Source organism: Diabrotica virgifera, chromosome 1, assembly GCF_917563875.1.
Source record: "Diabrotica virgifera virgifera chromosome 1, PGI_DIABVI_V3a".
NCBI lineage: Eukaryota > Metazoa > Arthropoda > Insecta > Coleoptera > Chrysomelidae > Diabrotica > Diabrotica virgifera.
The window spans coordinates 157,266,871-157,389,637 of NC_065443.1; the positions used below are offsets into that span (position 1 = coordinate 157,266,871).

Below are 122,767 nucleotides of genomic sequence, written 5' to 3' on the forward strand. Positions count from 1 at the left end.
ACGCACACACACACACACGCACACACCCACACGCACACACACACACACCCACACCCACCCACACACACACACACACACACACACACACACACACACACACACACACACACACACACACACACACACACACACACACACACACACACACACACACACACACACACACACACACACACACACACACACACACACACACACACACACACACACACACACACACACACACACACACACACACACACACACACACACACACACACACACACACACACACACACACACACACACACACACACACACACACACACACACACACACACACACACACACACACACACACACACACACACACACACACACACACACACACACACACACACACACACACACACACACACACACACACACACACACACACACACACACACACACACACACACACACACACACACACACACACACACACACACACACACACACACACACACACACACACACACACACACACACACACACACACACACACACACACACACACACACACACACACACACACACACACACACACACACACACACACACACACACACACACACACACACACACACACACACACACACACACACACACACACACACACACACACACACACACACACACACACACACACACACACACACACACACACACACACACACACACACACACACACACACACACACACACACACACACACACACACACACACACACACACACACACACACACACACACACACACACACACACACACACACACACACACACACACACACACACACACACACACACACACACACACACACACACACACACACACACACACACACACACACACACACACACACACACACACACACACACACACACACACACACACACACACACACACACACACACACACACACACACACACACACACACACACACACACACACACACACACACACACACACACACACACACACACACACACACACACACACACACACACACACACACACACACACACACACACACACACACACACACACACACACACACACACACACACACACACACACACACACACACACACACACACACACACACACACACACACACACACACACACACACACACACACACACACACACACACACACACACACACACACACACACACACACACACACACACACACACACACACACACACACACACACACACACACACACACACACACACACACACACACACACACACACACACACACACACACACACACACACACACACACACACACACACACACACACACACACACACACACACACACACACACACACACACACACACACACACACACACACACACACACACACACACACACACACACACACACACACACACACACACACACACACACACACACACACACACACACACACACACACACACACACACACACACACACACACACACACACACACACACACACACACACACACACACACACACACACACACACACACACACACACACACACACACACACACACACACACACACACACACACACACACACACACACACACACACACACACACACACACACACACACACACACACACACACACACACACACACACACACACACACACACACACACACACACACACACACACACACACACACACACACACACACACACACACACACACACACACACACACACACACACACACACACACACACACACACACACACACACACACACACACACACACACACACACACAAACATTCAATACCTCTTTATCAATTACACTGACATCATTATATCACTCGTTCTTACAACTTCTACTACGTTATCTTTCATTTCACTATCAGCAATTATACCAACTCCATTTCTCGTGTTACTACTCCCTACATACCACAATTTGTATCCTGTACCACATATGTTATCTGTTTATAAGCCAAAAAATTGTTTATAACTTTAAAACAGTGCTGAGGCCGCTTAATAATCCGATTTAAATTCTGTAAAGTGTATTAGATAGGTGGAGCGCCTCTTTATAAGTAAAAAAATTAACAAACTTCAAAATGGTCTACTTTTTGTTCAGAAAGTTTTAAAAAATTTTAACTTTAAAAAAAAATTAGAATTCAAAATTATTATGCAAAATCTGTTAGGTCGATTTAAATGAAATTTGGTGAACGAGTTAAGTATGTTGTAAGAATTTTCTAAACGAAAAACGAAGGTTCTAAGTGCAACCAAAGTGGTTGAAAAATATTGAATAAAACAGGGTTTTTTGCCCCCTTATTTTGTATTTATTGCTATTTTGCAGAAAGGGTAATAATTTAAGACAGTTCAAACCAGTAGTGTATCATACAACATTCAATTATCTTTATTTTATTTGTTCCACTACGACTACGACTTTGTTCCAAAATGAATCGTTTTAAAGTTATAAGCAATGAAAGTAGCAAAAATTCGATGTTTTTCGAAATTTTTAAATATTTTAATTTTTTTATTAATGTACCGGGCATACTTGAGAAGGAGCATAGGTCAATTATAATTATTGAATTTGTCACCTAACTTTATCTGCAAAATTATAATGCCACCTCTCCAATATGCCACCAATTTGAAAAATATATTAATATGTGGAAATTACTCTGTAATTAAATACAATATTAAAAAAACGAGCCTGTACCGCCATTAAGAAAAACAAAAAAATACACTTTCTTCAAATAAACTTTTTTATCCGATGCCTAGATTTTGTGTCATTTTGGAACTACTAAAATTTTTTATTTCATTAGTAGTTCCAAAATGACACAAAATCTAGGCATCGGATAAAAAAGTTTATTTGAAGAAAGTGTATTTTTTGTTCTTCTTAATGGCGGTACAGGCTCGTTTTTTTAATATTGTACTTAATTGCAGAGTAATTTCGACATATTAATATATTTTTCAAATTGGGTTCTGTACCGCCATTCTTTATTATATTACGAATACGCGTGCCAAATATCTCGAAAAAATATTCAAAATTACAGCCGCAATCTGTGTTTTGGCTACCTGTTAATCGCTACTGTCAGTGGCGGTTTCTCCGTAAGTGCACATGTGCACGTGAACCCCCAAAATTATTTTCACACCAACATTCATATATGTAATATTTATCATTTTATAAATAATATTTTAATCTAACTATACAGTAATTGAAATTCGAAAGAACAGATCCAAGGAGTTTATAAGTATCTAATAGGTAACATTTAATTATTTTTATTCTATTTCAAAGGAGAAAGTTCACGGATGCGAGGCCTTAGACAGAACCCCGCGTTCACCGCTCTCACAGTGGTTCCTATCACAATGACTTTTCATGCGACTCCCCACCCACCGCTACCCGCTATAGCCCACAAGTTTAGATGGCCACAGGATCACAAGTTGGATGTGATCTTATGGCATGATCTTTGGTGTTTTCAACGTGCACGGCACACGTATGTTTAAATTTTGCTTTCATGAAGTTCGAATTTCGGAACTATATTAAGAATGGAAGGATTTGTGGACGTAAATGTTAGCGTGGAATATTTAAAATCAATTAAATTTTCTTCATTATATTTAGAAGAAAAATTAAAAATGCCGAAACCAAATTTGTTAATTAAGAATGTACCAAAGTGCAAACGTCGGGATTATAAATGATTATTTAAAATGAAGATTTGTGTAAAAACTTACAAATTGTGTAGGTGTGAAGCACATATTTGGAGAAGAGGAAGCATAATGAATAAAATAGAAGATACGATTTTAACTATCCAGTTGGAATTCCAGATTGGAATTCTCCAATTATGTACTTGTTACGATGCCAGTGACAACTGCAGAAACAGAACGATGTCTCTCTGCATTGAAACGTATCAAAACTTTCCTTAGAATAGCTATGGGCCAGGATCGATTAACTGCACCTGCAACGTTTTCAATAAACAAAAATGATTCAAGAAATTCCAAATTTTACTGAATTTGTTTGTAAATAATTTATCTAAAAAATAACAGGTGACTGACTTTCGTTACAATACTTGCTTGTAACATTTAAACACTAAATTATAATTTTAAGTCAATAAAATACATTATTTATTGTAATTTTTAATAAGGTCCTTTGATTTTTACAATTTGAAGACACTCAAAAACCTTTACCTACGGAAATAGGGTCTCAAGGTCTTTTATATTTTAACATTATGTGTGCACCCCCAATATTTTACACCAGGCGCCGCCACTGGCTACTGTATCACCTTAAACAAGTCTATGATAATGTCTAAGGTTTCATTATTTATGCATTTTAGCCTTCTACTGGGATTTGGTCTGGACCTACTGCTTTACCATTTTTGCTGTTTTTTAATGCCGATTTAATTTCTTCTTATTTAAAATAGTCAAATGAAATTTAAATATTAAACGCAGCCTACTGCGACTACACGAACACGGTAAATTTTCGGTATTTTGCTTCGCGATAGAGATATCGGAAAAATTTTTGTTGAAAAAGTTGTTCCCTCCACGTACCAAATTTCATGACAAAATTCGCACTTTTACATTTTTCAATCTTTGTCTATAGTCAGGATTCTAAAACTTAAAATTGGCTGTGCCGAAATGCATCTATTATTCTATCCACCCCAGTAGCAAAATAAATTACCGTTTTGGAGTGTAATTTCCAGGGGCACCTCCGAATTGCATGAAAATTTGGATTTAGGTTCTACTTACCCTCCACTTCAAAGTTGAATTTGTGCAGTTGGTTGCTTTTACTTGGGGGGTGACATTTACCCCTTCTCGGAGGGTGAAAAACGCGTGTTTAAAATAAGGCCGGAAATGGATAAATTGACTTATTTAAGGCACCTTTTGTTCTATAAAGGTTTTTACGTAAGTCAATACTTTTCGAGTTATTCGCGATTTGAAATGTTGATTTTTCGACAAAAAAAAACTACGTTTTCAGATCGTTTTTCCCAAATAACTGAAAAAGTAAATATTTTATCAAAAAAATATTTTTAGCAAAATGTAGCCTATAAAAAAAACGAAAAAAATGGTGTACCAGTCAAGTCTACAAATTGAGTAAAAGCAAAGTTGTAGCTCATGAAAAATACGTTCTTATTCGTCTAATTCCAAATCGAATAATTCAACGCGAAATCATGGAAGAAAGAAGCGTTTTCCGGGAAAACCTTATTAACATTTTTAAAGTATCGAAAAAAAGCTTATTTGTTTTTTACAAAAGTTTACAGCATCAAAAATAAACGAGTTACATTGAAAAAAAGTTGGCCCTTTTTTTTGGTAAAAAAAATCGTGAAAACCTCTCTCTATTTAGCACGCTAAATGAAATTAATCGTTTGGCTTTACCATCTATTTTAACTCTATGTGTATTGTTTATACATATGATCTGTAAGTTTGATTGGTTTGAAGTGCTTATTTTTGAAAACATTTGGTTTTACAGTAAAAAAAAAAAATTTCTAAAAATTTTTGAAAAATTTCATTTTTTCAAAATAACTTAAAAACTATTAGTGATAAGAAAAATCTTAAAGAGTAAAAAAAATGTAGGTTTTGCTATTATAAATATGCTCGTTTCATTTTGTTTCTCCGTAAGACAAAAATTGGTTAAGATATTTCTGTTTAAAATTTGCATACACTCGTGTTTAGTGACCCATTCAAGCTTTCTCAATTATAACCCTTTAAAAAATAAACACCTTAAACCGGTGAGACTGACAGATCATATAAAAAATAGATAGGTAAGTAAATTGTTTGTAAAGCGGTAGCGATTAATTTCATTTGGGGAGCTAAACACGGCGAGATCTTCATGATTTTTTACAAAAAAAAGAGGGCCAACTTTATTTTGAGCGTAACTCGCTTATTTTTAAAGCTAAATCTTTTGTTAACAATTAAAACAAAGCTTTTTATAAACACTTTAAAAAAGTTTAAATGGGTTTATCCCGAAAAGTGCTTAATTTTTCGGTGATTTCACCTTGAAATATGTGCTAAAATTTTGTTTTTATTTGATTGATAGACTTTACTGATACACCATTTTTTTTGGGTTTTTATAGGTTGCACTTTTACTGAGGATATTTTTTTCGATAAAATATTTATTTTTTGAGTTTTTTACGAAAAACCGTCTTATCTTGAACGTATGTTTTTTCACTCCCGAGAAAGGGTGACTGTCACCCCCCAAGTAAAAGCAACCAACGGCACAATTTCAACTTTGAAGTGGAGGGTAAGTAGAACCTAAATCCAAATTTTCATGTAATTCGGAGTTGCCCCTGAAAATTACACGGTATCGCCGAATTTCCCGTTCATTTTCTGGGCTACAGGGGCTTTTCCATATTTCAACGTTTTATTGTTTCTTCTAGTTCTTCTTCTTTTATTGAGTTTTCTGTGTTATCTTCCAATATATTATTTTCTTTCTCATGAATGTCGTCTTGTTTTATATCTATTAGGTAATATTTCTTCAAAGTGTCGTTTCCATCTTTTTACTATTAGTTTTGTTTCTGTTATTTATTCTCAATTTTTATCTTTAGTGCTGTATATTTCTTGTTTTTTTGTGTTCCTATCATCTTCAGGGCTCCGTAGAATAGCTTTTGGTTACTTTTGCTATCTTCTTCCATGTCATCTCCGAATTTTGCCCAATTATCTCCCTTTGATGCTGTTACTAATATTTTTACCTTTTTTCTTCCATTTTTATAGTTATCTCGTGTGTTTTATCTTTTAGATATTGTTTCCATATTTTTTTTGTTCACTTTTATTTGCTGTTTTATTTCTTTCGACCACATCGCTGTCTGTTTCTTTGTTGGTTCTTTTTTACTTGTTCCATATACTTCCTTAACTGCCTCCAGTAGTAATTCCTTATAGTTATTCCATAAATTGTTTACATCCTTATTGCCTTGTTTCTTTTATGGTTCGTTTTTCATTTAATTTTTTCTCAAATATTTTTGCCATTTCTTTATTTTTGAGCTTATACGTTTTTATCGTCTATTGGCTTTTCCTTCTTTTTTATTTCTTCTCCTATCTTAGTTACGACTATGTAATGATCGCTGCCTATTTCAGGTCCTCTTTTTACTTTTGTATCCACTACCTACTTTTATTCTACCATTGCATTCAACTAGTATATAGTAAGTATACATAAGTATGTAGGTATTTCTTTCTGTTTAAAAAATGTATTAGTTATTGTCATGTTGTTTCTTCTTCTTCTTCCTACTTTATAAATAGGCTCAATGCCTGTTTTACTTAATTGAATCATTTGTTTTGAACCAATTGAATAATTTGAAATTTTAATTGAATCATTGGTTTAACAATATTTAATAATTATTTAATCATAATTCAGTAATATTTTTTTTGTTTTGGTTAGGATATTCTACTTTTGTTATAGGTATATTTGTCAAAATGAGGACGTCCTGTAAATATATAAAGTAATACCTACTTAACTGTGAAATATCTACAATTTTAATATTATCAGCTAGTTGGCAATCTTGATATTAATCAGAATAGTTTATAAACTATACAACTATTATACAAGGTCATTATAAATTCAACCTATCTAATTATTATTTGCTAATATATTTATTTTATATTTTCATACAAAACATCCAATAATAAGCCGTCCACGAATAGTTTCAAATTTACCTACAAATCGTTAAGGAATTCTAATAATCTTTTGTTTCCAATGACACCTATGTAGTGTAGATATCTTGTTTAATTAACTTCATGTTTATAATATTGCGTAATATTTATTCACTCTGTATCATTCTGTATTCGCGATTTGCTCGAGTCGAAGGTTATTTATCTAAAATGTAAAATTCGTTAAATGATCACTGACTTCACTGATCAGAACAGGTACCTACGTGGTACCCACACCTGTCTTCTGCCGTGAAGCCGAAATTATAGTTTCTTTCAAGGGTGAACAGAAAATAATAGAGTAGGTATTTAATTATTCTTCGATTGATCGTATATAGGTAAGAAAATCTTTGCTGAAATACATTTTAAACCATAATTCTTTAGTAGGTATGAATTTTACAATAATTATTACGTTCATTTTGAATAGAAATTGAGTACCTACAAGTAATAAGTATAACCACGTTGACAAAAATAAGGTTTAAATAGAATGTTACAAAATTTTTAAACAAAAAATGTAATACCTAAAACATTTTATATAATATTAAACATTTTTTTGTGAACTTTGAATAATCTAAAATAGACAAGTCCTGTCTATTTATTTGTTAAAGGCACGTATCCATTACGTTGATAGGTACTCCGTGCTCCGTGTAACTGCTCCACATAGTGGATACGTTGGTGCTCCCTCGGCGATCCAATCGGCGGCGGTTTATATGTAGAGGAGCGCATGCAGTATCCATTGGAGCAGTTACACGGAGCACGGTGAACCAACGTAATGGCCTTACACGTTACACCTTAAAATCACGTGGTGATAAAACCTAACACCTAACCATTATAATCGTGAATGTCATGTTATGTGCATAGACAGATAATACCTGTCTATGGACGGTACAAACTACATAGTAAACATAGTAAAATACCTATTACATATTTTATGAACATGCACCCAATGACGTATAATATAATAGGTACAGAGCCAGCAGTCGCTCATGCTTGATATATATATAATCGGGTGTCATAAATACCTACCTATGGAGGTTGGAATTAAAGTGGTTCGTAAGTAATGAATAATTAAAAAAATTGGCAAAATGTAGAAAACACTTTGCATCTTGGTTATAAACAATCAGAGATCCATTAAATGTTATGTTATTCAGAAGCACCTCAGCGTTGCCGATATGCTCCTATTGTTAGTTGTTACGCCTGTTTCCTAATAAATCATTACGATGTTGCCTTACATAATACATTATAAATATCATACATTATCCAAAAGATACCGTGCAACGATATATCTATGGTAACTAATTCACACAAGAATTAATTAGAACTATGAAGACGTGGGATTTGGAAGCGAAGAAATTTGGGTCAGAAATAAATCATGAGGAAACAAAACAACAGCCAATAAGTGCATAAGTAACAAAGCTAAGGGAAACAAAACGTACGGAAATTTATGCCTGGTTGCCTAAACAGATCTTAAACTTAACACGTGCCCTAAGCTCAGCTTACGAAACATACCTGGGGCACCACTCAGTCTTAGATCAATTTTCAGCTTGCCACAATGGATTGCCACGTGGATCTAATTGATAAGAATCGAAAATTATGGAGCTACGTAAGTTAGACTTAACAGCGACCCTATTTATAAGTTGAGCTGGGCTAAGCTGGAGCTTAAGATTTGTTGGTGCAACCAGGTATTAAAGCTTCTAATGAAGTCAAAATGTTCCTTGTGAAAAACTAAAACACGAATCTCAAAAACAACCATGTAACCTACTGTTAACTAATCTAGTTTAAAATATATTAAAATAAGTCATATGAAAGGCAAATGAAGAGGCATTAGATCGATGGGAAATAAATGTATTTAAATCTCTCTATGATGAAAACAGGAGGTTGCTGAAGAGATGGAGGAAGAAAACAAACAAATAACTAACAAATTCATATACCTAGAGGAGCCGGTTATTATGTCTATATAAAATCACAAAGACTAGATTGATGTCTATGAGTGCAGAATATATTTGAACGCCCAAAATTAAGATGTGTTATCACCAAAGATTAGTGTATTTGATTAAGTATTTGAACGCTATTAAGATATGTAATCACCAAAAGGAGATCAAGAGAAGCTACTTGTCGAAAAAGTCCAAGAGAACCTAAGACATATTATGAAATCACAAAAAAGTAAATGTCGTACCTAACTTAAATGATTGGTCCGAAGACATGACACATGACTAAATATAACAATAATAAACATTAAAACAAAGAAAACCTAAGTGAATAATCTATGAAAAAAAATCTGGGATTTCTCTTTATATTATAAATGTGGGATTCTTTGTTTACTAAAAGCAGTGGATTCCCATATTGGGTACTAGGTATAATAATAATAATAATAATAATTTATTCAACAATAATAGGTACAATCTTTTTAGATATTTACAGCTAAACTGAATAAATTAACCCGAAGGTCTCCGAGAGGTGTGGATACACCTGTTTCGATAAATATGATATAAAATAATAAATAATAACAGATTAACGTAAATAACATAAATAACATAAATAGCCACATAATACAATATAATATAATACAATAAATAGATAGGTACGTTTTTTTAATTGTAAATACACAGTTATCTTTTAGTAAATATGATACGTAGAATAAATAATATAATGAAAACAATAAAATAAATACTTAGTTTAACAATAAAGCACGAATAATTATTTTTTTTAAACAATTATGTATGGCTCAATTAGTTAGTAATATTTTTGAAGAATGGTGTATATACGCATGTTTTATTAAATATGATAAAAATAATAACCAAATTAAATCAGTTTAAAACAATATAAAATTTGAAATATAGGTACAAAAATTGGTAGTGACTCTAGAGTTTCATTTATTTTTTTTTTGTTTTTTAATGTATGTAAATTTAAGTTACTATAATGATTTCACAAAAATTTCTTGTTTGTTCCATCAGAAATGATTTTAATTTCTTTTTAAATAGAAGAACATTCTTAGTATTTTTGATATCACTGGGGATACGATTATATATTTTTGGGGCTAGAAATAGAAAACTTCTTTGACAGAAGGACTTTGTCATTTTCGGAATCATATAAAGGTGTTTGCCTTTTGTATCATGCTCATGTGATGGTAAATTATTGTCTGTTTTCATGGTGTGATATTTTAAAGACACACAAAGAAAGTATAATTGTTTCAAGTCAAATATATTACTATCCTTATATAATCTATCTGTAGAGTAGGTGTATGGTTTAGACATAATAATTTTTAGAAATCTTCTTTGTATGATTTCCAGTGGGAGAATGTGTGTTTTTAGGGCGCTTCCCCAAGCCAGTATACCATAACGGAGATGACTTTCTACTAGTCCGTAATATAGTGTGCGAAGGTATATATTAGGTATGTGTTTTTTAAGATGTTTAAACTTATACAGGATAAACTGTAGCTTTTTAATGATATATTTAATGTGAAAGTCCCATTTTAGATGTGTATCTATAAAAACTCCTAGATATTTAACATTTGTTACGGGTTTAATATAAAAATTTTGTTTATTATGTGATATTTGAAGGGGTTTGAAAAGATCAGTGGTCAAGTTAGAGTTAAATATTGGTAGATAAACAGTTTTCTTAAAATTGATTGTTAGTATTTTGTAGTCAAACTATTCTTTTATTAGTTGTAGATCACATTCTGCTTTTGTTTTTAATTCATACCAATTCTCAGCATCATAAATAATAGCTGTATCATCAGCAAACCCAATTATGTGCCCTGTACTCTGTAATGAAAATAATCCATTTATATATAGATTAGACAGGACAGGACCTAATACTGTTCCCTGTGGCACTCCATATGTTATATACTTCTTTGTCCGCTTATTACTTCGGAGACCCTGACTACCTGTTGTCTTTCAGAGAGGTAACTTCTAAATAATTGTAAACAGTTGTCTCTTATACCAATTTTCTCTAAGGTTTGTAAGAGGTTATTGTGACTAACAGTGTCAAAAGCTTTGGCCAAATCAAGAAATACGCATAAGCAAACTTTATTTTTGTTAAGTGCTTCATATGCTTTAGATGTTAAATTCAAAATGGCATCTTGGGTGGAAATATTTTGCTTAAAACCCAATTGGTGAGGCGAAATTAAATTATATTTTTTGATATATGCTGTAAGCCTATTTTTCAATAATAATTCAAATATTTTAGAAATATGCGGAATAAGAGATATAGGTCGATAGTTTGCAGCAAGAGTTTTGTCTTAATTTTTGTATATTGGTATGACTACTGTTGTTTTAAAGGCTTTAGGCCATATTCCTTTTTCTATACATATATTGATAGTATGAACCAATGGCTCCAGTATGTATGGTGAAATTGTTTTCAAACATTCTGCATTAATGTCGTCAATACCAGTTGCCTTTTTACACTTTAGTTCATTTATTATTGTTTCTATTTCAAATGTATTTGTATGTAGGTAATAAAATCATTGAGTTTGTTAAGACAGTATTTTCATATACTTGGCGGGAATTAGTAAGTACTAATTTTTTCAGTCAAACTTTTGCCCATCTCTGAAAATGTCTTATTAAATTCATTTGCAATATCAGAGGGCTCAGTCAACATATCTCCCATTTAATTTTTAAGACTACAGGTAAAGGCAGGATTTTTATTTAGATGAAAAAAATGTTTATTTCAAATGTTTTAAAGTGTCAAGATAGTTGATTTATATTTATATGTGAATAGTAAGATGAAATGTGATGAAAAAGAAGACCGATGGAACAAAATTGTTATTAATTAGAGACCGTGTGAATATAAACGAAGCAGAGGAAGGCCCCAAATTGGATTGGCAGATAATATCAAGAAGCACGTGGTGGATAACTGTAGCGACAGAGAGAAGAAGAATGGAAAAGGATTGATATTGAGGAGGCCTATGTTTATGTCCAAAGATGAACCGAAGAAGGCTAATTAGATAGATAGATAGATATAATGATGAAATTTAATATAGTTTATTTCTACAAAAATAGGTAGAAAAAATCATAAATAAAACAAAACAATTCAAACTTAACGTTTGAAAGAGAATCACAAATTGTAAAAATTCAAATATAGTCGAGGAAATGAAGCTGAAAAAATGGCAAAACCTCGCAATTTTTTCGTCCAGCATCGATTTGTACAAAAATTTGGGATTAGGCTCATTACACCCTCTAGTTCATTTTATATATTGAGCCGTTGTACGCTTTTGGTTTGGTAAGGGTGAAAAATACCCCTAGTTGTAAAAAATTGTAAAGTAATATTTTAAACTTTAATATTGTCAACATTTGGTTCTTATTAGTTACATAATGAATGTTTTATGCTTTAAGATATACTATCATAATATTTCAACCCTTAAAACCACCCTTGTTGGAGCTATATATATAAAAAATTACTTATCCTAAAAGAATAATTTCGGCTTGCATCGATTTACATAAAAATTTGGGATTAGGATCATCTCACCCTGTACTTCATATTCTATATCATGCTTAAGGGCGTTGATTATTTTTAGGGGTGTAAACAACCCCTTATTGTCAAAAATTATATAAAAACCTTGTATTCTTTAATATGGATAAAATTTGGTTTTGATCGGTTAAATAATGATTGTTTTATACTTTAGAATATAATATCATACATAATATTTCAACCTTTAAAAACCACCCTTAATAACATTACAGTTTTATAAGTAGATATTTTAATAGGTCTATACAGAAAAAAAGTAGAAATAAAGAATTACAAAAACATTTATTTACACAAAAATACGAATTTACAAATATGTACCGGGTGTCCCAATAAGAATGGCTCTCGGCCATATCTCAGGAACCGTTTATACTACAGCTTTGGGAAAAAAAATTTTATAACAAAAGTTGCCTCGAGAAAATCCTGGAAATTATTTTCGTAATTGTAAGTCCACCGCTAGAGGGCGTAATTGAATATCAAAAATTAAAAAATCGAAATTTTACAAAATTTGCCTAATGAATGGGCACTGGAAATCCAATCATCGTATTCTTCATACAATTTTGTGCATATTTTATTTCACAAGTTTAAGTCTACCTGTGCAAATAAGAGGTGGGGGTGAGTGGGAACATTGTTATGAAAAAATCGCTGTAAGTCCGGTTCTGCTTAATCGATTTTTATAAACTTGGTTTTGTTGAAAACAGCTCTTTTTCGTCAATGTAATAGTTATAATTTGAAAACACCTTATTACGTAACATGCCGGCTAGAAGGCGCTATTTATTGTTTTTTAGAAATCTAGTTTTCTTTGGAAAATATTAAATACAAGTATATATGCTTTTCCCTGTATTACAAAATTAGACTAAATTAGCAACAGAATACCGGAAACCGCATATCGATACCTTTTTTCTATCTTGAGATATCTTAAGAAACGTGTAAATTTTAAAAATAACTGTTGCTGTCATATAAGTGGAAATATATAGAAGCACATAGTGTGCTATGAAAAAAAAAACAAAGGAACATTGTCCAGATGTCACCGTATATAATGAATCAAAACAACAATAAGACAAATAACACTATAAAATATAACAAGAAAAGAGTGCGTGTACTTTGTACTCGAGTAAGAAATTATACTTCTACTATTATGATTTTAACGAAATAAATATATTTTGAACAGTTTAATTTTATTTTTGTTTAAATATTACACTAATTTTAATACTTAAAATAATACCAAAAAAATAGCGTTAATATGTAAATTTTTATGAATTGTTGCCTCCGCGCATTTGCTTTTCTCTCGATTAATCGTAGAAAATATAAAAACCTCAGATTTTCTACAAAAATGTTTAATTTTTATTTCATTATATTTTAATATCAATTATCCTATTCCCAACTAAGATAAATACATAACTGTTATTGTCACCGGTAAACTAAGTTAAGGAAGTCAAAGTGGAAATAAGTAGTATGCTATGGAAAAAATAGAACTATTAGAAGTATTAACTTCAAAAAGTCATCATGTGTCAAATTATGTGTCAAATCAGTAAAACATAAAAATTTGTTCATTGATGGTTAGGTGCGGTTTGTTTCTATTAAAATTTATACTTATAAAATTTATACAGAGTGAAATTCAAGATGATTCTTACAAACTAAGAAGCATTTGACATGATAGCCATATTCTTTGAATGCATAAGAAATGCAACTGTTGCGGCTAGAATAAATGCAATGAAATATCCCCAAAGACGTCACCCCAGTAGTAGAGTTTTTCATATTTTGTTTTGATTTATTATATATGGTAATATCTGGAAAATGTTCCTTTGTTTTTTTCCAAAGCACACTACTTGCTTCTATATATTTCCACTTATATGACAGTAATGGTTATGTTTAAAATTTACATGTTTCTTATGATATCTCGAGATAGAAAAAAGGTATAGACATGAGGTTTTCGGTATTCTGTTGCTAATTTGGTCTAATTTTGTAATACAGGAAAAAAATACATACTTGTATTTAATATTTTCCAAAGAAAACTACATTTCTAAAAAGAAAATGAATAGCGCCTCCTAACCGGCATATTACGTAATAGGCTGTTTCCAAATTATAACTATTACATTGACGAAAAAGAGCTGTTTTCAACAAGACCAAGTTCGTGAGATATGGCCGAGCGCCATTCTTATTACAAGAATCTACAGGTCGAGCAAGTCTCGTAAATTTCACGATTGCGAGCCACGCTTCACGCAACCGTGTTTGCGTACTTGTGTTTCGAGTTGCGTGGTCGTGCGGAGTTATATTTACCAATTCGCGCAATCGTACTTGAGACGCTGTGTCAGGTGAGGTGTTTGAAAATTTGTGTAACTTGATTCTGTGGTGTGAAGGTGTTTAAACTTTTGTTTTATTTTTTTTTTCGCAGAAAATTTTTAGATGAAGTAATTGTATGATGAAGATAACACAGAAAATACAAGAGGGCAGCATACTTTGCAAAACAACTGTTACAATTTGAAATCAACAAGTTGTTGTCTTGCAGGTAAAAAAAGTGACTTTTTAAAAAAATTAAAATTATATCTTGGAAACTAAAAATTATTTTTATTTATAATTGAAACATGTAAAAGTATAGTACTCTCAAAAAAATTTCAGCCAAAAATATTCATTTTTGTAGAGTTGACTGCAATTTTTCGACAACAGCCCTTTTTTGGGGTGAGCAGCATAACAAGTCCAGTCTCATCTGAAATCAAAGTTTCTTGTAGTTTATACCTCTGGCTAGTGAATGAACAAAGGATTTTTTATTAGATGAGGTCATTTTTGTTTTATAAAAAAAACTACTTTAAAAATGAGAAAAATTCGGGTCAAAAATGTGTTTAAACTTATGTAAAATCTTCAAATTTCATTTTTTTTAATTCCTTCGTTCATATTCTAGCCAGAGGTATAAACTACAAGAAACTTTTTGATTTCAGATGACACTGGACTTAGTTATGCTGCCAACGCAAAAAAACTTAAACTCTACAAAAATGAATATTTTTGGCTGAAACTTTTTTTGAGACTACCTTAAGTACTATACTGTTACATGTTCCAATTATAAATAAAAATAAATTTTAGTTTTCGAGATATAATTTTTTTAAAAAGTCACTTTTTTTACCCACAAGACCTATGTAACCCCTTAAAAAAATGTTTCGAAGAATATGTTTGATGGCCAAGATGCATACATATATTTAGAAGGAAAGTTCCTGATTTCTGTAGTATAATACATAATACCAAAGAGGAAGTAGCCCTAAGCGCCGGACTCCACTTGCGATTCGTAGTTGTGAAGATTGAACACATTCTTTCAAATAGAAGTCAATCCATGATTATTTAGTCACAAATGGATTGACTTGTATTTGAAACAATGTGTTCAATCTTCCTGATTACAAATCGCAAGTGGAGTGCGGCGGTAATAACACCAAAATATTCCATATAGGTCCATAGAAGGTACACAGACATTGAAAAATTCCTGGAATATCCCCGAAAACATGTTCCCTGAACATCCCAGGAAAATCCTGTGTCAGCATTTTAAACATTACCTGAATGTCTTATTGGAACATTCCATGAATGTCCACGAATGTTCTCTGGACATTCAAAATATATTTTGTAGACATTCCCTGGATATACCAGAAATACAGTGATGAGCGCTCTAATAACCGGCGAAATAGCACAAAAGATGTATTAAGTAGTGAGATAAAAAGACATGAAACTAGTCGAGCTGGGAAATTTAGCGATATTAACTTATACATTTAGATTGTATTGATTGTGTACCACCTTCAGACGTATCAGACGAGTTTGGAAACTACCACTGTCACAGTGACAGTTTTAGTTGACATACTCCTCCGATATGTGTATAGGTGGGATCAATATAACGTAAATTTAAAGGTTAATTTCGCTAAATTTCCCAGCTCGACTAGTTTCATTTCTTTTTATCTCACAACTAAATATGTTGCCCATATTTTGCCGGTTATTAGGGCACTCATCACTGTACATCCTTGCTGATGTGACAATACCTCCTATCTGTTTTTTCATGAGTTTTGTATGAGAGATGGAAAAACATGTTTTAAGGTCACCTCCTGTGTTCATATGTAAATTTTGACTTGTTTTGTAGTTCATAGATAGTTTAATTTACTACAAAACAAGTCAAAAAATATCATATGAAAACAGGAGGTGACCCTAAGACAAGTTTTTAGTCTCTCTTACAAAACTCATGAAAAAAAAAAACAGATAGGATGTATTATTACATCACTGACGATATGTGGCCATACCAAATAATACATCCTTGATAAATATAAACATTTTTATTGAACAAAATCTTTTCATAATGCAATTTACTGATATTCCTAAATATTTCAAAAAAATGTGTCACATTTGCTTTGTAAACCTTTCTTTTGCCTTTCGTAGCCACATATTCCGTTTCCTTCCTGGTTTTTTGTAGACCACTTCTCTCAGCTGATTCTAAATAAAAATAAAATAAATGGTAATTTTTCTATCCTTTACAATTAACAATCAGAAGAAATATTATTTACAGATAATGATATGCATAATAATAATAGGTTTGTTCTAGCATCAGTTTCAAACAGTTTGAAACCATCAGCGAATAGTGGACCAGCGCGAGTAGAGGGGATCGCACTGGTGACTGTATTATGTTCTTTTACTGACCAACTGTTTGCTGACGGTTTTTGACTAGTTTGACTGTTTGCTAGAATAAACCTAATAATAATGAATATTTTGTATTTTGACAATGACATCTGATGTGGAAGTCAAAACATTAATAAAATAATTTTTTGAAGTTAACTTTCACATGCGCGTCTTAAAATTGTACTTTTAATACTTATATCATAAATAACTATTAAAACTATCTTAAGAGGAAACAATATCGATCAACAGGTAGCGAAAATGTGTTCCAAGATTGCGGCTGTAATTTTGAATATTTTTTCGAGATATTTGGCACACATATTCTTAATATAATAAAGAATGGCGGTACAGAGCCCAATTTGAAAAATATATTAATATGTGGAAATTACTCTGTAATTAAATACAATATAAAAAAACGAGCTTGTACCGCCATTAAGAAGAACAAAAAATACACTTTCTTCAAATACAACTTTTTTATCCGATTTTGTGTTATTTTGGAACTACTGAAATTTTTTATGTCATTAGTAGTTCCAAAATTACACAAAATCTAGGCATCGGATAAAAAAGTTTATTTGAAGAAAGTGTATTTTTTTGTTCTTCTTAGTGGCGGTACAGGCTCGTTTTTTAAATATTGTATAATTACAGAGTAATTTCCACATATTAATATATTTTTCAAATTGGGCTCTGTACCGCCATTCTTTATTATTTTACGAATACGTGTGCCAAATACCTCGAAAAAATATTCAAAATTACAGTGGCAATCTTGGAACACGTTTTGGCTACCTGTTGATCGCTACTGTATTAACTTAAAAACATTGTAATTTGCTAAACCAGTATATTTTACTCTACTACTACTCTACTAGCTACCTCATTTTCCACTGTTTCTAAAGACTTGTTTACATGGGTAGAGTTTTGAGGAGAGTAGAGTAGCGGTAGTACTCTACCAAAAATGGCTTGATACCATTCACATGAGGAGAGTACAAGTATAGTACTGATGCTAGTATAGTGAAACCGATTTTTGTATTTTTAAACACTCTTGATTATAAGTGCACCTTAAATTCTTATTTTTTTGCTTAAGCTCGTTTACTCCAAAGCCCCCCTTGCAATTCTTTCGACGATTTCATCCTCCGCAGCTTGCTGCAAACTTTTATTTCTGTAGTATACACTACCTAAATTCCATAAACACTGGTATTCACCCTATTATAGCTCTACAAGTTTTAAAGTTTCATCTTCGGTGAACTTCATTTTCACTATTTACACAAAACACAATTCCAGCCAGAATGACCGCGCCCCCATGTACTCTCCTACCTACTCTATTCTGCCATAATTGAGCGTGTTCCATGGGTAAAGTGTGCAGCCGAGTAGACATTTTGGCAGTAGTGGTGGTCATAGAGTAGTTACTTTGCCATAGGTTGCTAGTCACTCTACTTTAACTCCAACTATACACTCTACCAGCTATTCTACTGTGCTGAGCATTTTTACAGGTAGAGTTACTCTACTCTATCAAGTACTTGCATCATTACTCTACCCGTGTAAACAAGTCTTAAATCTACTGAATGAAAATCTACTTAATCTTAATCTACTCTTAATGAAAAATGTCTAAAATCATTTACCCACCTAGTATTATTGTAGAATTTAAGACAGTCCAGTGCCTTATAAATAATTTCAATATGAATATTTTTTCCTTTAATTCTCCTTTGATACCACTCCATTTTAGATTTTGGGGAACTTATTTCATTGTGTTTATAGCCCATATTTATTGAAGGAACCCAATCTGGAGATTGTTATTATCGATTAAGTCGGCTGGTTTTCCTATTTTCCTATAAGATTAAAATGTTAACATCTTCAAAAATCGTTACTGTTTTAATTGTAACTTACCTTACCAGATATAAAATGATTACAGCAGACAGGACAGGAAAATTTTCATTTCGCTAGTAAAACCTGTACATTGTATTGCATTTAACCATTGTTGTCTCTCAGCTACCTTATTTAGTTCAGTTTAAAAGTGAACTTTATCTTGACTTTATCACAATTACTTTGCATTTCACACTTCAAAACAGAACACCAATGAAGCATATTATCTTTCTAAATTAATACTTCCAGAGAAAATGTTAAATTAATCTTTGTACAACACAAAATTACAAAGAAATACAACTAAAATTATCTAAAACTCATGAAGAACAGATAGAATAAGATTTATCTTTTACACCCAGTAGCCATATTGAGAATAGTATACCTACCATATTATTATGAATCAGTAGAAACGATTATATTTAAATTTGGTAAATATAACTCCGCACAGTGATATGGGAGAGTATCACTGACTCCGCACGACCACGCAACTCGAAACACAAGTACGCAAACACGGTTGCGTGAAGCGTGGCTCGCAATCGTGAAATTTACGAGACTTGCTCGAACTGTAGATTCTTGTATTCTTATTGGGACACCCGGTACAAATACAAATACAAATAGTTTTTTAGTCATCTTCCAGTATACGAACCGCTTCTGTGGTATTATACATTCATTGAAAATTATTCATAAGCGGACTATCCGAATTTTTCGGAAAAAAAAATGGTTTTATAAACATAGCTCCTTCATTTTTGGCGGTGAAAAGATTTTTCAAAAATGACTTTGTAGGATTTTTGAAGAGTTATAAGACTGTGTAAACTAAATTCCGTAAGATCCCTCAGTTTTTAATTAGGGAGTGTTTTAAGGGCTCGAATAAGGGGGTGTTTGCTCGTAAATAGAGGTTTTAAACAGCTATATCCCGCTAACTGTTCACTGCAATGGAAATCTTCGCACAAGGGAATTTTAGTTATTAAAGAAGCTACAATGTGGTAATCCATCATTTTTTTCATATCTCTAGTATTTTTGGAGATATTTTGAAGTAAAAGGTGAAAATGGGAAATTCCAAAAAATTAATTTTTCTTTAAACTCCAATTTTTCTAAAATTAGGCCTTTTAAATAAGTCAAACTTCTTGGGTGTTTTGATAATACAAATATAAAAGGAATTACAGAAAGATGAAGACCAATTTTTATCAAGAGGGTAGTTAAGGGGTTGTTTTTACTGATTTTTTATAGAGAAAAGCAGGTACCGACCTTTTTTTGATCATAAGTCGCTTACTTTTTAGACTAGAATTTTTTTATTATTTGTTTTGAAAGACCTTACTGTATACTTGAAAAAAGATTATTTAAGTTTTCCTCGAAAAATGCAAAGTTTTTCCGTTATTTTACTTTAAATATTTCAAATTATGCATTTGACGAAAAAAGCTAACTTTTAACATGCCGTCTCTCGGTTTGTATTGGTCTTAGCGATATTACAGAACAATAATTTGGTTTGTGTTACTAAAGGATACAATTTTGTTATCTACAGTTTTTTTTTGATTAAATGCATATTTTTCGAGGTATTCTCAAAAAACCCTCTAAAAAAGTCGATTTTTTCATCGAAAAACTGTTACTTTCAAGCGCGAATAACTCGAAAAATATTAGTTTTACGAAGAAAATGTAAAAAACTTTTTTTTCTTATAATCACTTTTACATCCATTTACATAGTTAAAATGTAATAAAAATTCCCACCCCCGAGATAGGGTGGCAACCACCCCCAAGGTTTTAGCGTACAGCGGCATGATATAGAAAATGATCCTTGGACTATTCCCTACCTTCTGTGAAAATTTCAAGTAAATCCATGCTGGACGAAAAAATTGCGAGCCAAAATGCTTCATTTCCTCGACTAATAGAAAATTGTGTAAAAAATGAAGCAGGGTATTGTCGAAGCGAAGATCGGTGGAATATGCGCATTTTATCAATGAAATTCGATATTTTTAAGATATTCCAGAAGCCGCTATAGATAAAATGTTTTAACGACCTATTAATCATTCATAATTACTCAACGGATATTAGTACAGTTAAAATAATTAAGACGATAACCGGACAACATTGATTTAATGAGGAAAATTTAGTTTTTTTTTATTTTAATGACAAAAAAAGCAAGCCCATTAGCAGAACCCAATTAAAAATTATTCTGCACATCATATTTGAAACATTATTTGGTTGAAAAATCTCATTTTTGTTGGCAAAAAAAATATATTAATTTGTTTGGACTAAATTAACGTTGTGCTTATCTTAAAAAGGATATGTTAGTATCAACATTCGCACAGTGTTGCCAAACTGAATTTTGTTATTTTGGGTGTAAATTTTTTCCACGGATCTCCGAGGGTACTATAAATTAATAATAAAGCAATAGTTACAAAAATAAGTATTGGCCTTGTTATTTATCCAGAATTCATTCATGAAGTTAATGATTTACTTTTACGAATAATGTAGAAGGAATCGATATTTATTGGTATCTAAATGACAATAGGTAGCATGCGTTGGTTATATTTTTAACCTTGTGGACAGTGACTACATCTAAATCCAATACTTTTGTTGATTGGTAACGTGGTGTTAAATTTATAATAACAAGGTGAGAAATCTATTTTAAAAATTGAATTACCTTTTTTTCTTTCAATCTGGACATAGGTATAGTACCCTCGGAGATCCGTGGAAAAAATTTACACCCAAAATAACAAAATTCAGTTTGGCAACACTGTGCGAATGTTGATACTAACATATCCTTTTTAAGATAAGCACAACGTTAATTTAGTCCAAACAAATTAATATATTTTTTTTGCCAACAAAAATGAGATTTTTCAACCAAATAATGTTTCAAATATGATGTGCAGAATAATTTTTAATTGGGTTCTGCTAATGGGCTTGCTTTTTTTGTCATTAAAATAAAAAAAAACTAAATTTTCCTCATTAAATCAATGTTGTCCGGTTATCGTCTTAATTATTTTAACTGTACTAATATCCGTTGAGTAATTATGAATGATTAATAGGTCGTTAAAACATTTTATCTATAGCGGCTTCTGGAATATCTTAAAAATATCGAATTTCATTGATAAAATGCGCATATTCCACCGATCTTCGCTTCGACAATACCTAGATAGCTAGAGATTTATTTTGATTTTTGAGAAAATATGTATTCGATATACAGGGTGTCCCGAAAAGATTGGTCATAAATTATACCACACATTCTGGGGTCAAAAATAGTTCGATTGAACCTAACTTACCTTAGTACAAATGTGCTCATAAAAAAAGTTACAGCCCTTTGACAAACTGAAAATCGATTTTTTTCAATATGTCGAAAACTATTAGAGATTTTTTATTGAAAATGGACATGTATCATTCTTATGACAGGAACATCTTAAAACAAAATTATAGTGAAATTTTTCCACCCCATAAAAATTTTATGGGGGTTTTGTTCCCTTAAACCCCCCCAAACTTTTGTGTACGTTCCAATTAATTCATTATTGTGGAACCATTAGTTAACCACAACGTTTTTAAAACTTTTTTGCCTCTCAGTATTTTTTCGATAAGGTAGTTTTTATCGAGATGCGGCTTCTTTTTTGGTTAACCAACAAATACACAGCTTTTGGTTAACCAACAACTAATTGACAGGGTCGACAGCTACGCATACCTTGGTACCAACATAAACAGCCAGTGGGACCACTCAAGTGAAATAAAACAACGCATAGGAAAAGCGAGATCAGCGTTCATAATGATGAAGTCTCTTTTCAGAAGCCACGATTTACCTCTTGCTACCAAAATCTCTATCATCAGATGCTATGTATTTTCTACGTTATTATACGGAGTAGAGGCCTGGACACTTTCCGAGGCTTCCTTGAGAAAACTCGAGGCATTTGAGATGTGGTGTTACAGGCGCATTTTGAGAATTTCGTGGGTGGATCGTGTGACTAATATTGAGGTTCTACGTAGAATAGGCAAGGAATGCGAGATTATTAACATAATCAAAGAGCGCAAACTAGAATATCTTGGCCATGTTATGAGGAATGAACAGAGATATGGCTTGTTGCAACTCATTCTTCAAGGCAAGGTATTTGGAAAGAGAGGACCAGGGAGAAGAAGAATATCTTGGCTTCAAAACCTGAGAAAGTGGTTTAATACATCGACAACCGGACTATTCAGAATAGCAGCAAGCAAAGTTAGGATAGCCATGCTGGTCGCCAACATCCGGAACGGATAGGCACCTTAAGAAGAAGAAGAAGGCTTCTTTTTTAATATGTCTACATAAAAAATGTATGGGGGTTTTGTTCCTTTAAACCCCCAAATGTTTGTGTACGTTCCAATTTAAACTATTATTTTGGTACCATTAGCTAAACCCAGTGTTTTTAAAACTTTTTTGCCTCTTAGTCTTTTTTTAATAAGTCACCTTTTATTGAGATGTGGCTTCTTTTTCAAAATATAGCTAAAAATGTAAATTATAAATAAATTTTCAGATTATAGTACAGTGGAACCTCGATAAGTCGGCCCTCGATAACCCGGAAGTCCGGCTAACCCGGACCGATTTTCATCAGACAAACATGTCAATAATAAAAATGTATGTATTATGAAAACATTTTATCTGTAGCCTCTTCTGGAATGTCTTAAAAATATCGAGTTTCATTGGTAAACCTTCCCTTCGACCGTAATATAATATTTGAGTGATAATGGGTATTTGTGTAATTTGAACTATACGATAATAAAAATTACTCATAGCCGGCGGCGGCAGAGCGATGTTAATTATCTGGGGCTATCGCAAACAACAGGCACCTGTTATTCCTTTATTTATTTCCAACTGTCTTTTAAATAATTATTTTTCAAACAATGGTCTTTTAAACAATGAATGAGCCACTGTTATTAAATAACATAACATTGTTCCGATGGCAGACGAAATTGACACAACCGAAACTGAGTTTTTTTACCTAGAAATGAACAATACTCTATTTATACTATAGGTACCTACTCTATACAACTATAGGTAAGTGAGATGTGTAGATGTGTACTGTGCATATATATTTCATGTTATTTTAATTATAATGGACTTTATCTATAAGTATACCGTATTTTATTAATTTTTACCATGCTCTCCGGCTAACTCGGATTTTCGATAACCCAGATCGGCGGCGGTCCCGATTAATCCGAGTTATCGAGGTTCCACTGTACCTTCTTTAACGGTAAAATATTGCAAAACCTCTAAATTTTAAAGAACCGCTTGGATTGACATGAAAATTGGCATACAGATAGCTAAGAAGTCAAAGAAAAAAAGTGATATTGTGCCGATATGTGCTTTTGCCCTGGGGGTGGTTTTCACCCCCTCTTGGGGGCGAAAAAATATTCGTCCAAAGTAAGTCCGGAAATTGATAAACTGACTAATTTTAAGTGACTTTTGTCCCATAGATTTTTTTCACTAAGTCAATAGTTTTCGAGTTATTTGCCAGTGAATATGTTCATTTTTTCAACAAAATGACCACGCTTTTAGACGGTTTTTCGCAAATACCTCAAATAGTAAGTATTTTGTCGAAAAAACATTCATAGCAAAAATATAGCCTGTAAAAAATTCAAAAAAATGGTGTATATATCACGTCTCTATACCTAGTAAAAGCAAAATTATAGCTAATTGAAAATTGGTTCATATTTGTCAAATTCCAAATGGAATATTTTAACGTGAAATAACCAAAAATGAAGCATATTTCGGGGAAAACTCATTACAACTTATTATTTAACCCTTTAACGGGCAGAACTATTTTTTTTGTAAAACTATACTTTTGAATAGTAAAATTTGCATCGTTAATAAGACAAAAAATGTTTAAAACATTTTTTTCTGTGCCAGAAGGGCTGGAAAGGGTGGTAGATATAGCTACCAGTGTGCATTTTGACAAACAACTAATACTTAGTGGGCAATGGTATATATAACGACCAGTAAAAACAATTACAAAAATTTATAAAAAATAGTTATTTTCCTAACAAGTGCAGAAAGTCATACTTTTCCGCACGCGACTGCAGTTTGCCGAACGACGCAAAGCGGGAGTTCGGCAAGCAGTCGAGTGCGGAAAAGAGACTTTCTGCAAGCGTTAGAAACATTATTTTTTCTATGAGTCTTTAAAAAATGACCAAATCTTAATCAATTAATTTAATTAATATGAAAATACATACACAAATTAATTCTTTGACAAGGTTGTCAAAACCAAACTTTTAGCATAATTGGTTAGCATGACGACGATCTTGGTTTCCATGACGACGATTCAAAACTACTGTTATTGTCTACTGATTTGACTTTCGAATATAATGTCAAAATTATTTTATTTCATCAAATTCTCGCGTTAATTTCATTAAAACTAAACTGAAAAACTAACTGAAATAAATTAGTAAATAATATCTAAATATTAGTTTATTGCATGTATTACAATTACTTTAAGGCCATATTAACATATCTAAATTAACACGCGTGCGGAAAAGTAAAACGCGTGCGGAAAAGTAAAACTTTCTAAACTAAAACGCATGCGCGAAAGTAGACATTTTTGCACGCTCGTAGAAAAATACTTTATTTTGAAAATGTAAAAAAACTAAATACAGTAATATTTTAAATTTATTATCTAAGAACTTTCTATAGTCTGTTCGCTAAACATAGACGCAACTTTCTAGATGTTTTAGTCGGTAATTTTGCCAATTTTAGTAAAATTGGCAAAAAATAATTACTTAATTACTAAATAGTTAATAATCACTAAATAGTTAGTAATTTTGCCAATTTTTGCAAAATTGGCAAAAAACAAAAAAATTATCGACTAAAATATCTAGCCAGTTGCGTCTGAGTTTAGCGAACCGACTATATCTACTATGGTAGGGTGCAAAACAGTCTTTTCATGAAGCAACGTTACAAACTTGACAAATCAAATTGCTGCACGTTTGTTTATTTTTATATGAAGCACAAAGGGCACAGCGCCTATAAGTTCCTTTGGTGGATAAGTGTGAACCAGCATTTAAAGTTGAGTTTGATGGTGGTCCAGATTTTTTTCTGAAAGTAAAAGTGCTAATAAAATTATCAGTTAGTTCACTGCGGAACTGTTATGCAGTCATAGGCTTAGCACTTGACTTTTTTTTTCAGAGTCTCCTCCTTTTTTTCTTATATAAAATATAGCTGTTTACTATTGCTGCGTCTAAAAGGTAGAGCATTTGTTGCTTGAGGTAATGTTAACAGTTGTTCATCCTCGTCGTCTTCATCAGAAAAAATGTTTTTAGGAAATAACCTAGCCAGCTTGTTGTGCTTGAAACCAAATCCGTCATCTGGATCAAACTGAGGATCTTGACCGGAATTATCAAAATCTTCGTTTCCGCTAGAATTATTTGTCTTTCTTGTAAGAGTACATTGGCGCACCCTTTTCAAGTGCTGTACTGAAGTACTGGAACATTTCGGCTGGCTGTCGATACTAGTAGTCGAGGATTGTGACGGAGTTCTGGAAATTGAGCTAAAAAAATCGGGAAAATCACCCCCTAATTAGTATCTCAAATGAACTTAATCGTTATGAATTCACAAGTTTCTTGACTCGTGTATGTATTGTTTATATGATCTGTAAGTTTCATCGGTTCAAAGTCCTTATTTTTGAAAGGGCTGTAGTTAAAAGGGGTTGAACGAGTCACTGATCACGAATGTATGCAAATTTAGAAACACCAAATCTTAATCAATTTTTGTCTAATAGAAAAACAAAAAAATACATGATATTCAGAAAAGCAATGCTGACTTTTATGTTTTTCTAGATTTTTAGTATCTCTAACGATTTTTAAGTTATTTTGAAAAAAGTATATTTTACAAAATTAAAATTTTTAAAAATTTTACTCTAAAACCATTTTTTTTTTTCAAAAATAAGCACTTTGAATCGATAGAACTTACAGATCATATAAACACAGCATAAGTAAAATAATTTTTGGAGCGGTAACGATTAATTTCATTTAAGTTGCTAATTAGGGGGTGGTCTTACCGATTTTTATTGCCAAAACAAAAGGGACCAACTTTATTTTGAGCGTAACTTGCTTAAATTTAATGCTAGGAACTTTTTATAAAAACAGAAATAAAGCTTTTCTTAAATACTTTAAAAAAGTTAAAATGGGTTTTCCCCAAAAAGTGCTTAATTTTTTGGATATTTCACTTCGAAATATTCTATTTGAAATTTGGTGAATGTGAATCTATTTTTCATTGGCTATAACTCTGGTTCTACGAGGTCCAGAGACCTAAAGCGTACACCATTTTTTTACTTTTTTACATGCTATATTTTTGCTAAGAACGTTTTTTTCGATAACATACTTACTTTTTGAGTTATTTGTGAAAAACCGTCTAAAATAGTATATTATATGAACACAAAAATGAACATATTCACTCGCAAATAACTCGAAAAGTGTTGACTTGGCGAAAAAGCTCTATAGAACAAAAGTTACTTAAAATTAGTCAGTTTATCCATTTCCGGACTTATTTTGGACATATAGTCTTTCACCCCCAAGAGGGTGTGAAAGTCACCCCCAGAGCAAAAGCACACATCGGCACAATATCACTTTTTTCTTTGAAATGTAAGCTATGCGTATTTCAAAGTTCATGTCAATCCAAGCGGTTCTTTAAAATTTAGAGCAAAAACCGTGAAAGAATGGACTATTATTAACAGGTCTCTATAATCGTACTTAACCATACCTATACAAAATGTGGTGGATTCGGCAAATATTCAAAATATCTCGATAAACAGTGGCTTATCAAAAAAGTACTAGGAGGCAAAAAAGTTTTAAAAACATTGTGTTTCACTAATGGTGCCACAATAATAATTTAATTGGAACGTACACAAAAGTTTGGTGGGGGGGTTTAAGGGAACAAAACCCCCATAAAATTTTTATGGGGTGCACACATTTCACTTTAATTTTTATTTAAGATGTTGCTGCCATAAGAATGCCACATGATAATTTTCAATAAAAAATATCTAAGGGTTTTTGATATATGAAAAAAAAATCGATTTTCATTTTGTAACTTCAAAGGGCTGTAACTTTTTTTGTGTGCACTATTGTATATAGGTAAGCAAGGTTCAATCAACCTATTTTTGACTCCTGAATCTGTGGTATAATTTATGACCAATCTTTTCGGGACACCCTGTATAATATTATAAATACTCCCAACATCCAAACCGTTACTTTTTGATTGATGTATTGTCGCATATAGACTTTTGACGCATATAAAGTTGTCGCTATAGACTCAATAGTTTTGTTGAGTAAATTTAACTGTCCGAGCATAAACCAAAAGTAAAGTACTAAATTTCTACTGTGAAAGATTGTCGCAATGTGAGAGGACAGTTTACTTGAACAAGAAAATAATATTTCAAGCCTTCGTATAGCTGAAGGCTCCTTTGCACAGCTGGTAATAAAGACAGACATTTTGTATTTCCATGTTTCACTAATTTTTTATGCTCGATGTCAGAGTCTCACAAAACTCTTTTAAGTTTGTAACGCGTACGGTATATATACAAAAATATTTTTACAACGATAGGCTATATTTCAACAGGAAGACCATCAACTGCAGTGCAGATTGTATTGTGAACGATGTATGCGCTGCAACCAATGCAAAGGGTTAACGCCGAGACCTTCCTTGAGCCTGAAGTAGACGTTGTTGGTGCCTCGCCTATTTACCCCTCCGAAATTCGTGTTACAGTTATCACCATATGAAAAGCAACCACCTTGTTTTCTTTTCGTGTTTTTTAATTATCGACATTCTGTGATTTGTCAAGATTTCAGACGTTTCAAATCGAAAATAGAGTAACTTTACAGATATACCTCTTTCAGGTACAAAGTACCTAACACTTCAAAACAACTTTCAAACTCCAGAGAACCCGAACTTTGATCGCTTATTTAAACTCCACACAGAATACATAGTAAATGTTACTCTCAACTACCACGTTCCAGTCTATGATCCTATCATGGACCCCCTCACAAACAGGGAAACAGAGAGCTTTTGTCAAATAGGTAAAAACAGCGCTCCCGGACCTGATGGCATCAACCGAAGGTGCCTCAAAAAACTTCCAGAGAGTATCATCCCTCTTCTAACTAAAATATTCAATGCATGTCTCAAAAACAGCCACTTCCCTACTCCTTGGAAAGTGGCCAATACCATCATGCTTTTGAAAAAAGGCAAACCCCCAACCGACGTGGAATCCTACAGACCAATCTCTTTAATAAACACTCTGGGTAAAGTTCTTGAGCTAATCCTAAAAGAAAGGCTCAATAACTTTCTCGAAAACCACAACATCATACCAAAATTCCAATACTGATTTCAGTCAGGTAAATCTACTCAACATGCATTAATAGATTTCACAACTAAAGTTACTCAAACCATCAACGATGGTTCATTCGCCATAGCCACATTCCTAGATGTGCAGAAGGCTTTCGATCAGGTCTGGCACGACGGACTTGTTCAAAAACTTCTGGACATCGGGCTACTATTACAATTTACCAAAATTGTACACTCATACCTCCACAACCGAACTGTCAGAGTAAAAATAAGCGATCAAAAGTCTACCCCCTTCACTCCACAAGCTGGAGTTCCCCAGGGTTCAGTCCTAGCACCACTGTTGTACATCATCTACAACAGCGATATCACAAACCAAAATATCCCAGGCACTCGGATGTTTCTCTATGCAGACGACACGGCTCTACTCACGACAACCTCTCGATACAACCCATTACTCATCCACAGAAGAGCCCAGGCTCTGTTGGACGGGGTCGGGGACTGGTGTTGTAAGTGGAGAGTCACGCTGAACGCGAACAAAACAACAACAATTGTGTTTCGCGCCCCTTCTGTGTCACAAAGAATCATAAAAAATGAAGACGACCAATATCCACTGAGATTGCTGGGAGAAAGGCTTGTTCTTAGCCCGACTGCGACCTACTTGGGAGTATTGTTCACCAGGACTCTTAACTGGGACGCAGATCTAAAGGTAACTTTAGATAGGGTGAGGAACAGGGCCAGACTTCTCAACCCTCTCTCTGGACGAATTGGCAAGACACACAAGAAGACTCTCATACACACTTACAAGACCTTTATTCGACCCGTCATTGAGTACAAATCATGCCTCTACTCTCTTTGCGCTAGAGCACAAAAAGAGAGGTTGTTGCGAGTGGAACGTAGAATCTTACGTAGATGCAACTACGAGCACTGGAGATATCCCTCAAGCGAAATCCATAACATCTCAAACATCCCCAAAATCAGTGAGAGAATAAACTCTCTGAACAGGAACTTCACAAGCAAAGTAATCAACGGTCCCCCCTCCGACACACAAGAATCTCTCAAATGTTCCTGTTCATCTTCCGGCCACGTATTCTACCGAAAGCCCAAACGCAAAAAGATTCATCTACCGTCTGATCTAATGCAAACATGCATTGACGAACTCCCAGTAGAATACGAAAACATCCTCGAGGCTACCCCGTTAGCCTTCCGCACCCACCTATAACACATCCTCTTCCCTACCCCGAACAGGGAGAAGTTGTTTTTTTGCGGTTTCCTAACTTCATTGCACAATTATACCTGTTCGTCCCAAGAAAATAGCCGCAACTATTTTCATCACTCGAACGCTCACTGTCCACGCTGCGCTCAAAAGCCACCTCCTGACCGCCGACGAGGGACGCAGGTTCGCCTGTCGTTGTACAAGGGTTTCTAGGGAGACTGGTCGAGAGCAAAGCACGGACAGTACACGTAAATGTCTATGGAACTAACAACAACTCCATCAAACTTTTTTCTCTGTTGTCTTTTAGCCTTCTGGACACCACCGTCCGGCATAACCCAGGAACACAAGAAACACCATGACACGACACATGCCCCAGTGTGTTTTTCGGACTGTTTGCTTTTGCGGCCACTTTTTACATTTACTACAAATCCTGAAGAGGACAAAATCCTAAACGGGGACACTCATTGATAGCATTTCTACATAGCAATTTATTCTATACACGCAAATCAAACAATGAGAAGAAGAAGAAGTACCTAACAACTATCGGTGCCAATTTAACATCATGTCTGTTTGAGATGTATCTGTTAAAATGCTAAAAAATTGCATTCTTTTAACTCATTGTGTAGTTCATCTTTTGCCATCGGTGAGATCGCTTACGTGATGATCGTTTCGCACTTGGTGCGAGCAGACCCGAGGGTCAAACAGCTTCGATATTAATTTTGAGGAGCAATCAGATGTTTTAAAACTTATATCGTACATTGCTGTATGAAATGCAAAAGTATCTTCTTTAGCAGCATGGAAAGTTCATTTTCAGCGGGTTCGGTTTTTTTTTCCAAAAACGATGCTATGGTAGATGAGCTTGCAATGGCACTTGCGCTGGCCTTGTGTTTCGAGCACTTTAGATGGTCCTTGATCAATAGCCGAGGTGTTGGTGTTGTTCAAGTTTGACCGGGACGCTAATGCAAACTGGCCGGGACGACGGGACACGGATATCAAACCGGGTCCGTCCCGGTCAAACCGGGACGTATGGTAAGCCTACATATGTACCTTTTTTGTGACTCTAATTTGGTATTTCCGGGTACGACGGAGGTCGGCAATCATCATAGCTATTCAGACTTTGGAGACGGCTGCTCTGAAAAGTTAGTTTGATGTACATCCTTACCAGGGCCCCCGCTACCATATGTGCAAAGTGTGCAATGCACATGGGCGCCATCCTTTAGGGGCGCCAAAACCCAGGGTCAAAAATTGAAAAATAATTTGCAAAAAAAATAAAAATTAATTTTAAAACAAAAGTTGAGAAATTAAATAGGATTAGGTATAAATACACACAAAACATATTTAAATTAAGTGACAGCGATATTTTAAAACGTTGTTTTGTTCTTGAAGAATGACTGACAGATAAGGATAATAAGGATAGGTATAAACTCCAATGATTTGTTTAATGCAATTAAAAAGTTATTATCATTACCTGATGATACTGACCCCTTATGTATTTTACAATATATATTTGAAAACAACTTAATCTTCAACCTTCCAAACGTAGAAAGCATTTCACTAAGAATTCTTTTGACATTACCTGTATCTTTAGATGCTGACGAGAGATATTTTTCAAAGTTAAAAATCATTTGGACAATGCTTTAAGAACGATTGCCTGGGCTAACAATATTAGCAATTGAACAAGAAATTTTTGATGGTATAAACGTTAAGAGATGTAATTGACGAATTTGCAACAGCAAAGTCTCAGAAGATATTATCGCTACTACAATAGCTATTTTTTTTATTTTTCTATTGTACCTATAGCCCAGTAAATGGACGTGAAATACGGCGATACCGTGTAATTTTCACGAATTGCACGAAAATTTGGATATAGGTTCTACCCTTACCCTCCACTTCAAAGTTGGACTTTGTCGTTGGTTGCTTTTGCTTGGGAGGTGAATAAAACCCCTTCTCGGTGGTGAAAAAATATGGGTTTAAAAGTTATTTGGTGAGTTATTTGCGAGTAAAAATGTTTATTTCTCAACAAAAAAACATGTTTTTAGACGGTTTTTCGTAAATAACTCAAAAACTAAGTATTTTATAGAAACATATTGTTATCAAAAATGTAGCTTATAAAAAAACGAAAAAAATGGTGTGTTCGTGAAGTCTATAGACCTAGTGAAAGCAAAATTGGAGCCGATGAGAAAAACTTTCTTATTCGTCAAATTCCAAATCGAATATTTCAACGTGAAATAACCAAAAAAAATGAAGCACTTTCGAGAAAAACTCATTATGACTTCTAAACTTCAGTTTTTTGCTTTATTTCAAGCACCTATTGACCTACCTTCTAAAAAATAAATAAACATGAACTAAAATGCCTAAGGAGCGCCAAAATCCTTTTTTGCACACACGCGCCATCAACCCTTACGGGAGCCCTGATCCGTACCATTCCCTCAGGTTGTGCAGCCACGATATTTTGCGTCTCCCTATGTTTCTTTTTCCTTGAATCTTTTCCTGCATAATGAGTTGGAGCAAGTTATATCTCTCCCCACGTGTAACATGTCCGAGATATTCCAATTTTATGGTTATGATTGTATTTAAGACTTCCATTTCTTTATCCAGAGGTGGCAACACGGTAGTTAGTAGACAAATACCTTGTTATTTTTCAGCTGCAATTAACCCGATTTATCGGGAGTTTCAACAAGAAACAAATAACCAAAGTATAAGGAGTGCAAAACCAAGTCAAAAACTAATCAGTAGTGCAAAAATTGGGATTCTAAAAGGTGAGTCGGCGAAAAAACTATATGAAATTAACCAAAACAAATCGACAAGGTTAACAGATAAGAGCGATAAGAGACAAACGAGAGAGCAAAGTCTCGACCGATTTATTTGCGACGTTGCCACTGTGAGCAAAATATCCCAGGTGACAATATTTTAATTTTTAATTCAATTTTAATTTAATTTTAACAAAGTAAATAAACGGTAGACACTGCTTTCTCCGCACTTTTGAGGTGGAAAGCAGTGCCTGGCGCCGAATAATAATGAAAAAGTTTTTGGAGAAAGGAAAAGGTTCTGAGACTGATAGCTCCACAACGGACGAAGGAACAAAAAGAAAAATGAGAGAGGGGGACAACGAAAATGAGGAAAGAGAAGAACACGCGAAGAGCAGAAAGCTTTCAACGAATTCAACACAAAAAAAGTATGAATCAAAACTAGATACCATAATTGATATGATGAGTAAATTGTCAAACGATGTCACAGAGATAAAGAAAGACCAAAAGAGCAGTAAAGAAGCAATAGAACAGCTCATTGAAGATAACCGAAAGTTGAAGAACGAGAACAAACACCTTAAACAAGAAAACAAGGAAATCAAAGAGGAATTGAAAGAAATAAAGGAAAATATGGAATTTATGGAAAAACAACGGAGGAAGAACAACGTAGTAATGAATGGATTAACAATAGACACCTATGAACAAGGAGCAATAAAAAAGGCGATGCTGAATTTGTTTAAAGGACATATGGAAATTGAGGTCAAAATAAAAAATGCATACAAGTTGGGAACAAAAACCTGTCTGATTGAACTAGAAGACCAGGAAGACAAAATCAAAGTCATGAAGAATAAGTCCAAGCTAAAAAATTACAAGGAAGAAAAAATATATATCAACAATGACACCACAATGAGAGAAAGAGAAATAAAAAAACTATCCGGATGATCGCACGAGAAGAGAGAGATAAAGGTAATGAGGTAAAAATTGGTACAAATAAACTCTGGGTAAATAATGAAGAATGGAAATGGAATAATAAAGAAGATAAGATAGAAAAATCAAAAAACTAATAAAAAGCGCCAATGGAAAAACGATAATGGAACAGGCAATGAACAAGGACATGAGTAGAAATAAAGCAATATGCAACGATCAGGATAGAAACTTAAACTGTAAGAATGATGAGAAATGTTTACAAATACACAGAACAGCTGCAAACAACAAGATCAAAAGTATAGAAACAACTGCAACTGAAAAGACCAAAATACCCGAAGGATGGACAATAGGAACTTAGAACGTAAGAGGTCTCAACGGTAAGGAGACAGAACTTGCAGAAGAATTTGATAAGGCTAGAATAGACATACTAGGTATAACAGAGACAAAAAGAAAGGGCAAGAGCACACAGTTTCTAGAAAATGGCCATTTTTTAATCCTCAGCGAAGTATCGCAATTAGAAAGAGCAAGTGAAGGGGTTGGTTGTTTAATCAATAAAAACTTGACTAGCAGCATTAAGGATTGAGAATGTATTACCGAAAGGATCCTGAAAATAAGGATGACAACCGACGAGAAGAAGCTACTTAACTTATTTGTCATATACGGACCAAATGATACCGAAAGAGCGAAGACCAAGGAGATTTTTTGGGAAAAGGCGACAGAGATTATAGACAGCGCAGAAGGGAACACAATAGTAATGGGAGATCTTAATGGTAGAGTAGGCATAAAAGACAACGACTCCTCGGATGTACTAGGGCAATATGGAGAACTAACAAGAAATAATAATGGAGAACGTATTATAGACTTTTGCAGAGAGAATGATCTTTTAATAATGAATTCGTTTTTTCAGCATAAAGATGTGCATAAATTCACCAGAGAAGTTAAAAGCAGAGGAGAAAGATCTATTATTGATTATGTATTGGTGAACAGATCTTTAAGACAATATATTAAAGATGTCAGAGTGCGAAGGGGAGCAGAAATATATAGCGACCATTACTTGGTAGTATCCCGAACAAGTATAGGAAACGAACAAAAACTAACTCAAAGGAAACTGAGAAAAAGAGACAAAACCCCAAAAAATCTCACAAACGCAGCTATTAAGTCATATAAGCTAACAGATACGAAAATAGCACAGAAATACAAAAACTATGTAAACAATAGTCTACAAAAGCATTTAAACCAGAACTATGACTTAGAAGAAACTTGGCAAAAACTTAAAGAAGCACTCCTAGATGGAGGCAAGCAAGTCTGCGGAATGACTATCAACAATAAAAACAAGAAGTGCACAAATTGGTGGAGTAATAAAATAAAAGAAGAGGTCAAATTAAAAAAGTTAGCGTGGAAGAAATACCTAGGGAAGGAGAGCCCAGAAAGCTATCAAAAATATAAACAGCAGAGGGCAAAAGTAAAAGACATGGTTATGGAAGCGAAAAAGAAGAGCTGGGAGGACTTTGGCAATAAAATGGAGAAAGACTACCACACTAATCAAACATTATTTTACAAAACCCTGAGAAGTCTAAGAGCAGAGAAGGTACAACAAACACCAAAACAAATTAAAAATGAAAATGGGCACATTCTCTGCGAGAACGAAAGCATCATAAACAGATGGAGAGAATATTTTGAAAACCTCTTGACCCAAGAAGACTCCAATAATAAATCAGATAACACCGACGAAAATGCACTTGAAAACCAAAATCAAACCGAAATAACAACAGATGAAATAAAAGAAATAATATACAAGCTTAAAAGAGGAAAGGCAGCTGGCTATGATAAGATGTCCGCGGAAATGCTAAAAAATATGTGAGAAAATGGAAATGAAATGCTCAGAAAAGTTTGAAATAAAGCATGGAATGAGAGTAAGATCCCAAAAGACTGGGAAGTGGGGATTATTCTACCCATTTTCAAAAAAGGAGACAGACGAGACTGCAGTAATTATAGAGGTATAACCCTCCTGAGCATTCCTTCCAAAGTCTACGAACGAGTACTAGAGAAAAAATTATTAGGAGAAGTGGACCACAAACTGGAACAGTCACAAAGCGGATTCAGGAAGGGAAGAAGCATTCATGACCATATTTTCACACTCAAGCAGCTAATAAAAAATACGCGAAATACAAGCACAGAACTACACCAAGCTTTTATAGATCTAGAAAAAGCATTTGACAGAACACCAAGGATAGAAATCGACAAAAGCCTAATGAACAGGGAAGTAGACACTAAACTCAGAAAAGCTATTATGAGCCTATACAAAAACACAAGAAATAGAGTAAGAACAGATAATATGGAATCGGACGAGTTTATAGTTAATGATGGCTTAAGACAAGAAGGTGCACTAGGCCCCATCTTGTTCAATATTTTTCTAGATGATGTAATGAAGGAAACCAGAGAAGAAACATCGAAAATATATGTTGGACATAGAAATCTCGAAATGACACAGATAGCAGAATGTGCATTTGCAGATGATCTCGTTGTGTTTGGAAGAGATGAGGCCGCACTACAGAGAAACCTCCAAATATCGAGGGATAAACTTGAAAAACGTAATCTGAGGATTAACGAAAGTAAAACTAAGGTCATGATATGTGGGAAAACAGATAAACGTACAAAAATTAAAATCAATAACAACACCTTAGAACAAGTTGAAACTTTCAAATACCTGGGAGTTCAAATAGAGAGTAGGGGTGCACACGATACTGAGATAAACAACAGAATAGCAAGCGCAGCCTGCATATACCATGCAATTAAGAGCACATTCCTATCGAAAAAAGAAGTATCCCAAAAAGCCAAGATAACAATCTACAACACAGTTTTCGTACCTATCCTAACATTTGGATGTGAAAGCTGGACGCTCACCACCAGACTAAAGAAGAAACTGCAAAGCATGGAAATGAAGTATTTAAGAAGAGTACTAGGTGTGACCAGGATGGACAGGATACGGAATGAGGAAATAAGAGAACGCCTTAAAGTCCAACCAATAGAGAAGAAAATCGAAGCAGCCCAGTTAATAAACCCTTAGTCATACCCTTAAAGTATTCTTGCGTATTATCCATTCCAGAATACGAGCAAAATTAGAACACAGCATAAGTAAAACACAGTTCGGTTTTAGATGCGGTTTTGGAACTCGAGAGCCCCTATTTGCAATACAAGTCTTGATTCAAAAATGCCTGGATCAACAGAAAGATGTTTACGCCTGTTTTATCGACTATGAGAAAGCATTTGATACTATCAAACATGACAAACTCATAGAACTATTACATCTTTCAGGACTTGACACTAAGGACATCCAGATTATAAAAAATCTATATTGGAATCAAACAGCCCACATAAAGAATGGACATATGGTGAGTGAAAACATAACCATTTCTAGAGGGGTTAGACAGGGCTGTATTCTTTCGCCACTGCTTTTCAACGTGTACACGGAACAAATATTTCTAGAGGCACTAGAAGAGTACAATGAGGGCATCAAGATTAATGGCGTACCAATAAGTAATTTTCGATATGCAGATGATACTGTTATACTAGCCGATAACATCGAAGATTTACAGATGATGCTAAATAGAGTAAATACAACTGGCAACCAATTTGGACTGAAGATCAATAGAAAGAAAACTAAATTTATGGTGATCAGTAAAAAGAACATTCAACATATCGACCTGAATATTGAAGCCGAACGTATTGAAAGAGTACACCGATTTAAATATCTGGGATATACAGTAAATGATAAGTGGGACCCAGACGTAGAGATTAGGATCCGAATTGAAATAGCAAGATCCAAATTCATAAAAATGAGAAAGCTCTTAAGCAACCGCAACCTAAGCGTTAACCTCCGATGGCGCGCCACAAAATGCTATGTACTCTCTACGCTACTTTACGGAGTAGAAGGGTGGACGTTAACAGCAGCAACTATAAAGAAGTTAGCGGCTCTAGAAATGTGGCTGTATCGACGCATACTGAGAATTCCTTGGACAGACAGATTGACCAACACAGAGGTATTGAGACGAATGGGTAAAGAGTTGGAATTGTTAACAACTGTTAAAAGGAGGAAAGCGTCATACCTGGGCCATGTGTTCCGTAATGATAAGTACAGTCTGCTACAGCTTATCGTCGAAGGCAAGATTGAAGGTAGAAGAGGTTTGGGCAGGAAGAAGAAATCCTGGCTGAGAAACTTGAGAGAATGGTTTCAAATACCAGAAGCTGCCAACATAATACATGCGGCACAAAACAGAGAAACCTATCGTTTGATGGTCGCCAACCTTCGGTAGAAGACGGCACATAAAGAAGAAGAAGAAGCCCAGTTAAGATGGTACGGCCACATGGTTAGAATGGATAAAGGAAGGCCAGTAAAACAAGTTTGGGAAGCGAGAAGAAACCTGAAAAAACCGAGGGGCAGGCCCATGAAGACCTGGGACCATGAAATCGCTGCCATCCTAGGCAAAAGAGGAGACACTAAAGAACAAGCGAAGAAAATGGCAAGAAATAAGAAGGATTGGAGGAAGTTTGTGTACGAAGCATAAAAATAGACTTTATTTTAGACTTTATACCCAACACCTTAGGGTAAAAGGGTTATCGATTATATATATATATATATATATATATATACATAGTTATTTATATTATAGTTCAATTTTTTTATATTTGTTATATTTTTTAATTTTTAATAACATTCACTGCAATTCTTTTTGTTAATGCCGCTTTTTTACACATTTATAACATCGTTGACTAAAATCTCAAACTGGTGAGTTGTTTTTTAATACCCAGTTTCACTATTATACCTTTAATATTATTTCAGCGTCCCTGATGATGTTAACGACTGTTAACGAAATATTGGAATCGTAGAAAAGAGTACACTGAGTCTTCCATTTCAGCTGTTAACCCAATAATTTGTAAATTGATAATTACTAATCAGCTGTGATCATTTCTAGTTTATATATATATATATATATATATATATATATATATATATATATATATATATAAATATATATATATATATATATATATATATATATATATATATATATATATATATATATATATATATATATATATATGCTTTATCCATCTTTCTCAGAACCTCTTTGTGACGTGTTCTGTCCATGATATTTTCAGAATTCTTCTTTATACCCACAACTCGAATGATTCCAGTTTTTTCATTGATGCGGCATTCAAGATCCAAGCTTCCATTCCGTAAAACATAGTCGAGAAAACGTAGCACCAAGCCAACCTTACTCTTAGCTCTAACTTTAGATCTCTTGTGCGAAAATACGCATTCCTGTCTCACCCCACGTCTAATTTAAATTTCCTCTGACAGCTGTTCGTTAACATGTACTTTTTCTCGCTGCTTATAGTATAAATTAGATCCTGAGGTATTGTAGTTTACTTTAATTTCAGGACATTCATTATTTGTTCATGTCGTACTTTATCGAAAGCTTTATTATAGTCAATAAAATAGGCATAATATATATCTTGATTGACGTCTAGGCACCTTTGTATTAGGATATTACGTGAGAAAAGAGCTTCACGCGTTCCTAGGTCTTTGCGAAACCCAAATTGTGTATCATTAATATCTATGTCCAGTTTATGATATATTCTATATTCGGCTATGTATTACTTTCAGTAGCAACTTCAGCACATTCATGTTAAACACTAGAACATCAATTTTCTGTTAATCCATAATTTTTATTAATTCGATAGGAAGCATGTCAAGTCCAGGGCTTTTTCCGTTTTTCATTGTTTTTAATGCGTGTGCTATTTCTTCTTTTGTGATATCTGGATCTATTTCTTCTGAAGTAAGTTCTATGTTTTCCAGGTCTCCTCTTTCATCATCGAACAGTTCACCTATGTATTCTACCCAGCGTTGTACTTTCTCATCGGTCTGTGTTATAGTAATCCTGTGTCTATCCAGAAGTGCACCAGTGAGATTTTGTTTTCTTAGCCCTGACATCTGACATTTCTTTTACTTTCATGTGCAGATTAAATAGATCGTATCGTTTTTGAAGGTCCTCGATCTCTTTGCATTTCTCTTCAAAGTGTTTTTCTTTTGCCTGCTTTATCATCCTTCTTATCTGGTGGTTAATCTCCCTGTATTTATTATTAACTTTGTTCTTATATTGTCTCCGTTGTTCCATCATATTGACTATCTCGTCGTTTATCCATTCTTCATTTTTTTTTGTAAAAGTCTTCAGTATTTCTTGGCACGGTTCTAATAGAAATGTTTCAGTCGATCCCAGTGCTCGTCAATATCATTGGTGTCTATGTTCAGTTTGCTACAGTTCATATGCAGTTCGTGTTGGAGGCATTCTTTACGTTCTGTTGTTTAAACTTGCTTGTGTCTATTGTAGGAGTTCTTTGATGTCTTTTAATGTATTTAAGTGTGAGTGTAATCCTGGCGATAAATGGGTTGTTGTCTGAGGCCACGTTTGCTCCGGGATATACTTTCACGGCTTTAACAGCATTACGGTATCTTTCATTTAGCATAATGTAGTCTATCTGGTTCCTAACCACTTTCTTACTGGTCTCCTACTAACTACCTGAGAGGTCTTGTCTTTTCCCCCACGCCGGATCTTGGCTTCCGAGGGCCATGATCAGTAACGGCGTTGTTGGTTACTAAAACCATGATGATTGTACTAGGGATCTTTAATGTAGTGATTTCCCCTTGCCTTCTACATCCTTATGCAGTTGACCATACTTTTGATTCCTCCACCTTCGAGGCCGATTTCTCAACCCCAGGACAAAAGGGTGCTCTACCACTTTCCAACTCATCCGCCCAAAGCCGTTGGTCAGAAAGTGGGGGATTGCTTATACCGGCAATCATTCGGTGAATAGGAGTAGGATATATAGGTGGTGGAAATTATGGGTTATGGGTGTATGGGAGGATAGGTTAGGGACCTGACATCTCCTGGGGCTTGGGATAGAGGAGAAAGTCAGCTTTTATTAGACACTTCATTTGTGAGTCTAGCTGTTCATAAAACAGAGGAGTTGTGTTCACGGAGAGACAGACGAACGGACAGACATTCATAAAACCTAAAATATATATTTTTTCTTGTCGTGCTACTGTAAACAGTATGTGCGGTTGCACATCTGGAACCGGAAGTCCAAGGTCAAATTTCTTACCTTTAATACCATCATTGGGTTATAAGCTTTCATTTGACACTTCAATTGTCATTCTAGGGACGGACAGACAGATATAGATGATTCAAGGTTTTTGCACTTTCATTTTTTAAAATGGGTGAAAACAATAATACCGTACTTGTTTAAAAAGTCGGCAAATTTACCATGGTTTGTACGAACTCTATTGAGATGTGTTCACATTGTCGAGGTGATTTCTGCGATCATTCAGTCTGTCTCTTGCCCTGGAAAGTTCATTGGTTGTTAGTGTAGTGGGAGTTGGATGTTGCTGGTGATTTTTTCGTATTCTTTTCTAATAACCTATTTTTTGTAAATATTTAGTGGAGCGGCATAGCTTATGAGAGATATTTATTAAGAGGGCATATTCTGTCCTGTTGGACAGGAAATTGGGCAGGGAAGTGGGCAGCGTGAATGTGTAAATAACTCACTCGCGCTGCCACTGCTTATGCTACTGCCATTGCACGGCGCTCCCCAAAATGTCGGTTTTCAAGATGGAAGTCAAAGGACTGGCAGCGCGAGCGGGAGTGAGTATTCACATTCAACTACTCTCTCTCTCACTTGCCGCCGGCAAAGCGGCAAGTGAGTAAGCGAACGGCTCCACGGGCGAGAAATTGACGCTAGCAGTAACCGTAAAACGAACTTAAGGTTCCACGGAACGGAATAGGAATTGCCGAACTGAGCCGACTACGCACAAGTCCTGTAGTCGGTACAGTTCGGCTATTCCTATTCCGTTCCGCGGAACCTTAAGTTCGTTTTACGGCTACTGCTAGCGTCAATTTCTCGCCCGTGGAGCCGTTCGCTAAGTTAGCAAGACGATGCTGTCGTCACATTCCATTCTTGAGAGTCGTTCGGTAAATGAGTTGTGAGGACATTGGCGAGGAACTGATGTGAACACCTCACTCGCGTCGATATCGTATTTCGGGCAATATTTCCGACAGAGGCAGCAGCAGTGGCAATGGCTGAGTATAAATCCGGCATTAATGATGCGGGTTATAATTTGCACGATGCTTTTTAGTTGTACTTTAATTTTGATGGTGTGTCAGCTAAAAATATCCAGTGTCATGTAGCTTATGGAGGATATTGTTTAAGGTTTCAATTTTAGCAGCAACTTTTGGAAATCAAAAAAGAAATTTTGTTGAGTTCTTTTGGAAATTTTCTAGTTTTTATTCTTTTCTCTGCCTCGTATAGTTGACGGCATACTTAGTATCCATTAAGTTTGTCCCATAAAAATCAAATCAATTTGAGTTATTTGTTTATCTAGTAGAGACAAACTACATAAGATACTTTTGTGTTTATACAAATATTATCGGATGGTTATATTTTATAAAATTCAATCTAAACTACAATTTTTATTTTAGATAAACAAAACAAACATGTCTATCATAACCGGTGCTATTTTATACCAGCTCCTTGGTGTTGTCATAGGATTTGCAACGTTAGCAATTTTATATTCAAAATGGGCCTTTCAGTTTTGGAAAAACAAAGGAGTACCTTATTTCGAACCAAAATTTATTTGGGGCAATCTTAGTCCACCACATAAAAGAACTGTTCCTCTTGGAGATGAGTTAGCCGAGCTGTACCAGAAGGGTAAAGATAAAGGTAAGGTAACTTAGACTGAAAATTGACTAAACTAATAAATCTTTAAAACATTTTTTTTGCATAAATGCAGTTTAGCCGAACTTGACTTTGTCACTTTATATCACTCATTTGATCTCGAAATTAAGTCTTGTGTCGTAAATAAGCTTGTTGTTAATGCCTCTTTGGTCCCAATTAATTAAAACTCTATTGTTTGGTTCAAATACATTATATTTACAATCACCTCCATCAGACTAACCATAGCAATGTGTTTACATTTAACAGTAACGACCTACTACAACAATAATAACAATAATAATAATGATGATGATATCATCGGGCGTTTACTTATCTATTAGGATGAACTTTGCAACCTCACGCGTCGGCCTTGGTCAAGGGCGGACAATTTATGATATGCTTTACTTTCAATCAAACATCTTTTGTACAGGGTGATATTATAATACCACACCTCCCCGTTTTGTTAAAATTACATATTTTTAAAATGAGATTGATTGTCCATCATCGCCTTTTAGGAGATAGACCTTATATTACTTATATAGTTAAAAAAATCCTATTCTAATTGATGGATTCGGCAGATGATGGAGAAAGGCACTCCGCCGAAACAGCTGTAGTCACTTAGATATAATAAATTTTGTGGAAGTATAGAAAACAAACGTTTTCAGTTTTTTATTGTTAGATAAATCCTATTCTACACAAAAGTTCATATTTTCCCTATACTAAACTGGTATTTTATAACCTATCACTAGTTCACGTACCTACTTTCACGTCGTGTCTTTTCGTCCTTTTTTTTCGTTCACTAATTCACTTCATCAAAACAGTGTCCACAGTGAATGAAATTGATCCTAACTTTTAAATAGTCTTTTAGTGCCTATAAGCCGTAACTAATCTAATTGTAATAAAATCTTGAATTTAACACTTCCTAAGCTAAGCTAAATATTACCTAAACTTCTATTAAATGGTATATAAAAAAAGAATTTAGCGTTACTTTACTATTTCATCTTATTATTTCAGTCTTATTTTGATTTATTTATATACGCCTTACTAACTTTAAAATATTGTATCTATAATAAAAATGTAATCTCTCTAAAAAACTTCTAATGTGTCTCTAAAAAAACTTCTAATAACTCTCTTGTACCTATAATAAAGATTTAATCTCTCTAAAAACTTCACTTTTTTGTCCATTTGCTTTCTATCTACTAACACTTATTGTAAGATATTGTCTATCCTTAATTCAAACACTTCCATTTTCCGCGAAAATTTAACCTGAATCCATTATATACATTTAAAAATAAGTTATTTATAATTTACATTACTTTAGAGAAAAAAAAATTACATCTTTAATTCTTAGACAAAATTCAATGATTAGCTACTTGTTTGCTTAGTATCTTCTTAATTTTGCTTCTTTTCTTGTAATTTTTATGTGTCTTCTTTCATTTCTCCCACATATTTTACTAAAAATTCTCTTTTTTCTTTATTTTCTTCTTGTCTGGTACTACAACTCATATAATTAATTTTTCTTCATATACACTTCTACAGTGTACATAATTTATCTTCATATACATATTTCATATAACAGTCATATATCATTTATCTCATATATCATTTCATATAACATCATAATTATCACTTCATATACTAGCTCCGATACCTTCGTTTTACCTTAATAAAAGAGGTTTCACTCGGATGTCTTAGTTCTCCGCCAATATTAACCCGAATTTTCGCCCTGATCTGTACGCACCATGGTGGTGGTATAGTTAACTCAAAACACGAAATAGGTATTTTATGCGATTCAAATTCTTCTAAAAATATCACAACCTCAATCCCTTGCTTTGAGGCCGTTGCTTATTCACGAATAATCATGAATAAAATAGGTACCCTTCAAAACACAGAGTGGGTCTCTAATAAGCTTTCAAGCTTCCATAAATCATTAGTACCTTCCTAATTTGACAAGAGCAGTGGGTTTCTTATTGTCTCTAGTTGCCTCATAATATTCAACTTATAATATTGTTAGTTCTTCTTTTTATCTATATAGTTCTTCTCCAAATTTCTGATTTCGACTCGTCAGGTCGGTTTGTTAAAAATATATCTCTTGCTTACAGAAATGTTTATCTTAAGCTCTTATATCAACGTATGTCATCACTAATCATTATTCATTAAAAAAATATCATTTATATATCCTTTATATATCATTTATCGCACAAAAATTATTAATTCAGGTTCATCTCATACAAAATTTAACACAAAATCGATGAAAATGTATCTATAGAATCAATAAATATCAATAATAAAAACAACTGGCTAATAAAAATTCAATAATAGTATACATATTCGTCAATAAAAAAAATAGCATATGCAAAAGTTAGATTCAAAATAAGTTTATATCTCAAACTTCGATAGAAATTTTTGGAAAAAATTCGATATTTCACAAAATATTCAAACATAACCGTACTAACAATCGAAATCGGATAGAGATTTTTCAAATAAATTCAATAAAGATTCAAAATTCAATAAAAATTCAATAAAAATTCAAGAATAGCATATATAATAAACTTCGATAAAATATTCAATTCAAAAATCACTTCATGTTTCAAAATTCATAAATATTCTTAAAAAAAAATCGATACTTCATAAACTATTCAAAAATGAGCAAAGATAAATATTCAATGTTCAATAATAATATTTATATAAAAAACGAGGGAAGCATTTTCAATAAAGATAGACTAAATTTCTTACTTACATTTTATCACTTTGTCTTTTCACTGGGTTGGGGTCCTATATTCTTCCTGGGTCCTGGTCAGTTTTTGCCGTCTTCGTTTCCAAGCTGGTGCCGCCATCTTTGTTCCTTACAGAAGATTCTCCAATTAGTTTACAGGAACGCCAAGTCGTAAATAAGCGTGTTGTTAATGCCTCTTTGGTCCCAATTAATTAAAACTCTATTGTTTGGTTCAAATACATTATATTTACAATCACCTCCATCAGACTAACCATAACAATGTGTTTACATTTAACAGTAACGACCTACTACAACAATAATAATAATGATGATGATATCATCGGGCGTTTACTTATATATTAGAATGAACTTTGCAACCTCACGCGTCGGCCTTGGTCAAGGGCGGACAATTTATGATATGCTTTACTTTCAATCAAACATCTTTTGTACAGGGTGATATTATAATACCACACTTGTGTCTGATCACCTTTGATTGTAGACCTCGGTGATCTCCAAAAATCAGTTTTGAATTATGCAAGTCAGATCAATAATAAGTCAAAATGGTAACAGGTGTATGTTTTCAAAAACTGATAGTGTGTAAAACATTTATTAAATATCAGCTAAGTACTTTCGTAATAAAAATACCTAGAATACATAGAAATAATACATACTAGAATTACCTCACGACTGGAATGAGAGTATTACAATACTGCTATTCAAAAAAGGAGACAAAAAGAGACTTAAAAAACTACAGACCTATCTCACTACTCTCACAAATGTACAAACTCTTTATTAGAATTATAACCAATAGACTAACAAATAAAATAAACAGTTATCAGCCAGTTGAACAAGCAGATTTCAGAAAAGTGTTTAGTACCATAGATCATCTCCTCACTATGAAAATATTGATAGAGAACGCAAACGAATACAACCTAGATTCATGTTTAGCCTTTGTAGACTATGAAAAAGCGTTCGATAGTGTCGAGTGTCGAGATATGGGCGATAGAAAAAGCTCTAAATAACAGCAGAATAGACTCCAGGTACAGGCAACTCTTACATAACATATATAAAACAGGAACTATGACAGTCGAATGGGAAAATAAAACAAACAAAACTAATCCCATAGAAATACGTAGAGGCGTAAGACAAGGAGATGTAATATCCCCAAAACTCTTCACCTTAGCTCTGGAAGACGTCTTTAAAGAACTAGAATGGGAGGACATGGGTATCAACATAAACGGGAAGAATCTAAATCACCTCAGATATTGCGATGATGTTGTCCTTATTACAACCAACTGTACAAGAATTCATCTGTACTCAGTAGATATATCTTAAAAACACCCTGTAATTATCTACGATAATTACTTTCAGTTATTTATGTCATCAAAACAACATTATAACCTTCATTCGATTATATAAATATTGTTAGCCAAGATCACGATTCACTAATAATTGCAGAGTCAATTATAAACACTTTTCATGGTCGATGCTGAATAGGCATTTCTAAATATATAAACAGTTAAACTATAACAAGGGAATTCTTTATTATTATATTAGACATTCGTCATTCTGTTTTGGTGATCAGACGTAATATTTCCACATTAAAGATAGTGTCTCTTTCTACACGAGATGTTCTTTGGGTGAGGTGCTACCAGCTTATACTAATGCGAGTGTAAATAAACCAACTCAACAAGTAAGCGTATCAATTATTCCACCCCTCGGATAAGGGATAACCACCCTCACCGGGAGAAGATAGCCTTAGTGCCCAGGGCTGTCATATGGCGATCCAGAACCAGGGAAGAACTCAGGACTGGTGAACAGGACAGGTATGAAGAAACACGTCAATGTTCAGGCACCTAGACCACCTTAGACAACAGTGTGGTATATGTAAAATGGATGGAGACATCAGGCCGACGCGGAGCTGAAAATGGAATAGTATGGAGATGGAACATCGTGGGACAATGGAAAATGGACAATGCTATGGAACGTGCAGCGAGGACTTGTGATACGAACAAAGACGCGTAAAAGTGGTAAGTCCATATTAGCTATTTTTATGGTATTTCCTGATTAATATAAAGTATAAAGTATAAACATTATGTGCTACCTTAATTACATTAATATATGTTTCAAGTTTACCTATTCTTACTTAATTATTCTATTCTATTACCAATATTTATCAATATAAAAAGATTTTTTTACCCTCATATTAAGTTATTATAGGACGCAATGATACAATTTTATATGATTTTTACATATTTATCAACGTATACCTTATCATTGCTGACTTTTATTCATTTATTATTTGACTACTGATTTTTAGTACATTTTTGCAATTTTTTATGATCTTAATATTTGCTATCGTAAATATACCTATCAAAATAAATATACGATATAACAAATATACGCTATATGCATAATACATTTAAATTATTATTCTAACTACTTATTTACAAGGGTTAATATAACGTTATTTATTTTTGAATTTTTATTACTACTGCAATTTTTACATATTTTTACCATATATTGACGTATTATTTTATCTCTATATTTTTACTATATATCTATATACTACATATCTATATACACCGTAAGACTATCGAATTTATATTTTCGCTAAGAAGTGCAGAAGCTGAAAAAAAAGAAAGAAAAAAATTATGTATAAATGAGTAGCAACAAAGTTAAGTGGGAAGATTTTGTCAAAATAGTTGAGGAAATTGCACAAGAAATAGACAGGCAAAGCAGAAGAGTCTTAAAGAAAAAAGTTCCGAAATCTAAGGACATAAAGGAAGAAGTAACGACACAGCTAATTAAAGCTTATAACAAGTTCACACAATTGACTAGGAAAAACTGGGAAGCACTTTCGGACAAACAAAGGGAATCGTGCAACAAATATTTTGGAAAAATCAGAGACAAAGTTATACGATCATTTCAAGCAGTAAATGTGAGAACAGTGGTTCCAAGTTCAATACATCAACCAATCGACAAGGAAGTTGAAGAGGAACAAAGCGATGAGGAAATAGAAGAAGGAAAAAGCGACGAGGAAGGAGAAGAAGAAATAATTAACGACGAAATAAAAGAGAAAAAAGGTGACATAAAACAAGATATAACAATATTAAACATGGCTTTGACAATCAATGAATTTTTGAATATCGCAAGCAAGATATTGCCCAACGAGTTCGATGGAAGCGCAGGGAAATTACAACCATTTTTAGACGCATTAGAACTACTTGGAAAATTGGCAGAAGGTCATGAAGACACAGCTGTAACGCTAATAAAAACGCGACTCACCAATAAGGCTAGGAACCTAATAACCACAGAAGATACAATTCCACGGATAGCTGAAGTACTAAAGAAAGAATTAAAAGGTGATAATCCGAAGAATTTAATAGCCAAATTAGCCAAAAAAAGGCAAGGGCATAGAGATGCAGCAGTGTACGCATCTGAAGTGGAAGAGTTAGCAGAACAATTAAAAGTAGCATACATAGCGGAAGGAATGCCACTTGACTTAGCAAAGAAATATACGACGGAAGCCGTAGTAACAACAATGAAACGAAACGCTAATGCAGAGAAAGCTAAGATAATACTGGAAGCAGGTAACTTTACATCACCGCAGGAAGTAGTATCTAAATTTTTGTCGATCGATACGACTGAAGAAAATGCATAAGGAAGAGTCTTAAATTATAGGACAAACTACGAGAATAGGAGAGGACAGCAGCAATACAGAAGAGGATATCATAACAAATATGACAGAGGAAGAAGAAATAACTTCGGACAACGGAACGAAGGAGAAGCAACGGACAATCAACGAAATTATTCGAACAGAGGATACAGACAATTTAACAATCAAACATACAGAGGAAACCAGAGAGGCGGACGTAACAGGAACGTAAGATTACTAGAAATAGAGGACAGTCAAGAAGAGCAAGAAAACCAGCAGATGGGGTTTTGAATGAACAACAAGTTGGAAGCACACAGGCAGAAATAAAATATAACATTTACAACTTCGACCTAAACCTAACGAACTTTGTACGAATGAAAACAGGAATTCTTGAAAACACAAGCACTTTTATCATAGACACAGGAGCTGACATTTCAATACTAAAATGTTCACAAGATTTTATGAAGGAACAGGTGAAACCAAACACAAAGGCGAAAATAAAAGGAGTCACTAAAGGAGAGTTGCAAACAATGGGAGAAGTTGAGACAACACTCGAAGTAAAAGGAACTCGATTCGAACACATCTTTCAATTGGTAGAACCTAACTTTCCAATTCCAACAGACGGAATCATTGGGAGAGACTTTATTTCTAACTTTCAATGTATACTAGATTACGCAAACCTTAAAATGCACATTAAAGAGGACAACGATTGTTACATTAGTACGAAAATTCTGGATAATATAGACAATGACACCATAATAATACCGCCTAGATGTGAAATTTACAGAATCGTAAAAATTTTTCAAACGTTAAAGAAAGACAGGATAGTGGAACAGCAAGAAATACAACCAGGAATATTCATAGCAAGAGCAATTATTTCAAGTAATAATCCATACATCAAAATTTTGAACACAACGTACGAAACAGTAAATGTAGACGCAAGCACAATCAGGACGTTGGATATTAAACTATTCAATATATATAGGCTAGTCAACGACAGCAAGGACAGAAAAAAAGAATTACGAGAATCACTGAAATTAGACATACCAGAATACATACGAGACAACTTAGTATCGTTATGCGAGGAATATTCGGACATATTCGCCCTAAGGCATGATATGTTAACCTGTAACAATTTCTACGAACAAAAACTAAGAGTTAAAGACCAAACTCCGGTATATATCAAGAATTATAGGACACCTCATGCGCAAACAGAGGAATTAAATCGACAAGTACAAAACCTAAGAGACCAAGGAATCATAGAACCATCTACATCCGAGTACAACAGCCCAGTAGTACTGGTACCGAAAAAAGCTATAGATGGAGGAAAAGCATGGAGATTATGCATAGATTTTAGACAACTGAACAAGAAGATAGTTACAGACAAATTTCCATTACCAAGAATAGATTCGATATTAGATCAACTAGGAAGAGCAAAATGGTTTTCAGTTATAGACTTAATGTCAGGCTTTCACCAGATACCATTAGAAAAATCATCGAGAAAATACACATCGTTCAGCACAGAAAATGGAGCATTTCAATTTACCAGATTACCTTTTGGATTAAATGTAAGCCCAAATAGCTTTTCAAGAATGATGTCAATAGCATTTTCAGGATTAACACCAGACAAAGCATTTCTTTACATGGACGATATCGTAGTAATTGGAATATCCGAAAAGCATCACTTAGACAACCTGAAAAAGACATTCGAGACATGTCGAAAATTCAATTTGAAACTTAACCCAGGAAAATGTCAATTCTTTAGAAGGGAAGTAACATATTTAGGACATGATCTTTCTCAAGAGGGAGTATCACCAGATAAAGCGAAGTATGCAGCAATTGAACAATATCCGACACCTAAGACAGCGGAAGAAACAAAGAGATTTGTAGCATTTTGCAACTATTACAGACGTTTTATTAAAAATTTTGCGGAAATATGCAGACCACTCAACAAATTATCGAGGAAAGGAGTAGAATTTTCGTGGACCGAGGAGTGTGAAAAAGCATTCAAAAAGCTTAAAGCATCTCTGACGAAACCACCAATTTTAAAATATCCTGATTTCAACAAACAGTTTATCTTAACAACAGACGCATCCAATGAGAGTTGTTCAGCAATCCTAAGTCAAGATTACAACGGAATTGACCTACCTATAGCATATGCATCAAGAAGTTTTAGTAAAGGAGAATGTTATAAACCTATAATCGTTAAGGAATTACTAGCGATTCATTGGGGAATTAATTATTTTAAATGTTATCTATATGGAGCACCAACATTCAAAGTAAAAACAGACCATAAACCTTTGACACACCTATTTGCAATGAAAGAACCAACCTCAAAGCTCACGAGGATCAGATTAGACCTAGAAGAATATGACTTCGAAATAGAGTATATAACAGGGAAAAGTAACTACGCAGATAGTCTTTCAAGAATAACATTGCATCAACTAAAAAACCTATACATAGACAACGCCCATATACTAGCTATAACAAGAGCTCAAGCAAAAGAAAAGGAGAAAGAAGCAAGACAAACAAAGGCTGAAAGTGAACTCGCACTACAGCCAGAAGCCACCAAACAGACAGTAAGGAAGGTACTAAATAATTTAGAGGCGCATAGACTACCAATTTTGTCCTTTGGAGCAGAACTAATCTCACCAAGACTGAGCATTAGGGCCAAAAACAAAATAAAATGCAGCAAAAGCATAGCCACAGGATTGAATCGTTTCGATTTAAACCAAGCGTTGGTACAGCTTGATAAGCTGGCGGTAGAGAATGCAGTACGTAAAGTAAAAATATACGTAAATGATATTATTTTTAAAATGTGCACAATTGATGAATTTATTAAAGAAGGAAATAAAAAATTGAAGAATATAGAAATATACATATGTGAAGTACCAGAAACAATAAAAGATGACAAAGAAAAACACAGATTAATAGAAGAATACCATAATCACCCGATGTTCGGAGGACACGTAGGGAATAACAGACTAATTAAGAAGCTAAAGGCAAGATTCCGATGGAAAAATTTGGAAAAAGACGTAAGAAAATACGTAAAACAATGCCACAAATGTCAAATTAACAAACCGAAAAGAACACATGTCGAAGAGTTCGTGATATCGGACACATCTTCCAAACCATGGGACATAGTATACATAGATACAATAGGTCCATTCACGAGAAGTAATGAAGGTAATAAATACTGTATCACAATGTTGTGCGAACTGACAAAATACGCGGTCAGCATACCAGTGTGCAATAAAGAAGCAGAGACAATAGCAAGAGGAATCTTTGATCATTTCATAACAACATACGGACTCATGAAGCAAATAAGAACAGACCAAGGCACAGAGTATAAGAACGAAGTAATGCAGGAATTAACAAAGCTATTAAAAATAGAACACAACTTTTCAACGGCATACCACCCACAGTCCATTGGAAGTTGCGAAAAACTACACAGAACGTTGAACGAGTACGTAAGAGCATTCATAGACGAAGACAGAGAAAATTGGGATGTGTGTTGCAGAATGTTCACATACTGCTACAATACAACCCCTAACGCGTATCATGGATACACACCGTTCGAACTGTTATATGGCAGGAAGGTTAACCTACCGGAAGACCTTACACATGAGATTCAACCATGTTACAATATAGATGCCTACTACAATGAGTTACGATACAAACTACAAAGCGCACACGAGAGAGCCAGAACCTTCTTATTAAAACACAAAAAAGAGCGGCAAGAAAAGAATAGGCTCAAAGCGACACCACAACACTTTAAAATAGGAGACCTAGTCCTTGTAAAAAGGGAAGAGAATGGTAAGTTTGATAGTCTTTATGTAGGTCCTTTCACGATAACAGAAGTAAATAACGTTAATTGTAAAATCAGAATAGAAAACAATAAAATCAAGGAAATACATAAGAATAGATTATATGCTTACAATCCGAAAACACAGTGAGTGACAAGTGTTACGAAACAATGTTGTTAAACGAACATTTTATATTATTTATGTATTTGCGTAGGCTTAGGAAGTTGTATATAAAATAAATTTTTTTGTATTGATTACAACACAGTATGGGTTGGTAGCACGACTTGCATATTTCCCTCCCCGTAGTCGGAAAATTCCTAAAAAGGGAAGGTGTACAAGAATTCATCTGTACTCAGTAGATATATCTTAAAAACACCCTGTAATTATCTACGATAATTACTTTCAGTTATTTATGTCATCAAAACAACATTACAACCTTCATTCGATTATATAAATATTGTTAGCCAAGATCACGATTCACTAATAATTGCAGAGTCAATTATAAACACTTTTCATGGTCGATGCTGAATAGGCATTTCTAAATATATAAACAGTTAAACTATAACAAGGGAATTCTTTATTATTATATTAGACATTCGTCATTCTGTTTTGGTGATCAGACGTAATATTTCCACATTAAAGATAGTGTCTCTTTCTACACGAGATGTTCTTTGGGTGAGGTGCTACCAGCTTATACTAATGCGAGTGTAAATAAACCAACTCAACAAGTAAGCGTATCAATTATTCCACCCCTCGGATAAGGGATAACCACCCTCACCGGGAGAAGATAGCCTTAGTGCCCAGGGCTGTCATACAACCAAGAAGAACTAGCCACAATGCTGACTCAACTAGCACACGCATCGGAGAAGATAGGATTAAAAATGAACATGAATAAAACCAAAATCATGACAAATACAAACGACAGAATAAATGTAAATATAAATAATGTCAATATTGAGGTTGTTGACGAATATATATACCTGGGTCAAATAATCAAAGCTAATAAAGAGAACCAAACAATTGAAGTACAGAGAAGAATCTGATTGGCGTCGGCAGCATTTGGAAAGTTAAGATGGGTACTAAAAAGCACAAAGATACAACAGTACCTAAAAACCCGTGTATTTGACCAGTGCATCCTTCCTGTTCTGACGTATGGCTCAGAAACATGGACATTAACAAAGGCCAACATAAACAAAATTGAAATAACTCAGAGAAAAATGGAAAGACCCATGTTGGGAATAAAACTACAAGACAGAAAATCAAACAAATGGATAAGAGAGAAAACAAAAGTAAAACATGTAACCGAACATATAACAGGGTTAAAATGGAGATTTGCAAGCCACAACGCGAGACAGGAAGATGGAAAAAATGGAATGCTGAAATACAAAACTGGAGACCGTGGACAGAAAGAAGAGAAAGAGAAAGACCTCAGATGCGATGGAAGGACGATATTGTAAAAGCTGCAGGAACTAACTGGAAAAACGCAGCCAAGGACAGACGGAAATGGAAAGATTTGGGGAAGGCCTATGTCCAAAGATGGATAGAAATGGGCTAAAAGAAGAAGAAGAAGGAAAGAAGAAGTACTTTCAGCATATCAAAATGTCATCATCGGAGCTTCCTATAAACAGTGGCGGCTCGTGATTTTTACAATAGGGGAGGCTATACCTAACTCTAAAATATCTAGACAAATTTGCACTAACAAAAAAATGCGCCAAAAAATGTAATGTAAGGTCCCATTTTTTGACCATTTTTTATTTACATTTCATAATATCATCATAATTCATTATTTCGTAATATCACATCATTTTAAAAATAGTTAATCTAATTGTAAAAGTTTAATACCAAAGTTTGTGTCGTTTATTTGTTAACAGTTCCATCTTTGTAAGCAGATATGCATATCAAAATAAATACCTACAGATTTGAAGTTTTGCAGTCCATACAGAGGTTGACGGTTCACATTTTTTAAGATGCTCAACTGAATTTTTTTAATTCTAAATGCGGCCTACTGCGAATTCAAAAACATGATAAATTACCGATATTTTGCTTTGAGTTACAAATATCGGAAAAAGTTATTTGAACAAGTTGTTCCAAATATTATTCTAACGCCAAAAATACCATTAAAACTATAAAAAAAATACCAAATTTCATAACAAAATTCGCACTTTTAATTTTTTCATTATTTTTAGTCAGGACCCTAAAATTTGTTGTCCCGAGATGCACGCAACGGCAACGGAGCGGAGAAGCTAGTTAGCCTCCGTTGGTAAATCTCCGGGCAGCGTGTGATGGCACCGTAGATGCCACTGTTAGGAGACCGGGTCTCCTTAAACGCCTGCTGCGCTGCGCGGAGCATTAGCAGCGGAGGCTGGCCGGCTTCTCGGCTCCGTTCATGCATCTCGGGATAACCGAGGGTCCTGCCTGCAATAATAATAAAAAAACTGGACGTAATCATGCGTTCTAATGCTAATGGTTCGTGCGTATGGATATTTAGTGATAATATGGAATTTACACGTTGTATAATAGTGAGAGTGCTTGTTGTTTTTCGCGATTCAAGATAAACAAAACAGTGTAGCTTGTGTAAAAAATGTATGCCTTGCCTCCTCTGACTAGCCGCCACTGCCTATAAAAACATTAAGTTAAGAGACTAATTCATAAAAAATACAAAGGTAGAAAAAAACTTACGTCTTATAGGTAATAACACCTCATAGAAGAGCAATTGGTGACAAACAACATATTAAATTTAAAATTGATTCAGGGCTAGGCCCCTGATCTTGGGTAAAAACCTTTAAAAATATATAATATCACATCGATGTGTTGTTTTCTTTAAGAGCTATGAAACGGAAGACATTTGACCAATGCGTTCTTCCTATTATGACATACGGAACAGAAACTCTCACCCTCACAAAAACAACAGTACTAAAAATACGAGTGGCACAAATGCGCATGGAAAGATTGATTCTCGGCCTGCCAAAAAGAGACAAAATAAGGAACCAAGGTCCTTAAAGGTGAAACATGGACATTGAGAAAGAAAGAAATCAATAAACTATTAGTATCAGAACGCAAAATCCTATAAGTTATATATGGTCCCTGCAGGGACAGCGTGACAAATAAATTGAGGAGCAGATACAATAATAAATTAGAGACTCTCTTCGTGCAGGGAAACATCATGAGATGTATAAAAGCCAATAGACAAAGATGAGCAGGCCACGTGATACGGTGTGATGACGATAGACTAATTAGCAATGTGTTTTGGGAAAGACCAGACACCGACAGGATGGCCTAGAAAAGGTAGAAAGATGCAGTCAGAGAAGACATGGAGATGATGGAGGTGACAGGTGACACCATGGGAAATAGTAGCATAGGATCGGAACCAATGGAAGACAATGGAAAACGCGGCAAAGTCTAACGAAGAGTTGTAAAAGCCAAAGATGATAATGATTATCAGATACATTGGGACCAGCATATTAATTTATTTCTAATGGCCTACCACTCGACGTAACCTAAGTTACGAATGAACAACATTCGTGACCTTACCCGATAATACATCCAGATAGCCAGTGATAGAATGAAAGATCAATATGATTCTCGATGCAAGAGTGAAAGGTTTGAAGTAGGTGATATGGTTTGGCTTTATATTCCACAACGTCGTCGAGGCTTGTCTCCTAAACTACAAAGACAATGGGAAGGTCCGCATGAAGTTAAAAAGAAAATAAATGACGTAATATACCAAATTAAGAAGTTGCCAAAAGGTAAACCAAAAGTTGATCATATAAATGCACCATATGCTGGCTCAAATGAAACTAAAAAAGCACACAAGTCCACGAAAAGAAAGAGTGGTAGGTTCAGCAGATCTTCAGCAGATCTTTTTAGTATTCCGGAAAACGTCTCTCTAGCCCATTAACCAAGACAATAGCCCAAGACCTCGAGATTACTTAAGGAATCTCGTCCGTATTTAATAGGAAGGTCGGTCGCTTGGCCGAGTTAAGAAATCAGCAGCCTAAAGTCGGAAGAGTACTGCGATCAGAAGATGGTCCTCGATGTTTGTTGTATATGGTGACCAGCAAGTCTTACAAACCAAGCTACGAAAACATATGACTAGCTCTAAACTAATTTGAAGAAAATCGTGTGTAATTATGATATCAAAAAATTTGGCTTTACGATAGATAGGCCATACACTAGAAAATCTGGATTGGAAGATTGTGAGAAATATGCTTGAAATGATCTTCCGAGAAACAGGGACACGAATTACTGTGTGTTGCATTAACCAAAAGATGTCGTGCCCCGTGCCCTTCAAAGACGGAGACTGTTATTTCTTCTTGAGGGGTGTATCCAGAGCTGGAGAGTCCTGTAGATTCCGCCATATTGTGCCTCCATCTAGAGTTGGCATCCATCTAGAACTTATTTATTCTATTTTATTTGAATTAATTATTCTATTTTATCCGTACCATTTGATTTTTAATTTCTCTGATATTATTTTTTATTTATAGATTTATAATCTTACTAATAGTGATTTTGCCCTTCGCCATGCGACGGGGAATACAATCAATTGCCTTCTACAGTCACTGCACTGCATTTTTTGTGCCATCCTCCTATTTTATCGTATCTCCTTCCAATTTTTTCTGACACCCTCAATTTTTTTTCGATTCTCTCATCTTTTCCTGGCCCCCTCTAATTTTATCTCATTACCTCCATTTTTTCTGATTCTTATTTTTGAAGTTATACTTCTTTAGGCCCGATTGGGTAAAATATTGAGAGGGAATTTTTATAAAAATGACAGTATGTAATAAGCGCACACCGACAGCATGAAGTTAGTTGCTAAATTTTTTAGTTTAAGATAAATAAGAGTTTGTTTAACTAAAATAACAATTTTTTTAATTATTGGTACTGTTTTAGTAAAACTTTTTGGAAAGTAGTCAGTATTAAAATTAGTTTAAGAGGATCGGTACGTATTTTCGGCTGCAATGCTATTCAAATGGGGATTCATTTTTTTCGAATCCTGAGAAAACTAATAAGTATTTTTGAAAAATTTAAACGCAGAATGAAAGATTACGTTATTAGCGAGGGCCGAAAGTCCCTGAGAACTTCTATAATGTTTATTTTAATAAGTTACAGGGGTGAAAAAACTAAGAGAAAATTTAGTGTGATTTTTAATTTCAAATATCTCATTCAAAATAAACTTTTTATTTATTCTAAGGGACTTTCGGCCCTCGGTAATAATTTAGTCTTTCATTCTGCGTTTAAGTTTTTCAAAAATATTTATTGGTTTTTTCAGGATTTGAAAAAAATGAACACAATGCCGTGGTAATATTTTCCAAATCTGTCTTTGTCTTACAACGCACTCAACCGAATATAATATTGTCAGCATATATTGTCAGTCAGACACTGACAATCAGTGACAATTTTAAATATTTGACATTGCATCGGGAATATTTTGAGAAATTGATTAAATATTATTGATATATAGTGTATTTGATAAATAATTGATTTAAGACGTGAACTTAATAAAAAGTTATTTATTGTGTATTATTTGTGGAAGATCCAAGCAGAGAATACATCAGATATATCCTGTGATCCAAGTATTTTGTTGTTAGAGATGTTCAAAATTGTAAGCGTTCCAAAATAACAACATATTATTAAAAAATCACTTTAACACTTTTCCTCTTTTCTCGATTGATTATTAGTTTTTGTTGTACAAATAAATTATTACAATCACTGAAAACATAGTTAGTGAAAAAATTATCACATTTATTAACTGAATTAATAATTTGCAATTATAAAAATAACAGTTATCCAAGAACATTCAAAAGCCATCTCTTTAAATTAATTATGACATTTTCAAGTAGAATGACATTCTAGTAATGTTTACATATCCACACCAGTGTGAATTTTACTACACGTAATTTGCCGTGTAAAGACAGAAAAAGTAGGGATACACGTAAAATATTTGCGAATTATGTACCCATAGCCTTAATTAAATATAATAAAAAAGTAAATAGACACGAAGTTAGCCGCAGTTTTAGTGACGTAAATCTAAAGAAGTATAATATAACTGTGTGTATGTATATGGAAATAACATTGTTGTTTTTAATATTTTCTTTACAATTTCATCACATTCTCTCTCCTTTTAAATATTCAAATTCACGAGGAAAATAAAATTCCTGTAGCTGGCTGTATACCATAAATAAAAAAATAGAGGATCCTTTGTAAAAGGTATGTTTAAAATACCCCAATAAGGGTTACATCACAAAGCAAAACGTTTTCGGATTAACAGGTAATCCATCATCAGTGTTAAGCCCTAAAATGGTAAGTATAACCTAATTAATAAAAGACAATGTTGTAAAAGTTGACTAAGGTTAAGAATTGACAGATGCCATACTTACAATAGCATGCATGCGTGAGCCACCAAAAGTTATGGGTAAGATCTTGCAACTTTTAAAGGGTTTTTACCCATAACTTTTTGGTGGCTCACGCATGCATGCTATTGTAAGTATGGCCTCTGTCAACTCTTAACCTTATTCAACTTTTACAACATTGTCTTTTATTAATTAGGTTATACTTACCATTTTAGGGCTTAACACTAATAATGGATTACCTGTTAATCCGAAAATGTTTTGTTTTGTCATGTAACCCTTATTGGGGTCTTTTAAATAGACCTTTTACAAAGGATCCTGTATTTTTTTAAACATTCCTTGGACATGAATGTTTTAAAATAGAAATTAGATAATTCGATTCAGTCATTCTGGAACTGTTATAAACAAGATATAACAAAATATTATAACGTTTATTAAACGTCATTCAATGTTTACATATTGAAAACGTGCCGGACAGACTGCGTGACTTGTCGCATTAGGAATTTATAAGATTAGATTTTACGTTGTCTGACATATTCTTATGTTTCAGGATGGAAACATGTTGGACTGTACAATATGGTTTCACCAATATATCTCCCTATAGATTTAAATATTTTAAAACATGTTTTAACCAAGGACTTTAACCATTTTGTGGATAGAGGGTTTTATGTTAACGAAAAAGATGAGCCAATTGGTGAGTATATAGTAATTTTATTTTAATAAATAATCATTTGGCTGTGAATCGAAACAAGAGTTAGTTAGTTCAGAGAGTCCCACAAGTGCTCTAATTAGTTTCAAATCTTTCTTCAGAGTTTTCTCAAGAGTTTCTTCAGAGAGCACATATTTGATTCCCTCGGAACAACTAAAATTATAGCCGCCAGCCTCGATCCACAAACGAAAGATTATCATGATATAGATGCCGTGGCGGCATCTGTTAAAGACTGACGAAAGTTCTACTTTTAATATTAACAATACCAAAAATAAAACTGTATCAGAACTAATCTTCCGGTTACACCATTCGTGGCTTCTAAAATTTGCAAGCCAACGAATCGCCGAAGCAAAGAAGTTTTAGTTGTTCAGAGAGAATTATTATTATTATTATAGATCTCCCTCGGCCTTCTTTGCACCGGCGATTCGTTGGCTTGCAAATTTTAGAAGCCAGGAATGGTGTAACCAGAAGATTAGTTCTGATACAGTTTTATTTTTGGTATTGTTAATATTAAAAGTAGAACTTTCGTTAGTAATTTTATTTTATCTCCGACCTGCGATTGTGAAGGAATCAAATTGGATACTTTTTGCTGCACCACTCAAAAGAGACATCACCGTCATCATCATTAGTCAGCCTTGCTTTGTCCGTTGTTGAACATATGCCTCCTGCAAATATTTCCATCTTCTTCTGTTCTGCGCCTCTTCTATCGAATTGGTCACAATTCTTTTGATGTCATCGGTCCATCGCGTTGGGGGTCTATCTCGGCTTCACTTGTGGGGGTCTATACTCAAGCAATTTTTTTTGTCTTGAAAGAAGCATTCGTGTAATCATAATTGCCAGTTTATACATTTAATAGACCTTTAAAAGACCAGGGCGCATCTGTAAAAATATTAGTACAGTGGAACCTCGATAACTCGGATTAATCGGGACCGCGGCCGATCCGGGTTATCGAAAATCCGGGATAGCCGGAGAATATGGTAAAAATTAATAAAATACGGTATACTTACAGATAAACTCCGTTAGAATTGAAATAACATGATATATATATATATATATATATATATATATATATATATATATATATATATATATATACAAAAAACAAGTGGTTTATTAGGGTTGCAGTCAGAAGTTTGGCCAGGATATCAAAGAAACACTCTTTTGACTTTTTGTCTAGCTTTCGGGGTTGTTTGACCCCTTTATCAAGACTCTGTAATATAAAACAAAAATGTAAGTATTTTAAAATATTACATTGTTTTAGTAAACCTACTAGTCGTTGAGATTATTAAAGAGAAGCTTGATATATATATATATATATATATATATATATATATATATATATATATAAAGAAAGAAATTTAGGATATTGGGTTATGCAGCAAATGAAAAGTGTACTCTTTCAAGTTTCTTTAATCCAAGCTTTCGGTTATGATTATAACCATCATCAGGGTGCTACAATGATATTTTTTCTATGTAAAAGAATATGAAAACATGTATAAATAAATAGTACTTACAAACTTATTGAGGATATTTCAAATGTGATGTCATTGAGGAGAAATGAGATGCAACTTGATCAATGGTCATGCCGATGCCTCGAATCCAACAAAATTTAATTTAATAAGCGGGGTGGTTTGTATTATATCACCATTGCAGGAACGACCAATGAGCAAAGGTTAAGTTGTTATGAAGTATCACCCGGTGACGGGTTTGGCATGACATTTGAAATATCAACAAGACTTTTTAAAAAAGAAGAGTAAAAGAACATTAAGGGTCAATGGTAAATATAAAATAATATTAAAATTTATAAATAATAGTAAGACACTATCATAAAACGATTATAAAATTAAATTAGGCTAAGAATTTAAAAAAAAATGACATACACAACATATAGAATTAAAATTTGTTAAAATTGCGGTTAAATTGAGTAACAACAATATTGATTAAAATTGAATTTAAAATTATTTGTACAAATTATAATGTTGATGACAGTTCAGAGTCTCTAGAATGGGAGTTAGGAGATGACTCACGATTATCTAAATAGAGTAAGTAGGAAAACATTTCATTGAGGTGGCCTATATCAGTACGATGGTTCATCGAATTTGGATTTTTGTTTATGTGGACCATTTCCAAAAATAGCCTCTTAGCCGCATGTGACTCACGGTCCAATACCCTCACGTTGTTATAATCAATTCGGTGGTCATTATTGAAAGAATGTTCGCCCAGTGCACTTCTATCCGGGTACAATCTACAGTCTGACCTATGTGACGTTATTCTGTCTTTTAGTCTTCTTGATGTTTGTCCGATGTATATTTGATTGCAATTTAAACAAGGAAGGCTGTAGACCGTATCAGTTTTAGAAAGCACTGGTGTCTTTTCCTTGACGTTCGAGAAAACCCTATTGACTGTGAGGGCAGTCCTAAACGCAAGTTTGATGTTTTCAAACGGCTTAAACAGTCGAGTCAACTTCGGTGCAATCTCACTGGTATATGGCAGCGTCATGTAAGCCACGTTAGTATTGTTACTTGTATTAAATAGTAATTTCCTCAACAAAGTCTCAGGATAACCGTTTTCCAAAAAAAGGTGAAGCAATATTTTTAAATTTTTTGAGTGGAAAGAAACGTCGCTGATTTTTAAAACGCGGTTTTTCATTGCTTTTATTAAATTGATTTTCATAGCATGTTTATGGTACGAACTATAGTTCAGATATCTGCCCGAGCTAAGTGGTTTACGATACCAATCCACCAGTAAGATGTTATTTTTACGTATGACTCTGGTGTCCAAAAAAGGTACAGAACACAGCGTGTCCTCTTTTTCAAGGGTAAATTGTATATGGTGGTTAAAGCTGTTGAAATATAATAACAAATTATCCAGTTCATTAGCGGGCAAGCATAGCAGAATATCATCTACATATCTTTTGATGAAGAATAATTTAAAGGGTAACACCCTCAACACGAATTGCAAAATGTAATTCATAACATAATCAGCTAAGATAGAGGAAATTGTACTACCCATAGGTGTACCGAAAGTCTGCTTGTAGAAAACACCGTTAAACACAAAATAATTGTTTTTAAAAAGAAAGGTTAAAAGTTCCAAAAAACAATTATTTTGTGTTTAACGGTGTTTTCTACAAGCAGACTTTCGGTACACCTATGGGTAGTACAATTTCCTCTATCTTAGCTGATTATGTTATGAATTACATTTTGCAATTCGTGTTGAGGGTGTTACCCTTTAAATTATTCTTCATCAAAAGATATGTAGATGATATTCTGCTATGCTTGCCCGCTAATGAACTGGATAATTTGTTATTATATTTCAACAGCTTTAACCACCATATACAATTTACCCTTGAAAAAGAGGACACGCTGTGTTCTGTACCTTTTTTGGACACCAGAGTCATACGTAAAAATAACATCTTACTGGTGGATTGGTATCGTAAACCACTTAGCTCGGGCAGATATCTGAACTATAGTTCGTACCATAAACATGCTATGAAAATCAATTTAATAAAAGCAATGAAAAACCGCGTTTTAAAAATCAGCGACGTTTCTTTCCACTCAAAAAATTTAAAAATATTGCTTCACCTTTTTTTGGAAAACGGTTATCCTGAGACTTTGTTGAGGAAATTACTATTTAATACAAGTAACAATACTAACGTGGCTTACATGACGCTGCCATATACCAGTGAGATTGCACCGAAGTTGACTCGACTGTTTAAGCCGTTTGAAAACATCAAACTTGCGTTTAGGACTGCCCTCACAGTCAATAGGGTTTTCTCGAACGTCAAGGAAAAGACACCAGTGCTTTCTAAAACTGATACGGTCTACAGCCTTCCTTGTTTAAATTGCAATCAAATATACATCGGACAAACATCAAGAAGACTAAAAGACAGAATAACGTCACATAGGTCAGACTGTAGATTGTACCCGGATAGAAGTGCACTGGGCGAACATTCTTTCAATAATGACCACCGAATTGATTATAACAACGTGAGGGTATTGGACCGTGAGTCACATGCGGCTAAGAGGCTATTTTTGGAAATGGTCCACATAAACAAAAATCCAAATTCGATGAACCATCGTACTGATATAGGCCACCTCAATGAAATGTTTTCCTACTTACTCTATTTAGATAATCGTGAGTCATCTCCTAACTCCCATTCTAGAGACTCTGAACTGTCATCAACATTATAATTTGTACAAATAATTTTAAATTCAATTTTAATCAATATTGTTGTTACTCAATTTAACCGCAATTTTAACAAATTTTAATTCTATATGTGTGTGTGTGTGTTCACAAAGAGGGGATGGCATTAGATAAACTTTTTGCCACAGATATTTGAAAGTTGAAGATTGAAGATGTCATATTAAATTTTTATTTTAGAATCTTTAAGAAATTGTATGATAATATCATTAATAGTTTTGGTATTGAAGCTTAGTAGATGTGAAATATTCAGCGGTAAACTTACATTCCGCTCCTGAAGTCTAGCAATTAGTGCTTTCGTATGGTTTTTATTAAGTTCACAATTAAAGATTATATGATTTAAATCTGCAGTAGAGTAGTTATCACATGAACAGAGAGAGTTGATACGCATTCCTATTTTAGCTAAATGTGCAGGAAAATTGCCATGGTTTAATCTTAAGCGACTTAGGGATGTGGAATAAAATCGAGTAACGTGATAATCAAATATATGTGGGATATTTTGCGGAAGTTGTGGGTGTATGTTAGTGTATGGATTCCTCGAAGTTTGTACAAACTTAAGCCAAATAGTTTCCCATTTTTTTCTTAATTTTTTATGCAATTCGGGAATGTAATCGCTGGAGATTGTTAAATCTACTATTTCATTTAAAGTTGCTGAATTCTTTGCCATTTCATCCACTGTCTCATTTTCTTTGATTCCGGCATGTCCTTTTACCCAGATAAAGACCAAGTCACTGCTATTATTTTTAAATCGAGCGATTGTCTTTCTAATATGGCATAACAACTCATTGTTGTGTTTTTTGGTTATTGGTTGCGATATTGCCTCAAGAGCAGATAAAGAATCTGATAGTATAACCGTGTCTCCAAAGTTCTGTTCAACCGCGTAAGTTAGGGCTCTTTCAATAGCATAAAGTTCGGCAGTGAAGATAGATGTACATTTAGGTAGTCTAAAAGAATTACCACTTTTTATATTAGAAACATAATAAGCGCTACCTACACTATTACATGTTTTTGAACCATCTGTATAGATGTATTTATAATTAGAAAATTCAGATAAGATTAATTTTACAATTTTATTGTTTTGGCATGGTAAGTTTCTGTATGTAGGTTTTATGATCTTTGGAAAGATTGCGATTTCCTCAATAGAAAGGTTATATATGGGTAATATTTGTTTAGTGTTAATGCTAAAGTTGTTAGTTTCTAGATAAGCATCTGTAAGAGGGGGAGAAGTTTTAATTCTCCAATAAGAATTTGTTAAATTATATTCAGTGAGACTGTTAATTTTACTTAATAATTTATGTGAGTCTAAAGTCCTGGTCTTTAATAGAAACTTATTAGACAAGAATTCTCTTCTAAGGTTTAGAGGAGGTTCCTGCGCTTCTGCTAGAATTGCAGCACATGGCGTTGACTTAAACGCACTAATACATATACGTATTGCCTTATACTGAATATGATCGATTTTTGATAAATTAGATTTTGACGATGAACCATATAAAAAGCATCCATAATCAATGATTGACCGAATATACGATTTATAGAACATTAATGCTATCTTTGGGTCGGCACCCCATCTAGCTCTACATATGCAACGAAGCATGTTTAAACCTTTTTCGCATTTGTTGATAATGTGATTCACATGGAGTGTCCAGGTTAGTTTTTTGTCCAAAACCACGCCCAGATACTTATGGTGAGAGGATACATTAATATCAACATTACTTAAATTTATACTGGTAGGGGAACTTAACCTATGTCTAGTGAAAAAGGTGATGCTAGATTTCTCAGGGGATAACGTGAAATTAAAAGCCATAGACCATCTTTTTACACATTGCATTATCAGTTCCAAATCGCATAAACACTCATTATATGATTTACGGCTGCTGTATATACAGAAATCGTCTGCATACTGAATGATTTTAATTGTATTATTTGTTTCATTTAACATGTCATGCAATTCTGCAGTATAGATATTAAAAAGTACTGGACTTAGGACTGAACCTTGCGGAATTCCGACTGATAATAATCGAGGGCCGTAAATGTGATTTTCTGAATCTCGAATGAAAACTTCTCTGTCCCTATACAAATCTGTGATTCTTTGTGCGAATTTATAATTTAGACCGTATTTTATGAGCTGTACAGTTAGAATATCAATATCCAGAGTATCATAAGCCCCTTTAATATCTAAAAACAAACATGCCGTTATAAGATTAACGGAAAGTGCATTCTGAATGTCGGAAACTAAGTGAGCTAATGCTTCAGAGGTGCCTTTGCCTCTGCGATATCCAAACTGATTAATAGGTAATAAACAATTACTTTCAAAATGCAATTCCATTCTTAATTTGATAATTCTCTCAAATGTTTTTGTAATGCATGATATTAATGAAATGGGTCTGTAAGAGTTAGGTAGACTTAAATTTTTGTTGGGTTTAGCAAGTAAGCAAATTACAGTTTTTTTTAAACTTTGGTCATATAAACCTTGCAACCACCAACTATTAAAAATATTTAAAAGAATGTCTTTAGCAATTGCAGGCAAGTATTCAATCATTTTATATGTAATGCTATCAAAACCCGGTGCTGTACTTTTAGATTGTTTGATTGCTAATCGTAATTCCTCCAAACTGATAGGCATATAAAATGATTCATTGCATGCTACATTACTATTGAATTTACTGAAGTCGATTTTATTTGATGCAAATTTGGGAATAAAAAACTCAAAAAAATCGTCCACCATATCAGCTGATATACTGCCCGATCCCGTTGAGTCTTTGTTTGATATTTTTTTTATAAATTGCCAAATTTTAGTAGGGTGCGTGTTTTTATTAATACTGCTTATGAAAGATATCCAGCTGTCTCGAGCTTTTTTAGAAAATAGTAATTTAGTTTGACTAGCTACATTTTGGTATTGACAATAGTTTGTATAGTTTGAGACACGTTTATACTGGTTCAGGGCTTCTTTTCTGCGACGAAACATATCATAGCATTCGGTATCCCACCATATTGGACGTTGAGTTACTTGTTGTCTTGCTCTTTTTAGGGGAATAGTTGCGGATGCTGCTTCTGAGACCTTTTCCATAAAAATAGAGAAGCTTAGTAGATTGGAGTTTAGATTTTGGTTTGTACTAATTAACGAATTTTCCAGTATAGTGGAGTATGCAGACCAATCAGCTAATTTATCATTCCATTTAGATGCTGGATTTTTATTTATTATAACTCTATCCCTAATAATTTCAAATTTGATTAAACAATGATCTGAACCTAACGCATCTGGTACGACATCCCATACACAACAATCACTAGCCAAACTAGCAGAGCAAAATGTAATGTCTACCGCCGAAGGTAGCTCTTCTGGACGAGAAATTCTAGTTGGTTTACCATTATTGAGAACAACATAGTTATTATCATCTAAGGCTTCTACTAATTGATTACCACAAGCTTTATTAATATGAGATCCCCAAAGTGTATGATGGCTGTTAAAATCGCCACAGAAAATAACAGGAGAATTAAATTGCCGAAAGATATTTGACCAATCTGATTTAGAAACATTTAATTTAGGTGGTTTATACACCGATACTAGTATGATATTTAAGGACGGAAATTTAACTGCGCAAAGTTCTAAATCTTTTTTATATGCAAAAGTAATAGGAAAATTGATAAATTTAATGTCTTGGCGAACTGCAATGGCAACACCGCCAAAGCCATTTGCACGATCCTGTCGGATAATCTTATACCCTTTTAGTTTAAAAGAATGGTTTGGTTTTTTAAAGGTTTCTGATAAAGCTATAATATCTACAGGATTATTGTGTAAAAAATTTAATAAACTTGGATGGTTTTTAGAGAAAGAACGAATATTCCATTGGATAACTTTAATGTTTTTACTATTGAGTGTACTTATCTTATTAGTGGATTGAATCATCAGAACAAGATTCAATATCCATTTCTGGAATTAGATTTGAAGAACTTAATATAGAGGAGATCATATTTCTAATATTTTCTTCTAAATTGTAATTTGTTGCGGATGAATCTGAATTAACTACTTGTTTAACTACGGTTATTATCTGACTTGTTAGTTTTTCCTTATATTGGATAAAGTCATCTCTGTGAGGATTTGGTATGATGGGATTATGTGAAGATTTGGTTTTTTTTGTTTGAAAATGGGAAGAAGTAGGCAGAGACTGAGAAATAGGTGGAGACTCCGGAGCAGATGGTTTACGTTTTTTCACTGGTCTTTTGGGTGAAGTATTTCGAACATTGGGTTTACGTAGCAAAAAGCTAGAATTTGGAGTTTGGGACGTACTAGGGAGTGGCAGAGAGGGAAAATTAGTGGAATTATTAAGAACTGAAAATCTATTATTTGTAGAAATCTTGGCATAAGATGGATTATCATGCACTCTTTCAGCTTCTTTAAATGTAATATTTTCCCTGGCCATGAGTTGTTTGATATTTTTTGTTTCTTATATACTGGACAATCTCTGGATGTAGAGCAGTGTTCATTATTTTGGCAATAAATGCAGAATTTTTCGCAAGAAGAGTCTGACGTATGATTTAGGCTAGAACAGTTTCGACAGTGAGAAGATTTGGTTTTACATTGCTTGGCAGAATGTCCATATCGCAAGCAATTAAAACATTGAACAACGGGGAATATATATGGTTCTACAGAGAAATTGCATAAATTAATTTGTATATTTTGAGGAAGTTCATTTCCTACAAATTGCACAATAACCATTTGTCTGTTTACATATGAAATATTACCGTCTTTATCTGTTACCTTTCGTTTCATGCGTTGAACTTGAACCACCTCTTTATTAGATATTATGGCATTTTTTAAATATTCCTCAGAAAAGTATGTGTCAATATTCCTCAACACACCCTTCTTGTGTGTAAAAAATTTGGGTATATACGCTACTAAGTTATTATTTGACATAATTTTATTATCAACTAGATAATTAGCTTTTTCATACGACTTAAAAATAACTTTAACGCGATTAAGACCAACCGATTTGATATCAAGGACATCGGATTTTATATAATTGTCAGTCAACAAAACGTGACCAATCCGGATTGGGAAAATTCTTCCCAAATGCTTATCAGTACTCTCAATATATACAAAATATGGACCTTTATCCTCAGTTCTATATCTATTATTTAAATCTATAAAATTATTTACATACCTATCCTCCTCTGCATCCTTCTTTTCGGGTGGCGAAGTGCCACCCGAGGTCTCATCCATTATATATTTTTTTTAATTACTTACCTAACCTACCTATTATAAACAATATAGAAAATTAACAAAAGGAACACTAATTAACACAATAACACACAATACACCGAGAACTGCTCGTTTGTATCGTTAAAATCAAACTATTAAAATGCGGAGAATAAAAATTCGTGTCCACACTTTGACAATTATTTGAATTCTATATGTTGTGTATGTCATTTTTTTTTTTAAATTCTTAGCCTAATTTAATTTTATAATCGTTTTATGATAGTGTCTTACTATTATTTATAAATTTTAATATTATTTTATATTTACCATTGACCCTTAATGTTCTTTTACTCTTCTTTTTTAAAAAATCTTGTTGATATTTCAAATGTCATGCCAAACCCGTCACCGGGTGATACTTCATAACAACTTAACCTTTGCTCATTGGTCGTTCCTGCAATGGTGATATAATACAAACCACCCCGCTTATTAAATTAAATTTTGTTGGATTCGAGGCATCGGCATGACCATTGATCAAGTTGCATCTCATTTCTCCTCAATGACATCACATTTGAAATATCCTCAATAAGTTTGTAAGTACTATTTATTTATACATGTTTTCATATTCTTTTACATAGAAAAAATATCATTGTAGCACCCTGATGATGGTTATAATCATAACCGAAAGCTTGGATTAAAGAAACTTGAAAGAGTACACTTTTCATTTGCTGCATAACCCAATATCCTAAATTTCTTTCTATTTACTGTCAGCAAAGACTTCTTGTCTTCGTAATTATATATATATATATATATATATATATATATATATATATATATATATATATATATATATATTTATATATATATATAAATATGCACAATATGTACCTACACATATAAATTACTAAAATAATTACATGCAAACACAAACGTAAGCAAACGGAAGCGAATAATACAAGACTGTACTACACACAATACAGTCACCACAATCGGAACGATGTTATATTATTTAAGAACCGTGAAAACTAAAGACCATTGTTTAAAAAAGAATTTTTTTAATAGTCTGTTAGTCTTTTTTAAACAATGCTAAGACAGTTTGAAGTAAATATATAAAGGGATACTACAGACAGGTGCCTGTTGTTTCTGCCGGCGTGTGCCATGAGTCATTTTTACTATCATATAGTTAAAATTACACAAATACACATTATCTCTCAAATATTATATTACATACATTTTATTGTTGAAATGTTTATCTGATAATTAATAATTTTGATGGGAAATAAGCCACAATTAAATTGAAAAATAATTTTATTAACGTTTCGACGCCCAAATCGGGTGTCGTCACAATACAAATGTACTGAAAATCAAAATGTTTATCTGATGAAAATCGGTCCGGGTTAGCCGGACTTCCAGGTTACCGGGGGCCGACTTATCGGGGTTCCACTGTACATTTGGATGTTGAGAGGTGACTCATATTTTTTGCTGAAATTGCTTGAAAATAACTTATATAATAATATTTGAGTTATCCTCCCACTCAAAAAGGTCCGGGACATTGTTTAAATAAACAAAATGTCAAAAAATGAAGGAAAAATTCGACTTTTTTCATCGTTTTTTGATTATAACTTTAAAAGTATATATTTCCGAGAAAAATTGCACTGACATAAAAGTTGGTAATTAAATTTCCTACAATATAGAATTAGTTAAATTTTTTAAAAATTGTCACCCTTGTTGCAAAATAGCAATACTTGCGGAAAAACCATAAAACACAAGTATTCGCATTTTATGTCTTTCAACCATTTATGCTACACTTAGGACCTTCATATTTCATCCAAAAAAACTTTATGATAAAATAAAACAATACTATAAATTTCGTTAAGATCGGTTTAATAGATTTCGCAAAAAAAAATTAATTGTTTCAAAATGTTACAGGACTGAAAATAAAGCAGACAGCAAGTTGTTTTTTTTTCAAATAGAAAAATACTGTACCTTTCATTTGCAATTTGCAAAATTAAAATCGGTTAACTACAACGGCGTCAGGATTTTTTTAAATAAACATTAATTTTTGGTGCTACGCGCAGGACAGCGGATACGTTTGCTCTGATTGGGCATTCCAATGACCTTTGAAAATAATTGATAAATTTTAATTTTTAGTACATTTCGATATAAATAAATAAATTTGTTTATTGCAAAATATAAACGCATACTCCGTCCTTTGAAATAACACTTTTTTTAGCAAAAATTTTCTTTGTTCATATATTTTAACTTTTAACTATTTTAACAACAAAGAGAATAAAAGTTTATTATTTTTAAACATATGCAATTGTTTAAACAATATTTCACAAGCAATAATCAAATTAGTTTGATTTTTGTGGAATTAAAATATTAAAATACAACAAAATATAGAGTAAGAAAATAATATATTAGATAAACATTGGAAGAAATTTTGGTGGAAATCAACTTGTGTGAATCGAACACCGCTGTTCTGCGCGTAGCACCAAAAATTAATGTTTATTTAAAAAAATTCCTGACCCCATGTTAGTTAATCGCTTTTAATTTTACAAATTGCAGATAAAAGGTACAGTATTCTTCTATATTTAAAAACATTTTCAACTTGCTATCTGCTTTATTTTTGCAAAATTTATTTTGCAAAATCTATTAAACCGATCTTAATGAAATTTACAATATTGTTTTATTATAGCATAAAGTTTTTCAGAGTAAAATATGAAGGTCCTAAGTTTAGCATAAATGGTTGACAAACGTAAAATGCGAATACTTGTTTTTATGTATTTTTCGCAATTATTGCTATTTTGCAACAAGGGTGACAATTTTCAAACATTTTAACCAATCCTATGTTGTAGGAAATTTAAATACGCAACTTGTATGTCAATGCAACTTTTCTCGAAAGTGAATACTTTTAAAGTTATAATCAAAAAACGAAGAAAAGAATCGAATTTTTCGTTCATTTTTTGACATTTTTATTATTTAAACAATGTTCCGGACCTTTTTGAGTGGGAGGATATCTCAATTATTATTATATAAGTTGATTCCAAGCAATTTCTGCAAAAAAATATGAGTCACCTCTCAACGTCCATCTCATAACAGGTGCGCCCTGGACTATAAGTCTTAAATTGGTCTTTAGATAAAAAAATTCAAGTTAGAATATAAAATTTTTCCTAACTCCAATAAAGCTCTACAACACTGTTCTCTCCTTTCATAAGCTTTTATGTTATGCAGATACGTGTTCATACTGGTTGTCAAATGCACAAGGAGGCAAGGACCCTCTCTCTACCGCTCTTCTGATTGTTGCTCTAATATCAGATATACCGCACCAGTTTCTTATGTCTCTGAACCATCAATATTGCTTGCAGACAGGTCCACCTCGATCTTTTATTTTGCACATTAAGATGATATTTAGTAGCTCATAATGTCATTTCTTAGTACTGTTTAACGGGTTTAATATTTCTCTTTGAATATTACTTTTCCTTAGGACCCCTTCATTTGTAACGTGAGCATGGAATTCTGTGAAGACACCACTTTTCGAAAGGTTCGAAGTGAAGGTGGCTAGTTGTTTAAAATTTTTAACAGTTCTATGGCAGAATTATTTATTTTCAACTAAGCTTCCATATGGAGAGCTTCGTCTACTGATAGCATCAACTTGGTCTTTTGTAAATGATATGAATTCTGTAGGTACTCTTCTCTCACTATCATAATAATATTCATTATCTCTTTCAGTTGGTCTATAATATTGTCCCTCCTGATAGCTGTATTATCAGTGTATCTTTCATTATTAATGTGAATACTCATTTTCTGCCTATAAAAATCTCATCACTTACATTGCCAAATGGCTTTTGGTAATCAATGATATAAATGCAGATGTATTTCCTGTATAGATACCCTTTTTGCTTCGCTACCTACATTTCAAGCCTTACTGCAATGGACTTCTTGATAGATGTATCTCCAATGGGGATGGTTCTTCTAGCGACTGTTAAAGAAGGTTACTTGTGATGAGCGAATATGCTTCAAAGAAATAAAACACTTGCGATTTACAATTTTTGTAATTAAACTTTAAGCGAAAGTCTCAACACGGCCGTTTGTACAATCAAATACACCTTTTCTTTCCATAGAATGTACGGAAAATACCGATTAGAGAAAATTCCCGCGTTTTACGTGAATTTATCATGATTCTACACTAAAAAAAGTGAATATTTTAAATTGAAAGATTTATGTAGGTACATAATTTTAAGTAATTGTATTTTTATTATTTTATACAGGGTGTTCAGAAACTCTACCGACAAATGAAGACAGGAGATTCCTCAGATAATTTTAAGACAATTTAACCAAATTTACCTAGTCCGAAAATGCTTCCTAAGGGAGCTAGAGCTCTTTGAAGATGGCGTCTTGTAATTAGTTTTTCTTAAATACCTCCAGAACGCTTCCAGTTAAAAAAACGAAAATTAATACACATATATTTATCTTCCAGAGATAAATCGATTTCATCCATTGTGAGTTTCTAGTACCAGTCGTAGGTGTCCGTTTTGGGTAGGGCAACGGTTATTTTATCGCATAACTTTTTTGTCTTTAACTTTTAAGAATTTCTGATACTGGATTATTAAATTGTAAGGCACTCTAGTACTAAAAGATACTCTTGCTTTAAGTCGGTAGGATACACCGTTTTCTAGAAAAAACGATTTGAAAATTTTTCGTTTTCTGAGTTTAAAAAAAATTGAAAAAATTTTTCAAAAAAAAAGCGATGTATTTTACCAACTAAAATCAAGAGTAACTTTTAAGTACTAGAATACCTCATAATTTAATAATTTAGTGTCAAAAATTCTTAAAAATTTGAAGACAAAAAAGGTATGCGATAAAATATCCGTTGACCTACCCAAAACGGACGCATATGAGCGGTACAATTAATGAAATCGATGCATCTCTGGAATGTACATAAACGTACCAGTTTTAGTTTTTCGAAATAGTATTTTTTTGAAATTGTGTTTGATATTCAAAAAGCGGAAAATTTTCACATCGATTTTTCTAGAAAACGATTTTTCTCGCCTTAAAGTAAGAGTACCTTTTAGAACTATAATACCTTACGTTTTAATAACCCAGACTCAATAATGCTTAAAAATGAAAAACAAAAAAGTTATGCAATAATATAACTGTTTTCCTACCCAAAACGGACGCCTAGGACCGGTACTAGAAATTTGCAATGAATGGAATCGATTTATCTCTGGAAGATAAATATGTGTATCAATTTTCGTTTTTCTAAATAGAAGCGTTCTGGAGATATTGAACAAAAACTAATTCCCAGACGCCATCTTCAAATAGCTCTAGCTCCTTTAGGAAGCATTTTCGGACTAGAGGAATCTGGTTAAATTGTCTTAAAATTATCTGAGGAATATCCTGTCTTCGTTTGTCGGTAGAGTTTCTGGACACCCTGTATATGTATTTTAAATAGTTATTTATGATATAAGTGTTAAAAGTACATGTTTAAGGCACGCATGTGAAAGTTTGCAGAATGCGTGAAAGCGAGTTCTGCAATTCACATGAGTGCCTTAAAAATGTACTTTTTAACACGCATATCATACAATATTTTTTCTACAAACGTAATTACAGGACAATATCTACAAAAACTTTTACTTGAACTTGACTGACATTCCAATTTTATATTTTTTTGACATTACATCAAAATGACATATACGGTCAATACGAACTGCAGTGCCTTAAATTTTTTTTTTAAAGCACTAGTGCCTTAAAGTAGCATTTTTAACGCTCGTATGAAGTGCTAAAAATTGTATTTTTAACAAGGTTGTAGAAAAAAATAAATATGTTCATTTATGGAACAATTTCCATTGATTGTAACATTTTTAAACCAGTAAATTTGTTGGATTTCGCCTTGATAAAACAGCCCTGGATATGCCAGCGTCAAATAAAATATACCTCGTCCAATTTACTTACCGTTGCACGTCATCCGCGCCATAGCCTGTGACACGATACCAACACGAAATATTTAGGCGGTGAGTGTGTTCTTTTTTAGAATCAAAATGATTCTAAAGGGGAACACACCTACCGCCTAGATATTTCGTGTTGGTATCGTGTCACAGGCTATGGCGCGGATGACGTGCAACGGTAAGTAAATTGGACGAGGTATATATATGTTATAGTCAAAGCCCGAATTTCAGGCACTCCTAGATTTGACTAGGCAATCCTCAGGTCTGACTGACGGTCTTAGTCAAAGCCCGAAATAAATTACAGTTTCGGCCTTTTACTATTCAAACCTAGGAGAGACTAAGTTGATCAGGCAAAGGTCGAAATTTAATTTTATGAAATCGGGGTTTGACTAGTCAAACCCCGATCAGCTATTAAAATATCGTAATTTGTTAGATTAGGTTTAATAAAACGTAATTTTTTAATTTTAATGTTTATTATTTTTATATTGTCGTAATTAAAATAAAAAAAATAATGTTTATTCTCCCATGTTGAGGCATTATGGCATTTAGAGTTGCACAATACGTTTGACCTTTTACACTTACGTAATTTGAAAGAGCATTTATTATTGCAGTAGCATTTTATAAATCATTGTCCTCCAAATTTAGAACCTTTTGTACTAATTTCTTTTAGAGACAGAGACAGCTTAACGTCTGGAACATCTTCGAAATTTGGAAATTTCTCTTTTAAATCTCTTATTTGATTTCTTGAAAAAAGTCTGTTTATCGTTCCGTATTTCGTACCAACTCTATATAAACCGTCAATTGTTTTATCTTGTATGCCACTCAAAATATTTCGAGCATCCTCTTTGATTCTATCAAAGCTGGGATAGGTATTGTTACAGTTTTTCCGATCGAAATTGGAAGACATTTTTTTCACTTAATAATTGTTTCATAGTATTAGCCTGGGCATGAAGACATTCAATCGCATTTCCTTTATTTATTTGAATCTTTTCTGTTTGTGCACAACGCATGCTCGAACGCGTGCCAAGGAGATACTCGAAATATTTTGGGTATCATACAAGATAAAACAATAATTGACGGTTTATATAGAGTTGGTACGAAATACGGAACAATAAACACACTTTTTTCAAGAAATCAAATAAGAGAATGCAAAGAGAATTCTAATTTCGAAGATGTTACAGACGTTAAGCTGTCTCTAAGAGAAATTAGTACAAAAGATTCTAAATTTGGAGGACAGGGATTTATAAAATACCACTGCAATAAGAAGTGCTCTTTAAAACCATGTAAGTGTAAAAGGTCTGACGTATTGTGCAACTCTAAATGCCATAATGCCTCAACATGTGAGAATAAACACTAATTTTTTTATTGTATTTACAATATACAAATAATAAACATTACAATTAAAAAATTACGTTCTATTAAACCTAATCTAGTCTATGCCAAAAAAACCGAATCTAACAAATTACGACATTTAATAGCTGATCGGGGTTTGACTAGTCAAACCCCGATTTCATAAAATTAAATTTCGACCTTTGCCTGACCAATGTAATCTCTCCTAGGTCTGACTAGTCAAAAGCCGAAACTGTAATTAATTTCGGGCTGTGACTAAGACCGTCGGTCAGACCTGAGGTTTGCCTAGTCAAACCTAGGAGAGCCTGAAATTCGGGCTTTGACTATAACATATATACTGGGTATTGGCGAAAAGGATATTTATATAGTATAGCAGATCTTCCTAAGTTCAGAGTACTTGTAAAATAGTTTACGAAAAATTATGGGTTAATGGAAAAGTACTTAAAGCTTAATTGAATATATTATACCATATTTCAGGTGCTCATCTGTTTGCAATCGGAGGAAAGAAATGGAAAAATTTGAGATCAAAATTAACACCAACTTTTACCTCAGGAAAGATGAAGGCCATGTTTCAAACAATAGCAGATTGTGGGGCTCAATTGAACAAGTATTTAGTTGATGAGTTAGCCCATAATGAGCCAATAGAGATAAAAGATGTTCTAGGTAAGAGATGTAATCTACTTTAATACATTTTTTCTAAATTAACTTCACAGTGTTGATCAAATAATAAAATATTTTACGACGAAGTACTGCATTGATGAAATAAAAAAGACATAAATGATTGGTTCTGAAACTGTTTTCTTGTGGCATGTCTAATTTAAGTATTAAAACCGTTAAGGGTTAAAACCGACCATTCTTGTGGGGGTCAGCTCTACACACGTCCTCATCAAACAAAAAATTATTAACAAAGTAAATTATCAATCGAAGTAGCACAGAAAACGACAATAAATATCGTTTCCATACCACCAGATTGACAACAGGTGGAATACTTTCTTTGGTTACACCTCCTGAGATTTTCAAAATTTATAAATCAAACAGGATGCCGAGGAAATTAAGATGAGTGAATTTTAAATAATTCACAACTCATCTGCTCAGCGTGGTAAAAGTTCCAACAAGAAAGATTCCTTAATACTCCTACAAAAGAGTAAATGAATTGTCACGGAAATGTCACGGAATGTTTCTTTCTTTGCAATTCGGAAGGGCCCAAAGTGCGATACCTGAAGAAATCGGAGAGAAGAGGATATGGGACTACTGATGATGGGAAAAGACCCCCGAAACCGGTATAGACTCTTCCTGCATTCTCCGATTTAACCAGAGTATTATGCAGCTGCTGCATTTTCGTGTTGCAAAGAAATCGAAAATGTTTATACATTTTTAATTCATTTACTCTTTTGTAGGAGTATTAAGGAATCTTTCTTGTTGGAACTTTTATTACGCTGAGCAGATGAGTTGTGAATTATTTAAAATGCTCTCATTTTAATTTCCTCGGCATCCTGTATGATTTATATATTTTGAAAATCTCAGGAGGTGTAACCAAAGAAAGTATTCCACCTGTTGTCAATCTGGTGGTATGAGAACGATATTTATTGTTCCATGACATCGTTCCATTAATGGCCATGACATCGTTGTGGCCAAAAACCTAGGACTACAAGCTGAACTAATCACGCTGAACGAATGAACAACAGATCACAACCCCATTCTACTAGAAATAGGAACATGGAAAGCAACAAACCCGCCGAAAAGAATAAAAAAGAAAATAAAGTGGACAAATTATAAAAGATTAGTGAGTGAAGGAATAAATATAGTGCCAGTTATAAATAACCTCCAACAAATAGAAGAAAAAGTCCTAGAGCTAGAAAACATCATCCAAGAAGCAATCAGAAACAGCACAACAGAGGAAGAAGTCGAGGTCCACACGGGAAGGTTCAAAGACATACCACAAGAAATACAAGACTTGATAAGGGAAAAAAATAGAGCGAAGCAAATAGCCAGAAGAACAAGAAACCGAGTAGACAAAACTTGGGCAAATACACTAAGCAGAGAGGTCAAAACGGCTCTTCAACTACACCGCAGCAAAAAATGGGACAACTTTCTACAAGAGATGGAAGAATCAGACTCAAACATGAAAAACGTCTGGAAGCTCCAGAAAATGCTAAGAAGCGACAGAAAACCCATCCCCCCATTACATGGAGCAAACGGCATGGTATACTCCATAGAAGAAAAAGCTGAGGCGATGAGGTCCACACTCGAAAGTAAATGCAGGCTAAACTTCCATGAAGACGAGGACGACGACTTCTTAGAAGAAGTCGAAGAGCAAGAAGAAAGACCAGAGGATCCAGAAGACATCATCCCCCCAACATCACCGGAAGAAATAAACGAACACATTAAAAACAGTTCACCGAGAAAAGCGCCTGGTCTAGACGAAATAACAAATAGAGCCCTAAAGTATTTGCCCAGAAGAGCTATAGTGTACTTTACAAACATAGTGAATGCGATATTAAGATACAAAATATTCCCGAACAGATGGAAAGAGGCCCATGTCATTATGATCCCAAAACCTGGCAAGAACCACACATTTCCGCAGAACTACAGGCCAATCAGCTTACTCCCAGCGATCAGCAAGATAGTGGAAAGAATCATTCTCAACAGAGTGCAAGCGGAAACAAACAGATTAGAAATAATCCCAGAAGCTCAATTCGGCTTTATAGCAGAGCACTCCAGCGTACTCCGACTAACTGAGTACATAGCAGCTGGATTCAACGACAAGCAGTACACTGGAGCAGCATTACTGGACGTAAGCAAAGCTTTCGACAGAGTATGGCATAAGGGGCTCTTATACAAAATGCGAGGTTATGGGTACAGCGGAGCGATGACGAGACTAATCTCGTCGTACTTGGGCGACCGGAGCTTCAGGGTTCGGATAGGACAAGTCCTGTCCGAGCTCGGAAGCCCGGAGGCTGGAGTGCCACAGGGAGCGGTCCGGTCACCTCTGCTGTACACAATATACACTGCTGATGTACCTAGAACACCAGGCACCCTTATGAGCCTCTACGCCGACGATACAGCGATAGAGGCCAAACACAGAAACGTAGACATAGCAGTGACCAACCTGCAAACAGCGTTAGAAGACATCGAGAAATGGAGTTTAAAATGGAAGATAGCCATCAACTCAGAAAAGACGCAAGCGGTACTATACAAGAAAGGAAGACAACAGCCAGAAGAACCTAGACAGAAAAATGAAGCTAAATACCTAGGAGTCATCATGGACAAAGGATCAACCTTCCAAAAACACGTAGAAGCCACAGTCCAGAAGGCCAACATTGCGAGAGCAACATTAAGAGGACTCACAGGCAGAAAAAGTAAACTAAGACTAAAAACAAGGTTAAGACTAATAAACAGCATAATATTACCGGTATTAACATACGCATCTCTCGCATGGGGACAAGTATGTAACACCCACAAAAAGAAGATACAAGCAGTCCACAACAGCAGCTTAAGAGAAGCAGCCAGAGTCCCAAGATACGTAGCAGAAAGATTCCTGTTCAGAGAACTTCAACAGGTGAGAGTCACCGAAATGATGACAGACAAGGCAAGGGTCAAATTCGCGGAACTGGAGCACCACCCAAGTCACATACTGCGAGAGATGCTAGGGTATGACGCGTTCCACCGATGGAAGCACAGACGTGCTAAACAGCAAATAGTGGATTAAAGTGAATAAATAAAAGTGACAAAGTAAATAAAAAAGTAAAAGTGATAATAGTCAGTTCGTAGCTCGAAACTCCAAGTGCCGAAGAAAACACGCAACCCAAACGTAGGTTCAACATCACGACCAGGTAAGCAAACCAGTAGAAAATAGAGGAAAAGGCGTAAGCCAAACAAAAAAAAAACACAAAAAAAACAAAATAAGGCGTAAGCCAACAAAAAAATCACACAAAAAACAAAAAATCATAAAATTCTTGAGTTCCAAGACATTGGACTGAGCTCAGTGGGGCTTGGTACAATGACTTGGGGCCCAAGCAAGCAATTTTAGTTCGCGCGGATAAGTAAGTAAGAAGATAAAGACATAGAGCGCTTCACGCTGGCCTAGTTTTTGCATTCGATTAGGGCACCACATTTTAATCTTATTACCCAGGGTTCCATTGTGAAGAGCATTTGGCTACGATAGTTGTGACCCATCGCGCATCAGCGTGCTATGGGGAGGAAGGGGATGGCCTGGGGCATTGGAGCGAGGTAGGGTGATCCCTGTTTTAAACTCGGGTCAAAACACCTCGCCCCAATGAATTGTTACACCCGAATGTACTTTTTCGATAGGGTGGACATCTCCCACAGGTCGGGTTGAATCAAATTGCTTGCTTGAATACTTTGTACGGGTTAAGATGTTTTATTTTTTGAATAAAAATGGCGCGTCGTATGAAAAAATAGGAAGATAGATTTTTTGTCACAAATTGAACGAGGAATTCAAAAACGATTGTTAATTTGAAATATGTCAGTGGCGTACTATCTATTTTCTTTAAAAAGTTCAGACCATTACCCCTATGCGCGCCAATGATAAATATAAAATTCTTAATTGTATATCAAAATATGCACAACAACTACCTCTTAAAACTCGCCAGATTTTATTACAATGTTGCCAGTAGTTTCGGCAAAATCATAAAAAATGTGTAAAATTTTGTTTTCTTCAACGCCCTGCATCTTGAAAATGCATGGCATTACAAAAAATTTTTATTAAGCAAACCCCAATTATTTTTCAGTTTTTTACCTATTCTAGTGACGGTGTTACCTTTTTTGAAAAATATGTATAAAATTGTATCAAAAAACGAAAAAAAAAACCGAAAAAATGCGATTTTTCATTTTTAAAGCTGCGTTTCACCGATTTTAAAAATTTGAAAAAATTCAGGGTGAAATATTATGCAAAAATGCACGTTATATATTTTTTTAGTGAAAACGAATGTCTTAGTTATTTTTTTATACTCATTTAAAATTTTAAAATCTTTCAAAAATTTTAATTTCCCGCCAAAAATTAAAAAAAAAATTTTTCGCACAGAAGTTTTTAAAACTTACAACTGTTTTATTTCAAGTTTTTAGCTAGTTCTCGATGCGGCTGAGATAAAAAATAAAAACATAAAAACGCTAATTAGGCTTTAGGTGGGTCACATGACCACCTAGGGGACTAAAAATTTCAGAAAGTTAGTTTCACTATATATGCTAAACGTTGACCTATATGAAATTCGAATCGACTTGGAGGCAATTCTGCACAAAAAACTGTGTACTTTACTGGATTAATAAGTGTGTACAACGAGCATCAAAAATACTGTGCCTAATTAAGGTGCGTTTCTACTTTTACTGCATATATCGGCACTGCAAAAATGGGCACGCTGCAAACCGTACTCACAACTGCCCCGAATATTTTTTGCATTTTTTTGAATTGCAGCCTAATTTTTTATTTCTCATACCTACCAATACATGTATTAGGGCCGGTTTCACCAACAACAAATAAATCGGTGAATTTGTCGAATAAAAGTTATTAGTCGATTATATTTTTTATTGTGTTTCAATACAATTTTAATAATTTAAAGTTAAACTTACGAATTTTCTTTGTTGTAGATATTTAAAACGAGATTAACTTGTCAATTTATTCTTCTTCTTCTTCTTCTTCTTCTTTCTTGTATGTAGGCTTTAAAGCCTGTTTCTTCTTCAATATTAGCCTCCTAAATTGTTTAGGTTATCGCACCATCTTTTTCTTGGTCTGCCAATACCTCTTCGTTCATTTGAGTACTTATCTCGAGCTATTCGTACTATCCTATCCTCTGCCATTCTACTAATGTGTTCGTTCCACTCCTGTTTCCGTTTTGTCACCCATCCATTTATGTCTTCTACATTGCATGATCTTCTTATGTTTTCGCTTCTCTCCCTATCTAGCAGACTTTCCCTGATATTCGTCGGAGTATTTTCATCTCTGTTGTTTCTAGTAAGTAGTCGTCTCGTTTTAGATGTGTCAGGTCTTGTCTCCGCCGTGTATGTTAATATAGGTCTAACTGCTGCTTTATAGATTCTTGCTTTTGTGTCTTGTGTTAGGTGTTTGTTCTTCCAGATTGTGTCATTAAGAGATCCCGCCGCTTTACTTGCTTTTAAGCTTTGTTGTCGTACTTCCTCTTCAAAATCTCCGTAACTGGTTATATCTATTCCCAGATATCTAAATCTTGCTTCCTGCTCTATTATTTTCCCATCAATTTCGATTTTACATCGTAGTGGGTATTTAGATGTTGTCATACATTTGGTCTTTTCTGCTGATATTATCATATTGCATTTCTTGGCTGTTGTATTGAAGATGTGTGTTAATCTTTGGAGATCGTCTTCTGTCTCGGCGATTAATGAGGCGTCGCGTCGTCTGCATAACATAATATTTGGATTTCTTTGTTCCCCATTCTGTAACCATGACCTTTACGTACTGCTTCTATTATTTCTTCTAACCATGACCTTTGCGTACTGCTGTATTAAAGAGCAGTGGGCTTAATGAGTCACCTTGTCTGACTCCGCTTTTTACTGGTATGAACTGCGTTAGTTTTCCATTTATCTTTGCCTGTATTCGATTATGAAAGTAGATGTTTTGTTGTCAATTTATTCGAATAGTAAATATTTATTTAATAAAATAAGCCTTATTTGACGTTGGTGAAACGTATATTTGTCAGTTTTATTGGTTGAATAACTTTTATTCATCGAATAAATTGTTTTTTATTTATAATTTTAAACTTGTGCATTTAGGTATATGTTAACGAATACCTACGGAAGAATGAATTCGTATTGCGAATATGGTAAATGGTATATGTAAAATTATCATTTTACTTACATTTTTTTCTAAACCTAATGTTTTTATATAAGCCGTTTTTTAATTTGCTAACGTCATAATTGGAGTAAAAAAAATAAACATGTTAAAATATGCAGCACCAGATAGTAAATTATGTACTCCATGTTATAGCCCTTAGCATAATTAACACGTAATTTGTGTCCACCATTTTAAAAAGGCCACCCGTATATATTATTAATAATTATTCTTCCGTGTTGAAGTCAGAGGTTAGGCCAAGCAACGTTATAAACGTCCTGATACGACAAATTTTGTCAGGATGTTGGAATAGCAAAACCACCCGACCAAATCGGTCAGCCTGGCTGTCACAATTACTCCTTTTTGTCGTGCGATAAGCCTACAGTTAAGTCCGCGAATCTTTACCCGTGCGTCATCATTTAAAGCATACGAAATAAGTCGATGATAAGTCGGAAATTGAAATTTACTAAACGCAACAGCAAGTCATTTACTGTCACTTGCTGTTGCGTTAATAAATTTCAATCTCCGACTTATCATCGACTTATTTCGTATGCTTTAAATGATGACGCACGGGTAAAAATTCGCGGACTCAACTGTACATAATATGCTCCAACAGTCAGAACCAACGTTGTCAGCCCCGACAGTCAGGTGGTTTTGTCAGAGCGTATGTAGACGTTATAAGTATGTTTTTTTACAACCGTGTTAAAAATGCAATTTTTAGCACTCCATACGAGCGTTAAAAATGCTACTTTAAGGCACTAGTGCTTTAAAAATTTTTCGTACTTCCGGGCCTAAAGTGACAACTTCACTCCCTTGTGACAGGTACTAAAGTGTCACATTTAATCCCTCCGGGATTAAATATTGACGAAACTCCCGGAACGATTAAATCACAAACAAACGAATTTAAGGGATATTTTATTGAAAAATATAATTAATTAGAATGGTAATTAACGTTAATATTCAAATTAATATTGTGACAGTTATACTTATATCAATATCTTCTCTAATGTTAATAACCGATTTCAGCATTGAGTAATGTGCCCAGAGAGTTGAGGCACAAACCGCTTTTGATTTATCATCGAAGTAGACTAACAGCGCATTTTCAGTAGGTTGTCTCACATTTTTTAAGCGGCACCACTTTTTAAAAGCATCGTACTGCTGCTCGTATAGTTTTCTAGATTTCGGTGGTAACAATTCTTCACCTACTTCGGCTGCTCTTTTATCAATATCAGATACACCTTCTTCACTCATGATACCAATAATTATCAATAACAATGTTTCTTTACAATGACACTAGTAATGACAATGTTTCTAAATTATAACTGTCACAACGCAATGTTACTATGGTAACTTATTTTAAAGACAGTTTATTAAATGAGTTGAAGAGAGAAAAAACTGATTGAAATTATTGAAATAATTAATAAAATCATACCGGAAGTACGAAAAGTATCGTATATACCTTGCGACTTAAGTACATTTAATCCTTCAGGTAAATTATGGCCCTCCCTGCGGTCGGGCCATAAACTTTACCTTCAGGATTAAATGTACTACTTCAGTCCCGCGGTATATAATGTACTATTATGGCACTGCAGTTCGTATTGACCGTATAGGCAATTTTGATGTAATGTCAAAAAAATATAAAAATGGAATGTCAGGTTCAAGTAAAAGTTTTTGTAGATATTGTCCTGTAATTACGTTTGTAGAAAAAATATTGTATGGTATGCATGTTAAAAAGTACATTTTTAAGACACTCATGTGAATTACAAAACTCGCTTCGCTCATTCTGCAAACTTTCACATGCGTGCCTTAAACGTGTACTTTTAACACTTATATCATAAATAGCTATTATATGGGATTGAACCACAGTTATTGGTGTACATAATGAAAATTACATTTTTAATTAACTAACGTTTTGATTTTTATTGCGGAAAACTAGACTTATTAGGTAATTATGTCTTTTCAAAAATTAACACATTTGGCCTAGATATTATAAGCCACGGACGGCAAGTGTGTGGTTGAACAATTGTTTGAAGGTGATGTAACGAAAGAGATGTGACCCCAGGGATATCAAAGTCTGAGTGTTATTTTGTTTTGAGTGTTTTGTGTTATTTTTTTTTTAAATTTACTTATGAAACCAGTATATAAATATATGTGATTATATAAGTTTATATTTATATGTGATTATATAAATTAAGTTCTTTTAACATTTTTGTACATAGAGTATGTTTGTGTGTTGTGTGTTGCACATGTATTGTGCATGAGATTGTTGATAATTGTTCTTCAAAGTCCTTTATTTCGCTATTGTCGGTATGTTCTTGTTTTTGACTTCTTCTTTTAGTAGCAATCAAAGCCTACTGCATTCTGCTGATGGGTTTACTACGTATTTTTCTTCGTTAAGTATAATTAGCGGCAGGAAAGTAATGACGAGATTCAGATGGAAGTGATACAAGAAAAGTACAACCAACTTTAAGAAGTATAAAGAATACCAAGAGTGCGGGTATCAACGATATCCCTGGAGACATGATTAAACACGGAGGTAAAATATTAGAAAATAGAATATGTATTTAGCCTACTAAAGATGATATGGGATCAGGAAGAAATGGCAAAACAATTGAGTCAGGCTGTAATATGCCCGATATTTAAAAAGGGAGATAAATCTCAATGTGAAAGTTACAGAGATATCGCTTTGCTTGATGTAATTTATAAAGTCCTTGCCAAGGTTATAAGAGAAAAATTAGACAGATATGTTAGTGTGCATGTAGGAGAATATCAAGGTGGTTTTAAGAGAGGAAATCTACCATCGATCAGATTTTCGTACTAAAGATGTTACAGAGCGGTACCTACGAACAACAGATAAAAAATATGAAGCTCCTGTTTATAGACTTCAAGCAGGCATATGATACAGTCGTAAGGAAACGTCTTTATCATGCACTTCGGTTAATTGGGATACCGGAGAAGTTGGTCAAACTGGTGAAAATGACACTGGAGAGAACAGAAAATCGAGTAGCACTGGAGGGTAGCCTCTCAGAAAAGTTAAAAGTACGAAGGGGTTTGAAGCAGGGAGACCCTCTATCAACTGTCATTTTCAGTTGTGTATTAGAGGCAATATTCAGAGAGAGCGGGATCAGAACGCAAGGTACGATCCATGATAGAAGAACTCAGGTACTTGCATATGCAGACAACATAGTATTGATAACAAGAACAAAAAGAGAACTGCTAAGAGTATTTAACCTTTTTGAAAGAAAAGCTAAGCAGTACGGTCTGAAAATTAACGAACATAAAACAAAATTTGTGGAAATGAGAGATACACTAAATTAAGAACAGGTTTTGAAAATTAGAATAGATAACGATGGAAAAGAATATTGTTTGGTGTGAAAGTGGGAGAGAACGAATGGAGAAGACGGACGAATGCGGAAGTTCAACCCACATAACAATGATGTTCGCATTATGTTCAAAGCATATACTACCAATATTCGTCGGAGTATAATCTTTTTAGTATATGCGTAGTACATGCATAGCATGTATCTTAAAAACATTCTAAATTTCATGTTCTTTGCATATACTTCAAAGAATATTCTCGTACCGAATATACTGAGCACATTCGTGTACGTACTCCCTCGGGATATTCGTAAAAGTTTATTCTTAGAATATACCTTTATCGAATATTCTTTAATAGTTATTTATGATATAAGTGTTAAAAGTACATGTTTAAGGCACGCATGTGAAAGTTTGCAGAATGAGAGAAGCGAGTTATGCAATTCACATGAGTGCCTTAAAAATGTACTTTTTAACACGCATATCATACAATATTTTTTTTTACAAACGTAATTACAGGACAATATCTACAAAAACTTTTACTTGAACTTGACTAACATTCCATTTTTATATTTTTTTGACATTACATCAAAATTGCCTATACGGTCAATACGAATTGCAGTGCCTTAAAAATTTTAAAGCACTAGTGCCTTAAAGTAGCATTTTTAACGCTCGTATGGAGTGCTAAAAACATGGAGTGCATTTTTAACACGGTTGTAGAAAAAAGTATATTTGAGTATATTATTAACACATACTTATAAGTACTTTTAAAATATCTTAAAAATATTATATTATAATAATGTTAGCTTTATAGATTATTAACTTCGTTATTTTTAGAATAATTAATAAAATTTATGTACCTATGTAGTTAGTATTGGACGAATTAATTTCTTAAAATTGTTTTAATTGTATGGTAAAAAAGTTTAAATCTTAATTGTATTAACGAAACAAAAATGTTCGTTTTTATAATTGAAATGAATTTACCATTTCGAGTTTACCATGAGTAATTTTTACATCGTTGGATTAGGTACATTCAGTTACAAAGAATTGAAAGAATACACCATCTACCATTTTTATCACCAGATCGTAAAAGATCGGATCGGAATTATATCGACGTGATATGAGCCATTCCAACATCAAAACGTGCCAAAACCCACAACCAACCAAACTGTGAACGGCCAGTCTCATTCTGACAATTTCCTACCTGGATAGGGATTAAGGAAACAACGGTAAAATATGAAAACGAAAACAGACATTATTTGTGTCTAATTATGCAGTGTTAAGGGTGAAGGTGAACGATAAAGTATTAAAAGGACTAGGACTAGGAACATACATAATCTCTTTATTTTGTTTGCGGTTCTTCGAAATATAATTCATTTTGGTAACTCAATATTACTTAAATAGTAGGTAAGTACATATACTTAAGTATATAAATTTTAGTTACCTATAGGTTAGTTTAGATAAATATTATAGAAAATTTATATAAATATCTTAAATTTATATATACTTACTTTTTAAGTAATATTGGAACCAGTAGAACCTAAGATGAGATTAGGTGATGCTGAAAACATACTTCTGAGCAATATAGCACTTCCTTGGAATATTCTTAAAAGTATATTCTTCCCAGATACTAATAAAAGTGCGGTAGTACATCCTAAGTATATACATAGAACGTTTAAGTACTGTAGTGTAGTATATACTCAGTATGTGCTCTGCACATTCGCAATGGTAATTACGCATATTCTCAGCATATACTTTTTCTGAAAAGTAGGTTCTATGAATCTACTAAGAACATGAAATTGTTATGTGGGAAGAACTGTTTGGGAAGCCAGTAATCAGCCATATGGTAAAAACTAGAAAACTTCGCTGGCTGGGACATGTGGAAAGGATGTCAGGGGACCGATGGGCGAAGAGTATATTGTTAAGAGGTGAGGAAAGAAGAGGGAGGGGTCGACCGCGGAAAAAGTGAAAGAGGATCTACAAAGAAGGCGTTGTAAACTGGAAGACAGCTGCCCTGGACAGAGTAAAGTGGAGAAAGACAGTTGAAAATTTTCAAGCCATGGCCTGCAGTGCTGTTATATATAAGTATAATTAGCGCTCCTTCTTTGACTTTTACCTTTTTCATGTCTGTTTCTTTCATGATTACTCATGCATCTTTCCATTGTATCTCTGCTCGTTATCCCAGGCATGTTTGCATAATATCAGGAATTTCTCAAGTCTCTGTCAAAATGAGGAAAGTGGAAGTGCCACATGAAAATAATTTCAGAACCGAATTAATACACCAGTATAGACATGCCTTACCCAAAATTTTAGAATATATATTTTCTATAAAAAAACTGGCATATACAGAAAATTCAATCATAGTTTCTGGCTGTGTGGAAATACAACCTACGGTCAAAAAAATGAAGGGTTGTTTTAATTTCAAATAACTTTAAGTATATTTTTTATAGTATTATTACGATTTTAGGTAACTTTTCTACGGATATCATCGGTTCCTGCGCGTTTGGTTTAGAGTGCAACAGTTTCAAAGATCCAAACAATCCTTTTAGAACATATGGTCGACAAATATTTCGCAGAAGTCCTCTACAAAATTTAAAATTCATGATAGCTAACAACTTTCCTGATTTTGGGCGATTGATTGGCATAACAATTTTGGACAAAGAGGCAGTTGACTTTTTCAGTCAAGTTGTGAGAGACACAGTTGCCAATAGAGAGAAAAACCAAGTTCATCGTAATGATTTCATGCAGCTGTTGATTAATATAAAAAATAATAAAGAGGAGGATGTGGAGCATATAGGTAGGTTACGTTTATTTTTACTTATAAATAAATAAAATAAAAATTTAAGACATTTCGGTTCTTTAGTTTTTTGCGGTTGGTCTGTCCAACCAGGAATTATGATTTTGAGACTTTAACCGATACGAAATAGTATATTATTCAACGAGCATGTAACGTTGGCTATTACTCACGATGAAGAAGTTTACTACACAAGCCGAGGGCGTGTCGTAATTAATCAAAATGAGTAATAGCCATTACATGCGAGTAGAATACTATACTTTTTCTACGGCATTTTTTATTTTAATTGGTAAAAATATAATTATCAACTACTCGAGATTAAACTATTATTGTTACTATAAAAATAACGCAGGCCTTTTTTATACTCTCCTTTCAATATTTAAGATCTTTGATAAAAAAACCAATAGTAAAATTTAAAAACACTAAAGTATAAAAAATATTATATACGCGAATAAAATAACATTTCATTAAAAATAAAACAAAAATGTACAAAATTATAAATCATTAAAATGTTCAATAAAATATAAAACTAATTACAAATTGAAGAGTCTCAGATACAGAATTCACCATTAAAAATGGTAAATAGTTATTTAAATCTGAGACTTTTCGTGTTGAAAATTCCTTCTGGTACATCCTTAATCTGCGACTTTGACAATTTATAAGACCGCAGACGACGAATATAGAAAACAAAAAGGATTCCTTGCAATCACATTCTGTTTTCATTCGTCTAGGAAAGGGACAGAAGAGGAACTTTCTAGTACTAAAATCTGAGTAAAGATAGAAAAGTAAAAGATGGTTTTGCTTGTTTTTGATTCAGAGAGATGCACAATGGCCGGACAGCTGTTTCCACCATTTCGGGCTTTTTGAACAGCGCTAAAGTAATTATTAATTTATTAGTTGATAATAAGTAATGTACCTACATATTCTACAATAAAATAGTTTTGTCTCTCTTACTGATTTCAGTAATAAAAAAATGTAGTTACAAGTTATCAAGGTAGGTACCGAATTTTACGAAGTTTATAATGCAAGTATTTAAAACTTAGATACTTATAAGTATATTTTTTTGATTTAATAAAAATTATTTTTATTTTTTTAGACGATGGAACTTCTCTTACAATCGACCAAATCATTGCTCAAAGTTTCGTATTTTTTACTGCTGGTTTTGAAACCAGCTCAACAACAATAGCTTTCGCATTGTATGAGCTTTCTAAAAATCAAAATATTCAGCAAAAATTAAGGGACGAGATCAATCAAGTTCTTAAAAAGCACAACGGACGAATCACTTACGATTCTGTTAGTGAAATGAAGTATATGAATCAGATTATTGATGGTAAGTAAAAATATTTTATCTAAATATACACATCAAAATGGCTTAGGGGACAAGAAACTAAAGTCGTTTACTTTCAAGAAGCAATATTTTTCTGTAAAAAAAATAAAATTTGTTTATCAGTGGTTGGACATATCTTATCACAATTTGCTAAATCGATTTGTATTTTTGTGGATCTTAAAATAAAGGTAAATTTTTTGAAGTTTATACAGGATGTTTGGTAAAGAATTGGCCATAGCTTAACCTCAGATTTCTGAGGTTAAAATAGGTCGATTTAAGCTAACTTACCTTAGTACGAAAGTTGATAACCGAAATAGAGGGTGTCAAAGTTAAACTTTTATTTTATTTATTCTTGAATATTTCTTAACAGGCATGGGATAATTACACAAAATTTAGTAAACGGCGGTTTTTTGGGACGAAAAATCTAAATTCGCCATCAAAAATGATGTACTACCCAGAGGGCGCCACACACGAATTTCAGCGCTCATTTAATAGGTTAAATTTTTTTTATTACCCACTCTATGTACTTTTTAAATCAACACCTTTATTCTCTTAATATTTTTACTTAAAAAAGGCGTACTACATTCATCTCGCTAAATTCAACTGTTTTCGAGATAACATAACTGCGAGGCAACATAATTTTTTGCATAATATCATTGTAGTTACACCCGAAATAGTATATTAAGTATGGAGAACGGTAAGGGTTTTATACCGATCGAAGACAATTGTTTGGAGGAGGAGCGGAGCGACGACTCCAATTATTGTCTGAGATTGGTTACCCTTAACGTGCGACATGCTTATAACGTTTTTTGCACGATTGATACCATTATAAATTATAAAATTAAACATTTTCGTCATATTGACTAGTTTCATTCATTTTATCAAGATACAGTCGGAAAAATAAAAGAATACCCATGAACGAACATATAAAACACGCTGTATTTTCCTGTCACCGTGTCACACAAAAAATTGGCCAGCGAAAGTACATGTAATAATTATTGTTACATGTACTTGCACTGGACAATTTCCTTTGTGATACGGTGACAGGAAAATACAGAGTGTTTTATATGTTCGTTCATGGGTATTCTTTCATTTTTCCGACTGTAGATACTTTGGTTGTTAGGTAGTAACTAGGGTGCATAACAACAATGGAGAATGGAGTTTTTATTTAGTTGTCAATAATTTTAAGTACAATTTTGATTATTATAAATTAAAATATGAGCGAAAGTGAATTTGAAGAAATTGAACGGGCTTGGGAAGAAGGGTGTTCCGCAATTATTCCCGAAAAATCCAAAATCCGTTATCAAAATACCTACCAAAGTTTTAAAAAATGGTGCGAAGGCAAGAATTTAAGAATCGAAGAAAAGACTCTATTGGCATATTTCGTTCAAAGACATATGCAGTTGAAAGCTCCTGGAAGCCTCTGGGCAGAATATTCAATGACAATCCACCGTTTTTCTTTATGATGGCATTGATATTTCCAAGTTTTCAACTTTGATCGCGTATTTGAAGAGAAAAAATGTTGGCTATAGGCCTAAGAAAGCGAGCATTTTTACACGGGAGCAATTTGAAAAATTTCTGATGGAAGCACCGGATGAAGAATTTCTAGTTCACAAATAATTTAACAAATTGTACCATAAGTTTCAATATTAATAAATAATTCGTTAGTTTTCTTTATTCTTTCAAAAAATAAATTAAAATTAAGAGATTTTTTAACTCGACGGTAAGTGAATTACTTACCGTCGAGTTGGAGTACTTACCGTCGAGTTGGATTACTTACCGTCGAGTTGCTAGTAAATGTCACCTACTGACGTAAAATCTGTCACGGTAAACAGTCAAAAATGATCAATCGTGCAAAAAATAACCTAAAAACCATAAAAATTTACAAAAATGTATCGCAAATTTCTTCAAATTGAATTTGCGATGCAATGACATAAATATGAGAATTGGCACAATTATTATGCTTTCAAGTTTATTTTTCGGGTCTAATTACAATAATATTATGCAAACAATTATGTTGTTTTGCAAATTTAAAATGCGTTTATCTCGAAAACAGTTGAGTTTAGCGAGATGAATGTAGTATACCCCTTTTGTAGGTAAAAATATTAAAAAAATAAAAAATTTGGTTTAAAAAGTATGTAGAGCGGGAAATAAAAAAAATTGAACCTATTAAATGAGCACCGATATGGCGCCCTCTGGACAATACATCATTTTTGGTGGCGAATTTAGATTTCTCATCCCAAAAAACCACCGCTTACCAAATTTCGTGTTGTCATCCCATGCCTGTCAGGAAATATTCAAGAATATATAAAATAAAAGTTTAACTTTGACACCCTGTATTTCGGTAATTATCAACTTTCGTACTAAGGTTAATTAGCTTAAATCGACCTATTTTAAGCTCAGAAATCTAAGGTTAGGCTGTGGCCTATTCTTTACCAAACACCCTGTATATTCAACTTAAAAGTATATTCAGTACAATTTTTGCTGCAGGTGTAGTTAGAATTTGTTGTATTATATAAATTAATATGCAAAGAAATCATCATGATCGTGAACCACAGCTACGAGCTATTAGTACGATACAGGGTAGTATGAACATCTGCGACGTGGCAGAAGCTGTTCATTTTACCAAAAATACTGTAGGGCTGTTATGACAGCGTTTTTAAGAAACTGCTGATGTAAGGAAAAGATACACTTACTCCAGGGAAATAAGCTAGAAATAGAGAAATAGACCATGTTCGGGACACTCAAATATCCAGGTAACTGACTACTTTTTTAGTTATTGTAGACCTATAGGAAGAAAACCTACCTGTTTCCTGCCTAGAGTTCTCGTCCGTTTTTTAATTAAAGTCGGTTCGCTAAACTCAGACACAACTGGCTAGTGATTTTAGTTGATAATTTTTTTGTTTTTTGCCAATTTTGCCAAGATTGGCAAAATTACTGACTATTTAGTAATTATTAACTATTTAGTAATTATTTTTTGGCCAATTTTACCAAATTGGCAAAATTACTTACTAAAATCACTAGCCAGTTGTGTTTGAGTTTAGCGAACCGACTATATTAACAACTTAGTGCAAAAAACGCGATTTTCTAGATTTTTTGCACTACATTTAAAATCTAAATACAGTCGGAAAAATGAAAGAATACCCATGAACGATCACATTAATTACTTATTTTGTATTTTCTGACTTTTTCTATAAATAACAAACGTTTGTTATAGAAAAAGATAGCAAATACAAAATAAGTGATTGATGTGATCGTTCATGGGTATTCTTTCATTTTCCCGACTGTAGTTGACATAAAATTATAAAATTAAATTTTTTAGAACATTTAAAAAGCTTCAAAATGCCGATTTTTGAAAGTTAAAAAGTTAATTTGTTGCTACGAAAACTGAAAATTAAGTGAAAATTGTTATTTGTTAATAAATTTTAGTAAAACTACCTTAGAACATTAATATTTCACTCAAAGTTGGGTATTGTGGTACTTAGCAAACCGTCAAAATTTGAGACCGATCCATTAATTAGTTTAAAAGTTATTCTATTTGTTTATCCCAGAGACCTTTATTTTGCAATAACATAATACAGAAAATAATGAAGATATGGTAATACACTGCGTATGCCAAATTAAAGTAGAAAAGTGATACTATCAAAATGTACTAAAAAAGATAAAAATTATGTAATATAGTCAAAAACCCTAATGCCAAATTTTTGAAACTTTGTAGTTTATAAACATTAAGAATAACTTTAAAAATATTGTCCGTAGAAAAAATCATTTTACATTCGAAAAGCTGGTATTTTACACTAGTTTTTAAAAATGTAGTTCAGTTCGTGACTAGTCGTGGTAAGTGAAGGGAGAGCTGGGAGCCGACAAATTCACGAGTTTAAAAATTAAAAAACCAATTTAAAACTACACATACTATCATTTTCTTTATCTCGGGATCTCCTGAATAGATTTTGATATCTCTTTCTTTAATTTGTATGTAATTTTTCTATACATTGCAAATATGCAATTTGTCTAGATATTTATTAATTAATAAACAGTCTAATTTGTTTAAACAATTTTTGAAAAAATAATTTTTTACCAAAAATCCACGTTTTTAATTATACTATCATTATTATTCATAGAAAAAGTTAACGTATGCTTAAATAAATAAATTGTCTTTAACAAATAATTATCTAATAAAAATAATTTACTTATTCAAGTGTCTTTTAACTTTTTCTATGATCATAAATGATAATATGATTAAAAAAATAGATTTTTGGAAAAAAAATATTTTTTCAAGGATTGTTTAAACAGATTAGACTGTTTATTAATTATTAAATTTATAAACAAATTGCATATTTGTAATGTACGTAGAAATTACATGCAAATTAAAAAAGAAAGATCAAAATCCATGGAGTTGATCCGGAGATACAGAAAATTGTATTATAAGTCGAATTTACATTACATGATTTCTCATGTGATTTAATATATTATTTGATCATGGAGTGAAATTTACATGTTTACACTGTGTGATTTGTCATATGATTTTGTCATAAGCATTGTAATATGCTTTGTGATTTGTCATATGATTTTTCCCATGACTAGCCGCATGACAATGCTTATGACAAAACGAACCGTATAACAATGCTTATGACAAAATTGTATGACAAAGCACACAGTTTAAACATGTAAATTTTACTCCATGATCAAATCATATGTTAAATCACATGAAAAACCATGTAATTTAAAGTCGACTTAATAGTTTAAAATTGCTTTTTTGGTATTTTAACTCGGTGGATTTGTAGGATCCCCCTAGTAGTAACCGTTTGAACTACATTTTTGAAAATTCGTAGAGGGAGCTGTGAAGGTACAAGGTTTGTGCAAATTTTTTAACAAAAAATACAAATCCTATTTTTTAAAATGGAATGAATGAGGTTCCTTAATTATTCTAAACAAATTAGCTGTGAATTAAAAATAAAATCACATGGCTAACTTTGACCCAAATGAACCCAGGCTAAATGTTTTTATTTGAAAATTCGTGTTAAAATACTAGCTTTTCGAATGTAAAAAATATTGTTTCTACGGACAATATCTGTACAGTTATTCTAAATGTTTATAAACCACAAAATTTCAAAAATTTGGCATTAGGATTTTTGACTATATTAATTAATTTAAAAAATTTTTTTTTAATACATATTATACTATCACTCGTCTACTTTCATTTGGAATACGCAGAATTGCCCTATATTCATTATTTTCTGTCTTATGTTATTGCAACACAAAGGTTTCTGGGATAAACAAACAGAATAACTTTTAAGCTAATTAATGGGTCGGTCTCAAATTTAAAGGGTTTGTTAAGTACCAAAATCCCCAACTTTGGGTGAAACCCTTAAACTCTAAGTTAAATTTAGTAAAAGTTATTAACAAATATCGATTTTCATTTATTTTGCAATTTTCGAAGCAACAAATTGACTTTTTAACATTTAAAAATGGGCATTTTGAAGCTTTTTCAATGGTCTAAAAAATAAAATTTTGTAATTTTATGTCAACTATTTAATGGGGACAAAAAATCTAAAAAAATCGGGTTTTTTCCACTAAATTGTTAATGATTAAAAAATGGACGTGAACTCTAGTCAGGAAACAGGTAGGTTTTCTTCCCATAGGTTTACAATAACTAAAAAAGTAGTCAGCTACCTGGATATTTGAGTGTCCTGAGAAAATCCTTATTTCTCTGGACTAACGGACCCAACAAATGCAACACAACTGCTACATGACAGGTTTGTTCATCTTCAGGAATTAAGGAAGGTCTTTATTCAAACTGTCAGAAATAAGTTGCATGCGGATAATTTTCTAGCTAGACGTTCCAATAGAATTCTATTATTATTCCGTAGGAATTGCACAAGGAGATTAGAGAAGATAAGAACATCAAATTTGGCAAGAACGAGAATGGGCAAACATTCTTTCTTCATTCACCGATTAATCCACGATGAACGTTTGCTTTACGACCCGATTCACGAAGATCGAGGCTCTGACGAACATCTGGCAACGCATCTTGCGTGCAAACCGATCAAGAAAATGACAGATATTAAAGAGAAAATTTGATGGTTTGGGCTAGAGTTTCAATAGGTTTTCGGACTGATCTCGTTCATATTGAAGGATTTTTACCAGCAAATAAATATCAAGATCATATTCTTGACCCTATTCGAAGAAAATTTTGCTTGTCAGCATGTTGCAAGAATTCTGGTATTGCCCTGGCCTGTTCAATCCCATCGAGTATGTTTGGGATATGCTAAAAAGACTAAAAGACGAGTACAATAGCAAGGATTATTATTCCAGACAAGTGAAGAGCTACTCTGTGCAAGAGAAATGGAGAGAAATGGCAAAAAATTGAGTAAGGTGATATTGACAATTTGACACTATAATAACAAGAGCCTAGGGCTTTGAAATATTAAATATATGAAATGTGAAATATTAAATATGTCATATGTTAAATTGTTAAATAACCCTCCGTGGCTCAGTGGTAAGAGCGCCTGCCTTTGGATCGAAAAAATCCGAAAGGTTGTGGGTTCGAATCTCACCAGGGTCAGAAATTTTTCATTTATTATAAATTAATAAATGAATATGGTTTCTGTCCTTGTGGGATCGGTACTCACCGGAGGGACCGCAGACGTTCGGATACAATTAGCGTCTCTTTGCAAAGATAATGACGTCGACTTTGCAAAGTAACAAGACACTTACTCAACACACACACTACACATGACACTAGGTACCTAACTGTTCAAAAATTACCGTACCTACCATGCCAATGGCCATTAGTTGTCGAGGCATTAGCTAAATAAAAAAAATTGTTAAATATAATTAGAATGATAAATATAAAAGATTGAAACAAATACTTAATATCTTCTTTTCCAAACAATATATATTTTTTAGAAACGTTACGAATACATTCACCAGCACCATTCGTTACAAGAGTTTGCGTTGAAGACTATGTTGTCCCAGGTTACGATGTAACAATTAAAAAAGGAGTGCGTGTATTCATACCAATCAAGGGAATACATCTTGATGAAGAGTATTATCCAAATCCTAAGGTATTTAATCCAGAGAGGTTCTCAGATGAAAATAAACACGACAGAGATCAGTATGCGCATATTCCGTTTGGGGAAGGACCAAGATTATGTATAGGTTTGTGAAATTATTTATATTTTTAAGGTTTATTTGTATTTGTATATTGGTAGTTTTTACCAGCTATTAAATACAACTTAATTACCTGAGTGTCACAATGCACGTACACTTCGCGTTATAAACAACTGGTACAACTCTTATAACCGAAAATCGCGTTTTTCAAGTTGTGTAAGTTGATCTTGTCAGATCTGTCATTCTGATTTCTAGGGCAACGTTGCCAGTTCAAAGAAAATATTACATCAAACCAGCTAAAAGCATAAATATTCATCAGCTAAAAAGTGATAAATTTTCATCTTCGGCCAAGCTTTCCCAGGTTTCTTCAATGATGGGCAATTGTTAATAATAAAAATAATACCTATCTAAAACCTTTATAAATTTTTAAACGGTATTTTTTTGTATTTAGATTTAGTGCAATTCTGTTATTTGTCATGGCAACAACAAAGTGATTCATGAACCATTATTGTGTCAAGTTTGAATACAGGTTTACATTGGGAAAAAAAGTGTACCAGTTTTATATGACGCGAAGTGTACAATACCAAATGTATAAAAAATATTTGATATACATATATTTATTTTATAAATAATTATCCGCTATTATTCATGCTTTGTACCTAGGCCGTGTCTCATAAAATAATTTTATATGTAATAGTAATTGACATTATAGGCTATTGATTATATTCAAAATAAGATAGCTAAAAGGAACTACAACGTTAACGGGGTTTTATTATTTCATATGGTCAATGGACATCTATATGAAAAAACCGCGGAGTGCTAACATTTAAAGGGGTGCGTTTTTGAGAAATGGGTGAATAAGTCCCTGGGCACAGGTTACATTAGGTTGAGTTCTATGCACTTTTGGTACAAACATATCTACATAAAAATTATTCCTGGTTAAATTTTCTATCTAAATATCTCTTTTTAAAGTCAATGATACTTTTTTTTTTCCAAAAATATATTCAAAAGAAAAAGCACAAAGAAAGCCAAAAGAAAGAAATTTTGTTTTTTGTCCCATAACTTTTGTCCACGAGGATATAGGTATTATATTTCTTATATAGATATATCTCTATATAGATATTTCTTCTTTAAAATTTTTTTTAGTAGAGGTAATTAGGATTTACAGTTTTCGGAATATGATTTTTCAAAGTTCGCCACTCACAGCAATTTTGGGCAATTTTCCTTGTTATTTCGCAAATATTGTTCTGTAACTTTTTTCTACGTAACTTTAGGTATATTCAATGGTACACGTAATAGGAATAGAAATCAATTACCTTTAAAATGGTCTACTGTATAACGTTGTACGACTTTTTTTAAAGAGATTATGGTTTTTCAAGTTTTAATACTTTTAACGATTTTTTATAATATGTATAATATAAAAATAAAATAATATTATATAATATATTATATACAGTATATATAATACAGGGTGTAACAAAAATACAGGTCATAAATTTAACCACGTATTCTGGGACCAAAAACAGTTCGATTTAACCTAACTTACCTTAGTACAAATGAGCACATAAAAAAAGTTACAGCCCTTTGAAATTACAAAATGAAAATCGATTTTTTCCAATATATCGAAAACTATTAGAGATTTTTTATTGAAAATGGACACGTAGCATTCTTATGGCAGTAGTATCTTAAGAAAAAATTATATTGAAATTTGGACACTCCATAAAATTTTATGGGGGTTTTGTTCCTTTAAATCCCCCCAAACTTTTATGTACGTTCCAATTTAATTATTATTGTAGTACCATTAGTTAAACACAATGTTTTAAAAACTTTTTTACCTCTTATTACTTTTTCGAAAAGTCAGTTTTTATCGAGATATTTTGAATATTTTTCAAATCCACCACATATTTGTATATGGTTAAGTACGGTTATGGAGACTTAATAATAACATGAAAATTTATTTATGATTTACATTTTTAGGTATATTTTGAACCATATTAAAAAAGAAGCCACATCTCGATAAAAGGTGCCTTATCGAAACAATACAAAGAGGCAAAAAAGTTTTAAAAACACTGTGTTTAATTAATGGTACCGCAGTAATAGTTTAATTGGAACGTACACAAACATTTGGGGGGTTTAAAGGTACAATACCCCCATAAAATTTTTATGTAAACATATTAAAAACGAACTCGCAACTCGATAAAAACTGCCTTATCGAAACAATACTAAGAGGCAAAAAAGTTTTAAAAATATTGAATTTAATTAATGGTACCACAACAATAATTTAATTGGAACGTACCCAAAAGTTTGGGAGGGTTTAAGGGAAGAAAACCCCCATAAAATTTTTATGGGGTGCACAAATTTGACTATAATTTTTCTTTAAGATGCTCCTTGTATAAGAATGCCACATGTCCATTTTCAATAAAAAACTCTAACAGTTTTCTATATACTCGAAAAAATCTATTTTCATTTTGTAACTTCAAAGGGCTGTAACTTTTTTTATGTGCATATTTGTACTAAAGTAAGTTAGGTTCATTCGAACTATTTTTGGTCCCAGAATATGTGATTTAATTTATGACCTGTATTTTTGTTACACCCTGTATAATATATTAAATATTATATAATACCTAATATAAAAAATATTATTTTTTACATTTTTTACGATTATTTTTGAAATTTCTCATTATAACTTTTTTTTCTTGTACATGAATATACTATATATTGCTCAATAAAGAGGGCTTACTTTCTGTTCTTTAAAATGGTGTATCATCTATATTTAAAAATGTAATGGAAACCGAGTGATTATTTGATATTTTTTACCTGTATTATTTAAAATTATTTCTTTTACAAAAATTACATAAACATTAGTCTTAGAAAACATCACTTTAGTTAAAATTATTTAAACGTTGACATTTAAAAAATTTTCAAAATCAAAGTCCATCTCTTTGTTAGCATTAGCTTCAATATCTTCCTCTGACACCTCAGTTATCTTAAAGTTCCCACAATTAGTACCCATGTACATGCACCCTTTGCAGAATATTGAACAACTAATTTCTATATTCCTACAACCGCAGTTTTTTGTACATCCTTTGGTACATTTACATGCTATTTTTTCAAGCAAACCTTGTGGTGTAGGAGCTTTGACAGTAAATATTGGAATTAATCCATATTTTGAAGTTTGCCCGGCCGAGTCAAGTGGATCCAAAGTATTAGCTATAAAAAATAAGATTCAATCATAACACACAATCACATATACTTAATGAGGAATTTAAAAAATAATCCTAAAATCAAAAATCTTTGCAAGTACTTATTACATTTTGAAAAAGCATATCTTATTCAAAAATAATCCTAGAATTTTTTATAGTACCTACACCATTTTAAAGTAAACAGAATAAGCTTTCTTTTTTATTATATACTATATACCTAAATTTAAAAAAAAGGTTATAATGGGAAATTTAAAAAATAATCGTAAAACATATAAAAACTCGTTAAAAGTATAAAGTCTTGAAAAAGATAACCTCTTTAAAAGAAATCGTACAACATTATACAGTAGAACATTTTAAAGGTAGTTGATTTCTATTCCTCTTACATGTACCATTGCATATGCCTGAAGTTACGTAGAAAAAAGTTACAGAACAATATTTGTGAAATAACAAGGAAAATTGCCCAAAATTGCTGTGATTGGCGAATTTTGAAAAATCATGTTTCGAAAACTGTAAATCCTAATGACCTCTGTCAAACATCATTTTAAAGAAAAAATATGTAGGTTTTTTTCTGTGGAGCAATATCTATACCTATATCCCCTTGGACAAAAGTTATGGGACAAAAAACAAAATTTGTTTCTTTTGGGTTTCTTTGTGCTTTTTCTTTTGAATATATTTTTGTAAAAAAAAGTACCTTTGACTTTAAAAAGCTATACTTAGATAGGGAATTTATCCAGGAATAATTTTTATGTAGACGTGTTTATACCAAAAGTGCATAGAACTCACCCTAATGTAACCTGTGCCCAGGGACTAATTCACCCATTTCTCAAAAACGCACCCCTTTAAATGGTAGCACTCAGCGGTTTTTTCATACATAGAGATTCATTTACCATATGAAATAATAAAACCCCATTAACGTTGTAGTTCCTTTCTATAGTACATAATCAATTGCCTATTAGGGGAGTCAAGATAGAACAAAAACATGCATTTTTTCGGAATAATAATTCAAACAAGCTTATATTTTTGTAAAACTTTTTTTGTTGGTTTAATGTTAAACGTGGTCGAGTTGCTAGTAAATGTCACCTACTGACGTAAAATCTGTCACGGTAAACAGTCAAAAATGATCAATCGTGCAAAAACGTTATTGTAAAATCTCATTGTGTAAGTTCAACATAAAAATAATATGTTGTCTATAAAAAAGTACAAAGTCAGCTGAATAATAGAACAAATTAAATTTGTAACAATTTGGTAAAGGGCCTAGCTGGACAAGATGATGAAAAATGCCCCTAACTCGATTCGAATTCTGTTTAGAATCACCTAGAGCCTAATTAGGCTTTTTAGGTTTTTATTTTAACTAATCGATATTTGGCAAAAAGAGATACATAAATTAAAAATGGAAATGAATGTTAACAAAACAAAACTTATGATAATAAATGAAGATGAGAAAAGAGAAAGGAATACTAATATAATAGTAAGGGAAAAAATAATAGAACACGTATCTACTTTTGAATATTTGGGAAACATAATAACAGATGATGGGAAAACGGACTTGGCAATAAGTAATAAACTGAAGAAGGCAACTAGCGTGTATTACTCTTTAAATACAATTTTTGGAAAGTCAGAAATAGGCAACAAAACTAAACTCAGAGTATATAACAGCATAGTAAATCCGATAATGACATATGGGGCGGAAACATGGATTGTCCAAAAGAAACATGAATTAATGGTAAACGCGACCGAGATGAAATACATGAGAAGAATAGCCGGAGTTACGAAGTTTGATAGATTCAGAAATGAAGATATAAGAAGAGAGCTGAAACAAGAACCGATAATGAGGAAGATCGAAAACAAACAATTAAGCTGGTTTGGACACATACAACGAATGGAGCAAAATATACTTACAAAGAAGGTACATAAGGCCCAAATGGGAAACAAAAGAAAAAAGGGAAGGCCGAGGAAGACATGGATGGACCAGATCCAGGACATAGGTGAAAGGAGACACATCAGTATGAGGGATATGAAGAACCTGGCCACCAATAGAAGCAATTGGAAGAAGTGGATAAAAGGCGGAACCCGACATCCGACGCCCTGAAGGGCACTAAGGATTATGAGAAAGAAGAAGAAGAGGTTTTTATTTTTAATTTGCCCGCATCGAGAGCTGCGAAAAATTTAGATCAAAAAGTTGTGCCTTTCAAAAAGTTCTGCCTGAAAAATTTTTTATTAGAAATTAAGTTTTTATATGGATGTACATAATACAGTTCGTCCATAAAGTAACGCATAAATTCATTATTTCGTAAACCGATAACTTTAAGGAAATATCCCGAAACCGATTTTTATTTTTAAATTACGTTTTTTTGGCATATATATCACACTAGTGACGTCATCCATCTGGGCGTGATGACGTAATCGATGTTTTTTTTTAAAAGAGAATAGGTGTCGTGTGATAGATCATTTGAAAGGTAATTGAATTATCTGTTCTGTAATATAAACATGAACATCATTATTTATACAGCGTGCTCAAAAAAATTTTTTGAAGTTATACTTCTTTAGGCACGAGGGTAAATTTGTTGTTTTACTGAGCGCATGCGCACACCGACAGTATGGTATAAACGTTATACGGGATCTGATTGGGTGTTAAAATCATCTGTCAATAATTGCTCAATATTAGAGAACTATTTTGGATAAACAAATTAATGTTGTGTATATTAGTTTTTATTGTTGTGATGGCAGAGAAGTGACTTAGTTTGAAGTGACTTATACTGTAGTGACTTTTTAAATAGTTTTTAAAAGCGACAGGTACGTAATAATTGCAAATGTTTCAGTATCCTAATAAAAAATTTTGTAGGTAATTCTTACCTACCTATTTGGAAAATTTAAAAAGAACCTACAAAAATAGTATCATTACATACCTTAATTTACATAATTTGATTACCTTCAAAATTTCTATCAATATTCACCTAATATATTGCTTTCTTACTCTATGTTTTGTTGTATGTATTTTAATATTTCTTTCAATTCTAAATAATTTCAATTCAAAATCAAAATAATTTGGTTAAATTCAGAACCGTCAAAAGTTTAATCCGTTTAGTTAGTTGATCTTTGCACATGATGACACATGGTCTCCGTGGGTAAAAGTTAAGGTGAATGAATTTCAATACTAACTGCGCTGATAAGCGGGTTCGAACCCCAATGGAAACTTTTATTTTTTTATTTTTTTTTATAAATTTTATGATCGTAAGTTTATTTATTATATAATTTTTTTTTCAGAAAATACGTATTTAGTTAAAAATTTTTCCTACATTGTTCAGAAATCATTTGTGGCATTTTTCAATGTGTTTGTTTGTGTGTGTTTTTTCTTTTATTATTTTAATTTTTGGCACTGTTTTAATAACAATTTTTGAGAAGTAGTAAGTATTAAAATTAGTTTAATATTTAAATAAAATATAAATAAACTGTTTAAAGTATATTCATTTCGTTGAAATCATATAATAGAAGTATAACTTCTTACGTGCGTACAAAGTACACACACATTATTTCTTTTTTAATTAAAATAATTGAGACAAAAAGAAGAATGTACGTAATTTATTTCATTTAAAATACGTTTTACTGTTGTCAGAAAACAAGAAAAAAATGTTTATTTGACAAATTTGTTTTTTGCTTAAATTCAATGTTAAAGCTGCCACACACCTGTCTTTTGGAAGTTTGAACACTTCGTTTAAGCCAAAATCAATGTTTATTTTTCAAATAAATTTTTTTTCTGTTTTCTGACAGCAGTAAAATGTATTTAGAATTAAATAAATTACATGCATTCATCTTTTCATGTCAATTAATTTAATTAAAAAAAAAATTGGCCACCCTGTATAAATACTTATGGCAATGTTTATATTACTGAATAGAGAATTGAATACCCTTTCAAATGAGCTATCATATGACCCCTATTATTATTTAAAAAAAATCATCAATTATGCCTTCACGCCCAGATGGATGACGTCACAAGTATGATATATATGTTAACGGCCAAACCCGATTTCAGGCCAAACTAGCTTGTCCTAGGCCAAACTAGTTTATCCTGATATAAATACACACACTTCAGGCCAAACAAGTTTGGCCTTGGCCAAACTAGTTTATCCTGATATAATAAAGACTCACACTTCAGGATAAACTAGTACGACCTAGTCTAAACCAATTTAGCGGAGTCGAAAGTAATTTAGCGAACATGTCGGGACTTTTACATGCGGGGAATTCCCAAATCACGTCCCAACAGGTATGGCAAAAAAATTATACATCGATATGTTACAGTTCAAGTTGATTCTCAGTTAGAGTCGACTCCAACTAGTTGGAGTCAACTCCAACTGAAACGAGCAGTAAAAGTTGATTTTAAAAATTTAAATCAACTTGTACTAGTTGGAGTTGACTCTTCCTGGATCGATTCAGTAAATGTTGATTATACGAGAATCTCAAGTGCATTTTTGATGAGTGTGCGTTTCTTTGTCTTGACCGTTTTAACTACTTATTAGTAGAGTCTGTAACGTCGTCCCCGTTAGCTTAATTATTGTGATTCGATTTTTTGCACAAACATACTCAAAGAAATACATCCGTATAACAATCCTTATAACAAATACACAGGGTGTCACACGGTACCGCGGTCGAAAAATTGTTTAATAGTTTTTTTTTCTTTGGAGTTGTATGACTACGGGCATTTATGTACCAAGTCACCAAAGTGACTCTTTATCGAACGAGTCTGATATTACGAGCAGAGGAAGCGAAGCGAGCAACAGACGCGTTCGATAAAGAGTATTGAGGTGGTGCGTACAAAATTGTATCGTCAATCATAAAAAACATTAACACTTCCTTACAACTTTGAGGACATTTTTTTAATTTTAGACGAAATAAAAAATTCGTATGACAGTAATGACAGATGACTTTTGCATGATGGCCGGTTTTGATGTTTAATCGATAGTTATCAATATTGTATACCTACCTAATTACTAAATCTGTAAAGTTTTGATTTATTTTGTATGAATATAATTGCGAAACACTACAAAATTTTACTTTTTGACATAAATTTTATTAATAATAAGATAAATTTTGTACAATATTTTTAATAATTAAAGTAAATAAATTTTAATTTCACTCGAATAAATAATCGATTGCAGCCATTGACCACTTACATTCAATCTCGGTTAATTTGATTAATAATCGCGGCAGGTAAAGTAACATTCTTCTTTCAATACAACAAAGTGTTACTTTACTGCCGAAAATGAGGGCAAATGAGTACAATAATGAATGCTTTTAGTGACGTTTGGCGATAAACAATGATTTTAAACAAATTCGCAAAAATAATTTTTTCACTTCGTACAAATTTTTTTAGATCCTTTGGGCCTTTTTTTTTTTCTAAAATTGACTGTTGTCGAGTTATTAGCGACTTAAAATTTGAAAAACGCCAAAATAACCATTTTCAAGGTTTAATAACTCGGTTAAAGATAATTATTGTGAAAGTCGAGCGAGCGGCCGTGGAGTAACGGCATAATCGCTGGCCTCATACGCCAGTCCACTCCATTTTCATTTCCAATAATGACACGAGCCCACTCACCGTGCCGCGGAGAGCACGTTAAGCCGTCGGGCCCCCTGGGCTAGTGTACATCGACATTAGTTACTTGAAACAGGGTTAAAGATGTAATTGGCGCCGGAACTGTCCGAAAGGCAAAAATGCCATACGATATTATACAGTGAGCACGTAAAGGTTGGAATAAATTCATTTTCTCGAGAATTGACGACTTTAAAAAAAAATCCCGAAACAGGTCAGTTTTTATTTTTATATTGCGCCTTTTTGGCATATATATCATACTAGTGACGTCACCCGTCTGGGCGTGATGACGTCATCTACGTTTTTTTAAATGAGAATAGGGGTCATTTGATAGCTCATTTGAAAGGTAATTCAATTTTCTATTCAGTAATATAAACATTAACATTATTATTTATACAGGGTGTCCAAAAAATATTTTTTTTTAATTAAATTTTTTGACAAAAAGAAGATTGTGTGTAATTTATTTAACTCATAATACATTTTACTCCTATCAGAAAACAGGAAATAATGTGTATTTGACAAATAAAAATATTGTTTTTTACTTAAATTCAGTATTAAAGCAGCCACCCACCTTCCTCTTGACAGTTTGAACATTTAATTTAAGCGAAAAGCAATGATTATTTTTCAAATAAACATTTTATTCTGTTTTATGAGAGCAGTAAAATGTATTTTGAATTAAATAAATTACTTGCATTCTTCTTTTTATGTCAGTAAATTGAATCAAAAAAATAAAAAAATTTGGGCACCCTGTATAAAAAATTATGTTATTAGTTATATTATTGAATAGAGAATTGAATTACCTTTCAAATGGGCTATCACAAGACCCCTATTCCCATTTAAAAAAATCATCGATGACGTCATCACGCCCAGATGGGTGACGTCACTAGTATGGTATATATGCCAAAAAGTCGTAATTTAAAAATAAAAATTGACTTGTTTCGGGATTTCTTTCTAAAACCGTCCATTCTCGGGAAAATGAATTTATTCCAACCTTTACGTGCTCACTGTATATTATGAAAGTCAGAAACTAAAAAAAATCAAAGATTAAAGCTACCTCTATAAGATCCTGAAGAAATTTTTGTCATTATTTCATTAATAAGATATTATTTCTAATTATCAACAATGAGCGCTAAGCGCGTATTGAGGCGGCCGTCAATGTGAGTGCGAGTGAGATTCACCATTGGACGGCCCAAATGGTGCATCTCTTTAGCACTCACCATTGACGGCCGCCTAATACGCACTTAGCGCTCATTGTTAATAATTAAAGATAAAGCGTAGTAATAAAATAGTGACAAAAATTTCTGCTGGATCTTGTACAGGGGGCTATAAACTTTGATTTGGTCACTTTCTGACTTTCATAATAATGGATTTTAACCGAGATTAAGCCTTGAAAATGCTTTTTCAAATTTTAAATCGCGTATAACTCGACAACAATCAATTTTGGAGACAAATCACAAAATACCTTTTTTTGCTCAGAATAACTCAAATGATCTAAAAAAAATTGTTCGAAGTGAAAAAATTATTTTTGTGAATTTGTCTAAAAAAAATTGTTTAAACAATTTATCGATAAAGGTACTGCCTGGCACCCAGTAGATTTGTTATAAGGACCTCTTTTTGAGTAAGTTTGTGCAAAAAATTCGAATCGGAGTAATTTCACTAACGGGGACGACGATACAGTCTAGACTAATTTGAACATATTCAGTAACATTAATTTAATTTCTAGAATCGGCTGTTTGTGTGAATCAGAATCAACTTTTACTAAATGGCATTGGGAAGAGTATACTTTTCCTAGTTGGAGTCTACTTTTACTAGTAAATGTTGAATATAAATCTTCATTTTATATTTATAATCAACTTTTACTGAAACCAGCCGTTAGAGTCGACTCCAACTAGTTGGAGTCAACTCCAACTGGATAATCAACTTGAACTGTAACAGATATATGGTATCATATGATACATCGAAGGAAGTTATTGATATATGCTATAAATCAATATATTCTTGTATAATTAAATAATGTAAAAAATAATAAAAAAATGGATGAGATTTTCTCCAAAAATTAAAAAAAAAGATACACTTAGAATAAAATCGAGTACGAATTAATATTGTTTTCAACAATTTTGAAAAAATGTGAAAACGTTGAATTATCCACGTCCGTCTGTCCGTCCGTCCGTCTGTCTGTCTGTCCGTGAACTCAACCCCTTCGTCATTATACCAGGTAGAATGACAAATGAGGTGTCAAATGAAAGCTTATAGTCCAAGGATGTTACTAAAGGTGAGAAATTTGACCTAGGCTGTCTGTCCGTCCGACCGCGAATATAACTCAATATTATTGTTTGTTACGAATAATTATAATTTTAATAAAAATGATTATTTTTCCCAGAACAAAGTATTTTATTAAATTTATTATTTAGGTATATTAAGCCGTACTAGTTCTCTGAATTGCTTTTTTCTTCTTGGCTTTTTCCCATTATGAGTTTGCCGTTTTCGTCGTCCATAGCACTCTATTCTCCCAGTCGCCATCTCTGAGGTCTCTATCTAGCATAGCATTTCCTATGTGAGTTTTCCATCTCACGGCAGGTCTTACTCTCCGTCTTCCTCCCCGCGGGAGGATTTCAGGGCTCTTTTACTACCACAACTTTTTTGTAATTGAGCATTCTACTTCTATCTATTTCATATTTCCTCTATTCTTATTCTGTCCTACCTGGTAATTTTTAGATACCTTCTCATAAACTCCAATTCAACTGTTCGTATTTGATTTCGTATTATTGTTGTCACTGGTCATTCTTCCGCTCTTGTAGGGTAATATTCATCACTAGGCCCTGAAAAATCCTTTTTTGTTTTCTTTAGTTAGAGTGTTCTTTCATATCACTCCATGGAGTGCTTTCGTGGCTTGTTTCACCCGTACTATTTTCATTTCTATATCTTTCATACAAGTGCCATCTCGGTTTATCATTTACTAATAGTGTCTTCTAAACTTACGTTTAAATCAGCAAAGAATCTGTATTCAATTATGTACTTTCGACTAGATTAAATTGGTTTAGACTAGGCTTAACTAGTTTATCCTGATATAAAAACATACACTTCAGGATAAACTAGTTTGGCCTGAAGTGTGCGTCTTTATATCAGGATAAACTAGTTTGACCTAGGACAAACTATTTTGGACTGAAGTGTTTGTATTTATATCAGGATAAACTAGTTTGGCCTAGGACAAACTAGTTTGGCCAGAAATCGGGTTTGGCCGGTAACATATAATATATATGCCAAAATATTGTAATTTAAAAATAAAAATCGACCTGTTTTGGGATTTTTCCTTAAAGTCGTCGGTTTACGAAATAACGAATTTATGTGTTACTTTATGGACGCACTGTATATGTACATATGTAGAAACTTAGTTCGAATACTTTGAAAGGGTTAAGATGTTTTATATTTTGCATAAAAATGTCGCGTCACATGAAAAAAAGGGAGGATAAATTTTTTGTCACAAATTGAACGAGGAATTAAAAAATGAGTTTTAATTTGAAATATCTCAGTGGCGTATTATTTTTTTTTCTTTAAAAATTCAAACCATTGTCCGTATGCGCGCCAATAATAAATATAAAATTCTCTTAAATGTCAAAAAATGCATAATAACTACCTTTAAAACCCGTCAAATTTTATTAGAATGTTGCCAGTAGTTTCGGCAAAATTGTAAAAAATATGTAACATTTTGTTTTCTTCAACACCCTGTATCTTTAAAATGGATGGCATTACAAAAATTTTTTTACTAAGCAAACCACAATTATTTTTCAGTTTTTTACCTATCCTAGACATCGTGTTAACTTTTTGGAAACACCCTGTATAAAATTGTATCTCAAAAGCGAAAAAAGCGAAAAATGCGATTTTTTATTTTTAAAAGTACGTTTCACCAATTTTAAAAAATTTAAAAAAATCAGAGTGAAATATTGTCCAAAAATACAAGTTACATATATTTTTTTCGTGAGAACGAGTGTCTTAGTTTTTTTAGATTCATTTAAAATTTTAAAATCGTTCTAAAAATAAAAAAAAATTAGACAGAGCTTTTTGAAAGCACAACAGTTTTATTTAAAGTTTTTCGCTAGCTCTCGATGCGGTTGAGATAAAAAATAAAAACTTAAAAAGCCTAATTAGGCTCTAGGTGGGTCCCGTGACCACCTAGTGGGCTAAAAATTTCAGAAAGTGAGTTTCTATATAAATATGTGTTAAAAAGAGGCCTATATGGAATTTGAATCAGTTGGGGGCATTTTTCATCATCTTACCCGGCTAGGCTCTTTTGATTGATATCCTGTTTTTATGTAATAGCCCAATAAATGACCGTTTTGGAGTGTAATTTCCAGGGGCAACTCCGAATTGCATGAAAATTTGGATTTAGGTTCTACTTACCCTCCATTTCAAAGTTGAATTTGTGCCGTTGTTTGCTTTTACTTGGGGGGTGACATTTATCCCTTCTCGGGGGGTGAAAAACGCGTGTTTAAAATAAGACCGGAAATGGATAAATTGACTTATTTTAAGCACCTTTTGTTCTATAAAGTTTTTTACGTAAGTCAATACTTTTAGAATTATTCGCGATTTAAAATGTTGATTTTTCGACAAAAAAAAACTACGTTTTCAGACCGTTTTTCCCAAATAACTCAAAAAGTAATATTTTATCGAAAAAAATATTTTAGAAAAAGTGTAGCCTATAAAAAAACGAAAAAAAATGGTGTACAAGTAAAGTCTACAAATTGAGTAGAAGCAAAGTTGTAGCTCATGAAAAATACGTTCTTATTCGTCTAATTCCAAATCGAATAATTCAACGCAATATCACCGAAGAAAGAATCGTTTTTCGAGAAAACCTTATAAACATTTTTAAAGTATCGAAAAAAAAGCTTATTATTTGTTTTTTACAAAAGTTTACAGAATCAAAAATAAACGAGTTACACTGAAAAAAAAGTTAGCCCCCTTTTTTTTGGTAAAAAAATCGTGAAAACCTCCCTCTATTTAGCACCCTAAATGAAATTAATCGTTTGGCTTTACCATCTATTTTAACTGCATGTGTATTGTTTATATGATCTGTAAGTTTGATTGGTTTGAAGTGCTTATTTTCGAAAATATTTGGTTTTATAGTAAAAAAAAATTTCTAAAAATTTTTGAAAAATTTCATTTTTTCAAAATAACTTAAAAAGTATTAGTGATAAAAAAATCTTAAACAGTAAAAAAATGTAGGTTTTGCTATTATAAATATGATAGTTTCATTTTGTTTCTCCGTAAGACAAAAATTGGTTAAGATATGGCTGTTCAAAATTTGCCTACACTCGTGATTAGTTACCCATTCAATCTTTCTCAATTATAACCCTTTCAAAAATAAACACTTTAAACCGGTGATACTGACATATCATATAAAAAATAGGTAGGTAAGTAAATTGTTTGTAAAGCGGTAGCGATTAATTTCATTTGGGGAGCTAAACACGGCGAGATTTTCATGATTTTTTACAAAAAAAAAGAGGGTCAACTTTATTTTGAGCGTAACTCGCTTATTTTTAATGTTCAAACTTTTGTTAACAATTGAAACAAAGCTTTTCATAAACACTTTAAAAAAGTTTGAATGCGTTTTTTCTCGAAAAGTGCTTAATTTTTCGGTGATTTCACCTTGAAATATTCGATTTGGTATTAGACGAATATGAACGTATTTTTCATGAGCTACAACTTTGTTTTTATTTAATTTATAGACTTTACTGATAAACCATTTTTTTTGGGTTTTTATAAGCTACACTTTTGCTAGGGATATTTTTTTCGATAAAATATTTATCTACTTTTTGAGTTATTTGCCAAAAACCGTCTGAAAACGTAGTTTTTTGTCGAAAAATCAACATTGTCAATGGCAAATAACTCGAAAAGTATTGACTTAAGTAAAAAACTCTATAGAACAAAAGTTGCTTAAAATCAGTCAATTTATCCATTTCCCGTCTTATCTTGGACGTATGTTTTTTCACCCCCGAGAAGGGGTGACTGTCACCCCCCAAGTAAAAGCAACCAACGGCACAATTTCAACTTTGAAGTGGAGGGTAAGTAGAACGTAAATCCAAATTTTCATGTAATTCGGAGTTGCCCCTGAAAATTACACGGTATCGCCGAATTTCCCGTTCATATACTGGGCTATAATTAAATGATGAGTTTGTACGAGTAAATACTTCAGTTTATCAATTTGCCCTTAGCCAAGCCGCACACCAAAGAAACATGAAACGAAAAACATGAATCATGAAACGAAAAACATGTTTCATGAAACTAAAACACTGCTAAACAAATCTCAAAGTCCGCCTACCAATGAAACGAGTGTGATTCATGCTCACGACACATTTTTATTTTCGGAGAGTTTCATAAATGGCCGGACGTATATTTGTTTAGCAGTGGTTTATTTCCATGAAACGTAATTTACGTTTCATGTTTCTTTGATGTGCGGTCGGGCTTACAGCTAATATAACTTGAAATAATTATTATTTATCTTCTAGGTATGCGATTCGGCTTGATGGAAACAAAAGTAGCCTTAACCAACATTCTAAAAGACTTTAAAATAACTCTTAGCAAAAAAACTGTACAACCCTTAAAGTTACAACCACTCAGTGTTATCCCTCAAGTTGTTGGTGGTATTTGGTTGGATATGAAAAAATTGAAAAATTAAAAATTATTAAAAAATATATAAGAAGTATAAAAGATATAAAATGATATGTATTAAAGATTTTTAGGTTTATGTCTTCTTCGTTGCTTGAATCAAAATAAGTGGTGATTGAAATTTTTGTTTGATCTTGTAGTTTCTCCTAAACAACAGTACTTTTTTACTTGTGTAAAATTTAAAGTGGATTTGAATTAAGATGTTTGTGGTTTCAAAATAAAATATTGTATACCTAGACAGATGTTAATTTATTTATCAAAAATAAATCCAACATGAATTAAGGTGAAACAGTAGCGATCAACAGGTAGCGAAAACGCGTTCCAAGATTGCGGCTGTAATTTTGAATATTTTTTCGAGATATTTGGCACACGTATTCGTAATATAATAAAGAATGGCGGTACAGAGCCCAATTTGAAAACTATATTAATATGTGTAAATTACTCTGTAATTAAATACAATATAAAAAAAGAGCCTGTACCGCCATTAAGAAGAACAAAAAAATATACTTTCTTCAAATAAACTTTTTTATCCGATGCCTAGATTTTGTGTCATTTTGGAACTACTAATGAAATAAAAAATTTTAGTAGTTCGAAAATGACACAAAATCTAGGCATCGGATAAAAAAGTTTATTTGAAGAAAGTGTATTTTTTTTGTTCTTCTTAATGGCGATACAGGCTCGTTTTTTTAATATTGTATTTAATTACAAATTAATTTCCGCATTTAATATATTATTCAAATTGGGCTCTGTACCGCCATTTTTTATTATATTACGAATACGTGTGCCAAATATCTCGAAAAAATATTCAAAATTACAGCCGCAATCTTGCAACGCGTTTTTGCTACCTGTTGATCGCTACTGTTTCCTCTTAAGAAGATCAGACGCAGTACCTTAAATCAGCAAAATCTTAAAGGAAAAAATTTAGTCTTTTGCCGTTTACAATGTAACATTTTTTTAAATGTTTTACCTCTTTATTTTTAATTTTTATTCCTTCAATAAACTACTGATACGCTACTTGCCCATATATTCTGAATTCTTTTATTTTGTGTTTCCTTACTTTCTTGAATACGTGAAAGCGTAACGAATTTCTGTCCCATGGTGAGTGTAGTGGATGGCCAGACTGAGTTATAAATATCGCGCAGCAACATAGGATAGGACCCATTTTTCGCGCTTCATTTTACTGCTCTTACAGCGCTGTAAATTGTCACTTCTCTGGCCGTAGCCGAAGGAATCGAATTGTGTAAGTAGGTTACAACCCTCGCGACACCGCGGGTACTTGGGTCAGATAATTATAATAATTTTCGGAATACTAAAGAAAGGGCCATGTGTCATCATTACTTTCTTTAGGAGAGCTTAGTCATTTTTGAAGGAAAAACAAGCACTTTCTGACAGGTTCTCATAAAAAAGACATATATATTGTCCTCTCGCGATTTGATTCGATTTCGGTGTGTTGTAAACTCAATTATAATATCCCACATAACAATTTTATGTTCTTAGTAGATTCATAGAACATACTTTTCAGAAAAAGTATATACTGAGAATATGCGTAATTACCATTGCGAATGTGCAGAGCACATACTGAGTATATACTACATTACAGTACTTAAACGTTCTATGTATATACTTAGAATATACTACCGCACTTCTTTTCAGTATATACTAAGAATATACTTTTTAGAACATTCCAAGGACGTGCTATAAACCTTCTATTTATATACTTAGAACGTACTACCGCACATATTTTTAGTTTATACTAAGAACGTACTTTTTAGAATATTCCAAGGAAGTGGTATAAACCTTCTATTTATATACTTTAAACATACTACTGCACATCTTTGTATTAGAAGAATATATTTTTAAGGATATTCTAAGAAAGTGCTATCAAGTGCTATATTGCTCAGAAGTATGTTTTCAGCATCACCTAATCTCATCATAGGTTCTACTGGTTCTACCAAATACCTATTATATTTACATATTTTAATGGCAAATGAGAATGTAGTTAGTACCTACATTCTGCAATATTACTTAAAAAGTAAATACATATTTATAAATTTTAGTTATTTATATAAACTATTATATTCTAATATTTAGCTAAACTAAACTATGTATGAGTAACTAAAATTTATATACTTATATGTACTTACTTATATGTATTTTTTAAATAATATTGAGTTACCTACCAAAATAGATTATACCTATTTTGAACCACCGCAAACAAAATAAAGAGATTATGTATGTTCTTTAGCCCTAGTACTTTATCATTCGTCTTTTAGTCCTTAACATTGCATAGATACAAATAATGCCTATTTTCGATTTCATATTTTACCGTTGTTTCCTATCCCTGATCCATTCAGGTAAGAAATGGTCAGAATAAGACGGGGATATGTATTGTGGAATAACAGCTGCGGCTAAAACTCGCCCTGATGGAATACAATGTTGCCTAATTTACTGTTCCGTTCCGTCACAAATCGTCTGTCATTCCATTTAAGTCATTCTGTCAAAAACAAATTTGGTTTTGTTTTCAAGAAAGTTCTACAATATTTTAATATTTTGTTTTGTTCTGTTTTGTTGAAGTTCTATTTTCTATTTGGTTCTATTTTTTAGTCATGAAGTTAAGTAGTATCGTGGGATATTTGAAGTTCTTGGGTACTGAAAATTCAAGAAGTTTTAAACTCGGGTCATCTTATTTTAGCTGGAAAAATAGAAGAAAGTTCTGAGCATACCATCAAAATATAATATGGTTTATTCCTTCAGTAAGGTCCAATCCCCACGAAATTAAAGGAACCCTATCTTTCACAAATGGCATGAGCATTAGCCAAATGTTATGTTCTTGTAAAGCAGAAAATAGTGGAAAATGTAAACATGTCTCTACTCTTGTTAAATGTAAGTATAAGGTATGTAAAGTTCCAAAAATAAATGCAATCATGAAAGGAATAATTTTGATTTTACATTGATATTGTTTTAGGGAAAATGTGAAATTAATGGAACATTCAGTACATGAGTTGAAAAAATGTTAACAGATTGGCAAATGAAGACCATTTTTAATTGATCTAAACATTTATAGAAACAAAGTATATGGTTAGTATAAATATTACCTGCCTGAAGTAACTTGGTGTACAAATCAATAGTAACCATAATTTTTATTCCCAGGGCCAGTGAGAAACAATGTGCATTTGATTTCTAAGTGTTCTAAGGAAAGATCTCGTAAGAATAAATAGATCTGTAAAATGAAACCTAATCTGTTTAACCATCGAAATTATTGTATTGTTATAAAAATAATAAATCTCCATTTCATATTATTTACACTTACATACATTAACCTGGAATTTCATTGTGTCTACATTAGTGGCCATAGTCACAAACCTACCCTAGTCAACGGAGGTACTGTCTTTCGCAGATGTGGTAATACCGGGTTTGATACATTATTGCTAAATAAACTTTGTGAATAGTAACTTTTCACAAAATAGACAAAATAGTTTTAATAGTTTTTACTGTACTTAAATATTTTTTACATTCAGTGGTAATAACATATCATATTTTGTTTTGGTATTTAAATTAACCTAAATATTTATAGAAATATACTATACTAAATTCAAGATGCAGTAGAAATAAACAAACCAAGAGATGTTAAATGCTACTATGAGCACTCCTGAATCATAATTTACAATGTATATACATTGTAAATCCCAAATCATGATTTCCAAAGTTTGTATAGTGGAACCTCGATTATCCGTCTCTCCATTAACCGTCACCTCTGTTAACCGTCAGGGTCTGTACATAAGTTGTATCGAGTACATAAGAAAAAATTTGAGTCATCAAATAATTTTTTTAGCATTGCGATAAGCCAAACGAAATTCGCTGAAATGTACAATGCGGTAACAAATGAAGTTATGGCTGAATCAACTGTTTTGTTTACGTTGCCTAAAGATGATAAAAGGAATGGTTAATTTGTGACGAGGACGCAAGCGGCTATCGATTGCTGACATATGATGGAATCGTTGAAATGGCACAACAGAGGCTGACGAAACAGCTTCAGAAGCTGACACAAACTTAGAATTTGACGGTGGCCATGTCGATGATGCTTTTGCAACTGACAAAGATTTGCCTAAAGAAGCTAGAGAAGCTACATCGCACATAAAACCATTCATCTAGTGGTATTCTCGACAAGAAGAATCCAATAAAGTAGATTGCATGATCTTACGCCGATTAAGAAATTCATCCCTTGCAAAATGTGAAGCATCAGTAAAACAAACAAAGATTTTAGAATATTTTAAACCGAATTCGACAATATTAACACGAACAAAGTCCACTTATTGTATTATCAAACAAAACAAACAAATACAATTTGAGAGTTGTATTATCAATTTTTAACTTTTTTTAATATTCTGTTAACCGTCTTTTCGATTATCCGTCATACCCTTGGTCCGGTGCCCTGACGGATAATCGAGGTTCTACACATTGTGAATTATGATTCGGGAGTGCTCCTAATAGTAGCATTTAACTTGTCTTGGTCTGTTTATTTCTAGTGCATCTTAATTTTAAATTTAGTGTAGATGTGTCCATCATAGGACGCTTACTTATAGATGCAATAAAATTATTGGTTTATTTTCATTTTAAATGTTATACTTCCAGTATTGTATGTATTACCTAGTATTAAAACATATATTTTTAATTAAAAATATAAATATCTTATTTTTATAATGAACAACATAAAATTTACTTCTTGCGGGAGTAGAAAAAAGTTATAGTAAATATTTTTAACTCGTTTAGCTTTTGATGATATTTGCCATATGTTTGTGTAAGACATGTTTAACGAGTAGTCTAAGGACATATTATTATACTTTGTTATACAAAATAGACATAAAATTTTGAAACTTTCAGCTTCACTTTTTCATTGTTTCAATATTAAATCCCAAATTTAGACTCCCCCCATTTTCTCATAAAAAAGTATGTTCAGTTTTTACCCCAGGTAGACCGAAACCACCAAAAAATTGATGCTACTTAAGTTTTTAAGTATTAAAAAAATGCGTTTCATCAGATACACAAAATAATAATAAAAACTTTACTATTAAACCAAAGTTTTAGTTAAAATAAAAATAAAATGTTTGCTTTCTGTGTAGAGTTACAAAAATAAGTTGAAATGCTATTTAATTTCGTATTATTTCCTGGTGATCCTCTGTCATACTAATTTTACATTGTTCTTACATGCAAGCATTTGTAAATTAATTTACCATTAAAGGGCGGCCAAAGGTATATTCATATTAAATGGGTGGTTGTAGTTTTGTATATTTTATTTTCATTTGTATTATTTTTATTTTAGTTTTGTAATATTTTTAAGAACAAATAAAATAATTAAAATTATTCTGAACTGTTGTTTCTTTATCGAACTTCTTTTTTTTTTTGAAAAAAGTATCAACAAATCCATATATTTAAATTCAATATAAATGTAAATTTTATAGATAGAATTTACATAAAACAAGAATTTTTAATGAATGTTCGTTCAGTTTATCTATCCTTCTTGTCTTTTTTCCTTATGCCTATTATGGTGTCGGATCATGGTCCGTTGTTTCTTTCACCCATTTTTCTATTTTTCTAAGCTTTTCTGTTTTTGGCTAGGCTTTTCATTTCTTCTTTCGTTTTCCCTCGTACATGTACTATATCCTCTATTTGATCCCTCCAATTCTTTCGGGGATGTCCTCTTCTCCTTTTTGTTGTGTTTCCCATTTCCAGTATTTTCCTGGCCATCCTTTCTGGTTTCATTCTTATGATATGTCCATACCATTCCAGTTGTTTATTTTGGATGTGATATAATATTGGCTCTATTTCTTTTCTTCATTTCTTATTCTACCCCGTTTTCATTTTCCTGCAATCGTTCTTAAGTGTTTCATCTCCATTGCTTCTATTTTTGACTCATGTTTCTTCTGTATTGTCCAATTTTCGCCTTGCATAGGTTATTACTGGTCTTGTTATTGTATTATGCATCTTCCTTTTCACTTCCATTTGTATGTATTTATGTCCTAGTATGGGTTTATTTAAGGTATAAAATATTCGTGTCGATTTGTTTCCTTCGTTTGCAATTTCAGCGTCTATTTTCCCGTCGTGAATTATTATACTCCCTACCTAGGTATTCATAGGTTGATACTTTTTTTAATGTTATCTGATTGCACTTTATTTCTCTGTTGTTTACGCCTTCCTTGTTATTTATTATCATTGTTTTGGTTATCTCTTAAGCTTTCGTTTCATTTTTCTGTACGCCTTACACCTACTATTAATCCATATCATGTATTCCTTTTTTTGTTCTTCAGTTTTACTACATCCTTCCTGGCTCTTGGCATTTGAACACTTCAACAAAAAAAATTATAGACATCAATTTCAACAGGGTTGTTTTGTTTTAATCAACTGTTTTAAACATGTTTTAAACGTTTGCTTATGTTTAAAACAGATTTTGTTTAAAACACTTAAATTAAACAAGTGATTAATATAACATCAAAAAGATTCTCAAATACATTATATAAACTTTTTAACATATATATTATTTATTTATTAATAATCTGAACACAAAAAAAATTGGAAAACTGAAAATATTTTGCAAAGAAGAGTTAATCAATTTCTCAAAACTGTTTCAGACTCATAGTAATCTTGTAATTTAAATCAGTCACGTCATAACTGATGGAATTAAGCTCTTTAAAAATTGAAACCAACTTAGCAGCTTTGACATTGCCTAGCCGATTACGTAGTTTGGAATGGTAAACCTTATGATGAGAAGAGTCTTTCTATGTTGGCTGACAATGCAACAGCTGTGTGAAGCTGTTGAGCAAGTTTCAATGCTGAAGTATACCTATTTATATTTTTCTTAGAACGCCACCATGCCAATGGTTTTACATTCTCAATATAAGTGCTTAGAGAACATATGGTGTAAAGTGTACACACTCTGCCTGGTAATAATAATAATCTAAAATGCTTCTGGATGATAATTTATAATGGATGGAGGATAAGTTTATTTTCAATAAAGCGATGATCAAGCAAATTTGCCAAAAAATGAGCTGGGGTCACCAAATCATTTGCATGTTTAAAAAAACACAAGCACCACCAGAAACAGCACAAAATAACTGACAATAGACGTTATTGCAATAGCCAACTTGTAATGCGGATTTATAAATAGTATAGTCTGGGGTTCCCCAGGCAATAGCTCCTAATTTTGCAATTGGTTTTCTTATCTATTATTTAGTAGAATAATAATAATAGATCAAACACTTTCAATTAATATTATGTTTAGGAAAATATGATTTAAACAATGTTTTCTTCTAAGTTTTATTTGTTTAAAATATAAAATTTAAAAACAAAACATTTTTAAAGCAAAAAAAAAAACGTTTAAAACAAAAAAACATGTGTTTTAAACAAGTTTTATTTGTTTAAAACATATAATTTACAAAAAAAAACATGTTTAAAACAAAAAAAAACGTTTAAAACAAAAAAAAAACGTTTGTTTTGTTTAAAATTAAAAAAACATGTTTTTTTGCAACCCTGAATTTCAATCCTATTCTTTAAATTAATGTATGGTATTATATTATATCTCTGTTATTTGTAGTCTAAAAACAATCATACACACAAATATTTGCATATTATACATATTATAATAATTACATACAATTGAACACATCTAAGATGAACGGAATTATCAATCAGTAGCCTCCGTCCTCCATAAATACTGAAATGACTGAAAAAAATGAAAATATGTATTATTTTTTAAAGTCTACTGTCCTTGAGTGACACTGAAATTTGAATTGCCCGCCAAAAGTGACATTTCTGTCAGCCAAAATTTGGCAACACTGTATTCCATCAGGGCGAGTTTTTGCCGCAGCTGGAATAACAACATCGGTGCACCGGTGGTTAGTGTTGCCAAACGGAGGGAAATTTCCCTTTTTGCGGGAATTTTCAACATAAAACGTGATAAAGGGAAAAGTTAACTCAAAAGGGAATTTTTGTTCCAGTCCAAATTGTACAATATTAAAAAAATCAAAATATGTGAAAATAATTAAACATATCTTCTTAGATGTTGTAAACAGGAGTGAATTTTTTTATAAAAGTGGGAATTTTTAAGGTAAGTGAACGGAAAAAGCTTATTCGACGGTTGGCAACACCAAAGCCTTTGGTTGTGGGTTTTGGCATGCTTTGGTTTTGGAATAGCCCATATTGAATTGAATGTACCTAAATTCAAATTCCAACGATGTAAAAATACTCATGATAAACTCGAAATAGTAAAGTTATTTCAATTATGAAAACGATTTTTTAATAATAAACGTTAATACAATTAATGTTTAAACTTTTTTACCATACAAAAATTTTGAAATGAAATTCGTCCAGTGAAACATACATAAATTTTATTAATTATTCTAAAATATAACGAAGTTGATAATCTATAAAGCTAATATTATACTTCCTATACATAAATATTATTTTTAAGATATTTTAAAAGTATCTACTTATAAGTAT

General features: G+C 33.0%; 1 protein-coding gene across 3 annotated transcripts; it reads left to right on the plus strand.

Moving 5' to 3' along the window:
- The first annotated feature begins 7,746 nt into the window (after positions 1-7,746).
- On the plus strand, positions 7,747-114,512 carry LOC126878792 (cytochrome P450 6a2-like). 3 transcript variants are annotated; one of them, XM_050641684.1, is made up of 8 exons: positions 7,747-7,972; positions 43,293-43,533; positions 60,605-60,748; positions 77,933-78,118; positions 90,058-90,387; positions 91,481-91,714; positions 98,621-98,872; positions 114,115-114,512. In XM_050641684.1, exons 2-8 carry the CDS (start codon positions 43,308-43,310, stop codon positions 114,282-114,284), a joined length of 1,542 nt encoding a protein of 513 aa, XP_050497641.1. In that variant the 5' UTR covers positions 7,747-7,972; positions 43,293-43,307; the 3' UTR covers positions 114,285-114,512. The 3 variants fall into 3 exon arrangements, with proteins under 3 accessions (XP_050497641.1, XP_050497642.1, XP_050497643.1); XM_050641685.1 differs by having other exon boundaries at positions 7,769-7,935; XM_050641686.1 differs by lacking the exon at positions 7,747-7,972 and adding an exon at positions 33,684-33,840.
- The last annotated feature ends 8,255 nt before the right edge of the window (positions 114,513-122,767 follow it).

What these genes read in the sequence shown, in the direction of transcription:
- LOC126878792 (XM_050641684.1), top strand. Translation starts at nt 43,308, where the DNA reads ATGTCTATCATAACCGGTGCTATTTTATACCAGCTCCTTGGTGTTGTC. An exon ending in AGAGATAAAAGATGTTCTAG is followed by an intron (nt 78,119 to 90,057) that starts GTAAGAGATGTA and finishes TTACGATTTTAG; the next exon opens with GTAACTTTTCTACGGATATC. An exon ending in TATGAATCAGATTATTGATG is followed by an intron (nt 91,715 to 98,620) that starts GTAAGTAAAAAT and finishes TATATTTTTTAG; the next exon opens with AAACGTTACGAATACATTCA.